The 120071-nt window shown below is 28.4% G+C and overlaps 5 protein-coding genes across 8 annotated transcripts; 2 read left to right on the top strand and 3 right to left on the bottom strand.

Annotated features, from left to right (window-relative positions):
- Positions 1 to 3897: 3897 nt before the first annotated feature.
- LOC129612402 (rab GDP dissociation inhibitor alpha) lies at positions 3898 to 7745 on the bottom strand. Its single transcript, XM_055525969.1, has 3 exons — positions 7197 to 7745; positions 6261 to 6736; positions 3898 to 6177 (listed from the first exon to the last, which is right to left on the bottom strand). The coding sequence occupies exons 1-3, from the start codon at positions 7594 to 7596 to the stop codon at positions 5716 to 5718; spliced, it is 1338 nt and encodes a 445-aa protein (XP_055381944.1). The 5' UTR covers positions 7597 to 7745; the 3' UTR covers positions 3898 to 5715.
- Positions 7746 to 11372: 3627 nt separating this feature from the next.
- Positions 11373 to 73426, top strand: LOC129612430 (phospholipid-transporting ATPase VA). Of its 4 annotated transcripts, XM_055526016.1 has the most exons (17): positions 11373 to 11851; positions 21876 to 22124; positions 22222 to 23370; positions 67227 to 67407; positions 67467 to 67646; positions 68603 to 68727; positions 68821 to 69957; positions 70007 to 70338; positions 70400 to 70675; positions 70730 to 70826; positions 70899 to 71063; positions 71134 to 71473; positions 71531 to 71716; positions 71771 to 71971; positions 72039 to 72226; positions 72282 to 72422; positions 73012 to 73426. In XM_055526016.1, the coding sequence occupies exons 3-17, from the start codon at positions 22262 to 22264 to the stop codon at positions 73070 to 73072; spliced, it is 4719 nt and encodes a 1572-aa protein (XP_055381991.1). In that variant the 5' UTR covers positions 11373 to 11851; positions 21876 to 22124; positions 22222 to 22261; the 3' UTR covers positions 73073 to 73426. The 4 variants fall into 4 exon arrangements, with proteins under 4 accessions (XP_055381991.1, XP_055381992.1, XP_055381993.1 ...); XM_055526017.1 differs by having other exon boundaries at positions 11373 to 11695; positions 21876 to 23370; XM_055526018.1 differs by having other exon boundaries at positions 21876 to 23370; positions 72282 to 72367.
- Positions 73427 to 74938: 1512 nt separating this feature from the next.
- On the bottom strand, positions 74939 to 78064 carry LOC129612442 (transmembrane 9 superfamily member 4). Its single transcript, XM_055526033.1, has 13 exons — positions 77945 to 78064; positions 77767 to 77824; positions 77588 to 77710; positions 77336 to 77534; positions 77113 to 77271; positions 76927 to 77038; positions 76712 to 76877; positions 76457 to 76660; positions 76207 to 76396; positions 75927 to 76154; positions 75683 to 75866; positions 75489 to 75627; positions 74939 to 75423 (listed from the first exon to the last, which is right to left on the bottom strand). Exons 1-13 carry the CDS (start codon positions 77948 to 77950, stop codon positions 75323 to 75325), a joined length of 1869 nt encoding a protein of 622 aa, XP_055382008.1. The 5' UTR covers positions 77951 to 78064; the 3' UTR covers positions 74939 to 75322.
- Positions 78065 to 81808: 3744 nt separating this feature from the next.
- LOC129612417 (G-protein-signaling modulator 2) lies at positions 81809 to 84038 on the top strand. The gene is made up of 4 exons (XM_055525999.1): positions 81809 to 82026; positions 82097 to 82294; positions 82347 to 82726; positions 82782 to 84038. Exons 1-4 carry the CDS (start codon positions 81930 to 81932, stop codon positions 84036 to 84038), a joined length of 1932 nt encoding a protein of 643 aa, XP_055381974.1. The 5' UTR covers positions 81809 to 81929.
- Positions 84039 to 84498: 460 nt separating this feature from the next.
- On the bottom strand, positions 84499 to 89167 carry LOC129612416 (DNA topoisomerase 3-alpha). Its single transcript, XM_055525998.1, has 7 exons — positions 88778 to 89167; positions 87623 to 88718; positions 87348 to 87563; positions 87131 to 87286; positions 85627 to 87070; positions 85192 to 85532; positions 84499 to 84633 (listed from the first exon to the last, which is right to left on the bottom strand). The coding sequence occupies exons 1-7, from the start codon at positions 88979 to 88981 to the stop codon at positions 84527 to 84529; spliced, it is 3564 nt and encodes a 1187-aa protein (XP_055381973.1). The 5' UTR covers positions 88982 to 89167; the 3' UTR covers positions 84499 to 84526.
- Between the last annotated feature and the right edge of the window lie 30904 nt (positions 89168 to 120071).

Below are 120071 nucleotides of genomic sequence, written 5' to 3'. Positions count from 1 at the left end.
TCCAGTGTATTATCATTTTTTACTCTCAATTCTCTCATATACATATGTTGCCTGACACGGCGGTACAAAAAAGATCTGGAAAAAACTCAAAAAAATATTTAATCAAAATAATAAATAAAATTTTGAGTCGAAATTTGAATTTTGGATACGTTGTTCATAAAACTTTGAATTTCATTTTAATATAAAAATTATGAAAGTAGACAAAAACCATCATTTTTGAAAAAAATCATCAATAACAACAAAAAAAAAATGATTTTTTAGAAATGTTATTTCGTCAAAAATACATATGTATGTACATATGTATGCAATTTTACAAATGCATTCACAAAAAAAGCAGAGCTCAGTCCTTGATATTTAGTAATGTCAAGAATATCAGCTTTGATAAAGTGCGTATGTAGCGCACGAAATATATTAGCAAAAAATAAAAAAAGTATTTTATTCCGAATAAAAGGAAGTTTTCTTTTCATACCAATAAAAAAAAAAAGAATTATATTTCGGAAAAATTATCAACCATTGAAAAAAAATTTTTTAGTAATGTCAAGTTTAAAACACAAATTTTACTTTACAAAACTTGAAAAAACTTTAAGCATTGAGAAAACGTGAATAAGATCATTTTCTCTTAATTTTTTTAAAAAAGTGTAATCCCAGACGCTTTGCATGCAAAACTTTTATAAAGTTTTTTCTAATTCAAAATGAATAATAATCAGGAAGATTCATCATGAAATTTCCTTAAATAGGGCCAGCTAAAAGCCGTATAACAGGCCATCCTCATCGAGATAGAGAACGTTTCGCTGCGAAACGAGATACAGTTTTTGAGTGCATCTTGAAAACTTAGCTAGCTTTCGGTAACAGGTGCTGATCGCAAAAGTCGAGATTGGCTGCAGTATACCGTCACTAAAGTCAGAAGGTGAGCCTCTTCTATTAGGCAATACAGAGTTGTTATTGCAATCAATGGCTGGTGCAAAGCGGCCACTTGTGGCAGCGAAGTTTGCAGAACGCTCTATCGTCCGTCAATGAGCGAACTTTCATACCTCAAGAAACCACTAAATGAAAGATAAACTGTCCACATTAGTGGCAGGGATAAGCGGCAACCAAATTACTGAGCGAAATAAAGGGACTTTTGCGTGAATAAGCAAGCGAGCTCTGATGGCTCAGGAACCCTTCCACTTAGCTTCCAGTGGAGAGGCCCAAGAAGCTAAGGAGTAACTGGCGCGTATTGAAAAGACCAGAGCATACTTGTTTCTTACATTATAGAATTCTGGCTTGCGGCGCATGTACTCCCCTGTAGACGCGACTAGAACTTTATAATGTATTCGCCCTAGTTTGGCAAATGGAGAGGAATGTCCTCCTGCTAAACTTAAACTTAAATACAAGAGGAGAACCGAAGTCTAATTGGTGGTTGGAAGTCAACGTCCTCCACACATGAGAAAGAACCAACACTAGGAGTCAGTTACTATTCGATTTTACTATTAGTAATAAAATTTTTCTACAAAATGTAGGCAATTGGCCAACTTTTACCAACAGAGTTAAGAGGGAGGTTCCAGACCTCATCTTACTCGCACTCTTTTCGTGTAATAGGATCCTAAACTGGCATGTTTCACTGGACCACAGGCACATAAACTTTCATATATGTATCTGGCATTAGACTTTTACCTAACCAGGAAAGCTAAAAAAGCTCATGAACTAAGTCGTCATAGCTTATTCTTTCGAGAAAGACTGGGTGCGTTAGAAGCAGTGATTAGGACTATTGATGAATTGGAAAGTGCTTCAAATCAGATCTACGATGGCACACATGATTGGCACATTTGAGTACAGCTGCATCGATTATCCATGTGCTTTGTTGACAGTCATTCCAAAGGTGAGTAGTTCACATTTTCGGCAAGTAAGTTTCTTGGGTATCGCGCTGCGCATTTCCCGTCAGTCACGCATGGTGAATTGAATCTACATGGACCATGAATCGCAAATAATTCGGCACCACAAGCGTTGCTTGCTATTTCTGCACGAACATGAATATGTATGTATTTCATTGAATTTTGCACATATTAATGCCGTAGATACGCATCTGTAGATACGTTGTGTAGTGACACCAATTTGCACTTGTTAAGTGCAAATTTAAATTAATGCAAAATTAAATTAATTTGTAATAGTAAAGTTAAGTAATATTAAAAGTGAAATCATTTTCTCAAGTAGTTGCAGTATTGAATCGGCAATGTTGTATTAAATAAATTTGAAAAAAAAAATGTTATCTGCGTCTGGCAGTGGAATTTGCTTTTGAACTTTGAATATTGCAATTTGAATCCTTCCTTGCTTTTTGTAGCTTTAGAAAATCATGCATTGCGCTATCACATATCAGGGGTGCAGGCTTACATGTAAAAATATGTACATATGTATGTACACATGTATGTATACGTTTTTGTTATTGAACTACATATGTATATTTCAGGTTTCTTCGGAATCACCAAATAAACGTTGTACGATTATGTTAAAATCGAAAGAAAATGAAATTTCAATTAAATTTTTAATATACATATTGTCTTTTTTTTTTAAACATTGTATTATTTTACATTTGAAAACTTAAAAATTTGATTTATTGAATTATTTAATTTCATTGCTTACTTTAATAAGTAAATTTTTTTGTATTAAATTTATTTTAATTTAAAAATTTTTACTTACAACAAAAACACATACTTACATTCATGTGTGTGTATGCATCCAAAAATTTTGAAAACACTTTGACAAATACATATAACGTCGCAGACAACATCAAATAATTTCTAAACATAAATATCGTAAAATGTTTTTTGTTGATATTTAAGAAAATGATACAATGATACAATGTCCGAAGAAACCCTTTATCTACAAAAGTTTGCATGTATGTATGTACCTAAAATATAAAGTATTTATTAAAAGTACAATATTAAGTATTGTATTATAAATAATGTTTAGGGTAGCTCATCTTGGTGTAGCAATAACCATTAATTAAATGTAAGGAAGGGAATACAAAATCCAATTCAAATGTCTTACCAAACCCTTTTCAAACATTTTTATGACGAAAATAGTTTGAATTCAGGTTTAGAAAATCACAAGGAATATTTCATTTTTGTGATTTCAAAGGTTTCTAATCTATTCCATTTTGTGTTCAGCAGTTGTATAGCACTTTATCGAACCCAGCCCTTCAACATACTCCTTTTTTTGAGTTTAGTCGAAATATTTTTGCTTCAGTGATAGCAACCCACTGTCTGGTTATTTCTGAAACAATTCATTTGGTTGCCAAAAGTTATATGGGTTTTTATGCAACCGGACAAATAATTTTTTTTATAATAATCTCCTGAGCGAACGTAACGTAATGCCAAAATTTCAAGGCGATTGGACGAATGCATGGGAGAATGCATTCGAATCGCATAGACGACATGTAGGCAAACAGACAGGCATTCATTTTTTACCTATGTATGTATGTATGTATACATTTAATTTAGTACGTCGAAACAAAAAACACATAAGTATGGCTGTGTATAGTATGCATATAAGTAGGAGATACATTAGTAAAGTATATCATACATAATTAGTAAACTTCAATTTAGTTAAAATTTAATTTTAAATTTAAATTTAAACCTTAATTTCAATACCAATTTTTTTTCAGTTTTGATCGAAATTTTTAATAAATTAAAAGAAAATGATCTTGTGGAACATTTATGATGGCAAAAAGCGCCTTCTATAGTTATGGAAGCTAACTACATGTAAATTCGTCGTCTTCGAACTTTTACTCTCTTTTAAGGTCTAGACTTGTATTTGTGTTTTTGGGTTACGTAATATAAACACTTGTTCGTCTAACATTAACTCATCTTATTGAACTCTACAGAACTAAAGAAATTAAAAATAACAACATTAATTTTTAGTTTATTTCCTTTATTCCCCAAGAAATAAATTGAACAATATTTTCGTTACATTTTTTTTTTTTTTTTTAGCATGTATGAAACATAAAAAATGTGCACATTCAATTTTATCATGTTTTCATTTTAAAGTTTATAATTGGTTTTCCTTACTAAAAATTCTGCATTTGTGAATATTGGAATTGTCTACGTCTAGTGATTACAACTTTATATTATAATTTTTTGTAGCATTTTATTTTTTTATAATTATTCATAATGAAGCCACAGTAAATTTTTTTATGTATATTTTTCTTAATCTTTAAAATAATTTTAAAAAATTGTTTTATTAATTAAATACAAACAAACTCTCTGGAAAATTTTTAGAGCATTTAAAATACTAATTTTTGCTAAATGACAAAGCAATATTAAAAGTAAAACCAAATTAAATAAATTAAATTTTAAAAACAATTAAGCATGAAATTTTAAATTGTCTGATGTAACAACTTGTTAATATCGATTTACCATGTTACCGTTCCTCATTGTAGTATACCATAAAAATTGATTGAATGATAAGTTCAGTATTTAATTATTTGTACAGTTCATTAATAGCTACTAAGTAATTAAAGATTTTCGTTTAGCGCAGTTAATTTTATTTTTTTATATAATTTTGTATGTACGTATTTCAAAAGCAAATTCTAATCTTATTAAGAAATAAAATTGATCTAATACAGTACTACTTTATGCAAATGTAATATTGACAATTTCTCAATTGATTTAAAACTATAAAACATTACATGCAAACTATTGAAATTAAAATAAGAATTATGAATGTACATTCTATTCAAATTTAATTTGAATCACAATTAATATCGCTGATAATATAGTGAACGTATATTGTGCTATATAACGAGAGATTCTGAAAAAAATGGAATGAAAAGTTTAGCATTTCGATTTATTTTCCCATATTCTTTTTTAAGCCTATATAGTTTAATTTTTTTTTCTTAATAAACCAAAATTTCAATATATATTTTAATTTTTAAATTATTGAAGCAAGTGTAAAAAAAATTACTATAGATAATGGCATTAAAATTTTTACAAATTTTTTTCAATTTCTGCATTTTATTTGAAAAACTATTATTCGGAAAAGAAAAAAAAATAACTCGAAAAAAGATAAAAATAAGATATAAGAGAAAAAGAATATATAAAAAATCAACCGAAAATTACCATAAAATTATTCTTTATCATTAATTTATATTTAATACCACATAGTATGTTATAATTGAATTATAATCAAAATATTCAAAAATAATAGTGTAAATACATATCGTATGTTTAGAATTTCAGCTTAAACTTAGTTTATAAAATCAATATTTTTTTAAAAACTTAAAGCATTTACTTTAATTTATCGCATAAACTTTACATTAAAATCGCCTGTTTTTTTTAAATATTAAAAATTACTGCAATATTAAAAAGATAAGAATTTTAAGCACCACGGTATTACTGCAAGATATACATACATATAAACAATCATATATACCTTTCTGAAAATATAAAACAATAAATAATCTAATAATTTTAATGTAATTAATGTCTTTGCGATAGATTAAACCTAAAAAAAAAGTCCAAAACTAGTCTTTTCACTTTGCCTTGTGTTAAGAAAAAATGTACAAAATATTTTATATTATAATTTAAATAAAAAAAATAAAGTTACAAGAAAAATCAATAATTTTGATTTAAATTTAAAAAAAAAAATGAAGTCTATTTCTTATTAGTTTTTTTTTTCTCTATTTAAAGATTTTATAATAACCAAAACATAAGGCAAAAAAATGCTTATTTCGTAAGCTCTTTACTGATCTTCATCACCTAATTCATGTTTTATTTTTGAGAAATCAAATTCCTCTCCAGTTCCACGCTTGAATATATCTAATACATCCAAACATGTTGTTTCAAAATGTGTTGTTGCATCATATGATTCTGATATGAATACTTGAGAATCTAGACCTTTGTCAATGGGTTCGTAATAATCAGAGACACTAATGTATTTTTCTTGAATTGGACCTAATAATTCTAAACCGGGTTTTATTTCAGCTTCTGGATTGTCAGTTTCCACAGTTGTAGATACCATTCCAATAAACCACCCTTTAGCTGCAACCTGATGAGTATAGCTAACTAAAGATACATAAATATCCGATTTACGGTTAACTTGTTTCTGTGGTATTATTATTTGAGTTGATAAAGCATCACGAGTATTAGCAATTGGATGATTCAACAAACAAATGCATCGTATCACTTGCCCCTTCTTACGAACCTAAAATAACACATGATTATATTTTATTTAATTGTCATAACGCATTTTTTTAAGCTATTAAATATGAGCTAAATCATACATACTTTTTCTGGGACATAACTTGGGTCGCAATAAACTTGTTTACATTTTGCAACTTCTTCTCCAGATCTAACACCAACCACCTTTCCATCTTCACCCAAAACGATTTCATCGATTGGCTTGTCTAGCATATATGTACCACCATAAATGGCTGACAATCTCGCAAAACCTTGGGGTAGCTCTCCTAACCCGTACATAGGATAGAGATATGGGGATTTTCCATATCTTGCCAATGAATCGGAATATAGCTTTATGCGTCGAATCGTATTAACAGCGGGATTATTAAGGTATTCGTCATCTCTGAAAAGAGCCAGAGCATGTCCAGTGAAGTCTTGAGTATTTGTATCTAATCCAAATTTATCGTATAATGCTTGCATATTAGAAGTCATTGGATCAAAATCTTTCCAAGTTTTTGGATCATCTTCCTTGAAATCTTGAACATAGACAAGAAAGTTTCGAAAACGACGTTTTTCAAACATTCCTGGAATATAAAATATACACCTGCATTGATTTATTTTTAATAAAGATATTTACGAATTCAATTGAAATGCAATTTAAATGAAATGGCTTGCAAAAAAATTATTACATTATAAAAAAGTACTCCTTCTATTAAGGAGATAAGCACAATAATTTCTCGCATGAGTCATTAATAAGAAAATTTTTTTGAAACAATGGATATTTAATTACTTATTATTATAAATAAAAAAACTGAAAGTTCACTAAACTAAAACTTATATATTTTAGTTATCTATATCCATTTGAGTTAAAATAATATCACACAAAAATGAAAAAGCAAGCGCAAAATAAAAAATTATTTTAATTTTTTCCATCTCACTGCGCAACGAAACAACGACGTGTCATTAAATTTGACAATTATACAAATTTTCACAAAAATTTCTTGTCTGAAATCTATTTTAAGGAAATCTATTTTACAAACTAACCCATCAAATCGGATGCTAACGCTTCCTTTTGATCTACAGGGACCTTTGCAATCTTTCCAGCCTTGTAGACATAACTGCCTTCAATTGATTTAAATTCCAAATATCGGGTAACGCCCGTATGAATCAAAAGTTTAACTAATTGACCATTTGCCATTAAAAATTTTGGAATTAAATCAACATTCCAGTCTCGGCCACGTCCATAAACGCTTTCCTGAAATTTTCCTTCTTCTCCGAAGCGTTGAAATAATTCTTCTAATGGAGTAATTGAAGCCGATTCGCCTCCATAATACTTATTACGGTCGATATGCAAAACCTTTTTCCCGGAAACTGAAAGCATTCCAGATAAAATGCACTCCTTCAAGCCAGTTCCCAATACAATTGCGTCATATTCAGCATCCATTATAGAATTATTATATTCTTTGGAAAATTAGTTTACTAAATTAATTATACTTTTAATAAATTAATTTGATTTTTTTCTACACACGAAAATCTGATTTCCACTTTACAGCTTTTACCTTTTCTTCTACTGTTGCAAAATGAAAAACGAAGTTATCCTTCGTTAAATTTCGTAAAATATCGTGACGAACTAAACCTTGCATCAGAATCAAAAATCAGAAAATATTCTAAAATGTCATTATATTCATAATATTACGCTATCTGCCGTGAAATAATTTTACTATAAATAATGAAACAGCAAATATTCTGCTGAATATTATATTAAAGAATGAAACAGCTTGAATTAGATGAGTAAAGAAATTTATGTTATATTTTAATTCTATATAACAAAATAATTATTGCGAAACAGCTAAACTAAGCGCGATATGGCCACTTGCAGATGTTCCATGGAATTTGCAGGTGTTCTAATGGAAGTTAGAAAATCATCTGTTGTAGTAAAAATATTAAAAACATTTTATGATTTTAAAAAACATCAGGTATTTAAAAAATTAAAAATGTAAAGGGTATTCCAAGAATTTTTATTTAAAATTGATGCTTTAAATATATTTTATTATATTGTGTTATTTAACTTTTATTATATTGTATTCATTATGTTGCTCACAAAAATTCAAATTTAATTTCTATTTAAAAATCAGATTATAGGTACTTTGTTCAATTGAAAATTTGGAAAAGAAATGAATAGAACCATCACTTTTTTCTACGAAAATACACAAATAATTATTAACCTTAGAAATCACGGTAGAGTATCTAAGATTTGCAGTTCTAACCTTTCTACGGGCCTTTTTTTTATCTGGCTTACACTGCTTAAAAAATCGTATCTTCAAAAAAATATAGTGAAGCCAAAAACTTCAGGTAAGTTTTTTTCTTTGCCCCGAGAATCGTCAAACTGAAATTAACATTAAATACTAAATGTTGTTATTTTTCTTTCTTAGAGAAGTACGCGCCGCTATATAGAAAGTAAACAAAAAATATTTTGATAATTTTATTTATAAAAATAATGCAGTTTTTAAATCATAAAATATTTAACAATAAGTGTAAAAAAAAGAATATTACTTTATATCTATGATATACATGCGAATATTATTCATTTAAATAATTAAAAGAAATATTAATTCAATAGTGGTTTGATTAATTGATAATTTGTAATTTTATTAAGCTTTTAATTTTGCAAAAAAAAATATTTGATTTTGTTTTGTTTTAAATAAAAATTACTTCGGATACCATAATTTTACCAGAACCGAATTTTTTTTAAGTAAAATGAGTTTGTATTTGATAAAATTTAGCATACAAAGAAATATTTGAAATGATATTTTTTTTGTATAATTACCGTTTTCCTACAAATGATAAAATGAAATATATTTCTCTTTATAGAGTGAAGATTTAGTCACAAAAAAAATGAAGATTTCTTGATGCCGTTGAATTCAGTAAGTAAAATAAAATATTAGCGCGAATTATTTATAAAATATTGTGTTTTAGAATGAATTAGTATATGAAGCTGAATTAATGAGCCTTATTCTAGTTGTCGAAGTAGAGCGACAATTGTCGTCACGACTTGAATTTGATATTCTAAATGGCGATTAAAGTGACACGTGTCGTGGAATAGCGGGAAAATGTGTTTCAGGTATATTCCAGTTGTCGTTGTAGAGCGACACATGTCGTAGTGAAACGACGTTTTTTGTCGAAAAGTATTTAACAAGTGACAAGCGAGATGGATACACCAAAAATGTAAGTTTAAACAATTTAATAAAAATATAAAAAATTATAAAATTTGTAATTTAATACATAAATTAAACCATATAATATATGGTTTGAAAGTCTGTAATAGCTTATAAATCTGTGAATAAAATAAAATGTTTGTAACTAATGTATTTGAAAAAATTATTATCTTACACTCCATTTAGCAAATCCAATGGATTAGAGCTGTCCCTAATCTTAAATCTTTTGATCCTTAATTGTTGCTTTTTTTTCAATTTCATCACTCTCGGAGTTTGATGAATCCATAAACCATAATGCAAATGACGACATTTTTTATTTCCGTATTTAAAAAAATAAATATATACACCGAATTTTTTTTTTTTAGTTTGAACTTTACTCGCTAAAATTTCTTTTTAAAATGTATCAATTTCACTTGAAACGTTTCATTTTCGTTTATTTCTCGCAGTCACGTCACTCGACAACTAGAATACCATATTTCAAATGATGTGACAACGACAACGACAAATGTCACGTAAGTGACGCGACAACTAGAATAAGGCTCAATGAATAAGGAAGAATACGACAACATACCATTTATTTTAGTGAGCAATAACTATCATATTTAAAATTTATTAAAAATTAAATTGTTGTAGAGTCATTAAAATTTATATCTAAAATGTAAGAAACTTTTTAACAAAATGCTATTTTTAATTTTCTTTTTCGGGGGTCATAAAATATTGTGATATTAAAATACTTATAGTTATTGTTATAAAATAAATTTATTAAAAGAGAACAAAAAAATAATGAGTTTTGTTTAAATTTGTTTTTTTTTACAGATATCTAAAATAAAAAAATATTTTTAAGTTTTTACTTAAAAAAAATTTAATTTGTCCTTACAAATTACTCATATTTTATGGTAAAGGCCAGACAAGAAAATAAAATAAATACGCTCCTGCTACGAATTTGAAAATGCTCGGAGCAAAGAAAGAGAAAGCTAGAAAAAATTTACCTTCATTGTTTTTTTAAGATGCACCTTCCTTTAGTATTTCTAATTCGTTGGGAATTTATATAATACATATTTTATATAAACATATATAATAAATTTTTATGTTTTCGTTTTTTGCATCATGGTGGCCCTCCATTATTCAACTTGATCCTTCAACATATATAGCCACTTACTTCAACATATAAAGTTAGGCCCACGAAAATTAAAACTTTTTCATATTTTCTTCAATCATGTTTCATCAAATGGTTGATCAACTAAGTCCACTAACAATTCAACGTTTTGAAAACTTAGATACTATTTTTTCAATGTGTTGAGGAACCAAGTTGAATAGTGGATGAGTAGAATCAGAACAGATTCAAGTCTGTTAAAAAATTGTCCATTTTGATTTTTTACCTTAAATTTGTGGGGGTTTATGTTCAATTAAATTATACACACTTTTTTCGTTAATGCTTCTTCTTGTTATTTTATTGTTAGCAACTCATAATATATTATTTTGACACCAAATAATGTTTGACAATTAATGATATAGAATATCATCATAGATATTTAACAATTAATGACATATAATATTTTGTATAGAATATTTTGATAAAACTAAGCTGTTTAACTAAACTTAAAATAATATTTCAAAAAAACTAAACATTAAGCTTTTGAAATCTTCTCAGATTAGGAAAATTTTTAACTGATTAGAGCATGCTCTGACTGATCTTGGATCTTGGATCTGGTTTTTACATCCAAGATTGAATATAAGTGGTAAAAGCGTGCTCTGAGAACTCTAATTATCTGGTCAGAATTCATATTAACTATTATACTGCGACATCTCTTGGAAAAAGAAGACAATAGTTTGGGAAAGAGGAATACCACTGTTGACGTTTCCAATTTTGAGGTGAATTTTTAATTTAAACAACGATGCATCAATTAACAATGTATATTTTCACTTCATAAATGACATTAGGTGAAGATTATTTTGTTTTTTTTTATTTGAAAATCTGACTTTTGAGTTTTCTTCGAAGTAGAGATACGGTGTGTTGATGTGGAATTTCGCTGTGTAAAAATAAAGAAAAAAATATGGGAATTAATTAGCTACTAAGAAAAATATATTTCGCGTTAATAAATATGTTGAAATATTTTTTAATTTTTTTTTTTATTTTTAAATAATTAGTTTTCGTGAAATTATAAAAAATTGAACCTCATAAATTTTATTTTCAACTGACATACATAAATATATATAATTTTGCAGCCTAATAAAAACATAAAAAGTGAAAATTTTATCTAAATGAGATATCGAATAACTGGAAAAAAAAGGAAAAAATATTCGTTTTATACCTACATAGGTCAAAAGGTACAAGTGTATATATAATTGGAAAAGTGTTAAAAGTATTTGAGAGACCTTTGAATTCCTAATTTTTTCGTTGGAAAAATCATTTGATTCATTGCGAGAAAATATGAAGGAATATTTAACTGTATAAATTGCATTCAATTTAAATTTTCTAGGGAGGTAGGTATACTTATTTGTTTTCGAGGCAGCTAGATGTAAATATTGCTTTTTTTTTAATCAAAAACTGGGTTTAACACTTATAACACATATAATTTTGTTTTTAATTAAACATAAAACCACTTTTACGCTAAATTAAAAAAAATACATACATATATGGTTTTGTTCATAAATTTCAATTGAAACACATACATACATAAGTAAGAACTGCAAATAGGTTGAAATTTTTTGAATTTAGAATATTGATTGCATTTGCTATAGTGTCAATAAAAAATTAGACATTCATGGTAAACAAACGTTGTACAAGGTTCGAAATTATATGCTAATTATTGATAACTTTGGAAGCTTATAGGATAATAATTACCTACGTAGGTGTCTACTGAATGATTATTAAAAAAATATGATTCCTTACGATAGAAGAGTAATAGAGCATTCAATTATACCTATTGCTTTCCTAAGCAGTGAATTTCTTTTTTTATGGTCGTGCCTATATAGGTAAGTTTATAAAACAGTTTAGCTTCTAAAAAATTTTAAATTTTTATTAAAAAGAAAAGTTTTTTAGTCTTTTTTGTCAAGAGAAACCCGTAAGTTATGCGAAAAAATTTGTTTGGGTCGACTTATGAGTTCTTAAGACTCTTAAAACTAATGACTATTTCTAAAGAATCTTCTGAATTTGCAATAAATAGTGTGGTTATAACTGCAAGTGTTTTATTTTTAATAAGGTATATAACCAGTGGCGGGGCCTGATGTTTTTGAGAAGGGAAGTATTAATATTTTTAATTATTTCTAATATTTTTTAGAAAAAGACAGTAAAGTGACTTGTTTTATGAAATTGGTAGATCCAATGAGTCCAGCCACTCCGACGGATTGCTTAACTGCACCCATGCTTTATCGGCTTAACGGCAGTTATGTTTTAAGCTGAGCAATAAAGATAAAAAATACCGATTAATTAAAAACAAATTTATTCTAGGTTTCTTAAGAAAATGTTTAAAGGAAAGCTTTTATACATGCTGAACTAAATTATTTATACGTTTTCCCTCATTTTGAAAAATTATTCACATCGTAATCTTATTCCAATCAGACTTTTCAAAACAATAAAATTTATTATTATTGGATAACCAACTAATAAAGTAAAAGTTTTGTAATAAAACATTCCCTACATCGTCCTGCAAATCTGTGGATTTAGAATGCTAAAGCAATATAATCAGATTTTATTCTAACTTTTTATTTATTTATGTATTTATTTTTAAAATCCGTTTACAAACTTATAAACAAAATATATCTACCCAAGAACTAGTTCGACTCTTCGTTTACATCATACTAATGCAATCCCTCACCAATATTTGTATACAAAAAATTTTCCTAGCTAAAGGAGTTAAGCAGTATACCTTCTTATTTTCATTTTTATGCACATAGAAAATTTTGGGAGAGCAATTTGCGATACAACTTCAACATTTATTTGATTATATCTTAGAAACTATAAAAACTATGGTGTTGAAACTTGGCACAAGTAAGTATATTAGCAGGGCCAATGTGTATGATAAAGGTCGTTGAAATTGGTTGGCTCCTTCTGGTAGCTGCCATACAGCTTCAAAATATACTTGGCTATATCTCAGAAACTATAAAAGTTGTGATATTGAAATTTTACACGAGTAAATATATAAGTAGGGCCAATGTGTTTGATAAAAGTCGGCGAAATGGCTTGGCTCCTTCTGGTAACTTCCAAAGTTACTTCGCTATATCTCAGAAATTACAAAAGCTGTGATATTGAAATATCAGACAAACGAATACATTAGTACAGTTGTCATTAATAATATTATATTTTTGTATTTAATAAATTGCCATTTCATATACCCGTTTTTGGGGTTTCGTTTTCAATTTTTATACCACGAATCTGTTATCTTCATAGTTTTAATAATATCTTCATTTATCCAGGTGTGGACCTTAATTTTAAATGTTTCATATGTTGTGCATTTGTTTTTCACTTTTATTATTAGCTTGATAATTTCTTCTATGTCACTTCCTTCATACATATTAATATTTTCCTCAACATGGTTATTAAATCTTTCGAAATCAATAATTTTTATTTGGGTATTGACCATTGGTTTCAAGACAGCAATTAATTTTGACACATCGACTTGAATAAATTTATGGTCGAAAATAGCAACATTCGTAAGAGTTAATCAATTATTGTTGCTGAAGATTCTGTGATTCGTGTAGCGTGACCCGTGCCAGTCTTGTTTGGGATACATTCATGCACAACAGCTGTAGATGCGTCAATTATCTCCCTGTATTATGCTGTGTCAGGATTTCAGGAACCTTTTTCAAGAGGTCAACATTGGTGCCAGCAATGAAAATCACATTTTTATATTCCTCCAATTTTTGGTACAGTATTGGGTATTTCAATTAGCAGTTTTTTGATGAAGATAGCAGTTCCATCACCAGTATTAAAGCTCCTATAGTTAAAAACCGGTTTATGCCAGTCTTCCAGCGAATAGTATTTAGTTTCATTATCCTATAATCAAAATTCATTACAAACAAAAACAGATACCCCCGGATTATTGGCTAGCTGGACACGTATTTCGTTCATTTAATTCCTGATGCTACGCTGGTTGAAGTAAGCTATGCTAATTTTATTTATGTGTATTCTCATTATTGCTTTATTTAACAGTAAGACAAAATATACCTCCTCATAACATATTTTAGCATTCTTATATATTAATTATCTTTGAAAAACAAGGCTACACTATTTATCATTGAAAAACAATCTACACTAGTTGTGTTATGATTCTGGAATTCCAAACTCTTCTCCTTACAATTACGGCATGTTTGTGCTAATCTGGTGGAAGGCCACGTGTTGTGAGCTTCATTACATTTACCACAAACAATAGCAATTTGACTAAAAGTGTTCAAAGCCGTTGCAATCTGTCTTGTAAAGCGTGTCTACCCCATGAATTCTAATGTGTGGCTTTTTCATTTTGGTGAGTGTAGTCACGTCTCAATTTCTTGATGCACTCTTTGCTTAAGTATTCTTTACTGTCCAGGTTCTCTGGCTTGGTGAATATTCCACCATATTTAATTTTTAATTGCCCAAGTGGTGTTTTGAACTTTTTCGGATCAAAATTTTTTTTATAGCCTTGATTATTGCTTCTAATGACACGTTGTTTGGTTTCGGTCTCTGATAATCAGGCATTGTTTGTGGTTTCTTTTCAGTTCTGTGAGTGAATCTTTGACTATTTAAAAGTAGAGGTTTTTGCTAACCAAGCTGATATCTTCCAAATTTTTGTCCATATCCACAGGACATGCTCTGCAATTTGTTGCATCTTGTTAAAAACTCCTTACTCATGCCAGCACATGTTTCATGAAACAATGCTACATAATAACCATCGCGAAATAAGGCATCATCGTTATCCCACACTACTTTACTACATTCTGGACAAGTTTCTTTTGACATGTTGCACTGTATTTTCTTTACCTTGCAAACAATGCTAGGGTATAAAGTCAGTGAAAACGACGATAATACTTTATCAATTAAAAAATAGCAGTTCGTCAGTTTTCAACTTCTGTAAGACTTGTATGGACTTTACAAGTTTTAATTTAAAAATCAAGAAAAAATTAGCGAATTCCTTAGATGTACCACTTCAATTTCAATCCCCCTAAAAGCTAAGACAACTATGTTGCCTGTTGGAAATATTCAAGAAGCCGAACAAAAGTAGTAAATTCGAATACATATATATTTTCAACACATTTACCATCAATCGAATTTTTATTCTACTTCGCCCCTAGGAGCATCATAGGACTAGTGCATAATTACTGTAAATAACCATGAACCAACCTATCGTAGTTTTTTACCGACCGTATTGTGTGTACAATACAATCGGCTGAACCGATTTTGACGAAATTTTATATGTAAGTTTATTTCGACTATGGAACGAATTGATCGAGATATATCAGATATATATCTTGGAGATATATCAGGCCTCCGGGACTGCACTTTTTAACGGGTCTGTTTTACATTTTTGACCATTTTGAAGAAAATATTCAAGCGATTTACTTGAAATTTCATATATGCGAAATCTCCTAACTTTTTTAAGAAATCAGGCATCAGCGTTAATACGGGCCAAATATACTTTTTTGCGTATATAAAGCGAAATAATCAACCGATTTCATTGGAATTTAATATTTAAATTTTTCGTACTAAAACAATGAACATATAAATTTTTTTGAAAGATCATTGCTCGAAAATTGATCTGCGGGCCGATTTTACATTTTTCACCATATCTACGGAACGAATTGATGGAGTTTCTTGAAATTTAATATTTGAGTTCTGGTTGTTACCAGAACTAACTAACTGACAAGTATTTCAGGGAATTCGGGTAGCACAAAGCGAAACTCTACTAAGAGCCACATAAACATTTTTCTAGGTGTGTTAACTATAAGCTTACTAATGTCCTAAAAATTGGAAAGAAGTATTTAACAGACATTTATAATATTCTGTAACACTTTCACTTAATTAGACAATACACATTGCGGTCAGTTATATGCTTGCTGATCATATCAAATTTTTTTTCTTTATATTAGATATTTAAGCCTATTGTAATTTATTGTTTAATTTTGCTGGTATTTATATTTTTGAATATTGGATATTATTGAAATATTGTAATTAGTTAATATAATTTTTTTATTTTTATATGTAATATGTATAAAGCTATATAATATTAAATATAATTTTTATAGTGAGGTCACTGGGCTTTGAACCCGAGACCCTTCAGTTAAAGGACCAGGCAATAACCACTGCACAATTGCACTGCACCGTTGGTCAGCTTAGCCAGTGAAGTTAAATCCAATAGGGTATTTTACAAATATTCTCGACGATAGTGTTGTTTATGATTCCATACGTCAAAGGAATATGAAATTAAACAGACATACCTATATTTAAATCTGTTGCAAAATATAAAAACTAATTCAAATTGTGTCGCTTTGAACTGAATTTATGTTTTATGAGTACAATTTGCAATACTTGTTTTAAATATGGAAAAAGAAAGTTGCATTTTGTTTTATTTTTAAACAGTTTTTTATTTTACAATAAAAGAGGAATGCTTTCAATCAATAAAGTGTGTGAATGTAAAAACGTATAGATGCAAATAAGTTAACGATTAGTCTCTTCCTATACCGACTTTCCTATTTTTACATATAAAATTCATACAACATAAAATGTAAAATCGAATATGGAGAATTTCCGCCCTACATTACATAACGTATGTCTTGTCAAAGAAAAATATGAATTTTAAGTTTGTATTTTCAACTAACTAAAATTTAACATGTTAACTGAAAGAAGTTACTGTAGAATTCTGTAATTTTAAAATTAAAGTTTATAGTACAATGTTTCTTCACAGTATAAAATATAGTTGTTATGAAAAAGTAAGTTTAATAACACAATTAGTAGTGTCTGATTAAAATATAACATATAGTATGCAAGTACACTTCTACTGCAGCAAAGGAATACTATAGAATAAAGCATAAGAAATTCAGTTTCCACTATTTAATTCTTTAACCAGTTTTACTTACTTTAATTAATTCCTAATTTTAAAATTCTGTTTCTTTTAATATAACATACTGAATACACTTAGTTTTTTTAAAATTAAATGTGAGTACATTCTTCGGAAAATGAATCTAATATTATACGAGTACAATATTATCAACAGATAAAATTTATTTTTCCAAATTTTTGCAATATTTATTCCCATGCTTTATTATACCCTGCACCTCGTGAAGGGTATACTCGTATTAACTTTGTTTGTAACTGAGTTTGTAACTACTTGAAGGAATCATCTGCGGTATGGACATATATATATATATATATATATATTTGCTCAGCGTAAAATTCTGTGTCGATTTAGACATGTCCGTCCGTCCGATCGCACGATAACTCAAAAACGAAAAATGCAATCGGCACCAAACTTTCACAAGTTTTTTCTTTTGTGCCAAGGACGAACCCTATTGTAATTGGACAAATTCGGACAACGGGTTCGGGTAGCTGCCATACAACTCCAAGAGTTTATTTTAAATATTTCAAAAACTAATAAAGCTATAAATATACAATTTTGTATACATGTGTACAATTATATTCTACACATACTCTAAAAATTATAATGAAATAGCTGCACCGGTTCGGGTGGCTGCCATACGACTCCAAAAGCAAATTTTTTATATTCGGAAAAATAATAAAGTCAGATTTATGAAACTTGGCAGTCATGTGTCTAATTATAAGTCAAATATATTTCTGAAGTTTTAGAGGAATTGCTTGACAGGTTCGGGTACCTGCTATACAACTCCAGAAGCTAATTTTAAATATTTGGAAAAATAATAAAATCAGATTCATGAAACTTGGCAGTTGTGTGTCGAGTTATAGGTCAAATATATTTCTGAAGTCTTAGAGGAATTGCTTGAGAGGTTCGAGTAGCTCCCATACAAGTGTAAAAGCTTATTTTAAATATTTGGAAAAATAATAAAGTTAGATTCATGAGACTTGGCAGAAGTGTGTCCAATTATAGCTCAGACATATTTCTGCAGCTTTGGTGGAATTGCTTGACAGGTTCGAGTAGCTCCCATACAAGTCCAAAAACATATTTTAAATATTTGGAAAAATTTTAAAGTCAAATTCATGAAACTTGGCAGTCGAGTGTCTAATTATAGGTCAGACATATTCGTGAAGTTTCTATAGAATGGTTTCACAGGTTCGTGTAATTGCTATACAATAACGAAAGATGCAGGGTATAATTCAATCGGTTTATACCGACTGAAACGTTTTTACTTGTTTTTATAAGTATTTTTATATATTTTTATAAAAATATTTTCTTTTTGTATGTTATATGCAAATATTAAAAATGCACAAACATATACCACCTTAGGTCGAAGGGAAGATGTGATATATGCTTATTATTTGTGCCTTAAATGTCCGAATACCACAATGTGTTAAAAGGAATCAGAAAAAATTGTACGCAATTTGAATTAAATTATATTTTTGGACTGTTATGATTTTGGACCATGTTTATTTATACATGTTGCTATTACTTTGTCCACTTACATATGTTTGTATTTAATTCGACATGATAAAAATACAAGCATGAATATTATTATTCTTTTGTTTATGGGGTGTAGTCAAAAGTGTTAATTTGATTTAATAGTAAAGACATTGTTAAACCGCAAGTTTTGTTTTTATTACAAAAATGATGTTTTTCTTCATTTTTTAACGTTATTTTAACTTAATTGTATAATTCTTTGTGTATTCTATAAAAACTGTAAAGTATTGAATTTTAGGATTTTCTATTAAAATTTAAAAAAAAATTAAATTTTATTAGATATCACTGATGCCAAAAACGGCCTATGTATAACTTCTATAAAAATATGTATAAAGTCGTCATTCATAGTCTTTGACAAACTGTTAACCTCCCTTAATCTATAGTCTTGTACTATTGTTATATCGAGATGCATAATTACCTCTTTTGTATTGTTGTATCATTAGAATAAGTTGATAAAATATTAAAATGCTTAAAATTTAAAAGAGGGCGTAAAAATTTGGAAAGATAAGTTTCCCATTGTGTAAGCACGAATGACTAATATTATGCCAAACTAATGGTTTGTAAAGTAGCATTTTTCCCTTCAACAAGCGAACACGCTGCTGTTAAAAACAATCCATTTCAACATTGATTGAATTACGTTCATTCCTATACAAAAATATTTCAAATGATTGCATACCAATAGCATTTTAATTGCGCGAGTTAAGAAAAATAATTGTATTTTTTGATGGCATAACAAATTTTGAGGGAATGGAGGTGAAAAAAAATTTTTTCTAACTAAATAAGTTATTTACTAGAACCTAAAAGCTGCCAAAATTTCAGACTCGTTACCATCTAGAATATAAACTAAAAAAGTATTTTGAATAACGGTTGATTTTTGCGGCCATTTTGTGATTACTATATCAACTATACCTTTGAAAAATTTAAAAAATGTTTTTGTTTATTTAAAGGCAATTTTTAGAATTTGAGGTGTTGAATCTTTTAGAGTTAAAATTTTGATCCTCAAAAGTAAGATTTACGTAAAGACGGACGCGTAAAGTGAAACTAATATGAACTTTTTTGCAAATTTTGAAAAAGCGGTAAAAAGAGCAAAATGAAATATATAAAAAATCTTTTTCAAACATTATATAAAGTGTACTAAAAACTGTAATTTTAATACTCGTATTTGTTTATATTTTTATAGTGAGAAGCCTTTTGTTTTCTAACAAAGCAGAAAAAAGTTTTTAAAAAATATGCAATGTATGCAAATGTACGTTATGCTATCCTTGAAATATTTTGGTATGAAAATAATTTTAATAATGATCGTTTTAAAAAGCAGTATTTTCACGTATTGAACAGAAAAGTGCTACAATACAAACAATTAGTTTAATCCAACTTTATTTTTTGTAACTTTAACTATAATTTCTAATTAAAGTGGAGTACTTATTATAGATAAATTTACCTACTGTTTCTAAGTCGCTTTTCATAAATTAACCATAATAAGTTTATGTATGTATGTAATCACATATATGTATATGTATGTATGTATTTCAAATTTATAACATTTTAATAATTTGTTCTTTTTTGATCAAAATTTCATTTTACTTTTTTTTAGTAAAACTCCAAATAATTCGATATGTACTTATTTACTGTAAATTTCATACCACCTGTATAAATATTTAAATTAGATTTTTTGCTATTAGTGCAAATATCTAATATATTTAAACGTACTTCGGTTAAAAAACAAAAATGCAAACAATTTTGATTAAAATTTTTATATCTTTGACATTATTAAAAAAAATTTAAAAAGCTTAAAAAATATTAATTTTTTAAAGTAAATACAAACACGAATAAAAATACATACACATGTAAATAATTTATTTTGGGTACTAAAAAAAATAATCAAAAGTGGTATCTGCCATTCCAAATTATCTAAAAGGTTCTTATGTTAAATTGTCGCAAAATATTTAATTTATCGGATTTAATTTATCGAATAATTAATAATATATCGAATTTAATTTAATATTTAAATTCGAGGTGTTAAAACAATTAATCTATAAATTTTTTGGAAAGATCAGCTCCCAGAAGCTGATCTAGGGGCCGGTTTTAAATTTTTTACGATGTCTGCGGAACGAATTGATAGAATTTCTTGAAATTTAAACTCTACTAAGAGCTAAATTTACATTTTTCTAGCTAAGTTAACTAAAAGCTTAATAACGTCCCAAAAATTGAAAGGAAGTATTTAGCAGGCATTTTAATAATATTCTGTAACACTTTCATTTAACTATTCAATACAAATTGCGGTTGCTTATGTGCTGACCACAGCAGATTTTTTAGTATAATTATACTTAAGTATAGAAAATTGAAAATCATTTTGGCTTCGCGCATCGAAATAAATTTTAATAAAAGTTATATATATATATACAAAGTTCAATTGAAACATAGATAATTATAAACGAAAAATAACAAAATCCTGGAGTCTGAGTTAACATAGCGAAAGTATGCAATGTCAATATTTATAATAGTGTAAATTATTTTGCAATACCAATAGAAACGTTGAGGTGATAAAATATTTTCCCATCGTTTGAATTAATATTTGAATTTGAGAGATGTGTTTTAATTTAATCTACAGCAACATACAAAATGTTGTCATGAAGGCTATAAAAATATTTCAAGTTTCGTTTTCAAACATCTTTTTAAACACAATTTTATTAAATTGATAAAAGTAGTCTCTTTACTAATCATACCATCGGAGAAAAAAATTCGCTTAATTAAATATCTCAAATTCTCTATATACGTATTTATATTAATTCTGGAACAGGAAATCCGTTAGAATCTACCATATATGTGCTACACTACGTGATTATAAAAAAAACGCAAATTTTGAATTGACAATATTAAATATGTATATTAAAAAAAAAATATCTAATAAATAAAATTTAATAATTCTATTTTTTATTTTCTTACAGATATTTTGGATTCAATTTCACTGATAATTTATTTATAATTAGAACGGGAATTGATATTAATATTCCAAAATTGGCTCTGATAGAAAAGCATAATTAACTTCCACAATGTTTAAAATATCTGGAGGATAATTTTTTTTTAGTTGAATATGTTATAAATTTTATTTTAGTTTTTCTTTTTGTTTTCATGAATTTACAACTTTTTCATTTTAATATACAAAAAGATATAAAAATTTATTGGAAATTGTAACCGTAAGCAAAACTAATTTAAAGAAAATTTCAACCAAAAAGTTCAAAATAAGTTTTTTTTTTCTTTCCGTTACGATTGCTTTTAATTTTATACTTTAAGAATCTGTGAATTAAAAAAAGATAAATGTTGTCTTGTCAAAATGTCAAATCTCGACGATTTGCGGAAGAAGTTTGTAGCGGCCACACAACAACCACAACCGCATACACAACCCCAGCAACAACAAAACCCATCATCAGTTTTGAAACAACAATTACATCATCAAATATGTTCAGGTCTCGATTCACGTCATCATTTACCATTAACTTCAGCACTTTCAGTTGGAGCAACACCATTAAATATACCAACGACAACAACGGTAATAGGCACGTCAGATCCCGAACGCCTTTATATATTTCCACCAGCTACGACAACAGCAGGTAACAGCAGTCGTGTTGGCCCAAGTGATGCATTTGGTCCAGCACCAAATGCTTTTTTAACACCCCTTGAACAACAACACATTTCGCGAGGTCATTCAAGATCAGTTAGCCATGGTGGTGGTACGTTTATAGGATCGAATAGTAGTGGAATAGGAGGGACAGCAGCTAGACCACTTAAGTCAGCAATGAAAGGACATCAGCGTGCATTTTCACATGGTCAAATTACTGATACAGCAACAGTAGCACAAGCCCCACGATCTGGCCACACACGCGTCGGTTCGAAAACTGATTTTATTTTGCCGCCAACTCATAAAGATATCGACGAAAATCGTATTGGTGAATTCGGTTCGTCAGCTGCATCATCAGCTCGCGGTCATTCTAGACAAGCTTCGCGTTCTGAATCTATTTATACGTTACGGCGCACAGAAATACCACCGTGGTATAAACGATTCGGTCTTTGTCAGAATGATAAATTCGAGGAACGCGGTTACCGGATTGTTGTGCCAAACCATACAGTGCCACCGAAAACACCAAAAAGTGAACATCCTAATGGTTTATACGTAGGAAACAAAATTCGTACTACAAAATATACGTTATTATCATTTATACCGAAAAATTTGTTAGAACAATTTCATCGTGTTGCTAATTTGTATTTTATTTTTATCGTATTATTAAATTGGTTTCCGGCAATTAACGCTTTTGGAAAGGAAATTGCTATGATACCAGTTTTATTTGTATTAGGTGTTACTGCTATTAAAGATTTATTTGAAGATCGCAGGCGTAGGGCTTCAGATCAAAGAATTAATAACTCGACATGCCGTGTTTATAATGGGTAAGTAAGCAGATAATAATTAATCTCGCAAATAATTTTTTAAAATCAATATATTATTCTTTTCTAACATTAATTTTAAAAACTATTTTACACTTGCACTTTTTACGTAAATATTTATTTATTTACCGAATATTAATTATTTACCGAGCGCCCGATAAATTTCCTTGTATGTATTATCCTTGAAATGTTAAAAAATTGTAATGAATAAAGCTATATCACACGTCAGGTAATAAATAGTAATAACTGCCATAGTATTCCGAATAATTATTCAGCAACTTCATAGGATCATCCCCTGGAGGTTTTAAAGTTTAAGAGCTAAAATTTTGAACGGTATATGGAAATAAAACTACAACTTTCGGTTAAAGCCAGAATTGAAAGAGCCTATGCGGTAATTAATTATACTTAACCTCAATAATAATTTAATTATATTTCGGTATATATATGTAGTTGCTGAAAGGAGTGGTTAATTTTAACACGAATTATTTCGCCCTGAAGCAACTCATGAAATCTTTAATATAAACTTCTATTTATTTGTCTTTTTATTAATTTCTTAATTGTGGTAGGTATAGTGAAAGAACTTTTACTGTTATAGATACTACAATTCCATCGATAGCTACTCTATGATCTATATATTATTGCTCATTTAAATATTACGCATGTATGTTTAGCTATGATTTTTTGATCAAGGTATTTGTTATAATAAAAGGTACCTATATTTGAAAATTATTAAATCCCAATATATATACAGGGTGTTTCGCATAAATAATGAAGGCAAATAATTTCAGGGATGACTCTTTGATCAGTTTCCAGCAAAAAATTGTAAAACACATTCAACGCTTTTCACTGGCAAAACTATGAGAGATAGAGGAAAATGATATATGGATTAATTTTTATCTTTCATCGTAGCGCGTCCAAAAAAAAAATAAAAATTTTTGAGAAACTTTCTGACTTCTTCGAGTTTTATCTCGAAACTGTGGCTCAGAAATTGGTTGTAAGATCAAAAGTAAAGAGCAATCAATCGCCTGTAAAACGAGCTTCCGATGGTTGCTCTATGTTGGATGGTTCCGAAGCAATAAGCATTTACTTATATGCAGGAGAAATCTTTATCTTGTTTTTTCAACAGGTATCTCGAAAGTGAGTATATCTGCAACCCGCTTCCCCTTTCTTTTTTACATGGTCAAATAACTGATACAACAAGAGTAGCACCACGACTTAGCCACTCACGCGTCGGTTCGAAAACTGATTTTATTTTACCGCCCACTCATAAAGATGTCGACGAAAATGATTATATTTTTTTTTTTATTTTGCATTAAGCTCTTCACAAACAAAATAGATCAAAGGTGAAAGCAGATACGCGTTACGAAAAAATTCTTGTCATTCAAAATTCGTTATACATATATACGAATATATGATACTTAGCCATCAGTGCCTGACAATTAAAAGGTGGGAAACAGAATTTTTATTCTTAATATTCATGGAAAATAACCTCTGGAAAATATGTATATAACATTTTCTAAAGTTAGTTTCATTCACTAAATTCACTAAAGACAAATATGTATATGTATATACAATTGAATATTGTATGAAACAGATTTTGAATTAAAAATAATTTTGGTGTTAAAAAAAATAATTATAAAAATTCGATCGATACATTTAAATATTACATCTTAGTCTAAATATTTGACTTTAAAATAAAATGATTGATTTTAAAAAATAAAATACCTTTTTTTATATTTTTGAAACTTTAACCTTGAATTTTATATAATTTCCTTCTATTTTTAGTTTGCAATAAAACTTTTGCAATCAATTACACGCTATCTTATCACTAAAGTTAGACACATTTATTCGATTTTTTTGTTGAGTTTTTTTTCTAAAACATTTTTTTTTAAAGTTCGTGCTTTTCAATTAAGATTTATTTGAAGCAGAATTTTTAAGCAAAAACATGATATAGATTTCGTAATAATTTTGTAAAAGTAAGACAAAGATTATAATTTCTATGCTTAAAAATTACTTTTGAAATATAAATTTGAAATATAAATTTATTAATTTTTTTCAAAAAATCATAAAAAAAAAATCTGATGTGGTCAGCACATAACCGACCGCTTTGTGTATTGTCTAGTTAAATGAAAGTGTTACAGAATATTATAAAAATGTCTGTTAAATACTTCTTTCCAATTTTGAGGATATTAGTAAGCTTATAGTTAACATACCTAGAAAAAAGTAAATTTGGCTCTTAATAGAGTTTCGCTTTGTGCTATCCGAGTTCCCTGAAATGCTCGCCGGTTAGTTTCGGTAACAACCAGAACTCAAATATCAAATTTCAAGAAATTCCATCAATTCGTGAAAAATGTAAAATCGGCCCGCAGATCAGTTTTCGAGCCCTGATCCAAAAAATTAACATGTTCATTGTTTTAATACGAGTAATTCATATATTAAATTTCAATGAAATCGGTTGATTATTTCTCTTTATATACACAAAAATGTATATTTGGCCCGTAGTAAACGTCTAGTTGCCGAAGCCTGATTTCTTCCAAAACATAGAAATTTTCGCGGACGGTCGAGCTGAGCTTATATATAAATTTTCAAGTAAATCGGTTGAATATTTTCTTCAAAATGTTCAAAAATATAAAACAGGCCCGCCAAAAAGTGCAGTTCCCGAGGCCTGATATATACCAAAAGTTGATCAATCCGTGCCATGGTGGAAATAAACTTACATATAAAATTTCATCAAAATCGGTTCAGCCGAATTTGATATACACGCGTGCACACACAGACCGACAGATTGCTAAAAATAGTTTATTTACACTTCCCTACTATGGAGAAGTACGTTCCCACCGAAAACTCGATATGCAAAATTTGTTGCCATCACATAGCCTACCTATTGTTTACACAATACGGTCGGTAATAAATTTTTAAGATTATTTCAAATTTTGTAGATAAAATCCAAAACGTTACGCCTAATTATAGATGTATCTCAATAAGGTCAATCTTGTTACCCAGTATCTTGTTTCAATTTTAAAGTCGTGTCATTTTTTAGGTCGTGTAAATGATAGGTTCACAAAAATATGAATATTAAAAACAAAGATGACAGGTCTTTTAGCTACCATTTTGTTTACATATTGGAATCAAATCAATTGAATATCAAGTGATCCTATACTTTGTATAAAGGAGTACTACCTACATAAGAAAAATTAACTAAATAGTAATATTAAGCACTGTATATTCAAAAAGTCTTATAATAGTTAGAGATTTATTTCGCCGGTTGTTCCTTAGACTTTTTTTTGGACCCGATTGTATAAGTTTAGAAATTTAATGAGTAGAGAAATGGACGGACATATAGAATAAAGTTATATTCTTACCTACAAATGTATTGGAAAATGCTAAGAAGCAAACTATTCTGACGAGCTTCATTTTAAAACTAATATAAATTATGCAAATTGTTAAACGAAATATTTAATTACCTACTAATAGACGCAAATAGACGCTGATCTTTGTTTTAATAATAAAAAAATTTTGCAGCCGAAAGTCCTAACTTAATGTGTTGATAGAGGTGTAATTTTTTTTTGCTGTGAGAAATAAGAGGAGAAAACAGTCGTACTAAAATTCATTGGTGTTTTTTTTCATTTTTAATTTCTATTTTTTAGTTCACACTATAGTATACGAGTATAGATTTATTTATACCCACAGAAAGCTAAGTTCACCCGTGAAATTATGTGAACTTTAAAGATAAAAATTATTATAATTATTAAATGTGAACTTTAGAGAAACTCGTAAATGAATTATAAAATTGAATCAACTCGAAGAGACTGCTTTTTCAAAAGATGATAATAATTGAAGAAACTTAATTTTACTTTAGCCATTCTTCAATATTTTTTGCTTTTCTTTTTATTTTCGAATTGATATGAATTTTTTGGAAAATATTTGGATTTTGTTTATTTCATGTTTGTTTTTTACATAATTATTTTATATTCAGCAATAATTGATTTTTTTTTAACTTTTACTACTGTGTTAAATTTCTTTTTTTGGCGTAATTTGTACATAAGAAAAACAATTCTAATCTGATTTTTCTTCCAAATAAAGTCCATTTTTCCTTTGTATTTACAATCCTAAAACTCGATTTATTACTATCATGAAATAATTTATTGCAGTGCATTTTTTTTCTTGATGTTTTCAACAACATTAACGCAATAAGGGAAACAATAACCTCCAGTAATTTTTTCCAAGGTTGTAAAAAATTGAATAACTATTATATCTTTTTACCGGTAAAGAGAAATAATTAACCGATTTCATTGAAATTTAATATTTAAATTCTTCGTACTAAAACAATGAACATATAAATTTTTTGGAAAGATCAGGGCTCGAAAACTGATCTGCGGACCGATTTTACATTTTTTACCATATCTACGGAACGAATGGATGGAATTTCTTGACATTTGATTTTTAAGTTCTGGTTGTTACCGAAACTAACTGGCAAGCATTTCACGGAATTCGGGTAGCACAAAGTGAAACTCTACTATGAGCCAAATTTACATTTTTCTAGGTATGTTAACTAAGTTAACTACTAATGTCCTAAAAATAGAAAGAAGTATTTAACAGATATTTTTATAATAATCTGTAACACTTTCACATAACTAGACAATACACATTGCGGTCGGTTATGTGCTGACCACATCAGATTTTTTGATATTTAATTTTATCTACAGAAATGAAAAAAATAAGTAAATAAAAAATTTAAAATTAAAAAATATATGTAAGTGAATCAGTATTTTCTGAAGTCCACTTTATGTACATATTTATACATGTTACATGTAACTATGTACTAAAATTCAACTTTACCCATATGTTTTGTACTTTGATATGAAAAATATGTATGTGATTACATTCAAAAGCTATATTAAATTAAAATACAAAGCGACAGTCAAAACGACATAGTATAACTATAAGTATAATATCTGTTATCGATCTAACTTTTCCTAATTATTTCATCTTCAATTTAATATACATACATATTTAGCCCAGTTGAAATCAACTGTACCTTTTTTACTAATTTTTGCAGTTTGGCTTTTCATTTTTAATTGTTGCTTAAAAATAAAATTTCTTTTTGTTTCAGTTTCCTTGTTTTGTTTTATTTTTATTTTTTCTAAAATAGAATTTTCCACTATTTAGCCCAAAAAAAAAATATAAATTTTTTTTTGTTCAAAATATTAAAAGTTTAAATACAAAATAGCAAACGTTTTAACACAACTGTCAAAAATATATTGCGTATGTATCACATTATTGTTTTGCAGTATTGTGTTTATGAAAATGCCTTATTTTTTTAATGAGTATAAGCATAACAAAGCGAATTATGTTCAATTCGCGATGATTCTTTAATATTTCTTTCTCTTTGCTTTTATTACAGTTATTTTCAAATTTATTCACTACATCAAAAAGGTACGGTTGAATTCCAGTTTTTTCATTTGTTAAATTTCAGCATACTATAGTAAAAAATTTAATGTAGTCAGTGTACAACCGAGCGCAAAGTGTGTTTTTTTCATACTGAATGTATATAATATGAAATCTGAAAAAATTTTATTTTATTAGTTTGGCGAAATTTTTGTACAAAATTATGAAAATATTCTTCAAACACTTGTTTCAAATTTTAAGAAATCTACTATAATCTTTCAGTTTACACACTTCCAAAAAAATTATTTTAGTGCTCAGAAAAGTTTCATTTATACTTAAATATGCCTCATTTTTGTTTATTGATATTTTAATATACCAAATACTTAATTGCAGGAAGTAATCAAACTTCTTTGGTAATAACGAAAGAATAATCAAATAGTGATAGTAAAATTTCAGTTGTAACAACGGATTTCCCTGGAAGATTTAACTTGTACTATTGCCAAACAGAGCTTACATACAAGCTCAGATATTAATTACTAAATACATTAATTAAAAGTACTTAAATAGTTTACTTACGTTTCCCAAGCTTAAAGAAATTTATTTCTGTGCAAACTTGTTATGTTGAATTTGTTGCCGTCTTAATACTTCGCTTAAAATAAAAAATAGTGTTTCATTTCAATGTGATCAAAAAATAATATTGTTATTCCTATTATTATTTATATTATAAATTATTTGAATGTGTAAGTAATGTAAGAATATGTAAGTTATAAGACAAGTTGAATAAGCTTGGTACGCTGTCATTTGTACTATACATAGTCTTCACTCTATATAAAATTTACAGTAACAAGGGTGGATTTATTGCTTGATATGAAAATTCAAAGATTTTATAAAAAATTTGAGAAGTATAAAAATACTGACGTTTTTGTTAGTACTTTTAAACTTTAAATCTTACACAGCCAAAGCATAGGATCTTCAATTAATACGACTAATTGAACAAAATTAAAGTTAGTGTAACAACAAATGTACCTTCGCCTTAAGTCAATACACACATCTGTTCATAGATTAAAATAAAAACCATGGCGTATTTAATTGCACATTGTTGTTAGTGCTGCCAAAAGTACCGGCTCTATAATATGTATTAGGAAAATGGTAATATGTATTACATAAAATAAATTTTGAGAAATTAGGACAGAAATTTTATCAAGTTATTTCAGTATTATGTAGTTACAATTTTTATTTTTACATATACCCAATTTTTTAGCACTTTTCCAAAAAAAATTAAAAATAAAGGGCTTATCAGTTTCACTCTGTCCGTCCGTGGGCATGTTTACAAAACTTCTACACCCTTAAAAATACGAAGCTGAAATTTTATATATGCATAAATTTTATTAGAAACTTATTTTCGATCTTCAGAAGAAAATTTTTACCTACATCCCCCCTTTAAAAGTTATAGCCCCTCAAAATATTAAAAATACCATTTTTTAAGTAACTATTGTATCAAAATCAAAAATAGTTTTTAAATTCTGCGAATGCAGAAAAGTAGTGGCAGGCTTCTTCTAAGATAGCATATCATATTTGAACTTTACAAAAATAAAATGGCCGTTTAAATTTACCGTTATTTAAAATCCATTTTTTTTACCCAATTTCTGATATAGTTTTTCTCTAGACCGCAGACCATTTCGTTAAATGAAAATTTTTTCCCACCTCCACCCCCTCTCAAGTTATCGCCTCTTGAGATTTATAAAATTTTAATTTTTGGCACCTTATATTTTCACAACTGAAATTTTTTTTAAATTTCTATAAATGCAGAAAGCTAGCAGCAAATTTCATGCCATTAAAAAATATAATTATTTTTCTTAGCTCGAGAAATTAACTCTTAAATTTGAGGATTATATTAACGTCTCTTTCAATTTGTTTTCGTTTTATTTCAAAGATTGCATGCATTACTTATCCTAAATGTATACAATCTTGGAAATATATATGAGTGAAACTAATTTTAATGCAGTATACAACACACAGATTGTTTTCAGTGTTGAACAGCAGTATTTTCACTTGCTGAAGGGAAAAGTGCTGCATTACAAACCAAGTGTTTGACCCAACTTTATTGTTTATTCACTTTTAATATAAAAACGAAACAATAGCTCTGTGAAAAATTTGTTAAATAAGTTTTTCAGCCGCGAAAACTTTTCTTTTTTTTTAACTTTACCTAAATAGATTTACGTACACCCATACACTTTTTGCTGGAAATTGATCAAAGAATCATCTCTGAAATTATTGGCGTCCTTATGCGAACCACACTGTATAGTACAGTTTTCACTCTTTATCGCTAGATATTACATTTATGAGAATGCTTTATGTTAAATATTGTTTTTTTTTTACCCACCGCATTCTATAAAATAGGGTAAAATTATTTTAGTTTTTCACAAAAATGAAAGCTTTTTTATCATTAAGTTACTATAATCGTTTAATTATAAAATAAGTTATCATTTTATTTACATATAGCTATGTGCATTATATAATTTATGTGTACGTATAAAATTATTACGATATAAGCAAAGCGTAAATCAAAATTCTTTTGTTTCTAGCAATATTTGCATATTAGAAAAAATCTGATGTGGTCAGCACATAACCGACCGCATTGTATATTGTCTAGTTAAGTGAAAGTGTTACAGAATATTATAAAAATGTCTGTTAAATACTTCTTTCCAATTTTTAGGACATTAGTAAGCTTATAGTTAACATAGCTAGAAAAATGTAAATTTGGCTCTTAGTAGAGCTTCGCTTTGTGCTACCCGAATTCCCTGAAATGCTCGCCAGTTAGTTTCGGTAACAACCAGAACTCAAATATCAAATTTCAAGAAATTCCATCAATTCGTTCTGTAGATATGGTGAAAAATGTAAAATCGGTCCGCAGATCAGTTTTCGAGCCCTGATATTTCCAAAAAATTTATATGTTCATTGTTTTAATACGAGGAATACAAATATTAAATTTCAATGAAATCGGTTGATTATTTCTCTTTATATACGCAAAAATGTATATTTGGCTCGTAGTGATTGATCTGATTTCTTCCAAAAGTTAGGAATTTTTGCGAACGGTCGAGCAAAGCTCATATATGAAATTTCAAGTAAATCGGTTGAATATTTTCATCAAAATGGTGAAAAATGTAAAATCGGTCCGCAGATCAGTTTTCGAGCCCTGATATTTCCAAAAAATTTATATGTTCATTGTTTTAATACGAGGAATACAAATATTAAATTTCAATGAAATCGGTTGATTATTTCTCTTTATATACACAAAAAAGTATATTTGGCCCGTAGTAAACGTCTAGTTGCCGATGCCTGATTTCTTCCAAAAGTTAGGAATTTTCGCGGACGGTCGAGCTGAGTTATATATGAAATTTCAAATAAATCGGTTGAATATTTTCTTCAAAATGTTCAAAAATGTAAAACATTCCCGCTAAAAAGTGCAGTTCCCGAGGCCTTCCGATCGATCCGTGCCATGGTGGAAACAAACTTACATAAAAAATTTCATCAAAATCGGTTCAGCCGAACTTGAGATACACGCGTGCACACACAGACCGACAGACCGACAGACGGACAGACCGACAGGTTGCTAAAAATAGTTTATTTACACTTCCCTACTATGGAGAAGTACGTTCCCACCGAAAACTCGATATGCAAAATTGGTTGCCATCACATAACCTATTGTTTACACAATACGGTCGAATTCCAGGATCTGCGTCTCTGATGCATGTATATAAGTTTTCATAAAACTTGCAATTCTTTACAAGGATACCGTGTAAGATGCAACTTTATTTTCCAGGGTATTTGCAAATTTTCCGATGGTTTTTCAGTCGCTATCGTCGCTAGAAAAAAAACTTAAATAAATAATTTTTCTTACACAAGCTTTTATGGCATTTTTAATTTTCTTTTGATTTTACGAGTATATCACAAAAAACGTTCCACTACAAAAATTTGTGGAATTATTTACTTCACCTAAATATAAATATGCATTGTATTTAATAAAATTCTAATAGTTTTATATTGCCATACTTTATATTTTAAACTTAGGCAAATATTAGCAAATATAAAAGTAAAGTTCGAATCTGTCACAACCCATTTCGTACAAAATAATTTAACATTAGAAAAAAGGTAAAAAAAATAAAAGCAATAAAGGTGAAATTATTTTTTATTTTTGGCTGAAGTAATTGTTGTAGGAGTATTAAAGTATATTCCAAATGTTGTGTTATTAAACTATTATGAAATTATATGTATGCCAGATATTTTTATTCAAATGTCCCGATGAGTAACATGGAATTTATGATTTTGGGGGGTATCAAAACCCTAAAAATGCCATTTTTAACTATTTATTGCAGTGAAATCATAAGCATTTTTCAAATTTTACAAACGCAGAAAGGCAGTGGGTTGCTTCTCCTATCGCGGCATACTATAGTCAAACTTTAAAAAAACAAAATGGCCGTTTAAATTTACCGTTATTTAAAATCAGTTTTTTCCAAATTTTTGATGTCGCTTTTCTTCTAGACCCCAGGCTTTAGGAGCCTGAAATTAGCAGCTTTTAGACACTACTAAATACTTTATTACAAGAATATTTTTTTCCATCTCCACCCCCTCTCAAGTTATCGCCTCTTGAAATTTAAATTAACCCTTAAAATCGAGCATTATGTTAACCCCTCTTTATATGAACTTTTGCTTTATTTCAAAGACTGCACAAATCGTTCATCCTAAATATATGCAATCCTAGAAATAGTTTTGTTTTTGAATGAAAATAATTATTAAAATTATTGATTAGTGCGGTAGGTATACATAGAGAGGAAAAAGTGCTACAATACAAACTATAGGTTTGACCCAACTTTATTTTTTAGATTTATCACTAAAATTTATTATTATTTTTTTTTTAATACGCTAGAATATTTTTTTTTCCACAACAAAAATGCTTCACAAAAATGGTACAAGTTCATGATAATATTTGGAAAAATAATCGGATGTCCAATGATGTCCATTGATATTTCTGATCAATTATGAGAAATTTCATTAGAAAAAGAAAACGCGAAATATTTTCGGTCATGTCTTTATACTCGTATCTAACAAGTTCCAATACTCAATTTTTTTTACGAAATATTACGAATTTTTGCCTTCGTTCCTGTTTTTTTTATTTAAATGCCACTGATCGTGCCATATTTCTTATTATTTTTTTTTTCTTTTTTTTTCGTAAAAAAAGAGTTTAATATTTTAAAAAATCTCAGGATATTATACACATTTTTTAAAAAGTTTCCCATTTAAATTCTTGCACGAAAAAGAAAGAAAGGTAGGAAGAAATAAAAAACAAGTAAAAACGTTTCAGTCGGTATAAACCGATTGATTTATACCCTGCACCTTTTGTTATTTTGTAGCAATTACTCGAACCTGTGAAATCATTCTATAGAAACTTCACGGACTTATAATTGGACATCCGATTATTTTTCCGAATATTAAGAATAAGCTTTTAGACTTGTATGGGATCTACTCGAACCTGTTAAGCAATTCCACCAAAACTTCAGAAATATATGTGACCTATAACTCAACATACAACTGCCAAGTTCCATGAATCTGACTTTATTGTTTTTCCAAATATTTAAAATAAGCTTTTGGAGTTGTATGGCAAGTTCCCGAACCTGTCAAGCAATTCCACTAAAACTTCACAAATATATCTGATTTATAATAGAACACACAACTGCAAAGTTTAATGAATCTGACTTTATTATTTTTCCAAATATTAAGAATAAGCTTTTAGACTTGTATGGGAGCTACTCGAACCTGTCAAGCAATCCCACCAAAACTTTAGAAATATGTCTGACCTATAATTGGACACAGGACTGCCAAGTCTTATGAATTTGACTTTATTATTTTTTCCAAATATCTAAAATAAGCTTTTAGACTTGTATGGGAGCTACTCGAACCTGTCAAGCAATTCCACAAAAACTTCAGAAATATATTTGACCTATAATTGGACACATGACTGCCAAGTTTCATGAATCTGATTTTATTATTTTTCCAAATATTTAAAATTAGCTTCTGGGATTGTATGGCAGGGACCCGAACCTGTCAAGCAATTCCTCTAAAACATCAGAAATATATTTGACCTATAATTGGACACATGACTGCCAAGTTTCATGAATCTGACTGTATTATTTTGCCGAATATAAAAAATTTGCTGTTGGAGTTGTATTGTAGCCACCCGAACCGGTGCAGCTATCCCATTACAGTTCTTAGAGCATGTGTAGAATATAATTGGACACATGTATACAAAATTTTATATTTATAGCTTTATTAGTTTATGAAATATTTAAAATAAACTCTTTGAGTTGTAAGGCAGCTACCCGAACCCGTTGTCCGACTTAGTCCAATAACAATAGGGTTCGTCCTTGGCACAAAAGAAAAAACTTGTGAAAGTTTGGTGTCGATTGCATTATTCGTTTTTGAGTTATTGTGCGATTGGACGGACGGACATGTCTAAATCGACACAGAATTTTACGCTGAGCAAGAATTATATAAATGTCCATACCGCAGATGACTCCTTCAAGTAGTTACAAACTCCATACCAAAGTTAATATACCCTTCACGAAGTGGAGGGTAAAATGAAAAAGTTTTTCAAATTCATATTTCAGTATGGTTTCAAATGTTCATGAGGAAGGATGTATGATTTTTCATGTACATTTTGTATTTCCCAATAAGGTAAGATGAGTGCCGGCTAACAAAAATATTAATAAAAGTAATATAGGTTAACACATTTCAACAATTGGAGTTATCTCATTTCGGTTATTTATACTTGTAGAATTGTTTCAAATAATTTCAATTAGTTTTTAAGTTATTAAAAATAAATATGTATGTACCTACATCCAATAAATAGCTAGTAAATAGTGGAGATTAAAACACAAATAACGAAATTGAATGTGGTATCAAAAATACTTAGATTTTTAGCTCTCTGGCAAGGAGCAAAATCGTCCTGAAAAATGACTTCATCCAGATTTTCGTAAAGACCTTCTCTGGTACTACACCTTCATTAATCGCCTCTATATACTTATTTGCGTTCACAAATCCATTAAACAGTAAAATACTACCACCTTCAGCATAAGTTATGTATCCCTATGCCATACAATAACTTGAATGTTTTACTATCGATTGTATACCATTTCTGCGCCTAACCCTTAGTGTACCATCCGGCCCCATCAAATTAAATTTTGATTCATCTGAAAATATGACTTTCCTCCATTCATATTGAATCCAATTTATGTATTGACGATACCATTTTTCCTTCATTTTTTTCGTTAAAAGAGGTTTTTTTGCTGCAATTCGCAATTTTAATCCCATTTCGTTAAGCCACCTTAGAACTGTTCGGACACTACGAGGCACGGATTGGGACTTAATTAGCTCTTTGTGTAGTGAAGTAGTCGACAAGAATCTATTTTCCAAACGCGAACACTTCAGACGAGCTTCGACTCGTGGTTACGTTATTTTCTTTCGTCCCGTGGTTACATTGTCTTCTTTCGTTCGGACTTTCTTCCCTTTCTTTAGTGTTAGACTACCTGTTTGCTCATATTTGCAATTTCACGCTTGCTTAAATTATTTTTAAAATAAGCAATAATTTGTGCCCTTTTTTTGATTCATAATTGCTTTTTCAAATCCATTGTAAACTGTAATCGAACAAAACATTTCACTGAAAAGCACTTCACTTTTTACGAAACTGTAACATACTTAGGACAAAATAATCAAAACCCCCTCCGAAACCATAAATAGTAACGTTATAAACAAATCGGCTGATATTGTCAAGTTTTTTAATAAAGAAATGAATATTTATGTGTAGAATTTAATGAAAATTTTTTTTTGTCGTTGGGTGTAAGTTCATGTGTCTATGTTTACGAGCCAATATGATGTACATGCATACAATATGCGCTATGCACATATATATGTAATTAAATAAATATAAAATTGCGCATATACAGGGTGTCTCGTAACAAAGTGCATTGCTATATGCCATTGTATAGGCCCACATGAGTAGACAAAACTTTTGTATAGAGACCATGTTCACAGCTCAACAGGTTCGGAGCTACAGGGGCTTAAAGTCAATTTCGACTGATTTTTTTACATTTTGAAATTTTAAGTATAACTCCGCGACTGTGTAAGACAGCCGCATTAACAAATATGATTTTTCCAACCTTTCATCATTCAGTAGATTTCGAGCTGAGTTTTTGATAATTTTCATTTTTGAAAAAAGCTGTTCGCAAAGATATGTACTTCCGAAGAGACTGGCCTTCTTTCTTGCATGATCAGATATTATCGGGAAGTTTTCGGCCGGGAAGTACAATTTATAAAAATCGATGAGACTAACATCTCGAAATTTATTTTTAAGGTCGCTTTTACATTGCAATTCAATAAGCTCCATTTGAAATTTATCTTCTATATTTTCTGGACTTACATCAAATGGGGATGCAAATAATGTAAAAGAATCTTCATGCTTACGAAAAACATGAAGGCGAGATTTAAATTCTTCCTAAAGACATTGTATTTCTTTCGCAAATTCTTTCCTGAAGACATTGTATTTCAAAAAAAAAATTTGTCGGGCCGGAAAAAACATCAGTCAACCGCTGGTTTCTCATCACTGGCCTATACAATGGCATATAGCAGAGCACTTTGTTACGAGACACCCTGTATATATACATTTAACAGGTCAAAAATTATTACATATTTTTTAGGCAATAGTCATTTGCAGATTGAAAAATAGCAATAAAATAAATGCTACATTACTAATAGGCTCCATTATAAGTTGAATCAGTCCTAAATATTGTTTTGGGGAACTTTAAAGCTCGTGTTTATATATTTTTGTATAATTTTTGATACTGAAGAACTCGAATTAATTCTTTAAAGAATTTAAAAACAACCAAAATAAGATAATTTGTATTGCATAACAATTATCTTATTTTTGGTTTTCTAAAATATCTTTTACTTATGTATGTACCAACGCTTCTTACATTTTCCTTTTTCTTGTCTTACTACGTATACATGTATATAAAAAACCGCAGAGGCATGTAATTTTAAAATAGTGCTTACATTTTGTGCACTCGTGAATAAGCTGTACACAGAACATTCAAGTAATAGTCATATTTTTACTTCCATATGATTTTATGATGCAATATTCCGGCTGGAAAAGAAGAACAGTTACTTTTAAGTACTACAAAAATACAACAAATGAGCTGCAGCCAAGCAAAACAAACTTGAAATTTTATTAGTTTCTTCCTAATCATGTCTTTATACGATAAAGAGGGTACTGTTTTAAAAAGATTTTAGCTAGTAAAATTTTAACGCATGCGCGCACGTCCTAAAAGTGTAAAAAAGTAAATGCGAATTTCAATAACATGTTCCTAATATAAAATACATAATTAGTTTCGAATTGGTAAAAAAACCAAGTTATTGCTTATTTAAGTAAGCATTTTATTCAAATAAGTTTTCGTTTTTTTAGAAAAATATAATGCAGACAGTTAGGAGCTGGTCACATTTTTTTTTTTTGAATCTAATACAATTGGTGTCATAAGTGTAACTCATGTCTGTAAAATAAAGAGTTACTTATATTATTTTTACTAGAAATGAAGGATATTATGCATTTACGGTACATACGTATACGTGTGGCTGACTATGTAATTTTAAGTATGTGTGGAGTTTTATTTTTCTAAACCACAAAGGTCTAGGTTAAACAGGTTTTCTTTTCTAGGTTAAACAGTGAAATTAATTTTATTTCAAAATTTTTATTTAAAACAAAATTATTAATTATCAAAAGAAACACTGCACTTAAAAAGTTTTAAAAGCATTTACAACATTTAGGAAACAACAGAAGCAATATTTAATTTCTAATTTTTAATTAATCAATCGTTAATCATCTTCTAACGAAATACCAAGAATCTATCGTTTTTAGCACGTTTCCAAAAATATTTTTGAAAAAAAGTGCTTATTAGTTTTACTCTATCCGTCCGTCCGTCTGTCCGTCCTTCCGCCCAGCGGTCCTTCCGTCCGTCCGTCCGGCCGTCCTTTTCACAGACATGAGTTGCACTTATAACCGACCGTCTGTCTGTTAGTCTGTCCGTCGCCCTTGATGATTAAAAATTTTATGTGTACATACATCTTTACTAGAAACTTATTTCAGTAAAAGAACATTTTTATCCATCTCCCTACTCCAAAAGCCCCGGCCGCTCAACCTTAACAAAGCCATTTTTTTAACTATTTATTGCAGTGAAACCATAAGCATTTGTTTTGCAAATTTTGCAAACAAAGAAAATCACAGTCTTCTGCCGCGACATAAAATATTATAACTTTAAAAAAACAAAATTTACAGTTAAAATTTTCCTTTATCTAAAACCCGTTTTTTCCGTTCGTTATCTAAAATTCGTTTTTGATGTTGTTTTTCTTCTAGACCCTAGGTTGTGAAAGTCTGAAATTTCAACAGCTTTTAGACACTAATAAATAGGGTATAATCCAAAAGTAATCCACGCGGCATCGTTGTGTAATCTTGTAAAAATCATGTACGAAAATGCATCAATACGGGAATACTTTAAAATTTGGTATCCAAAAATTTCAAAAATATGCATCGTATGGATCATATTAAATCAGCTATGCATAAATTTTTTTGTGATTTTGTATTGATGCAAAGTTTTTAAATGGAAGCTGAAAAGTAAATAATTTATTATTTTAACGCAATAACTAACAAAGTGAGTTATTTGTTTTGCACGGTTTTAATATTTTTAAATGTTTCATTATATTAAAATCTCCAAAACTTAATTGAAATTACAAAAAATTTTTAAAAAATTTTCAATTGTTAATAACTTTAATACTTTTTCAAAATAAAGGCCAAAAAACATATGGTTTAGAAAGTGTCCAAAAATATCAAAATAATATTGAATCAGCAATGTAAAAGCATCACATTGGTATAGCATCAGCAACTCTTTTTTTGCATGGACACTGCATAGATGCACATTTTTATTTATTTCCGATTATACCTATAGTTAATTTCGTTGGAAGAGAATTTTTTTCCACCTCCATCCCCTCTCAAGTTATCTTCTCCTGAAATTTGTAAAATTTGAATGGCACCTTATATTTCAGAAAACGCGAACTTTTTCAAATTTCTACAACAGCAGAAAGCTAACGGTAAATTCCATGCCATTAAAAAATATAATTATTTTTCTTAACTCACACAATTAGCTCTTAAAATCGAACATTATATTAACACTATTAACACTAGAGCTTAATTTCCAAGATTGCATAAACCTTTTATCTTAAATGTATGCAATTCTTGAAATTGTTTCGCAAATGAATGAAAGTAAATAAAAAAGTTCTCTGGTTAATCCAACATAGCCCAAATAAGTATAAACGTACAACCTCTAGAGTCAAACTGTTAAGAAGAAATGTGTCGTTTTACAATCTATAGATTTGATTAACTGCAATTTGGGTAACATGAATGGTAAATTTATTAAGCATTTTTGATTTGTGGAAGAACATTCATAGCTGGATTGCACTGTCTCTTTATTGTATCTTTCTAATATAAACATAAATATAAGTATGGATATGCAATGTGCATAACTACAAACTAAATTGTAGTTATGCTTAATAAGTTTAATATGTTTAATTGTAGTTATGCTTAATTAAATGAAAAACAAGAATTTAATTGTGTAGTTGTTTTTTGTACAAAAGGAAAAGTACATTCATACCGATACCAGATTATTTTTATAAAAAATTCTGTACTAAACTATAATTCTGTACTAAATTCTAATCATGTTTTCTTCATTATGCTTAAGTAAAATTTTATTAAAATTTTCATTTTTCTATCTGAACAATGGTGCACTCGTTATTGCATTAATCCTTTAACCAAAGTGTGTCGGCTTTAAGGTTACTATAAATATTATATTTCTTTCTTTGGTTGGTTTTGTTTTTTGATTGGTTTAAAAAAGTTCTTAAAAGATTTAGAGCGGATCCATTTTATATTCTATAATTTTTTACAATGAAATAATTGTAAGAAACTATATACATATCAATAGTACTAAAAACTATAAATGTACAGTACTAGAAAATTCTGTAAGAAATTGCACTATATAGACATAGGTCTATAGTTTTATATTGAAACTTATACTTTTATAACTGTAGGAAACTACTTCGTAAGTAACTTGCTTTTCAGTTATATACATACATGAAAGAAATTTTATAAGAACATTTAACTTTTTGAATATGTTTTTTTTATATTTTAATATTTATGTTAGTAACTTTCTTTCATCCTAAGCTATGTTTCCTGACTTTCTCTCTCGTTTGAGGTCCACTTCACTAACAAAACCGAGTATCTTGTGAAGAACGCTACTCTGGCATTGACAGCTGAAATTAAAAGCATTACTACTTTACTGTAATTGAATGTTTACACTATCAATTAGCAGATACTAATTTAATTAAAAAACAGATAACAGGTTTTTCAATCGCAAAATAATATTTCACTTCATCTTTTATTAAATGTAACCAAAAATCGATCATTCGCTGAACGTAAACGGTATCAACACTCAATGTAAACGGTACTTTTATGAATTTCATCAATTTTGCAAAGTTTTCACTTAAGGTAGAAAATTTTTCATCTCAAAAGTAAAAATATATGTCGGAGCTACTTCATTATAATATCGCCATAGAATTTAATTGCTTGTGATGTTTTGTAAAAATTTAGAATTCTCCTAAGAAGTAGTGTAATCAAAATATGAACTTGTAGTTTATAAGAAATTTACACCTACATTTTGTTTCATTGAACCTACAAGTTATACGTATGAGGAGCTGTTTGAGTTCAATTACATACATGTATTTGAAAATAAATTCCTTTGAAACAAATTAAATTTGCAGACAAATATTAAAAATCTAAATCTAGTTCTATATTGATCTACAAATCTAGTTTAAAACAAATAGAAATTGTAATAAATAGATCTACAAATCTAGTTTTAAACAAATTGTAATTTTTTTCTTCATTTTCAACTTGTCTTAAGTTTTTCTATAGCAAAAATGTTTCTATATTTTATGGAATTTATAATTGCATTACGTGTGGATTTTTTTTAAGCAGCTATTAAATTTTTAAGTAATCCCAATTGAAAATATAAGTTATGGGTAGATATTTGTATGTATATTCAATAAAAATACATTAAATGTATATCTAATATACTTATATAAATATACTTATACATGCACACTTTGGATTCCAGCTGGAAATTAAGTATTATTGATATTGCAACAAATTTTTGTATGCAATGCATGCTATAGTGTAGATATATTTGACTGCAATCTATCATACTAACTTAATATTGCACTAACAACGTCATCAGTTGATTTTATTCATGTTCCGCTCATGTTATTTTCAATTCATTTCCGTGTTTGTTTTCAGTCTGTTTTCTTTTTTTTCTTTTGAATTTATTTAGTCTAAAAAAAAATAATGTATGCAAATAGGTAAATATGTATATACAAATCTTAATTCTTCACTTAATTTATTGTTGTATACATACGTATATTCATATCGAATGGTCCGTACCTAGTTCTCGAGGGAGGGTCGAACGTTAAAGGAAGTCCAATTGAAAAAATTCTGTTTTTCACACGTGATGTTTTTCAAAACCATATCAAAAAATTATTTGTGAGTGAACAAAATATTAATAATAAGTTTTTTGAAATCTTTGAGTTTAAATAACAAAGGCTCCAAAGAATCTCTCTAAAAAAATGCGATTTGCAGAACTTTGCGGGGTTCCCTTTACCAAGGTCTCTTTAATTCTTCTTAAATATTTCTCTTTCCTTATGGGATATTCGTCGCGGAAAAAGAAATAAAATTCGAATTTCAAATTTCTTAAATAAAAAAAACAATAAACACTAAACAAATGATTAAAAACTTTATTATTATTTTAACAATTTCATTCAATATTCATTATTATTAAAACGCACCTACATTGAATTTTAGTCATTTCTAAATATTTACATGTCAATACTTACTATTATATTGATAGTAAGTATTGTTACAATATTGAATAGTTAACTTACTTATTTTTTAGGCTATATTATTAATGTTAATTGTTATACAATTTTGATTTGTTAAAATAAATAAGTAATAAAAACTATTGATTTCAAACTTGAACGCCTTAAAAATAGCACTATTTCTTTTTTGTGCACTTTAAATATAAATTTATTCTTGAAGAATTGCAATATTTTTTGTATTTTACTTATAAGTATAACATATACATATATACGTAATAAACATTTTGAATGGAGTTTTGGAGTGCGTTCATAATGTTCCATATATTTACATGCAATTATTTATATTTATGAATAATTGTATTTTTATACTTATATCTTTTATATAAGGCTCTAAAAAATTTTTCTCTTTTATTAATTTGAGAGTTAAATCTATATACATAGTACATTTTTAATTACTATTTTTTAAATCTTCAACTTTGATATAGAAATAAATTAGTTTGTCTGTCTATAAGCCACAGTCATTACACACCCTTTTAAATTTCATTACAGTGTGAATAAAATGAAAAATTTCCTAATGTTCGATATTTATTATTCGTAACCGTTTCGTTTTCTTGGTTTTGGCTTTATCTTGCAATTTCAAAATACCTACATATTTTCTACATGTATATATGTACATATGTACATACTTCTTAACTTCCATTAATTTATTTATCTAAATATAAACTTTGTATATTTTCCTATACGCATTATATTGAACTTATAATTATACTTATACAAAAATAAGTCAAAAAGATGTCAAAAAATCTAATTTAAATTCAACTCACTTAATGTACATTTAGTACAATCTACAATAAAATGTAAGTACAGTAAAGAATAAAATAATTTCCTCTAACTTTTGAAGGGCCTACATACTTGAGCGTGTTCTTCGTATCTTTTATTTACAAAATATCTCTATAACTAAGAGAGTTTAACTACATTTGTAAGTTAATGGTAAAAATACAATTTTAAGTGTTCAGTTTCTTAATTTTAAAGTTAATAGCTGCGTGAAATATGTATATATAATATTATATCATAACCAACATATGTGTGTATCTAATTATTTATAAACTTATTTATATAAGTATGCTTGTATGTAGCTAAGTAGAACACCGATAGCAACCTCTGCTATCCATTAACCTCGTCATTGGTATTTATTACTTTCGGTACATACATATTTATTTTTTTTTATAGTTATTATTTTGGATTTTTGGTATCAAAATTAGGTTAAGAATATTTTTATTTTAATTTCATATGGAGTAACATTTTGAAGCATCGACGTGTGTGTGTACATGCATACGTATCAAATATATATAAACATTTATGGAACATAAAATGCTCATTGTATGCTTTTTTCTGTAAATAAACATATATGTACATATGTATACATATGATATTAGAACGCGTAAAACATGTGAAAGTATTTCTATTTCAATAATATGGTTGTACAAAGCCCAAAAAAAGCAAAAGGCTATTGTAGTAAAACAAAAGTACAGAAATGAAAAATCGTTTTGCTTTAAACTGTTTTTTTTTCTTTGGATACAAGTGCGAAGTCTATTATTAGAATTCTTACATAAATATGAAATTGTTAGACGACCAAAGAAATGTACTCACATTTAAAAAAAATGAGAAAAGATATAGTTGATTGTGTCAACTTTGTGATATCCGTACGAATAAATGATTTTAAATGCCGGAGTAATTTACATATAGATTCGTAAAATATCTTGCTTCTTATTTTATAAATACTAATATGATAGCTATCGTACAAACACATAAAATCTGAAAGCGTTTTACTGAAAATAATGGCTACAACACCAAATTTGTTTGTTCAAAAGTTCAGACTTGTAACTCGAAAAAATACCTCGATCAAAACCAAATAGGGTTCTGGCATTTACTATAATAAATCATTTGTGAAAATTTGGAAAACTTAGCTCAATTAGTTTTTGACTTATCGTTGAGATGGACAGACGAACAGACACGGTACATCGGCATAGAATTCGATGCTGATCCAAAACTTTAGTCTATATCTCATACCGTTATTTCGTAGCGGTACAAACGGAAAGGCAAATATATTATACCCTTTGAACATAAGTTGATATACGGGTATAAAAAAAAGCACACGCAGGCCCCAAAACAAAATTCCGTTATAAATTTCATACTGTACATTATATGCATGTGTGTGACGAAAAACAAAACAAATTCATAGTTTGTAAAAAAAAAATCAAAAATGGAATAAAGTAAGCAACCAAAAGCGATTTTGTAATATTTTTACATAAGTATTCTTTGGTTTTCTAACTTATTTCATACAAGCAAGTAAATTCTTAAACTTTCTGGAACGGCAGAAATAAAAAAAATCAAAGATAGAGCAATAAGATTTTGTTACTAGTGATTAGTCAGCTATTTATTGGTATGTACATGGATATTCAGAATGAATTTTGATAAGCATGAAATAAGAAACAAGGAATGCATGTATGTATATACATGTACAAAAAAAACTTCGTAATAATTACCAAAAACTGAGTATAAACTACTATTACTCTATTTTTCATGGTGCTTTTGTGCTAACAAGTAAATTTAGTAAAAACGACAATTTGTTTACCAAATGTTTTGGTATAAGTCTTAAAATTTAAACTTGACACTTATACAATTAAAAATGGTAGAAATGAAAAACATACATGGTAAAAATGACAAAAACAAATGGTAATAAATACCAATAATCTTTGGTAAAAATCAAAAATGTTTGTAAATTTGCAAATACATATGGTAAAAATAACAAATGGGAAAAATAATTATTACCAATACATTTTGAAAAAAATAATAAATGATACTAGTAAATTTTACAAATATATATGGCAGTAATAAAAGTAGAAATTGTAATTATTACCAAACGTGCAAGTAAAAGTGATGTGGTAAGAATCGTCTTTTTATTTCAGTTTTCGTTTCATTTACAAATTTATTTAATATTAGCTGAGATGATACTTATGCGGAATGTCGCATAAGTATCATCTCAGATACTTATACAGAACGTTTGCGCCACCAAACGACTGATGACAAAACTGTTTTAAACGGACTCTCCCAGGTGCTTGAAAGAAAAATCCAAAAACTTAAATCGGTAACATACGAAAATTATATAAAGAACTTGTCAGCTACGAAGGAAACGAATTATTCCTTATTGAAGGCGGCAAAGAGCAAAAAGAGACCGATTAATCATGCTCCGCCACTGATGAAAACAATTGGTAATTGGGCGAGCAGCAATATAGAGAGAGCCGAATAGTTTGCTGATCACTTACAAAACGGAATAACATCAGATGTGAGTTGGGAAGAATCTATTGCAAGTAAAGCAGACAGCATAGCTCCACTTACTCAATTAGAAATTGCGGAAGAAATAAGATCCCTCAAGTTGAAAGTCCCTTAAGATAGTCGCCAGGTTTTGATCTTATTACTGCGGAAGTACTGAGAGAGCTACCAGACGAGGCATTGGAATATTTGACGAAAATCATGAATGCAGCTATGGATTTTGGGTATGTTCCTTGTGCTTGGAAAGTCGCAGAGGTAATTATGGTGCCAAAACCCGGGAAATCCTTGAGAGAAACAAAGTCTTACATATAGAACTTAATAGATTACTGTTTTCAAAAGCAATATATTCACTTTTTTAAGTGAAAATTGCTACTTTAGAAACCATTGGTTTGACCCAAGTTTATTATATAAAGCAAGGGGATTCACAACACTAATTCTTTTTTAAACGAAATTTTCAATTTGTAACTGAACGTTACTTTTTCTTAGGTATATGAAGCATGGAACAAAATTGAATTAAACATTCGCCTCAAACAAGTTGACTAGAATTGTCGTATGACAAAATGAAGAAAAATGAAGAAGGAAAACAGGGAAATGTAGAAGGAAAAGTGTTCTTTGTTGTACTTGTATAAGATACTTGTATAAGATTTTTCTGGTTTTGTTTGATTGTTTTAAAAGTTCAACACTAAAATGAAACAATCATAATATGTTGAATCCATGCATTTTCTCTTGTTTCAATCCAATTTTTCTTATGATAGATTATTTTACAAATTATAACAACAAAATAAAGGGAATAACGATTTGAATCTACATTTATGTATTCTTTATTTTATAAAACTTATTTGCTGTTCTTATATTAGTTTATTTAAAAAATAAAGTTGGGTCAAACCAATGGTTTGTATTGTAGCACTTTTCCCTTCAACAAGTGCTGCTTTTAAATACAATCTATGTATACCTACCACACTATTAAAATTATTTTCATTCACATACGAAACTATTTCTAGGACTGCATATATTAAGGATGAACGATTTATGCAGTCTTTGAAATAAAGCCAAAATAAATTTTAAGACGGGTTGCTATAATTCTCGATTTTAAGGGTTAATTGTGTGAGTTAAGAAAAATAATTATATTTTTTATTGTCATGGAATTTACCGTTAGCTTTTTGCGTTTATAGAAATTTGAAAAAGTTTGCGATTTTCTTAATATAAGGTGCTAAATATTCAAATTTTACAAATTTCAAGAGGAGATAGCTTGAGATAGGGGGTGGAGGTGGAAAAAAATTTTCTTCTAGCGAAATGAACTATTTATTAATGTCTGAAAGCTATTAAAATTTCAGACATTTACAATCTGGCGTTTAGGAGAAAACCGACAAAAAATTTGGAAAAAACGGATTTTATGTAACGGAAAATTTTAACGGTGATTTTGTTTTTTTAAAGTTCAAGTATAGTATGTCGTGAAAGAAGAAGCAAGGCACTGCCTTTCTGAGTTTGCAAATTTTGAAAAATGCATATAGTTCTACTACAATAAATAGTTGAAAAATAACAGTTTTAGGGTTTGGGGGGGGGGGGGAGATAGGTAAAAATTATGTTGTACCAAAATTAGTTTCTAGTACTGATCTATGCATATGTAAAATTTCAGGCTTCTAACTGCAAAAGTGTAGAAGTTTTGTAAACAGATACGCAGACGGACGTACATAGTGAAACTAATAAGCACTTTTAAGGCAATACAGAATAATAAAATAATGAAATGAATGTATTGCATTCTTTATTTAATAAGATCTATTTTTGTTTTTATTGTACATAAGGTACTGCAAGAACTAAAACGAAACATATTAACTTACATAATATTATGTAAGTTATTTTAAAAGTATGTAACTACAAATCAAAAAAAATCTGATGTGGTCAGCACATAACCGACCGCATTGTGTATTGTCTAGTTAAGTGAAAGTATTACGGAATATTATAAAAATGTCTGTTAAATACTTCTTTCCAATTTTTAGGACATTAGTAAGCTTATAGTTAACATACCTAGAAAAATGTAAATTTGGCTCTTAGTAGAGTTTCGCTTTGTGCTACCCGAATTCCCTGAAATGGTCGCCAGTTATTTTCGGTAACAACCAGAACTCAAATATCAAATTTCAAGAAATTTCATAAATTCGTTCCGTAGATGTGGTGAAAAATGTAAAATCAGTCCGCAAATTAGTTTTCGAGCCCTGATCTTTCCAAAAAATTTATATGTTCATTTTATATGTTAATACGAGGAAGTCATATATTAAATTTCAATGAAATAGGTTGATTATTTTTCTTTACATACGCAAAAATGTATATTTGGCCCGTAGTAAACGTCTAGTCGCCGACGCCTGATTTCTTCCAAAAGAATTTCTTAGGAGGATTCGCGTACGGTCGAGCGAAGCTTATATATGAAATTTCAAGCGAATCGGTTGAATACTTTTTTTAAAATGGTCAAAAATTTAAAACAGGCCCGCTAAAAAGTGCAGTTCATTAGACCTGATATATCCCAAAAGTTGATTAATCCGTGCCATGATCAAAATAAACTTACATATAAAATTTCATTAAAATCGGTTCACCCGAACTTGAGATATACGCGTGCCGACACGTTGCCAAAAATAGTTTACTTACACTTCCCTACCATGAAGAAGTGCATTCCCACCGAAAACTCGATACGCAAAATTTGTTGCCATCACATAACCTACCTATTGTATACACAATACGGTCGGTAATAAGGAAATAATGAGATAGAAATGTATATAAAGGATTTTGTAAAATATTTTAAAACTAATTTTTTTGGACAATCATTTGAATTGAGCTTTTTTTAGGTAAAAATATAAAATACATAATTTTAAATTTAATATCACTTTTATGAGTTGCATTTGCTCAAATGTGTATTAATAGATTGTATTATACTATGTTGATTATATGAAATAAACTATGTTGGAAGTTGATGAAAATAATACGCGCGTGCATGCATACATTGATAAAATATTGTTGATTGATAAAATATGTGTGCAAATAAAGCATTTGCTATTTATTTACTGTTGATATATATACATACATATACATTTTTTTTATTAATGATATTGAAGAATCCAATATTTATCTCACGTATGGTACACTATTGGTTTTAAAATATGAACTAAAAAAATAACAATAAAATGTGGCAACACCTTCAACTGATGACGGTGGTGCAAAAAATTAATAAAAAAAAAAAAATATTTATTTATTAAAAGTCGACAACCTTGAAAAAAGTTGCTATTTTAACAAAAAAACAAAATACATATTTAGTAACAAACAGTATCTCGAGGAAAACCAGTTAAAAATGCTTCTATGTGTATAAAATTTTAAATATTTATGTACATATACAACTTTGCATAGCTCTTTGAACAAAAATACTAACACTTTTTTTTTGGTTTGTATTTATTATAATAATAAATACAAACCAAAAAAAAATACAATGCACTTAAAAATTGAAAACCCAACTGGTTTTAATTACTGTCTTGTATTACAATATTTTCAAGAAATAAAAATATGAGCAAAATTAATTACTAAATAATAGTAATATTTCAAATAAAATTTCATGTAAGTATTAACTACTTGCCGACTGTTATATATGTAGGTATGTATGTAAATAATACAAGTTAACAAGTTTAATTATGCATCATCTTATTATTTAAAATAATTTTTTTGTATAATATCAGTATTTTGTCTATATTAATAGAAAAAAAGTAAAATAAAATTCGGAAATACAGTTTGAAAATCACTTACAATTAATTATCTGTACAACATTATACATACTTGTACGTACAAGATTCTACCCTAGAAATTATTTCATTTAAATCTATATATTTTTTATACACAAAAAGGTAAGGACGAAGTTGTAAGAAACTTTTAGCCTTTTTCCTGAACTTTTAGCACTGGTTTTAATAAAACATATCAAAGGAAAGAATATTCATTTAAATGTGCACGATATTAAGTTTCTTTTTTGAAAATAGCTTAATTTTTTTTTTATTTTCAATAAAGTTTTTATTTGGTTTTGCATTTTAAAGCAGAACATTGAGCTGGTAAATATAAGGCCACCCCGTAAAGAGAGAGCTACTCTCATTTTCCTTTTATAATTTTCAAAAAAATTTATACAGTTTATACGTCCTTTTATGTTAATATAAAAATAACCATTTACGCCATATATATAAAAAAAGACATTTACATCTAAAAATAACTAAAAATATTTTTATATGAATAAAATTTGAAGTTTTATTTTGATGTATGCAAAAAAAAAAATTGACAAAAGAAAGAAGTTTGCATTCAAGATAAATTTTATTAAAAAATATTTAAATATATATACGCCGATACAGATCTTCCCCATTGCCATTTAAAAAGTACTGAGTTAAATTACGAAAAAAAACCAAAATAAATTTTAAATTGAAAAAGTTTCATAGGGTAAATTCAGCAAATTATTACAAAACTTTACTGAAAACATGTTTATATACAAGATAATATTAGGTATTTTTAAATAATCAGTTCCAAAATTATTCCAAGTTTCAAAAAAATCATAGTATAGAAACAATTATTTCTTGCTATTGGCAACATATAACTAATATCATATATATATACATATAATATCATATCATAATAACGTATGTATAACAATAAATCTGCAAAAGTAAAATTTTTAATTATTAAAGATCAGCTATAATTAAGCTACCAATTATTTTTAAGATTTTAGTTAGAAGAGCCTTAAAAGGAGCAGTTAAATGACTTTAATTTTCACTTCGCTTACAATATACGAAAATAAAAATAAAAAAATATTAAAGGAAAAGGACCTGCTTCTTCCATTTTTTTTTAAATTATAAAATAATTTCAATAGAAAATAAATAGAGGAAAAACATACGAATTATATCGAAGTAGACCCGATTGAAGCACTGGGTAGAAATAAGAAAAAAAAATTCAAATTAGTACATATTTTAATCATAAACTCTATATAAAAAATATCAAAAATTTCTTAAAGAATGCTCAAGAAAAAGAAACTTTTTGTTTTTAAACGGCTTTTAGGTATGTAAATTTAGGTAATGTTTTATTAAATGGGCAGCATAACTGGATTATACGAGTAATTAAAACTTATTTTTGTTGTTTTTTTAAATTTGAACTTAAATTTTCGTTCATAGCCATACTATTCTACTATAATTGTTTCAGTTCTTGAAATAATCTTGCTCGATAAGTACATACATATACATATATATGAAACATGAAATATGAAATATAAAAATTCTTGTGTTTGCAAAAGTATAAAAAATACAAAAAATAATGTGTTGGTGTTAAGCTTTCTAGCTCTTTCGAAAACTGTTGCATCTATTTTTTTCGAAACGGAAGTTATAAGCAAAACAACTTGGTCAGGTAAAAATTTCGTCTAAAATTTAGTTTATACTATACGTTACATTATAATATTATGTTTAAACTATAATATTCTTTTATTATTTTTATTAAGTATATTACATAAACATTTATGTATGTATACTCGTATGCACAAAAAATTTTTAATTCATATAAATATTTTACTCGTATAAATATTTTTTATCGTATATGAAACACCTCATTTTGCGAGAATAATGTGACCTGAAAATTTATAACTTAATTAATTTCTTCTTTAATTTAAAATTTAAAAAAAATTTATTTATTTTTCTACAAAGAAATTGAAAAGTAGTTATAACCAGTAATTTACTAATATTAAACAAAAGTTACTATAAAAACATACTTTTATGAATTTATTAAAAAGTTTTTCTTCTAAAAATTTTTCTACACATCTGTTAAGGTCAATAAATACAAGTATTTAAGTTATTTTGGTGCACTTTGCTAGAAATTCTCTATATGTACTATAATTTTTATTATACATATTTCAATTTAGGTTATAAGGCCAAAAGTATTTATAAATACAGTAGAAATCTGCTCTAGTGAACGCCCGACTTTATGAACTTCCCAGTCGAGTGAACAGCATTGACTGCCTTACACTGTGAACAAAAATTTTTATAAGTGCCCAGTATAGTGAACAAATTTTACAAAACTGTTTTTTTTTTTTATATTATTCTTTTTATTTTTCTCATTGTAACGGGATTTTTCAAGTTGAATTACAAAAGAGAGCATTATTTTGTTTATTTAACATATAAGTCATACATTGTGTTAGGTAATGGCATTCAATTAAAGTGTAATTTCGATAAAATGAAAGTGTTCAAGTTTTTTTTAAAATGCCGAAAACAAATATTAAAAGAAAACATTTGAATTTAAATGAAAAAATTAAAATTATAAAATCTTTAGAGTCGGGAGTAAATGTTACAATATTATCTAAGAAATTTGGTAAGGCTAAATCAACCGTGTGCGCGATTAATGGGCTGCAGACAACGATATCTTGTTAACCGACCAAGTCACACTTGAAATATTAGAGAAAATATTGTTTTAAAAATTTTAAATAAAAAAAAAATTCAAGAAAAAGTAACTGAATACTTTTCGAAACAATAAAGCTTTAAAAACTACTTTTTAGTTTAATTTTTTTGACATTTAATACAGTGAACAGGTTCAATAGAACGAACAGCCTGTGTTTTTATTATGTTAACTCGAGCAGATTTCTACTGTATATTATCTATATAATTACATTATATAATAAATTTTTGTTACGGTAAAAGAATATTTTTTACATAATTTCCATTTTTTGTAGCAAATGTATTAACTGAATATTATAATTGTAAATCATTAAAAGTTTATGTAAATACATATATAAACATACAATTTATTAAATTCTCCTGTAAACATGTAAGTTTAACTCTGAAATAAGAGTACTTTACAAAGTAAGACTATTTTGAGATTATGCACATAGCATACCTTTTGCTGGGAAATTTGCAAAACTAAGCAGAAGTTTTCTAAAAGTTGATAGCGTTTTTACTAAATTAATCAAAAATACTGCTGTAGCAAAATAATGAGGTAGCAAAACTATTGTCAGATAAAACATCTTTTTCCCACCATTTGTTTCCCAAGGATTGGCACTTGAAATAAACAAAAAGAATTTTTAAAAATAATTCTTTTTGCCCAAATCATTAAACTCAACATTACTCAAAGGCCAAAACGCTAGAACAAAAAATTTGTGAAATTACGGGTGTTTTCAAAGTTTTTTTTATTCAAGAAAAAAAAACCCTTATTCCATGTATTAATACTATTCGTGAAGAAGAATGCATAATATTCGAAATAGAAGTTTAATAATTTGTTTAAATAATGAACAAATTATCAAAATTCATTCATAACTGCTTTTACCGTGACATACATATGTCTGTATGTTTATATTTAGTATCTACTGTACACGCTAAATAAAATTTCAGAATCCGTTAATCATTCAAAACAAAAAATGAAAGAACATTATTATAACGAATCGAAAAAAAATTATTTTTCAAAAACCATTTCATGTCAAAAGAATAAATGGTTGATAAATAAAATTCTCTTAAAATTGTTATAATATATTATGACAATCTCTTTTTTATTGAAAACAAATTATTTATTAAATTACAAAATTTTTTACCTTGACAGGCTATTGCATACTTAAAAATACAATATGTTTTAATAAGCGAATACAGTTTTTAAAACGAAAATAAAATTTACACATATGGTTAAGTCTTAGTAAAATATTATTATGTGTACGTATAGTATATAGATAAATCTAGAATGTCCTTTTTTTATTTAGTGAATCGTAGAAAGAAAAAACCAAAGGTATTTTATTGAATTCCCTTTTGTATTATTTTTTTATTATTTTATTTTACTGATTTTATTTAATGAGTTTTCATATTACCCAATTTAACCTTGACCTTTAACTTTCATAATTATTTTTGAAATTCGAGATCATGCAACACATATGGGAAATTTGAAAGTTTTATAAATTATACCTATAGTTACATATCTACTAATTTAAAAAAAATCTGATGTGGTCAGCAAATAACCGATATTGCCGTTAGTGAAAGTTAACATATTACAGTTAGTGAAAGTAACATATATTTGATATTTGAATTCTGGTTGTTACCGGAACTAACTGATAAGCATTTCAGGGAATCCGACTGGCACAATATTTCAAACACTTTCACTTAACTAGACATTGCAGTCGGTGATGTGCTAATCACATCAGATTTTTTCATTATGTAATCAGTTGTGTTTTAATCTTAATTCAAATTTTTGAAGTTCATAAGTAATGTTTTAACTTTGTGTGAACGTAAATCTCGACAAACTTTAGAAATTTTTGTGCTAAATTCAAAATATGGTGCGGTAAAAATTACGATTACGAATTAAGAGTTTCAAGTGTCTTTTTGTATTTTCAACTCCTTTCCAACCACGTAGAAATTATATTATTTAAACAGTGAACATACATATGTATGCATGTAGTATCCGCACGCTTTACATAGTATATTAAAATATATGTCCATGTGTATTATTTATAATTTTCATATTTTATTTTGATTTTTCTTCCTTGATTAAATATTCGATTTCTTTTGGTTTACATGTTATTATTGTTTATGTCTATCATTTTTTATTAAGTGTTATTAATATTTAATGAAAATAACGTAAGTATAAAAGTAAAAAAGTTTTTATTTTTATTCCACACATTAATCATGTACATATATGTATGTATAAAATACGTTAGTATGTACATATGTATATACTCGGTACTTATCTAAGGCATATGTACGTATGATACATACATTATATTGTACGACACCCAATAAAATTATAGGGTTTGTACTTTGAAGATACCATTTAACTTTTTCCTAGGTGAGTAATGATCATAAAGAATTTGAATTTAAATTTTACGTGTCACATTTTATTCAAATATTTACATTTACATACATACAAATATATATGCATAAGTACAAGCATATATATTTACACATTATGCAAAGAAAGGAAAAGCTAAATAAAAATATGAGAGTGTGACAAATAACTGATTATAGCGCTTTTAGTTTAAATTTACATTTTTATGCACACATTATTACTTGAATACAACCACAAACAAACAGTGGCTGCCACTCGTATTCGTACAGCAATCATATTTTAATTCTATTTAATAAAACAAAAAATGTGAAATATATTTGTAAATATTTTAATCAAGCTTTATTATTTAATAATAGTAGTAAACAAAAATAAAAATTAAATTATATTAATTATATTATTAAAAGCACAAACTTAATCTAATCCTAAGTCTAGTACTTTGTTGCATAACTTACCCTTACTCCGAATGACATCTTTTAATCGGTTTGGCATTGATTCAACAAGTTTTTTTGTGATGCCAGCCGAAATTGGAACCCATTCTTCCTCTAATTTGGTTTTTAACATGTTTACATTCGTTATTTGATATTTTCGAACACGGTTGTCTAATTCTTGCCATAAATTTTCAATTGGATCAATATCCGGAGACTGGGGAGGTCTATACAACTTTCGGAACATTATAAAGTAACCTTGATCGGTTTTATAAGCAGTGTGCTTGGGATCGTTATCTAAATAAAATTTTAAATTTTCTTCGTTTCCCGAACGCTTAGCACTTTCTTTTAAATTTATCTTTAAGATATTAATATATTTACCTTGGTTCATAATAACCTTCTATTATATCGAAATTTCCTATTCCAGGTGTTAAAAACACATCCACTCTATCACTGGACCTCCATCATGTTTTACTGTTGGTTATAAATTTATAGGCAAAAGTTCTGAATTAGGTTTTTTTCAAACAATTTGTCTGCCTTCAGAACCAAAAACATTAAATCTATTTCCGTTGGTAAAAATTACGTGCTTTTAAAACTCAAAATCTTGTTTTTTGTGCTGACTTGCAAATTCTAACCGTTTTTCGAACAAAAGGTTTTTCCTCGCAATTCTAGCATTGTAACCATAATTTGTAATAGTCCATCGAACTGTTTCTAGCCCTATATTTTGAAAGTTGAGTTTTTACTATTTTTACTAGCTTAGGAGTACTTGTTCGGGGAATAATGCGTTTATCACGGTTGCTTAATAGCTTTCTATTTAAATTTCGTGGCTTATTCTGTACTCTATTTTCATCGGTATAACGTTTTGTAATATACAGAATTGTAGAACGACTCCTTTCCTATTATTTTTATAATAGGCGACGATCAATTTCCGTAGCTATGTTAAAGTTTCTTTCGAAAAACAAATTTTTTTTTCTTTGTTTTAATTTAATTTTAATCATAAATAACCAATTTTGTAAAAACAACTAGAATTAAGAAAAGTTTGTACGAATTCATTTGCAAAAAACTTTCAAATTGTACATTTTGCTTCGCTGTATGAATACGGATGGGAGCCACTGTATGTGAATAAACATTATTTAGGAGTAATATAAATATAACTATAATTAAATGCATGCACAGCAATAATTTTCACATGAGTTTTGCTTGTCACAAGAAGTTATTGACGAACTTTTCGTATCATTCGGACGGCACAAAATAAAACTCTACTAAGAGCCAAACTCACGTTTTTCTAGGTATGATAACTAAAAGCTTATTAGTGTCCTTGAAATTGTAAAGAAGTTTTTAAAACGCATTTTTATAATATTCTGGAATGCTTTTATTAATCTAGACAATATATATTGCGGTCGGTTATGTGCTGATCACATCAGATTTTTTTAATTTTTTAATCTAAGGCTACTTTTGCTTACTCTTGCTGCTTGCAAGTGGAAAATGGTGGACAGAATGTTTCTCATAAGGGTAGGAACTGACAGACAGTGGAATTTAAATGATTTTGTGACATCAGATCTTTCAACGTCATAATATTGGAACGTTCTTTTAATATGCATTTTTCTAGAAAATCGTTTGTCTCGCCATAAATTCTAGTTTTAACTTCTAGCATTTTTGATTTTTATACCCTGCACTTCGTGAAGGGTACATTAACTTAACTAAGGTACATTAATGGAGTTTGTAACTACTTGAAGGAGTCATCTGCGGTATGGACATATACATACATGGATATGTTCATACCGCATGTCCGATCGCACGATAACTCAAAAACGAATAACGCAATCGACACCAAACTTTCACAAGTTGTTTCTTTTGTGCCAAGGGCGAACCCTATTGCAATTGGACTAATTCGGACAACGGGTTCGGGTAGCTGCCATACAACTCAAAGAGTTTATTTTAAATATTTCAAAAACTAATAAAGCTATAAATATAAAATTTTGTATACATATGTCCAATTATATTCTACACATGCTCTAAAAATTATAATGGGATAGCTGCACCGGTTCGGGTGGCTGCCATACAACTCAAAAAACAAATTATTTATATTTGGAACGAGAAAAAAAGTAGAGTTGACTTTGTCAACTCTGTGATACCCGTACGAATTTGTTATCCTATGTGCGAATAACTAATGTGCCATAACTAACTATGGGGCAGACTATGACTTTAAGTTGCCGTATTACCATATTAATTTATGCAAAATTTCAGTACTATGTGTTTTTCAAAATACTGGTTGTGCCAAACTACTATTGAAGTTGTATGGCAGCTACCAGAAAGAGCCAAGAAATTTTAGCGAATTTTATCAAGCACATCGGCCCTACTAATATATTCACTTGTGTGAAATCTCAATATCACAGCTTTTATAGTTTCTGAGATATAGCCAAATAACTTTTGAAGTTGTATGGCAGGTAGCAGAAGGAGCCAAGTAATTTCAACGACTTTTATGAGACACATTGGCCCTACTAATATATCCGTTTGTGTGAAATTTCAATACCATAGCTTTAAAAGTTTCTGAAATATAGTCAAATAACTTTTGAAGTTGTATGGCAGGTACCAGAAGGAGCCAAGTAATTTCAACGACTTTTATGAAACACATTGGCCCTATTAATATATTCATTTGTGTGAAATTTCAATACCATAGCTTAAATAGTTTCTGAAATAGAGTCAAATAACTTTTGAAGTTGTATGGCAGGTACCAGAAGGAGCCAAGTGATTTCAACGACTTTTATGAGACACATTGGCCCTATTAATATATTCATTTGTGTGAAATTTCAATACCACAACTTTTATAGTTTCTGAGCTAAGCCAAATAAATTTTGAAGTTGTATGGCAGCTACCCGAACCGGTACCCCGATCACGTCCAATTTAAATAGGGTTCTGGCACTTACTACAATAAATCATTTGTGAAAATTTGGTGAACTTAGATCAATTAGTTTTGGAGTTATCGTTCGGACGGACGGACGGACGGACGGACGGACGGACGGACGGACAGACAAAGCTAAATCAACTCAGAATTTGACGCTGATCAAAAACATACACTTGAGTCTATATCTAACACCGTTATTTCTTAGCGTTACAAACGGTAAGGCAAATTTAGTATACCCTTCGAACATACGTTCGTACGGGTATAAAAATAAAAAAGTCAGATTTATGAAACTTGGCAGTCATGTGTCCAATTATAGGTCAAATATATTACTGAAGTTTTAGAGGAATTGCTTGACAGGTTCGGGTACCTGCCATACAACTCCAGAAGCTAATTTTAAATATTTGGAAAAATAATAAAGTCAGATTCATGAAACTTGGCAGTTGTGTGTCGAGTTATAGGTTAGATATATTTCTGAAGTTGTGATTGAATTGCTTGACAGGTTGAGTAGCTCCCATACAAGTCTAAAAGCTTATTTTAAATATTTGGAAAAATAATAGTCAGATTCATGAGACTTATCAGTCGTCTATCCTATTATATCTCAGACATATTTCTGAAGCTTTGGTGGAATTGCTTGAAAGGTTCGAGTAGCTCCCATACAAGTCCAAAAGCTTATTCTAAATATTTGGAAAAATAATAAAGTCAGATTCATGAATTTTGGCAGTTGTGTGTCCAGTAATAGGTCAGATATATTTCTGAAGTTTTATTACAATTGCTTGACTGCTTCGAGTACTTCCCATACAACTCCAAAAGCTTATTTTAAATATTTGGAAAAATAATAAAGTCAGATTCATGAAACCTGACAGTCGTGTGTCCAATTATAGGTCAGACATATTTCTGAAGTTTTGATGGAATTGCTTGACAGGTTCAGGTACTTCCCATACCACTCCAAAAGCTAATTTTAAATATTTGGAAAAATTATAAAGTCAGATTCATGAAACTTGGCAGTCGGGTGTCCAATTATAGGTCAGACATATCCGTGAAGTTTCTATAGAATAATTTCACAAGTTCGAGTAATTGGTATACAATAACGAAAGGTGCAGGGTATAATTCAATCGGTTTATACCGACTGAAACGTTTTTACTTGTTTGCATTTTATTTAAATGTCTCTGCATTTTGTAAAAATAAATTTTGCATTTACTTTAATCTTCTATATGACGAACTTACAAAATTTGGAATAGTAAATCTTTAATATATTTATAAATAATTACGTATCTTTAATATATTTATAAATATACAGCGTGTTTCACATAAGGTGGCAAATAATTTCAGGGATGATTCTTTGATCAATTTCCAGTAAAAAATTATATGGGCGCGAATTATATGCATTTTTCGCATGTTTTTAAATACATTTAATACGCTAGACTAAATTTCAGAAGACGGCACAGTGTGTCTGATGCGTTTAGATGTAATTTCAAAGATATCCGCGCTGATGTAACACTTGTTCTGTTCCGAAAGATTCATCAACTGTCCCAAATTTTTAGTTCGGAAAACCAAAGTGCGATAAGTAGTGCGCTAAAATATTTTCGGGAAGTACTAGTTCGATAGTTGTTTTTTGTGTGTTGAATATAACCTAACCGGTACTCATAAATTAATTTCAATATATAATCATTCTGTAGAAAAAATGTGAGCTAAAAAATGACACAAATTTATACTAATGACCTTGTGTGTTCTGCTCTAATAATACATATGTACATATGCATATATATAGATATATAATTTTTTAAATTATGAACATATGTATATACGTAATTATGTATATAGAAATTGCATTTTTCTTTAGTTATGGTTTAAATATACGACAAAATCTAGGATTTAATCTGAGGCTGATGTAAATCGTATATGAAAACACTGTTTGATACCAGTCCTACATTATACGGCAAATAATATAAATGACTATATTCTCATTAGATTTTCTGAGACCATTTCACTTTTTAAATAATTTTTGTTTCGGATATAAATTTAATTGAAAAATTTTGACAATATGATATAATTCAGTTAGATATGTAAAAAATCATAAGACTTTATTGCAGATACAATCTTAGAATATACGGCTATATAAACTTGTAGCATATACGAGTACATATATAAACAGTATTTTTCATTATGATCTACTATATCTTGTATAAGTTATACTGTTTGTTTAATTATTTCAAAATTTTTTTCTTGAAAACTATTGTCAACTAAGATTATTTTTACTACTATTTTCTAAAGAAATTCACTGCTAAATTTAAAATTCCGGAAATAATTGCAAATTACATGTTTATAAATAGATATTTTATTTTTCAGATAAAATTTACGATTTTAATTATATTCCGTTTCTAAATGGCGTTTTTTTAATTTGTCAACATTTTCAACTTGAAAATAATAAAGTTTACATAAATTGATATTAATTACTTACATTTTATATTTACGACCTCATCATAAAATTAAAATGCTATTAAATCGTTCGATTTGATATTTTCATTAGCTTTGATTTTTCTAAATTAGTCGAAAACTACAATTTGATTTTGAATGAAATGAATTTTTTTGTTTTTTTTTTTTTATTAAATAACTATATACAAATATAAATTTCAATTATAGTGTGAAATAATATTAATATTTCAAGGGTATTAATTTTTAAGAGAGGAGAGTATGCAACATAAAAAAATTACACATTTTTTAACTCAGCCCGTTCGTAAATACACATTGTAATTGTTAGGCCGTCATGGTATTATTTTTTGTTATTTTAATTTTTTAAAAAAATTTAAGGAATTCATACAAATACAGCTTGTAACAACAATAAAGTTGGGTCAAACTAACGATTTGTAAAGTAAAATATTTCTCTTCAAGTGGAAATACTGCTTTTAAAAACCATTAATTACATTACACTTTATATAAACTAGAAGCCCACACTAATTTCAAATACTTTTGAAAACAAATTTTTAAAAACAATTCTAAAAGACTTCGTAAAGACCGTGCTCACCTGTGGTGACTTACTTTAAGTCCCTATACCATAGAGGTAATCCTACAAATTAGACAAACTAAGTATATATATAAGTAAAAGATCTATATATGTAAAATAAATATACGGATAAATTGAATTTATTTCTGCGTTACTAATAGTTGCGTTAGTTATTCGTATGTTCAGCAACGATTCAGCGCATATAGGTTTTCTTATGTTCATCATTTTTGGCATTCTAGATTTGCTCACTGGTAATACATTGAGACTCAACGTGTTAAAATATGAATGCATGTACATTAGTAATTCATTTGATAAAAGAAGGAAAATTAAAACTTTGATAAGTTATATCGAAAGATATAAAAAATTACATCCATATACCCGCAGTGCTCATTATAGTAAATCAATAAGTAATGATTTGAAATGAACATGAACTTAAGTTTCAAAAGAAAAATACAAAGTTCACCTCTCTATGCATTGTCGGTTGGCTCTAGCTAGTACCAGTACAATGTGCATGAATCACATGTTTAGTATGAATAATTTAGTAATGCTCTGCAAGAATAAATTTATATTGAAATGAAGCTAAACATACTAATGTAATATACACATTAGGTTTTACGTAAACTAACATTATGAACTGACATATAATATTTTTATATATTTTTAGCACTTTTCCAAAAATTTTTTGAAAAAAAAGTGTTTGTTAGTTTCACTCTGTCCGTCCGTCCGTGGACACTTTTTTTCTTTACAAAACTTCTACACCCTTGAGATGGAAAGCTGAAAATCAATACGTACATAGATCTTTACTAGAAACTTATATCCGTAGAACAAAATTTTTACCTATTTCCCCCCCTCTAGAAGTTATACCCCCCAAAACCCTAAAAATGCCCTTTTTTTAATATTTGTTGCAATGAAACCATAAGCATTTTTCAAGTTTTGCAAACGCAGAAAAGCAGCGGCTTGCTTCCCCTAACGCGATCTACTATAGTTAGACTTCAGAAAAACAAAATGGCAGTTCAAACTTACCGTTATCTAAAGTCCTTTTTTTCCAAATTTTTTATGTCGTTTTTCTTTTAAACCCCAGCTTGTAAAAGCTTGAAATTAGGGGCTTTAGGGGCTTTTGGACATTAACAAATAGTTCATTTCGCTAGAAGAAAATTTTTTTCCATCTCCACTCCCTCTCAAGTTATCGCCTCTTGAAATTTGTAAAATTTTAGTTTTTGACACCTTATATTTCCGAAAACGCAAGCTTCTTCAAATTTCTATAAACGCAAAAAGCTAACGGTAAATTCCATGACATTAAAAAATATAATTATTTTTCTTAACTCACACGATTAAACTTTAAAATCGAGCATTATGTTAATCCCACTTTATATTAATTTTTGCTTTATTTCAAAAACTGCATAAATCGTTCATTCTAAATATATGCAATCCTAGAAATAGTTTTGTATATGTGGTAGGTATACATAAACTGTATTTAAAAGCAGAATTTTCACTTGTTGAAGGGAAAAGTGCTACAATACAAAACATTGGTTTGACCCAACTTTATCTTATAATATATTTTGCAAGCATTATGTTGATTTACATCAAAAAAAAATCTGATGTGGTCAGCACATAACCGACCGCAATGTGTATTGTCTAGTTAAGGGAAAGTGTTACAGAATATTATAAAAATGTCTGTTAAATACTTCTTTCCAATTTTTAGGACATTAGTAAGCTTATAGTTAACATACCTAGAAAAATGTAAATTTGGCTTTTAGTAGAGTTTCGCTTTGTGCTACCCGAATTTCAAGAAATTCCATTTAATCGTTCCGTAGTCGTGGTTAAAAATGTAAAAGCGGCTCGCAGATCAATTTTCGAGCCCTGATCTTCCCAAAAAAATTTATATGTTCATTGTTCTAATACGAAGAATTTAAATATTAAATTTTAATGAAATCGGTTGATTATTTCTCTTTATATACGCAAAAATGTATTTTTGGCCCGTAGTAAACGTCCAGGTGCTGACGCCTGATTTTTTCCAAAAGTTAGCAGGTTTTGCGGACGGTCGAGCTAAGCTTATATATAAAATTTCAAGTAAATCGGTTGAATATTTTCTTCAAAATGTTCAAAAATGTAAAACAGGCCCGCTAAAAAGTGCAGTTCCCGAGGCCTGATATCTACGAAAAGTTGATCAATCCGTGCCATGGTTGAAATAAACTTACATATAAAATTTCAACAAAATCGGTTCAGCCGAACTTGAGATACACACGTGCACACACAGGCCAACAGACCCACAGACCGATGGATCGACAGGTTGCTAAAAATAGTTTATTTACACTTCCCTACTATGGTGAAGTGCATTCCCACCGAAAACTCGATATGCAAAATTTGTTGCTATCACATAATCTACCTATTGTTTACACAATACGGTCGGTAATAATCTGATACGAACACATGACCGCAAAATATTGTCTAGTTTAGCTAAAATGTTTCATGAAACTACGAAAATGCCTTTTAAATACTGCTCAAAAATTTAAGGAGTTTAGTATATTTTTAATTAACATTCCTAGAAATATTCGTCAGTTAGTTTCGGTACCAAACAGAACTCAAACTTTTAATTTTAAGAAATTTCATCAATTAGCTTCGTAGGTATGATAACAAATCCCCTTGTTCGATTTCCGAGCCCTGACATTTCCAAAAAATTTATAAGTTCATGGTGTTAACATCCCGATTGTAAACATTAAATTTCATGGAAATTGGGTGATTTTTTCTCTTTATATGCGCAAAATTGTAAACTTTGCCCGTATTTTTTGCCTTGGCCCGTATTTACATTATGTCAGATGTGTTGATCACCGATTATTATAAACATATGTACACATTTAAATATATATAATTTTTCTATTATAACATACTATAAATGCCAAAGTATATCTATAAAGAAGTAGTTGACTCTTCGTTTACATCACACTAATGCAATCACTCACCAATATTTGTATAAAAAAAATTCCCTTAGCTAAAAGAGTTAAGCAGTATACCTTTTTATTTTCATTTTTATACACATAAGAATTTTTGGGAGAGGGAAAAAGTACGCAATGGATGTCTACCTGTTTTTTTTATAATGTATTCTTAAAAGCGGGAGTTATTTATTTGTTGGTATATAAAGTATAGAAAAAAAGGTTAAGAATTTTAAAAGCAGGAGTTTTATTCCTGTAACTTATTCCAGTACAAGGTGGCCCAAATGGTGTATCCATATTATAAAAGCAAAGCGATTTAAAAAACAAAATTGACTATTTAAATAAAAAAAAATTATAATTTACATATTATATGTATGTAATTTGAAAAAGACAAACAACTTAAAATTTTTAATTAGTAATTGTCATTACATTTATTTAAGATAAAATATGAATTTTTATTTCAATTTTGTTTTAAAAATTTAAATATAATAGGCTTTTTTTTTATAAATTGCTTAATATCTGTGCCTCGTCTACATTACGGCTTGGCGTGAAATCAGCTCGAAACTCAAGCTGCGTTTTTACTATGTTAGCTTAAAAACAAAGAAACAACGTTTAGCTATTAAATTTCAAATCATTCTTAACATTTCAAGTCAAGTAAGCGATTCAAGCGAGCCGGCTTCAGGTCAAGTAACTTTTATATAGACAATAATAAGTTTGAAGCAGCCATATATACGGGTTACATACATATTACTACATCATATTGTGTATATACCTTGAATAGACCGTATAACAAAGTATGAAATATTAAATTTATAACTATTACTTTCATACATTCGAATGTTTTTACCTATGTAACTTTTATGAAATGAAAAATAAAATATGAAAAAAAAATTTTGTTATCAAAATAAAATTTTTACCTAATTTAATTTAATTTTATTTCAGTTCAATGTTTTTGAAACACTCGTTTGTTTCTTTCTTGCCTACACAACTCTTACTATCACCTATTTCTAAAGAAAAATGAAATATTTTAAGATTTTGGAAGTGGCAATGGCAAGCAAACAAAAAATAACGGAATGGAACGAGTTGAACTGCTTATTAATAGATACACTTTGTATAAACGCATAAAAACTTTTTTGGCTACTTACGTTTATGAGTAAAACCAAACATAAATAAAGTTGGGTCAAACCAATTGTTTGCATATACATATTTAGGATGATGCAAATATGCAGTCTTTGAAATAAAGCAAAAATTAATATGATGTAGGGTTAACATAATGCTCGATTTTTAAGGTTGAATTATGTGAGTTAAGAAAAATAATTATATTTTTTAACGTCACGGAATTTAGCGTTAGCTTTTTGCGTTTATAGAAATTTGAAAAAGCTTGCGGTTTCGGAAATATAAGGTGTCAAAAACTCAAATTTTACAAATTTCAAGAGGCGGTAACTTGAGAGAGGGTGGAGATGGAAAAAATTTTCTGAAACAAAAATGAACTATTTGTTAATGTCTAAAAGCCCCTAAAATTTTTAACTTCTACAGGCTGGGGTTTAGAAGAAAAACGATATCAAAAATTTGAAAAAAAAAAAAGAACTTTACATAATTATAAATTTGAACAGCCATTTTGTTTTTCTAAAGTTTAACAGTAGTATGCCGCGATAGGAGAAGCAATTCACTGCCTTTCTTCGTTTGCAAAATTTCAAAAATGCTTATGGTTTCATTGCAACAAATATTTAAAAAGGGCCATTTTTAGGGTTTTGGGGGGTATAACTTCTAGAGGAGGGGAGGAAGGTAAAAATTTTGTTCTAGTAAATATCTATGTGCATATTAAATTTCAGCTTTCTATCTTCAAGGATATAGAAGTTTTGTAAACAAAAGAAGTGTCCACGGATAATATGATTCATGCACGATTATATTTACATATGTGCTGATTTTATTCATTTTGCAGAAAACAATTTCAAAACTACAGGCATCATACTTGCAAGGCTTGCAATGCAAGCACACACGACTAGTATGATATATGTACATACTTTAAATGTTGGCAGAATTCAGAATTATTTTTTTTTGTTTTTTTCGTTTTCTTTTTCTATGTTATTCTTCTGATGATAAAAAATATAAGCGAAAATATTCGATGGTTGCGTCATTTGATTTGATTTGTATAATAATTATAATATAATATAGATTACTTTCATCCAAGTGCCGAAATATTTCAAATATTGTATACATTTAGAGTGAACCAAACTCTTAATGCTCGAATTTAAGGGTAGTTTGCATCAGTTATTAAAAAGATTCATGATTTTCGATGGCATGGCGTTTAATGTTAGCTTTCTGAATTTATAGAAATTTGGAAAAGCTTGAAGTTTTTAAATTATAAGGCGCAAAAAATTTTAATTTTACAAATTTCGACAAACGATATGTACAGAGGGGATAAGGTGAAAAATAACTTTATTCTATCGAAATAAACTACAATTTATTATTATCTAAAAGCTGTTAAAATTTCAGGCTACTACAACCAATTGCATAAGGAATTGTATAGAAGAAAAACAATTTCAAATATTTTTTTTCTTTTTAACACTAATAATGCTGTGCCACGGTAGAAGAAGACAGTCGCAACTTTTCTGCATTTGCAAAATTAGAAAAATGTTTAAAATTTCTTTAAAGTAGGAGAGACAGTTGCATAAAGTTGCATAAAAGGTCGAAACATACAAATACATAAATGGTAAATAATACGACTTGGAAATTATATTACAAGTGTTAAACGGGAATAAGTAATGTTTACAGTGTTAGTTCTGTTATACCCGTACGAATTATTGGTTTTATGAATTATATCAGAATTACAGCATCGGTAACGGAATTTTGTTCCCATTTTACTACAATATAATTTTTTGATATTTTAACAGAATAAATGTCGCCTTACTTAACAATTATTTTCACTTATCGCATTAGTTTTAAAAAAAAGTTGAAATATCAAATACATTTCGGAAATTTCTGGTTCATTAAATTTCAAATTGATTCCTAATTTCGAAATTAATAACTACATTTATGTTTTTTTACAGAGAATCTGAAAGATACAAAAAAGTTTTATGGCAAGAAATTCGTGTTGGGGATTTGGTTCATTTATCAAATAATGAAACTGTTCCCGCGGATATGCTGTTATTAAGGACAAGTGATCCACATGGGATATGCTATATTGATACCTGTGATTTAGATGGCGAAACTAATCTCAAACGACGTGAGGTAATTGTAATTAAAAATATTGATTTTGAGGTAGAGTAAAAAATATAATACACCTATAGGTAGTTCGTGGTTTCACCGAAAAACAACATATATTTACTCCAAGTAAATTTGTGAGTCGTGTGGAAGCCGATGCACCAACTACAAAAATTTATCGCTTTCATGGAGCTTTGATACATCCTTCAGGTGAACGTGTGCCTCTTTCAACTGAAAGTTTATTATTAAGAGAAAGTCGTTTAAAGGTAAGAAAAAATATTATACATACTTAGTTATCTCGTGCGTATAACATTACTTTCTGTCTTTTACGCATTCCTTTTACTAGTGCTAAAGTTATTTATTGTAAAGGTAAAACGGAAACTATCTCTATTAAGTACAATATTGAAAATGAGTAATAACTAGAAAATATTAGCAATATAATTATGATATACTGTATATGTACATACACACGCATATATGTATACATATATCGCACGTGAGGAATCAACGGAATTATTTAACCAAAAGAAGGAATTAACTTTGCCAGACATTTCCACATATTTCTGTCTGTTATAACCCTATCTACTGCCCATGTTATTCGTTGAAATTTTGAACTCTAAATCTTTTTAATATTAGTTTGATTATTGTATTTATGAGTGGTTTTAAAGTATTGAAGAAAATCAGATTGAAAAAATTCTGTTTGACATTTTCTTTTCTCAATTAGAGGTAATTGAAGTTAATTAATAACATATTAATTACATGTATACGGTTGACGTCAAAATTTTGAGGGAAAACTGAACGTTTTTTCATAAAAGTTTAATATCATAAAGAAGTGCGATTTTTTCTTTGTTTTTCTCCAAATCATGTACAGAATATAAATATCTTTCGAGATAACGCATGTTGAGTTTTAAGGTAATTGCAAAAATTTAATAAAATAATCAAAGCTCTATTTCAATAGATGTTTATTTTATAACATCCTCAAAATGGAAGTTTAAAGCAACGTATGTACAATATGTATAAATAGCAGATAACAAAGTAACATTATTCATTTGATAAATTGTAGTATATGCAAATAATATAGTAGCTATTCGCCTTTATAGTATTTCAAAATATATTAAACAATCATTTAACGATAAATAAAAATATTCAATTTACTTCGTAAATTTCGAATTTGCATTTGAATTTGCATTTAAATTTTTTTGCACATTTTTTATTTTAACAGAATACAGATTTTATTGAGGGTATAGTTGTATATGCTGGTCATGAGACGAAATCTATGCTAAATAATAGTGGACCAAGATATAAGCGCTCACAATTAGAGCAGCAAATGAATATAGATGTGATATGGTAAGATTTAATTTTTTAAGGTTTAATTATAAATATTTATATTAAATTGCAACAAAAGAAAAAGAATAACAAATTATTTTTCTTACATTTAAGGTGTGTGATAATCTTATTGTTATTATGTGTTATCGGTGCAGTTGGCTGTAAAATGTGGCTTAGTACGTTTGAATACTTTCCAGTTCCTTATTTGCCTTTTGAAGTTGAACCAAATTATGAAGGTTTATTAACTTTTTGGACATTCATAATTATATTACAAGTTATGATACCGTTATCACTTTATGTTACAATAGAATTTTGTAAAATTTTACAAGTTTATCATATACATAACAATAAAGATTTATTCGATCATGATACAAACAAAAAGACTGAGTGCCGAGCTATGAATATTACAGAAGAGCTTGGTCAAGTTCAGCATATATTTTCAGATAAAACTGGTACTTTGACGGAAAATAAAATGCTGTTTCGCCGTTGTACTATTAATGGCATTGATTATAATCATCCCCCTTCAGAATTAGAAAAGATTTATTCGAAACCAGGCTCTCCAGCACCTCCGTTAATTGTTAATCAAAATTTGTTAAATGAATTGGAACACCTTAAGACAAATTGCCAGTTTTATACTCAAAACGCACAACGAATTCAAGAATTTTTTGTAGTCCTAGCTATTTGTAATACAGTAGTAGTAAGTGCGACACCTCATCGGGATTCAATGAATGCAAGTGGCGTTATTGAAACACAAATTCAAGAAAACAATAAAACTTCAACATCTACAACAACAACGGCAATAGTAGACAATGATAGTGAAGATGGTCTAAGTGGAACATCATCACGTACAACAATGACCACTAACTCAACCGCTCCTATTTTAACCTTAAATTTAAACACAAACTGTGTTGCAACATCGAATGATAATAATTTAAAAGTGACGAATACAAATAGTTTAATACCAGTTGACAGATATACAAGGCTTACAGAATCACGTTCAATAACACCATCGCCTCCTCCTAATTGTGGATATGCGTTACCAACTCAAAATCACATTCCATCATTATCTCCAATCAGTAGCTCCGCAGAATCATCGCCAACTACAGAAAGTCCGCCAATGAAATTGAAGAACATTCTGAATACTTCATCTCCTTCAGGCAGAGCAAGAACAATAATAAATTCAAAATTGACTACAATTACATCTTTTTTAAATGCAAAGGGACATGCAAAAAGATTAGCTAACAAATTAAAGTATGTTTTATTTTGATCATTTTATTTTACTGATGTTTTTTCTCTATAGGAATACCATTGGGCAAAGAGGTTTCAAAAAATTAGTAGATGGTAGACCAATTTTTGAAGCGGAGTCGCCAGACGAATTAGCTTTAGTTAATGCAGCTTACAGTTATGATTGCTGTTTACTTAACCGTAGTCCAAATCATATTTTAGTAAATGTGCCCGGTTCCGGTATTTTAGAATATGAGGTACTTAAAATTTTACCATTTGACTCACATCGAAAATGCATGTCAGTAGTCGTGAGAAAAACTGGCTCGCAAGAGATTATTTTGTACACCAAGGGCGCTGATACATCGATAATGCCCTGTCTGTCACATTGCTTACCTGATTCCTCAGAAGGTAAGAAAAAATAAAATAGAAAATAAATTAACAAAAAAAATATTTAAAAAAAAATTTTAAGGAATTTTACGCGAAAAAACCCAGCAACAATTAGATTTATATGCTCGAGAAGGTCTTCGTGTACTCGTAATGGCTAAAAAAAAATTAAAATCAAGCGAATACACGGACTGGTGGGCTAGACATCAACAGATTGAATTATCCCTAGAAAATCGAGAAAAAAGACTTAAAGAATCATTTGCCAAGTTGGAAAGTAATTTAACTCTTTTAGGTGCAACTGGAATTGAAGATAGATTGCAAGATGGCGTTCCAGAATGTATAGCTTCTTTATTGGCAGCAGGTATTTGGATTTTTCTTCGGAATGACATTAAATCTAAAGAAACATTTCTTTCAGGAATTGCAGTATGGGTGCTGACTGGAGATAAACCGGAAACCGCAATTAATGTTGCATACTCAGCCAAATTATTTAATTCACAAATGGAAATATTGAGGTATATATTTTTTACTACGCAGCTTTTGATATAATTGAAATTTCCTCATAACAATTTTATCAAATTCCGCAGATTAACAGCCAGATCTCGAGATGCAGCTGAGAGTACTATAAGATTTTTTTTGTCTGAAATTGAAAAGCAAATAACCGACGCGACACAAAATTATTCAGCGAATCGTATCAAACCCAAAGCTCTAGTTGTTGATGGGAAAACCTTGACTTTTATATTAGATTTAAGGTAATTTTGTGTTTTTGTGAGGGTATTTTAAATAAAAAAGGAATGAATAATGAAAAATTTTAATATTCAGGTCTAATTTAACTCGTCCATTTTTGAAATTGACTAAACATTGTATTTCGGTTTTATGTTGCCGATCTACACCTTTACAAAAAGCATATTTAGTTAAAATTGTTAAAGAAGAATTAAATTTAAGCACATTAGCAATTGGAGACGGGGCTAATGATGTGTCGATGATTCAAATGGCTGATGTTGGTGTTGGCATATCAGGACAAGAAGGTATGCAAGCTGTAATGGCATCTGATTTTTCTTTGGCAAGATTTCGACTGTTGGAACGTTTGCTACTATCACATGGATATTGGTGCTATGACCGACTAGCTAGAATGATTTTGTATTTCTTTTATAAAAATGCGGTAAAATATTAAAAACATAGGAAAAACTAATTTTCTATCTTAATTTTATTTACAAAGGCTTTCGTATTTCTTCTTTTCTGGTTCCAACTGTACTGTGGATTTTCAGGCGCTGTAATGATCGATCAAATGTATTTGATGTTATACAACTTAGTTTTTACCTCACTACCTCCTCTTGCAATTGGAGTGTATGATAAAAGTGTTCCTGAGGATTTACTTTTAACGAATCCCTATTTATACAAAAACGTAAAAAAAAATTAAAAACATTTCAAAAGTGTTAATAATTTATTAAAATTGCAGGGCCGATTAGGCTTGGCATATAAGCCGCACACGTTTTGGGTTATAATGCTGGATGCCTTGTATCAAAGTTTAATAATATTTTTCATTGCTATATCTGCTTATTGGGAAAGTGACGTAGACATATGGGAATTTGGTACAACAATTACAACATCATGTTTAATTACTATGCTTATTCATGGGGCTATAGAAATTCGATCCTGGGTGAATCTAATTTTTTTTATTATACATTTTATAATGAGTTTTTAATTTTATTTCTTAATTTAAATAGACAATACTTCATGCCTTGTCAATAGCTTTTAGTTTAGTATCTTTCTTTTTATTCGCTATGGTTTATAATTCATTGTGTGTGACCTGCTTTGGTTTACCGTCAACTTACTGGGTTATTTTCAAGTGTTTCTGTTCACCTATTTATTGGCTGATTATATTTGTTACAGCAGCTATTGCAGTTGTTCCCAGGTAATTAACATTATAATTTTGTTAGTTTATTATCTATTTGATTGTTTTTTTACAGGTTGCTTTTTAGAACATTACAAACTACTTTCTTTCCTGATGACAGTACAAATGTTTTATTACAAAACAAAAAGGCAAAAAGAAGAGGTGAGGATTTACTGGTAACTTGGTCAAGATCAACATCAGCATCATCCATTTATAGGTAAAGCATCACAACACAAATGCGTCATTTAATTCCGAAAATAATTTTTTGCAAAATTAATTGTTAATTCTTGTTAACACTTCCTTGTTAATGCAATTTTTTCACTTCAAAATGGAAATTAGTTCACTTACATATGTTTTTTTACTTTAATTTCTAATTTTTGATGTTTTTTTTCATTTAAAATTTAAAATACCATAATATGTGTGAATACACATAAAAAGTTGGCAACAAAAACGCAGTATTCGCTTATAAAAAATTATCGAAAAGCTTGTTGATTTTTATTTGAATTCAATATGCAAAATGAACTAAAATTTTACATTTTATTAAATGTTGATTTTTAAATATCTTACATTTTTTTTCAAATACATACGTAACAATTTTGGAATTTATTTTGTAAATTTTATTTGTGTTCACTTTAGTTAATACTTTTAGCTTGAGCTTTGAGTTGTGTGCTTTATAATTTATTTGTAGATACACATCATTTACATGATCATATTTTTATAACATATTTTTTTTTTGCATATGAATTGTCCAATATCGTAAAAACTAACTGCAATTGCTATAAAAAAAATTATCCTATATTTTTCAGAATCGCCGATTTTGGGCCTAAGAATCAGACTATAACTACATCATCATCTGCTATTGCCTGAATAGAAACATTATTAGTAAAATTTTAAAATCTAAATAAAACTAAATAATTTTAATAAGCTTAAATAAGAAAGAGAATAGTGTTAATGATTAATTAAATTGTTCAAAATTAAATTGAAGAAAAATTATTTTTCCAAATAAATGGATTCATTTTCGAATCAAAATATAAATTTATTTAAAAATATTGTATTGTTCTAAAGCAAAAATACTAAAAGATTAAAAAATGTGTATGTAATTTTATGTAGTTAGCTAATAAAATTTTATCGTTTTATAAACTTTTGTTAAATTGCAATGAAATACTTAGCAAATCACAGTAAAATTTTAAAAAAATCAATACGAATTTAGAGAAGATTATGCTTTTCTTAGCTTTCGAAATTATACAAACAAATTTATTAAGATCTAAATCTTCTAAAAAAATATTAATTTTGTATGATAACGTGTTCTTAAATGCTTTAAGTGTTTATTTAATTTTGAATATTAAAATACTTAAAATAAAAATGGCAATTTTAAAATAAGTATTAGGTTTAATTAATTTTCTAAATATTGTGATCTTTAGCCTTTTAATATTCCCTTAGCCTTACAATAATTATTTATCGTCTAATAGTTTTGTTTTTGATACTATTATTACTATCTTTATTATATAAGTGTTAATCTCTTAATAAATATACAGTCATGTAAACTGCGAACTATTTTCAATTTTGCAATTTTTTAGTAACAAAAAATAGGAAATTTGACTACATAGGGAAATAATTTAACATAAAAGGAAATTTAAGAACAAGAAGAATTATTAAAACTCGAAAATAAAAACTGTACATATCTAATTTCAAAGTAATGATAGCTTTAATTTATTAGATTTTGCGTTAATTTTAGTACAAAATTAATTTCAAACATCTCTTCAAATAAAATAAGAATTAAATATTTTTAAAAAATTAGAAAATTGCCCTTAATTTTCATAAATTGATTCATTTAGATTGATATGCAAAGAAATTTTTTCATGGTTTAAAATTTGAAATACAAATTTCACTTTGTGATCTTCGAATAATTAAAATATTTAAATATATATATGGTTATTTATAAATAATCTGAGAAACATGCTTTTTGGAATCTTCTTAAATACTTTTCATAAAAATCAAACATTGAAATCTTTTACAACTTTCATATGGAAGAAATTGATAAGAAAACAAATCTCAACGTTTATATGTATATATATATATATGCATTTGTACATATACGTATGTATCAATATTTTTTTGGGCCAAATATTCATCTTTTAAAATTGTAGTTCAAACGGGAAATGAAATTCCTTAACATAGTAAAATTTCATTTAATAAAATTTTAGTGTTTAGCGAAACTTTAATTGAGTACCTTTGAAAAAACAAATTTTCCAATGCTAAAAATCAAGCGCAAAACTGAAAGAGATTATCAATTAAATAAATTAAATCAAAAATATACATAATGGCTGTGATCATTAACTTGTATAATGAAGAGGGATATTTAACTTTAAAATAACAAAACAATAAAATGTAAAGTTATATTTAAATACTTGTTATATTATTAAAAATATATGATTACAACGCGAATACAATTTATCATTATACATAAATTAAATTTATCATTTATTTTAACTTGTAGAATAGAATCTTGCAAATTAAATCAACTAAAAATATAAGAATAATTTGTGTACATCATGACGAATGCAAAATATTATATGTAAACTAGAACTTAAAAATACTAAAAATAATTTTAAATAAATATTTTCTTAAAATTTTATTTGCCTCTAAGTTTATTTAATTTTACCTATCAAACTGATGTTTTTTTAAATTTTTGTTGTATGCTCAGTCAAAATTGAGATTAGTTAGACTTAAAGATTAAAACAATTTTTCTCCATCTTTTTACATTAATATATTTAATTTTATATTAAACATAGGTCAAAATTTTTACAAAATTTGATATATCCAATGAATTTTTATATACATATGTATATACATAACTTCAAATTATTTTGACATAAAGTAAAACTTTGAAATAAAAATAAAATACTTCTTGATTTTTAAATAATTTTTTAAAACTTATAAAAATCTACTAGCAAAACCACATTTGGATTTAAAAAAGCAGATAATAATTATTACCTGTGTATGTAAAAATTTTCGAATAAATTTAAAATCTTATTTATGAAATTAAGGTAATTTCTATGTGAACAAAATTAAATTTAAATTTTATAACTATGTACTTATATTCTTTAACTTAAGAATTTAATCAATTTTAACAGCTGCGTAAATTTTACGTATAAAGCTATACGCCGAAAAGAAACCAATTGACCCAGTTAATAACCAAAAGGTTACCACTATTAACCCTGAAAATATATGATTTTTATATATTGAGAAAAATATTAATTTATTTGTAAATAAAATTATTCACCCGTGTAGCCTAGGTAAAGTAGAGTTGGAATAAACTCTGTTATTTCAAGTTTGGTAAAAAAATAAAATATGCTGTAAAGAAGAACATAAACTGCCGATCCGCCCGAAACAACGAAACTTCTCCACCACCAACGATAGTCCTATGAAAATAAAAAAAACTAGTCAAAGAAATCTCGCCATTCCAATAAGAAATACCTCTCCACAAAGTTGGAAATAAGTCATCACAATTGATATTTGACCACAACTCACAACTAAAATGCAAAAAACTAAAAATAAAAATCCGAAAAGATAATAAAATTGGTTTTGCCAAATAGCTGTAAACACAAAAAAGAGCTCTATAAAAACGGCTCCAAAAGGTAAAATTCCCGCCATTAGAGTACTGTGAATATATTACAAAAAGATATTCACCATTTGAAATAAAAAAATAAAATAAACACACCTCAAAAAAATGTTCATGTACCAATGCTGAGTGGGAATTTGTCTTGGAATCATATTTGTCCTCACTGGATGTTGGTATGGATGTTTTCTATAGCCGAAATAATATCCTAGATAAACAAGTGGCAGTGAGATACCAAACCAAAGTAGCAGTAAAGAGATCATTGTACTAAAAGGCACAGCTCCACTCGAGTGTTTATCCCAAATAAAGAAATTTAAAAAAAATCCAGTGCTGAAAATTTTTTGTTTCAATTATATTACATACCCAGGAATTACAACTTTACCCAAAAACTATTCCGGGATACAGTGTAGCTGTCAAAAATGCAGCCTTTTTCCATTCTCTACCTTTCATCGTCTTATATAAACGTGCTGAAAAATATCCGGCTATTAGACCCATAACTACATATTGGAATATCCCAGAAATCATCAAAGCACCTCTTGAAGAAGGCGATAACATTCCAAGCATCGCAAAAACTAAACGGAGCGAAAATTATAATTTAACAACATTATTTATATTGAAATATTTGTTCTCACATATAGTTATTAAACACATGAAAAAGATTTGGATTCCACTTCCTATAACCGCAGCAAAAAGTCTTGGATTTCGAGGTGGACGGAAAACATCTCCATGTACAAGTTTCCAACCTGTTTCCTCTAAAGTATCTTCAATACTATCATCTGTGTTATAACGGGCTATATCCCTTCTAAGTGTTCTTATCATAATCATTGTGAGAATTCCTAGAACGAACAAAATTAAAATGAACATTTTTATTTGGATTTATATTTTACCTGATAAAAAGAACACCACAACCAGAGAATTAATTATGCTAAACCAATGAATTTGCACATCGCTCATTCCCAAATATATATCCCATCTAGAAGCCCAGCTAATTTCTGATTCTTTCCATTCAACAGAATATGTAAAATATAATTGGGTATTTGAATTTCGTTGAACCTGCAAAAAGCATTTCAAATTTAAACCAAAGTTTAAAAACAGAATATACCATTTGTGGTCTGGAATTGTCTGGGAAATTGCATTCTTCCCCTTCAAATTTTATTTCATTGACATTGACTGACATTGTCTCTACTTCAAACCCTACAACTCTGTATTTTCCTCTAAAATGAGTAAAACAATGTTGAAATAATCTATTAAAAACTAAAAGAATCTTTTTATAATTAATTTTACATACGTAGTTTCGTGTTTGTGAAATTTAAGAATAAATTTTAAATGATTGTTTATGTAAGTGTTATCACCCTCAATCTGCCCCAACCTATATCCATGCTCAAAATGTAATTCCATTGTTTCTGGATTTATTATTCTAGTCGCAACAGGAAGATTATCAACTAATCTATTTCAACATTAAATATAAAATTTAGTACACAATAATGAAAATTTTTTTAAAAAAACCTTACAAATGAACAAAATATTCATGTTGAATACGTTCTGACACCTTATTAGATTGTTCTCGGTCCCAGTTCATTGGTTGATCTTTCTTATTACACAATAACTTGCAATTAATATTTTCTGCCATTCTAACTTCGTATGGAGTATTAACAATTCGATCACCTCGTAATACTTCCCCTAAATTTTCAGTTTTATATATAAGTGTACCTGTTGAGAACAAAAAATAAAAACTAAATTTTACTGATTTTTTCAAGTAAAACCATTTTTTGGCAAACAAAATTGTAATGAGTAATATTCATATGGCAATTGCGTTCGACTACTAGTCATTTTTACAGCTTTTACATCAATTTTCTGTCCTTTAGAAAACTCAACTGGAGCCACACCTGGAATTAAACACTTACAAAATAAAACTTACTTAAAATGCAATGTTTCAAATTACCTGGAACGTAAAAACCGTAGGTCATTTTAGAAATGCCGATTAAAGTTAAGAATATCTTCTGCAAAAAATAAATTCAAATAATTTTAATAAAATTTTATCTCAACGTGTCAAAACCAAAAATGTTTCTCCATTTAAATTAATTTTCTGACTAAAATTTCATATTGTAAAAAGATCTTACAATCATTTTTATTGCCACTTCATTAAGAAATTATTAAAAATAAATAAAAAATATATTCTAATAATGTATATTATTAAATTCAACAAAATTCTTTAAGACTGAATACTTTTTTATTTTGACATTTATGACAAAACGTTATTGTCACCAACATATGCATCAAAAATTTAACAGGCCACGACTGAAAGATATTGAATAAGAAAATATTATGTTTACACATTAAACTTTATTTGATCTAATATGTTGTCAAATTAAATTTTTTTCTTTTTCATATCGGATATATCTATGTTTATATGAAAGTGTGACTGATTTATTACTAAAGGAAAAATAAGTGAAAAATAAATATTTTAAAATAAATTAAAGAAAAAAAAATTTAAATCAAAGTAAATATAAATAACTTAAATTTAATTTTTTTACAAACATTTTTATAATCTTTAGATTCAATATCCCATAAGCATTCTTTTGTTTTCGGATGATGTAATAAATTGAAATAAATTGTTACAACTAATATTTTTTTGAGATATTTTTAATATAAATTTTCCAAAACTTTTTAAAAAATAATTTAACTAAGTATAAACAATAATTTTTAAAATACTAAACTTTGCTGATCAACATACAACTAATTACAAAAAGCAGCTAATCACACCGTACAAAACGAGAAAAATGTATTCTCGCCATTTTATTATTTTATTTCTGTCAAAGAAACTGATAAGAATTCAACATGGATCTAATAATGTATTATTAGGTCCAAACAATTGGACAAGATCATATTTTTCTCGTTCGATTTTGCTTAATTTGATTGGACGTTTATATATCATTTTGCATTATAATATGGATATACTTCCATATGTATAAAAAAAAATTAAATTTGATATCAGATTTGATCAAATAATGCTTGACGTGTAAAAATCAATCTCATCCAATTTCAAAGTCGTCGAATTTGGTTGTCAAACTTTGCTTGATGTATAAAAAACTATCTAATAGGTATGTATGCATATAGACTGACCGGACAGTACAAAAGATATTTACCGCTCAACACTTCACCAAGAAATTTTTCCCTCTAAAAAGTTTAGCGTTTTTGTTATGTCTCAAGTCGATTGTAAATATCTTTCCAACTATTGTGTATTCTAAATGAATTTTTATTTTCGCTGCGGAAAATCGCTCGTGTTTTATTTTCACATTAAGATTGAGTTTTTCGCATGATGTAAAAGCTGCAATTGGCAAAATTGTAATACATTATTCTTTTTGCAGGGCTGTACAAGAATTTCTATTGTAATTAAAAGAAAGACACCGCCCACACATCAAGAAAAGTTTGACAACCAAACAAACGATTTTACTTATTATAAACGAAGTTTGTAAGCTTATAGATGAAAAATTCAGTTCCATAATAATAAAACTGAAAAGTAGCAAATTCGAGAAAAGAGAAGCGAAACAAATTTGGCATAGTGCTATTTTGATATTTTTTTAAACCATTCGGAAAATAAGAAGGTATACTGCTTATTCTTTTAGTTAAGGGAATTTTATTGTATACAAAAATTGGTGAGTGATTTTATTAGTGTGATGTAAACGGAGAGTCGAACTACTTATTAATAGATATACTTTGATTTAAATTTAAAGTTCTGTGCAAATATTAATTTTCAATAAACGTTACAACATCATTAAAAACATAGTATTTTTATGCTCCATTTTGGGAAAAAAACTTAATAACTATGACCTTATTGCTAAATAAGTGCTAGTTTATTTAATTGCTTATTTCTGGCAACATTTATATGACATGTATAAGAAAAGCGTGCTCGATTTTTTCAATATCCAATTTACTTTTATTTTACGTACCCACTACGCATAGAACGGGTTTTGGAAAAGTGTTCAATGTCAAGAGCTTTTACTAAACTTTTTGGAATGTAATACTTTGTAAAGCTTACGTCGTAAGCGCATTATTGAAGTCACGCATATTTCAGCAGTAAAGTGCTAGTTATTGAGTTTTTTTTTTATAATTTATAAATTGAATGAGTTCCAGTTTCACTATGTTCAGTTTGCCAATTTTCAAACTACAACGACTGCATTACATTAACTCAACGACACCGACAATTTGTTTTCGTAATATGTAGTCGTTGTCGTTATAGTTTCCATTGAGCGTCGAGGGATACTTTAAAAAATTGAGTACTGTGATGATACTTGTTGGATATAAGAACAATAATATAGGTATTTAAAAATAATGTAAAAAATTAATCAGCAATATGTACAAAGCTATCTATGTAGTAACGTATGTATGTACATATATAAATATTTACAGCCTAATTGTGTATCTCGGTTTCCCGTCTCGCTTTTTATTCAAATTCTATGAAAAATTTGTTTCTTAGAATATGTCCTTTTTCTAAAAAGATTACTCAATTTTACAATTTGATTTTGGCCTTTTTGCTCAAATTATCGACTGAACATATAATTTTCAAAAGAAAGTGATTAAATTTTGTACACATTTTTGAAAAATCGAGACGCGAAAATACGAAAATATTTTTCTCACTCACAAATTACATTATAAAATTGCGACAGTCACTAATTTTTTTTTCACTTTGTAAAATAGCGGGATACTTTTTGTTTTTCATCCATTTTTATACTTTTAATAAACAGAAACCAGATTATGAATTACCAACAAAAAAAAAAATAAAAATGAATGTAAAATTATAATGCAGCTAAATTTTTTTTCCAGATATTTTTCAAAATCATAAACGGACCTCATTATTTTTAACACTATTATTAATAATAATGAAATTCAATTTTTTTCTGAAAAAATGTAATTAATGAACATCAGGTAGCTAATACTGAAAATGTTATTTTCTTATTTACAAAAGTGTTCTTTTTTAAATTATGCAAGGAATGTTCAACTAGAAAATGATTTTTTCTTGTTCTTACCCTATTTTTTTAATTTCAAATGGTAAGCACGGTGCTCTAACATATTTGGAAATACATACCGCGACTTCAATAATGCTGTAAAAAAGATTTAAGTACGGTATTAATACGGTTGTAGTACCGTCTTAGAGCTTTCAATACCTTTACATTGTAAAAAAAATTACTAAAGTTTTTCGTACATTTTGGAATAAAATTTTTACAATATTACATACTTTGACGTTTGTTTGAAAAGTTCGATTTAAAGTCCTGTGCAAATGTTAATATTTAACAAACGTTACCAAGTCATTAACAACATTGCATTTTTATGCTGCATTTTAGGAATAAAACTTAAAAAGGAGCTCTTTATTGCTGAAAATAAATGCTAATTTATTTAATTGGTTATTTATGGCACTATTTATATGAGAAGATATAAGAAAAGCGTGCTCGATTGACTTTCCACTAGAAAAAAAAAAGTTATAAACGTCTTATTGATATAATAAATAAATGTGGATTAAAGAACAATTTATTACAAAAACTTTCAATTTTTGATTTTACACTTAAATATCTTTAAAACTGAACAAATGAAATAAATATAGGTATGCAAATTGGTCCAAGTCAAATTTTTCGAGTTACGTAAAAATAAAAGTGTGAAACAGTCTTAGAAAGACAAACTAGAAACGGTTTGCGACCCCGTAACTCGAAAATGAGAGCCATAAAATGAAAAATTAGTATTTTTTTGTCCCTCAGGTCGCAGTCTGCCACCCTGCATTGGAACAACATTAAAAATGTACACTGCAAAGTAGAAATTTAACTTGTATACCTAACCAAATTGAATGGAAAAAATCTTTGAAATTTCAAAAAAAATTAAGGTATAATAAACAGGGCACTAGGGTACAGCGTGTCTGTAGAAATTCCTGGTGTATTCTTAGTTAAATGTCAATTTCAGTGTAATGTCATTCGTTATTATAAAGAAAAAATATATGCATACATACATACATACTTATTAATGAACATTTAATGAATATAATATTATATTAACTATTTAGTGAAGACAGGAAAAAATTTGATTTTTCACTATAAATTTAATTAAAAAAGTTCTATAATGTCATTTTCCGCTAGCGCTGAAAATTTATTGCAGCAGGATAAGGAAAAACAGTCAAACGATGCATCCTCTATGTGTCTTGAACTTGCATTAGAGGGTATGTGGTTTTCATGAATCATACATTTTTGCAATACCATTTCCAAATCATTTAATTTATAAAATTGTAGGTGAGAGATTGTGTAAAGCTGGTGATTGCAGATCTGGAATAGCGTTCTTTCAAGCAGCTATACAAGCTGGTACAGATGATTTAAGGACGTTAAGTGCAATTTATAGTCAACTTGGAAATGCTTTTTTCTATATGGGGGATTATACGAAAGCTATGAAGTACCACAAATTGGATTTAACTTTGGCTAGATCAATAAATGGTAAATTGGTTGCTATTTTTTTTAAACTAATAAAGTATTGTGAATTTCGCAGATCGGTTGGGTGAAGCCAAGTCTTCAGGAAACTTAGGTAATACTCTAAAAATTATGGGAAAATTTGATGAAGCCGTTTTATGTTGTGATCGACATTTGGTGTTATCGAGGCAACTTGGAGATCGTTTGTCTGAGGCAAGGGCCCTCTACAATTTAGGCAATGTTTACCATGCAAAAGGAAAACACTATGGTCAAAAAAGTCCAGGCGATTTTGCTGATATTGTTAAGGAATCATTAGAAAAAGCTGTTGAATATTATAAACAAAACTTAAATTTGATGAAAGAACTTGGTGATCGTGGCGCTCAAGGAAGGGCTTATGGGAATCTTGGAAACACGTATTATTTACTGGGCAACTTTAAAATGGCTATAGAGCATCATGAAGTACATATATTTTTAAATTTTTGTACGCCGTTTTAACAACAATCTTTATTTTTAGGAAAGACTTCGAATAGCTAAAGAGTTTGGTGACAAAGCAGCTGAGAGACGTGCTAATAGCAACCTTGGAAATTCTCATATTTTTTTGGGACAGTTCGAAGAGGCTGCTGAGCACTACAGGCGTACGCTTGCTCTTGCAGTCGAATTGGGTGAAAAAGCTATAGAAGCTCAAGCTTGTTACAGTTTAGGCAATACATACACTTTGTTACGTGATTTTAAATCTGCCATTAACTATCATAACAGACATCTAGATATTGCTCGACTATTAGGTGATAAAATTGGAGAGGCCAGAGCTTGTTGGAGTTTAGGAAATGCACACTCTGCTGAGGAAAATCACGAGAAAGCTTTGCAATACGCGGAAGAACATCATAGATTAGCTGTCGAATTGACTGACCAAATTGGTGAATCAACTGCCAAAATTAATATCATAGATTTAAGAAAAATTTTAGGCTTACCGGAGTGGAAAGCTAATAATAATGAAATATTATCAGTTACTGTAGAATCAAATACAAAGCCAAATACAACATCTACGCAAAATGAAAATGCTAGTAACATTAAACATATAACAAAATGCATAAGAGTTCGTCGCCAAAGCATGGAGCAATTAGATTTAATTAAAATAACTCCAGACGGTAAACGAAGCAACTCATTACAAGAGTCTGAGGAAAAATATTTTGTAAAACCAGAGAAAGAAGACGACTTTTTCGAAATGCTTTCCAGATCGCAAAGTAAACGTATGGATGATCAGAGATGTTCGATGCTAATGATTGGGAAGGATATTTCCCAGCCGCATATATCTTCACGTAAACCTTTGATCCAACAAAATACTACAAATGATCAAGGTGAAAATAAACACAATTTGCTCGAAATGATCGCTGACTTGCAATCAGAACGGATGGACGAACAACGTGCTATTTTGCCAGGTTTGAAAAAAACTATAGTTAGACAACGTACTAAAATAAACGGAACTCCTGATGATGAATTTTTAGATATGTTAATGCGTTGCCAACGTTCTAGAATAGAAGAACAACGTTCTGAGCTTCCACAAGCACATGTTACAATGGATGCAGAAGCATTAAATAATACTATTACTGCGTCGTCGTCCTCAACCAATGCTGGAGCTACCGTGCCAGATGAAGATTTTTTTTCTTTTATAATGAAAGTTCAAAGTGGTCGCATGGAAGATCAAAGGGCTACAATTCCAAAAGAAAATTCATCAAAGCCGAAACGCTCTCCACAAGACAACTTTAAAAATTGAGTTTTGTCTAATTTAAAACATTCAAAATATGATTTATCTACAATTATACTTAGATTTAGTTTTTGACGATAAAGATTTTCTTTTATATCTGCATTCATTCTTAACATTTTCTTTTGTCCAATTTTTATCTTATTTGAAGAAATTTAACATATTTTGCACTTGTTTTTCAATTTTTATTATATTTGCAATATATATGTATACAAATAGAAAAGTTTTTAATTTTATAATGTTTGTTAATCATTTTTTTTCGAAGATTCCAACAAGTCTCAAAAATTAACTATTACATGTAAGAAATTCAAAGAAATTGGAGACAAAATAATCTTCTGTTTCTGAAGCAAAACCGTTTGTATTATTTTAACTGCGACATAACAAAAAAATTTCGATAATTTTATTTTAATCCAAATGTATAACCTTAATGAAATTCGTTTACATATTCAAATAAAATCAAATTTTCAAAAGTCTAAAATTTGTTTTGAATTAAAAAATATTTAAAATTCTTCTTGCCTAGGACATTTATTCTTAGTGTGTCCCTCCATTCTACATAAACCACATTTGCGTTTTTTCGAACTTGTGGCTGAGTTTGAAGATTTCCTTTCTAAAAGTAAAAATAGTGACATATTCGTACTTTATGTTTATACAGTAAAACCCGTTTAATCGCGTTTCCCGTTTAAGTTTGTCAATTTTTTTGGAACCTTTACTTTTTCATTACATACAACGTCAAAAAAATCGGGTAATTGCGTTTCTCATAACTGCGCAAATCGTTTAACCGCTTTAATTTTTTGGTACATTTTTCTCAATTTGTTCTATCAAATATCAAATTAATCGCGTAGGTGACAAACAAAAAAATATAATTTTCAAGTTTTTAAAAAATAAATTGTTTTCATACAGAGCGCATACGTCTAATTTCAAATCGAATTTTACAATTAAGTCATTTAAATTTTTTTTTTGCGGTCATATGTAATATATATCACTAATACAATATAAGTATAAGTTAAACGGGTTCGGTAAAGAGCTCTATTCGGATAAGTGCTTGGAAAAAATTGGATTTTTTTGAGACGCACTTAAGCGGGTTTTACTGTATTAGATTATGTACACAAAAATATGTAAATTATGTATACACATAAATATATGAATGCGTTATTTTCATTCTTACTGTTTGGTCCCCAAAAATTATTTATTTCACTCAAATTCTCCACTTCATTTTCAAACCATTTAAAGAATGAACACTTTTGATTAGAGCACACGTAATATGATCTTCCATGGTTTAAACCTTCTTTTCGGACCTGCCGAATAATGGCTGGCTTGTTGCAATTACATTGTTGTTCATATTTTCGAGATCTTCCCTCTAAGCCATACCCCCACTCTAAACCAAACTTCTCTTCATTCTTAGATTTAGCATTTGCACTATCTTCAGCCCATTGAAAAAAATTACATGTTAAATTACAGCAATAAAATTCTCTCCCCTTATTTGGGCCTTCCTTTTTTACAACTTGTCTGCATGTACACATGTAACATAATACATAAAAATATTAATAAAACGTATTTTTATGTTATTTATCAATTTTTATATAAAAAAAAATAAGTTTACTTTTTCGCCAATTCGTTGCAAGTTTTACATTTGACCAAAGATTCGGTTTGTTTGCCTACGTCTTTTTTGTATTTTTTTTTAAATGGCTCTCCAACTTTATTGCTTGTTGAGTAACCAATGTTAAACCAATTATTCGAGTTATTTTCATTGTTAACATTACTTAAATCTATCCATTTAGAGTTGCTAACTTGACCAGAAGATGTGCTAGTGGTATAACCATTTGTGAATGATGATCCCCAGTCGGGCATGGAGTCTAATTTAATAGGATTTTTTGATAACTTACTCGATTTATTCCAGCCAGTGAAATAAGCATCTCTTTCCTGCTGACTTTTAAAAGTTTTACATTTTTTTTTTGTACTGAGATTGTTCTCATTAGGCTCGTTATTTGATTGTAAAGCAGGTTCCAAATTTATGAAAACCTCATCGAATTGGTCGTCAAAATTGTGATTATCAAAAAAATCATCTTCAAAAAATGAATCTATATTAGATTCCATATTGCTCTGCTTGAAAGTATTTGTAGTAAAAGTACGTATTAAAGATTCCTTATTTTGTTTGATAACAGAAGCAGCAGATTTAATGCGTTCGGTTTTTTCTAAACTGCCTTGCAAATTATCGGTATTTTCTCCTACAATAGCACCAACAAATTTAACTTGATCCAAATTTATATCAAATATTTCCCTAAATTTAGAATCACATCTCAAGCATGTCGTGTATGTTAAACTTGTTGAACCCAGTAATGCTAGATATGAACTGTTTTTAAATTTAAATTCAATTTTATTTGATATACTACTCTTATAATTTTTATTGTAGCATCGTTTACAGGAACTATGAGATAATTGAGCTTCTTTGATTCCATCTGTCAACCAAATTACATTTTTACACACAGGAAAATTAGAGCATCCAATCATATAGGAGTTTCCTTCTTTTTTTTTTTTCAAAACCATGTAACATGTTTTACATTTAGGGCACAAAAATAATTCTTGTAAGGGTGAAGGAATGCCATCAGAGCTAGAATCTGTTCTGACATTCCGAAAATTATTACCACCGCACCCGGGAGGAATATTTCCGTCATCACCATCATCGTCATCATTATCATTATTGCCGTTCACATCACTACTTCCACCAGCCCCATCATTTCTGGGGTCTTGGTCGCCATTATTTCTTCTGTTTGCCGGAGTTTCGTTTACTCTATTCGAAAATTTTTCGTCCATTGCAGTTATTCTTTGAGTTATTAAATGATATGCTTCCTTGTACCTTGCTATTTGTTCTCTTAAAACTAATTTTGAATCCTTCTCCCCAGTGCATATTTTCTTCAAATCACTTTCGAATTCAGCTCGTAATCTAGGTTTTGCTAGTTCTAAATCCATTGCTCCATAACCTTCATACAAGCCCATTCCAATCGTGCCAGGAACTAATAAACCGCGATCCACTTCGCCTATATAACCTGAAGCATTTAAGTGTTTCTCCTTTGATATTTATTTAAGAATTGCAAAATAATTTGTACCTCTTTCTTTAATTGTGTGAATATGCTCAGCATGAGTCGCATCCGTTCCTATTCCATTTTTTTCCATTAGTGCTATTAAGTCTGCTTCCGTGAGTAATGGTGGTGCAGTAGTACTACCCTCTCGCATAGAAATTTCTGTCGGATCAAACTCTTGTTCTACCAAAGCACATAAAATAAGATAAATTTTTAATTTGTACATCAAACTAGAATCACCAACCAACGTCGTAGTGATGTATTTGTTTTGAATTCCAATTTTCATAGGGATACACGTCTAAATAATTCCGTTCATAAATGACAAGCCCATTCGCACTGAATTTTTCGCCAGCTATGTTAATATGAACTATGGTTTCCGATCCAGTCGCATCTCTACTAACACAGGCTAAGAAATGTCTTACGATTAGCTCGTATACTCTAGCTTCGTTTCCACTAAGATCTGAAAATAATATGTATACATATTTATTTTTTAATACTATTTCCAAATTTTTTGCTTACCTGTAGTTAATTTAATTGGATGTATCGGTGGATGGGCTTCATCTGTTTTTTTGCCATTTCGTGGATTTGGTTGCCATTGTAGCACTCTAAGAGCAAAATCGCCCCATTCGGAGTGGGATGTGTGTTGCTGTACAATCTTCGACAAGTCGAAATTTAACGAAAATGAGTTAGTTTCCGTTCTAGGATAACTTATGAAACCTTTATTATATAGCTTTTCAGCAATGTTCATTATTTCTTTTGCATTAATTTTCAATTTTCTTGACCCTAATTTTTCAAGTTCTACTGTATCCATAGGTTGCGGTCTCCATTTATTTTTAGGTTTAACACTTTTATTTTCAACTTTTGCTTTTGGATCAGTTAGGCAAAGTAATAAATAATCTTCTACAACTTCTTTATTAAATAAGCGATTCCGTGCCCAATTAAACTCCACTGTTAAGTCATCTATCGTATGTGTTACAACTAACTTCCAAAATGGCTCTGATACAAAGTCTTCGGCTTCTTTATACCGTTCTGCTACAAACCCTAATGTTGGAATCTGACAACTGCCATATGAAATTAACTTATCTGCAGTTGTTTCAGGAAATAGTTTTTGTAATCTAAGAGTTTGATATCTCGTAAACGCGGCACCTGTTCTCAAGTCTAATTCTTGACGAATATTAACAGCTTCATTTTGTCTTTGATCAGGTTGAACTAAGTTATTTACAGCACGTAAAATTGCCGATCTGGTAATTTCTGAAAATTTTGCGCGAAAAACTTTCAAAGTAGGCTTTACCGCTTTACAAATTTCCAAAATTTCAAAACCTATATTTTCACCTTCGCGATCGCAATCTGTCCATATAATTAAACCTTGACAGCTTTTTACTTCTTTCTCTAAAGTTTTTTTAATTTTTTCACCTGTGTCGTTGTTTAAAATTGTTTTTCTAATTGGTGCATCGAACAGTTGTTCTGGGCTGCAATTATTCCAGCTCTTGTACGGCCCAAGAAATTCATAATTTAACAAATGACCAGATACAGATGTCATTACCATTTTGCAGTTTTGGTTTTTGATATTAGTTTCAAAATCAAATATTTTATTGTATACACAAAATCCTTCACGCTGTAAGTCAGTAAAATTTATTGAAGAACTTCTTCTTAAAAGATTTTTTGATACATTACCCTTCTTGCTGAACCATTTGATAAAATATTTGCAATATTTTTTGCTGCGTCGTGTTTCTCTGCCACATTGAGGTACTTCATGATATATTTCTCTCTGTTTATTATTGAGTAAAACTTTTGACACTCAAAATAATTGAAACAATGTTCATAGTGTTTTGTCGCAGATTTAAGAATTTTATTACAGAATAATGTATATAAAATCATTAATTTTTAATAAAAAGTTAAATATTCATATGTATAAGGATATAAAGGACTACCAATAAACTAAAAACACAATATAATTATTATATACTATAAAACTATAAATATATAAAATAAAACTACTAATAAACTTAAAAATATATATAATTAACTTATGCAATTATATATGTAATTAACTTATTAACTTAAAATTAATGATTTTTTATTTTTAAAAAATTTAATACAAAATGAATTTAAATTTTAAAAGAATTCCCCATTCCTATTGATAATTTATTTTACAAACGTCAATTTTTTAAAAAAAATTCACAATCTGACAACTTTTTGTCGACAGGGAGAAATGTCACTGTGTAATTCACAATATGAAAGGCGCTGTAGATAATAAAGCTACTAGTTTAAAGTTTTGTTTTCTAATAATTACTCGTAGAATAACTGTGAAAACACAACCAAAGCGGTGAGCAGCATCGGTGGATGATTTCTGTTGTTAACCACGATCACGAAAGGAACGGCAAAATCAATTGAAAATTATTTAGCATATAGCCTCACTCACACACACAAAAATAGATAATCTCAAAAAAAAGCTCTAGGAAAAGTAGGAATTTAGACTTTTTCACCCCGGCGGCGAAATTAATGACGGTAATTTCCCCTGATTTTAAACTTTTCTCGTTTTAAACGAGCAGTACAGTCCAACGAGCTAGAAATATATAATATAAGATTTTGTGATTTTTCTTTTAAAATTAGTGCAGTTAATGAATGAACGATTACAAAATATAAAAAAGTGATGCAAAAGAACTATTATTATATAAGTGATTAAAAAAATACATAATGGCCCATGGAACTAAACTTTTGGGGAAAGTTTTATAGTAATAGTTCCAAATTTTAAATCCCATTTGAAAAAACAAAAATTAAAAAAACATTTATTTAATAGCTTTAAGTTTAATTATTGTTCGTAATTTTATTAAGCGCTTAACTTTGGGAAGAACACATTTGTTTTTGTTTTGTTTCTAACTAAAATTACTTTGTGTTTAATAAAATGTTCAATACATAAGATATTTAAAATAGCCTTTTTTATATATAGTTATAGTTTTGTTTACTTTTTGCATCAAAGTTCATTACTTCTCCAAGAAAAAAAAACAACATTGTCGACATTAAATGTCCATTTCAATTTGACAATGCTCGCAACAAAGAAACAAAAACAAACTCTTATGGTAGCTCTTTAACGTTAAACAATTTGCCAAAACTCTTTTTAAAGTTTTGGCAAATTGTTTAACGCTGCGACTTGGAAATTTTAGTTCTAATGTAGAACTTTCAGCGCAGGGTGTAACATCTCATAAACTGGGACAGGTCGCTGAATACAAGTACCTTGGATTCTGGATTGACCCTAGGCTAAACTGGAGCACTTACTTTAATAACATGAGTAAAAAACTAAGTTCGGTAGCTGGACTATTTTCCAAAATTTCATATCGTGCATCCCTTAGTGTCAAAAACACTATATACTACACACTTTTTAACGGTCACCTAAGTTACGGTGTCAATATATGGGGAACAGCTTGCTCTAAAGACATTGACAACCTGCAAGTAATACAGAACAAGGCCATAAAAAATCTATATAATCTCAACTGGTTGGAAAGAACTCATTACATACATAAAACATACAATATTCTAATGATACAAGACCTAATAAAATTATATTAAATACTAATGTCTTTATATCTAACAAGTCCCAATGCTCAGAGAGAAACTTGAAAGCACGACCTTATTTATATGGGTTTTTTTAAATCGAAGTGGCTATTTTTTGAGAAGAAATATTAAAATAAATTCACACTTATTATAAAGCAGGTAAAATTTAGAAATTATATTTGCAAAATCAAAAAAATATATTAATATTTTCATTGATAATTATTTTAAAATTTAAAAAAAAGCGGAAAAATAACAAGCACATCCTTCGCCTTCAACGTTTTATATGTTACTGAAAGCATTTTATTATTTTTAAGTGAACAGCTTTTTTTTCTCATAGGGTAAGTTAACTCAAGATATGGGGAGTAACTGTGGTGTCAAGTTGAAAATATAATTAATGAAAGATAATTCTTAAATATTGATATAAATACATAGTAAAGAAAAAATTTGAAGAGGGAATTAGAAAATAATGAGCCTTATTCTAGTTGTCGCGTCACTTACGTGACATTTGTCGTTGTCACATCATTTGAAATGTGGTATTCTAGTTGTCGAGTGACGTGAGTGCGAGAAATAAACGAAAATGAAACGTTTCAAGTGAAATTGATACATTTTAAAAAGAAATTTTGGCGAGTAAAGTTCAAACTAAAAAAAAAAATTCGGTGTATATATTTATTTTTTTAAATACGAGGGAAATAAAAAATGTCGTCATTTGCATTATGGTTTATGGATTCATCAGACTCCGAGAGTGATGAAATTGAAAAAAAAAACAACAATTAAGGATCAAAAAATTTAAGATTATCTAATCCATTGGATTTGCCAAATGGAGTGTAAGATAATAATTTTTTCAAATACATTAGTTACAAACATTTTATTTTATTCACAGATTTATAAGCTATTACAGACTTCCAAACCATATATTATTTTGTTTAATTTATGTATTAAATTACAAAATTTATTATTTTTTATATTTTTATTAAATTGTTTTGTTTAAACTTACATTTTTGGTGTATCCATCTCGCTTGTCACTTGTTAAATACTTTTCGACAAAAAACGTCGTTTCACTACGACATGTGTCGCTCTACAACGACAACTGGAATATACCTGAAACACATTTTCCCGCTATTCCACGACACGTGTCACTTTAATCGCCATTTAGAATATCAAATTCAAGTCGTGACGACAATTGTCGCTCTACTTCGACAACTAGAATAAGGCTCATTATCTAAAATACAATCAAATACTATTTGTTAAATACAAATTTTATATAAACTTCAAAATTTTACCACTATTTTTATTTTAAAAAATATTAAAAACTTACTATCATTTATAGCAATTACCTAAGAAAAAAAATATTTAAAATGTTTGGAAAAAACAATCATATATTTTTATGACCGGATTTGAATATTTTTCTATTTTTGAAATAAATGGTATTTTACCAAATGACTCAAAAATTCCGACTGTAAAATAACAGGTATTTTAAAATTTTTGTTCAGGTGTTTTAAAATTCTTTCCGTTTAGAATTAAGGTAGGTCATACATACACATGCAGGGACATTTTATAAATAGATTGCTTTTGTTTACCTGCTAATGAAATATGAAAAAAGAGAACAGCAAAATTTTTGAAGCACTCAATATAACATGTTTGAAATAGTTTTAAAATAATTATTTAAAAAAAAATTTATTGGAAGTAGGTACATACATATTTATTTTTAATAATTTAAAAACTAACTGAAATTATTTGAAACAATTTTATAAGTAACGTATAAATAAATGAAATGAGATAATTCAAATTGTTGAAATGTGTCAACCTATATTACTTTTGTTAACATTTTTGTTAGCCGACACTACTCAACTTACCTTATTGGGAAATACAAAATGTGCATGAAAAATCATACATCCTTCCTCATTAACATTTGAAACCATACTGAAATATGAATTTGAAATTTTCTATCATTTTTTCTTTCCTCCTACCTTTCTTTCTTTTTCGCGCAATAGAATTTAATGGGAAGCTTTTTGAAAAATGTGTATAATATCCTGAGATTTTTTAAAATATTAATCTCTTTTTTACTTAAAAAAGAAAAAAATAATAAAAAATATGACACGATCAGTGGCATTTAAAGAAAAAACCAACAACGAAGCCAAAAATTCGTAATATTTCGTAAAAAAAATTGAGTATTGGGACTTGTTAGATATAAAGACATTAATACTACAACAAAGTATATCTACTAACAAGTAGTTCGACTGTCCGCTTACATCACACTAATGCAATCACTCACCAATATTTGTATACAAAAAATTCCCTTAGTTAAAAGAGTTAAGCAGTATACTTTCTTATTTTCATTTTTATACACATAAGAATTTTTGGGAGAGGGAAAGAGTACGCAATAGATGTCAACCTGTTTTTTTATAATGTAATTTTGAAAGGCGACACTTTATTATTACGGCGACTATATAAAGTATAGGGAAAAATATTAAGAATTTTAAAAGCGACACAATAATTTCTGTAATTCATTCCAGTACAAGGTGGCAAAAAATATGTATTATATTATAAAAGCGAAGAAGAAAAAAAGTGTTTAAAAAAATTATTATAATTTATATAATATAATTTTTACAAATAATAAAAATAAATTTTGAAAAGACGTACAATAGTAAAAAAAAATTTAAATAGTTGTGAAAAAACTATTTTTTTTATAAAGATGGGTAAACATTATTTGAAGTGTTTGGGATGAAAAAAGCCGACACGAAAATTTCATTTGTTGCCAAAAGATGTGAAGAGGTAAATATGTACTTTTGAAAACATTTTAAATATTTAGTGTTAGGCATTTGTAATTAATAAATAAAATAAATAAATTATCTTTAAATTTTTTATTTTTATTTCAATCTTAATAAATTTAGAACATATTTGCCATGAATAATATATTTCCCGGTAATAATTATATTTTATAAAGTAATCAGTACCTTTTTTTCTTTATAAATTACTTTATTTCTATGTAACTACCTGATACTGTGTATCTACTGTACCAGGTACATGCATGTGTACATTCATTCATGAAATTTCAAACTCTTTTGCTTTCATACATTCGAATTTTTTACCTAAGTTTTATAAAATGAAAAATAAATTTTGTTATTATCAAAATTAAAATAACAAAATTTTTACCTAACTTAATTTAATTTTATTTTAGTTCAATGTTTTTGATACACTCATTTGTTTACAATATTTTGTTTCTTTCTTGCCTACACAACTCTTATTACCATCTACTTCTACAAAAAAATGGAATATTTTAAGAATTTGGAAGCAAGATGCAAACGAAAACTAACGGAATGGAACGAGTCGAATTACTTATTAGTAGATATACTTTGATACTACAATAGCGTTGGAAAAAAGAAAATAAAATCACAACTACAACACTAGAAGCAGAAATCTTATTCACCTGGATTTCAAAAGTACAACAAATTACGGCACTTCAAGAGCAATAACAATTTATAATAATATAATAATTTAGAACCTACTCTAAAATCACTAACTGTACATAAATAAAAAAAGACTTATATGCAGCAAATAACTATGTCGCTTAACAAATTAATTTTCATAAAATAATTTATTAAATTCTTAAATTAAATTTGTACTATATCATAACTTATCATCACCACTCTTTTTACCATTTTCAAATTCAAATTCTTACTATTTTTGTATGTTCATCTAATAATTTTAACTTACCTTATTAAAACATGAATTCTTAAATTTTACAATGTATTGAAACTTTTCTTTAATTTTAGCATACGTTTGTAATGAGAGAATTAAAATAAATGAAATAAAACAAAATAAAATAGATGTTCGCGGTTAAAAAATGTAACTTGTTGCTCAGAAAACTTAAAATTTCGTTTTCATACAAAAATTATTAGACTTTAGCATAGATGTGCAATAACATATGGATAGCTAGACATACATATATGTTTTACCTAGCATAAGAATGAAGCTAATATAAAGATAGTCTTTGAAAGTAAAAATGTTGTTTTTCGTATTCTTATATAAATATAACAATTTCTTTTAAACTAAAAATATTTATCATCTATATTTATTTAGAAAATAATAAAAAATTTTATTGACTGTAACGCATGGTCATGTGTCGTTTGCGAACGAACTAATCTTAAAGAACGAATCACTTCACTGAACTTAACTGATAAGTTCACTTCTTCAAAAATGAATCGTTCATCGCTCACTAAGAATTCCAATTCTCTTTTTTAGTTATTAAAAAAAATTACTGCATATATGTACATATTTTATTTACAATTGGTAATTCATATACATTTCATATTTTTCCTTACATCTTTCTGTATTAATATTACACAATACAAGTAAAATTGGACGATATACTAAATCCAATAAAAACGGATGGGAACTGATCAAATATAAATAAAATGCAATGCAAATACAATTGACTGATTCACGTCACACGTGCCTATTACCTAATATAAAGGCAATACAAATAAAAGTGACCAAATTAAAAATCTACGTAGATAAGAAAATTGAAGGATTGGACTAGTTGATTCAAATTGAAAGCTACTTTTATGAAATAAAAAAAAGGAAGCATTTAACTGGGAAACCATAGTATGTCTTATATTTATGCATAAAATATTTAAAATGGGTAATAATTATGATTGCTTTTTACCTAAATATTTTAAAAGAAAAAACTAAAAAAAATTAATTATAATAAGTTAATATTCTAACGCATTAGGGATTAAAATAATATATTAAAATAAATTAAACAAAAGTTTAAAAAATTTAGAATAGGACTTCATTTTTTTTCGAGGATTAAAAATAAAGATAATTATAATTAATTTTATTCTATAAATTTCTTATAAGGAATAATAAATTTAAACTCAAATTGTTTAAAATTTTTATTTCTTCAAATTTAAGAAATTACTTATAATTTCCTATAACAGTTTTTTAAGTAAGTTTTAAATTTTTTCTCTACGTTTTCAACTTTTTGGTTTATATAAGTAAAGATATTTTGTGGTTCAAAACTTATTACTAATTTACAAACTCATTAAATATTCTTTTCTTTAAAATTTACCATAAATACGAATAGCCATATAATTATAACCAAAGAGCATGCAATTATGTATACAGAAGGGAAGTGAACGAAATGAACGATTGAACGTGATTTTATAATCGGTCAGTGAAAAAAGTAGTTCGTTCAGAACGAATCACTGAAATGAACGATATTGCCTATGACTAGTAACGTACAATCAATATTTTTTTTTTCAACTTAAAAAAGTAAACAAAATAAACCACTTTTCACTTACGTATACTTTTTTAATTATTACACTTTTTTATTGGTTTTTGCCACCGAAAATTCTATATTTTCATTGTCTACAAAAAATAATTACATACGAGTATATTTCAAAAAAACTCCGCGAAATATTTTTTTTTTGGAAAACAAAAAATTTTTTTTTAAATTTTGACAAATTTTCTAACAAAACATAAATATTTTATGAAAATTAGCATTACCAACCATCTAAACATTAGATATTCCCTAGCAACCACAATATACTAGAACTAAATATTGAAAAAATATCGTGATTTGTATAGAGAAATTTTTTAATTTTTTTTCAAATCATATTCTACGCTGGTTCCAAAATTTTTTTGCTATTTCCGTTCATGTATAATGTTATTGTATAATGTAGTGTAATATGCCCATGGATTTTAGTCAATTTTTTTTAGAGAAAACGTGAAATGAAAATAGATAAACATCTAAATTTTTTAATTTTATCATAATTTTTTCAAAAAAAAAATCATTAGGAAATGTCATTTCGCTAAAAATAAATTTGCAATTTAAAAACATGCATGCAAGAAAACAGAAGAATACGGGCCTGGATATTTTCGTTATGTTAAGGCCTATTATAGATGTATGAAGAGTATGCTAGATGTACAAAAATGTATTGTTTGCAATATCAAAAACAGCGGAGTTTCCATTTTTAGATTTTAGTAGAACAATTCTAGGCAATAAGAAATTTTTCTTGCAAAAAAAATTTAGCAAAAAGAAGTAAGTTATGGACATAAATTTATATTATTTTGTTAAGTTTTTACAATATTGAATAATATTGGTGTGTTACATCTGTATATATAGAAAGTTTCATATTTTTTTTTTATTGCAACTAAGAAAGTAATTTCTATCTAGCAATTCTTCTGGCGTGATTGGCATTTATGGGTGCAAGTCATCCATGTTACAAATGCTGTTTTGTTTAGTTGATCAGTTCAATTGGTCTCATATGTTTAAGGATTCTTGGTCGCGATGCAGAGTATCGTTACTTACGTACCATGACGCATTAGCAATAATTTTCAGAACCTTGCTTTGAAAGGTCTATATGACTTTAATGTTGCTATCTTTGGTACAGCCCCAAAGTCGAATACCGAAAGTCCATATAAGCTTAAGAACCTAGTTGTAGAGCAAAGATTTATTATGAATATTGAGCTCGGAGTGCCTAACTAACCAATACATCTTTTTAAGTTTGATATTCAGCTCAGCCATCTATTTTTAACGTGATCTTTCCATTTGAGTTTCGCATCGAGAGTCATACCTAGGTACTTTGTTTCGTTGGCATACGGAATTTCTAAGCCGTTATGTAGGATCCTAATCGGTTTGCCTTTTTCATTTGTGTGGTTTACATGAACTGATTTAGATTCATTGAGTTGAATTCATTGAAATCTCCATTTTTTGGTCCAAGTTGATACTTTGTTTAAGGACTCTTGTAACTTACATGCAACTTTGCCAACAGTTCTACCAGTTGCCAGTATTGCTGTGTCGTCTGCAAATGTTGCCAGAAAAGTCTCATCACTTTGCTGTCGAACCCTTGGGCCACGTTCAAAAAGACTGTAGAGCAATACTTTTTTTTTGTTCCAATGCATTTTTAATAACATTCGTCAGCCCGTGAACCTAATCGATAGCGTAATGCTTGTACCTAAATCCAAACTGGTGATCAGAAATCAAATTTCTGCTTTCAATAATTGGTTTTGATAGCACCGGTAAAAGGTCTATACGATTTCATTTCCTTGGCGGGTTTGCTAGGTTTGGGTATCATCATGATAATTAAAAAGTATGCCTATCATAATATTAAAAAATGAAAATTTGTGTTTTTTTTTTCGATGAGATCTAAAAGTTAACCCATATAACATTTTCCTCTATATATCACAGTTTTGCAGTAAAACTTGTTCAATGCGTTTACAAGTGCGAGAAATTCAAATTTTCTGCGAAAAAGTTTGACTAAAGATATATTATAGATGTTCTAGCTTATATTTTCAATTTTAGTGTTCTTTCGGACGTTTTTCCTGACCAGTTAAAATCTGCGGTTGTAATTCCACTCTTCAAAAAAGGCGATAAATCTGTCACAAATAATTACAGCCCTATTTCCTTACTTCCTACAATTTCTAAAATTTTTGAAAAAGCCATAAAAGTTAGAACTTTAAAATAAAAGAACTTAAATGAATTGAACTTTTTTAGTTCGAAACAGTTTGGCTTTAAAAAAGGTGAATCAACTGAAGATGCGTTATTAAATTTTTGCTCGTTTATAAATGTTGAGATGTTACTAAGGCTTTTGACATGGTGAATCATAAAATTCTTTTAAATAAATTATTTGCGCTAGGTTTTCGTGGTTTTATGTTTGATAAGTCTTACTTGGAATGTAGAACACAAAGAGTCACAATTGGTAGCCAACTAAGTAGTATTCAGTATATTAGGTTGGGAGTTCCACAAGGATCAGTTATGGGACCTATACTATTTCTCGTATATGTATATAAATTCACTGTTTGATTTGGAATTTGAGGGTAATTTAACAGCTTTTGCTGACGATCTTGCTATTTCTTATTCTGTCAATAGTCCACTTAATTTAACGTGTGTGATCAACAAAGATCTTAGTTTATTAAGATATTGGTTCTTTCGACATAGGCTTATTGTAAGTGATAAAACTAAATTGATGTTTTTTAATTTTACACAGAAGGAACTAGTTGATATCAATCTTGTTTTTCATTCATCTAGTTGCAAAAATGTTTTTATGAATAGCTGTACTGATCATATGATGGAAATACACATTCTGCCTATTGTAACTCCGAGTGCTTCTCAGTAGAAGTAATCGATCAATTCAAATATTTAGGTGTATTTATTGATAGTATGTTGAATTGGTCTGCGCACACAAACGCTCTAAAATCTTTTTTGCGCTCTACTTTGCGTAATTTTTATCGTTTGAGTAAAATGTGTTCACAAAAAATTCTACTGATGTTTTATTATGACATTTTTCATTCTAAGTTACAATATGGCAGAAGTTGTTGGGGTGGTACTTATAAAAATAAAATATATCCACTATTGATTTTGCAAAAATATGTTACTAGAAAAATTTGCAACAGGCATCGTTTATTTCACAGTATGGATTTATTCAGAAATCTAAAAATTCTTCCAGTTAGACAACTTTACTATTACAGTGTTTTAGAGGTTTTTTACTTAAGAGGCGGTTATTTAAACAGTAGAGCTTCAAATCGTTATGGTTTACGTATTAATCAGAGATTTCTAGGTAATGTTCTAGTTTTTAGAACTACAAATTACCGAAACTTTTTTGACATAACTTCTGTTCGCTTGTTTAATAAACTTCCTGAACATATACATACGTGCTATTAGGAATTTTAACAATTTTGTTAAAAATGTAAAAAAATGGCTTTTAAATTTTGAGCATGGTGAGGTAGATAATTTGTTAAATAGTCTAGTTTGATATTATAAGTATAATATGGATATGTATAATATAAGTAAAATATAAGATTTAAAAAATTTTTTAAGTTAATTATTTATTAGTTTAGTAAAGGTAAATTGAAACAAATAATTGTGGAAAATAAAAAAAAAAAAAAAAATTTCTAGTAATTAATGCATTAAGTAATTGTAGATTTAAGTAACAACACTGTTAATTAAATTATAGTGGCATTTACACTATTTTATTGTTAAATAATAATGCCATATTTCTTATTCTCTTAGTTTAAGCAAAATTTTGTAAAAATATAGAGAATAAAGAATAAATAAATAAATAAAAAAATAAATACTAAACACTCGTAGTATCAAAAGTAAAACAAAAAATTAGAAAATTTGTGAATAAATCAAGTATAAAAAAATACAATACTAAAATAAATTTTGTTATTATTTTCAACAAGCTTTTTGTAGTTCGAAAACGTGTATATCTGACACCCCGCCTCCTCCGTCAATTTCTTCTAAATAAAAAATATTGTTAAGAGTTATTTTAACTTAATTTTTTCAAAACTTCAATGCATTTTACATTTTCTTGTGATCCTTATGAGATTTTTGCATTCTTTAAAAATGTGATTTATAAAAAAATAGTATCGCCGATAGATAAAAAATTATCACGTCACCTTTCTAATACCCGTATGCTGTCTGGTAGTCTGACTGTAGACGCGATAAAAAAATATTTTTTAGTTGGTATATAATATTTTTAATTCAACGTCTGACGTGATGCCAGAAAAACAAGATTGAAAAAAGTAAAAAATATTTTGTTATTTGCATATAAATAAAGGAAGTTTTAAAGCAATAGTTATTGATTTTTAGAGTCAAAATTTGACAAAAAAATTTGACATATATGTAAATATTAAAATAAAACGTACGTAAATTTTTTTAGATTTCCAAAGATCTGTTTTTTTCTTTAAATGCCAATGATCTTGTCATATTTCTTATTATTTTTTTCTTTTTTTTACGCAAAAAAGAGTTTAATATTTTAAAAAATCACAGGATATTATACACATTTTTTAAAAAGCTTCCCATTTAAATTCTATTGCACGAAAAAGAAAGAAAGGTAGGAGGAAAGAAAAAATGATAAAAAATTTCAAATTCATATTTCAGTATGGTTTCAAATGTTAATGAGGAATGATGTGTGATTTTTCATGCACATTTTGTATTTCCCAATAAGGTAAGTTGAATAGCGTCGGCTAACAAAAATGTTAGTAAAAGTAATATAGGTTGACACATTTCAACAATTTGAATTATCTCATTTCGGTTATTTGTACGTTACTTATAAAATTGTTTTAAATAATTTCAGTTAGTTTTTAAGTTATTAAAAATAAATATGTATGTACCTACTTCCAATAATTTTTTTTTTAAATAATTATTTTAAAACTATTTCAAACATGTTATATTGAGTGTTTCAAAAATTTTGATATTTTCATATTTTATTAGCAGGTAAACAAGAGCAACCTATTTATAAATTGGTATTTTAAAAATTTTTCTCAAAAATAGAGGTAAAATTTAGAAGTGTATATAAAATTTGTATCTAAAAAACAATATTTGATTGTATTTTAGATATTATTTTCTAATTCCCTCTTCAAATTTTTTTCTTTAATATGTATTCATATCAATATTTAATAATTAGCTTTCATTAATTATATTTTCAACTTGACACCACAGTTACTTCCCATATCTTGAGTTAACTTACCCTATGAGAAAAAAAAGCTGTTCACTTAAAAATAATGAAATGCTTTCAGTAATATATAAAACGTTGAAGGCGAAGGTTGTGCTTGTTGTTTTTCCGCTGTTTCAAGAATTTTAAAATAATTATGAATGAAAATATTAATATATTTTTTTGATTTTTCAAATATATTTTCGAAATTTTACCTGCTTTATAATAAGTGTGGATTTATTTTAACATTTCTTCTCGAAAAATAGCCACTTCGATTTAAAAAAACCCATATAAAATAAATTCGTGCTTTCAAGTTCCTCTTTGAGCATTGGGACTTGTTAGATATAAAGACATTACATATGTATACCATTTAAGCTTTTAAAGAGGCTAAAGCTTTCAGGCGCTTGGTGCATGTCTATGTTTTAAACGTATACAAAATGTATAGTGTGTACAAAATAAAATATTTTCAGCAAACTATGTCTAAATAGGTGTGCTTTATAGTAAGTGTTACCTAACTTTAAAAAAAAAAATTATAAATTAGGCCCTATTAAAATTTGTGAGTATAATACGTTTATTTAAATTGCTCCATTTATCACTAAAACAGCATAAAATTATAAAAACTAACCTAATTCAATATGCTTTTTTTCGGGATTTGGGCTAGTAAACAATTCTTTAATACTAGCGTTACTTTTAGTGATGGGCACTGCACTGTCAAATGAATTAGCCTATCGAATATTCGAATGTCAAATAAATGAATATTGAATGTATTCAGAACCGAACATATTGAATAATGTTTGTATTGAATTTAAAGTTTGTTTGTAATTGATAATGTATGCCACACACACGGCATATGTGCTACACATTGTATTAGGACAAAGAAAAGTTATATTTTGCTAATATAATTATTGAATTTAATATTATGTTATTATGTGTTTATTGTACGTTTAATTTAAAGCTTTTTCTTAGCATTTTTCAGTTTTTGTCTTTTATCATTCGTCATTTATGGTTTATATACCTCGTTTATATGGGAGCTTGAGTACTTAACTGAAATAGTTCGAAGCCGAAGCTGGGTTTTTACAATGTCAGCTTCATAGCCATTGTGATTCAAAAATGTGATTTAAAAATGACATTATTTAATTTCAAGTCATTATTGACATTTCAAGTCAAGTAAGTAATTTTTTGATTGACTTGAGCCTTTTTCAAGTCAAGTATGTTTATGTGGACATGAAATGAGCTTCAAAAACGCTTGAAACTGCCATGTAAAAGGAATATTATATATAAAAACCCAGCGGAAAATTTTGTAAGCCATAGGAAGAGAAGCAGAAGAGAAGCATCGACTTTGAAGAAAAAATCAGGGTAAAATATTTATGATACATGCAAGATTGGTGAATTTTAAAGCTTCCAGAAGATATTTTTTTAGTTTTTATTTCTTCGTGACACGAAGTCAAATTTCTTACGGGTAATGGCTTTATGAAGCATGCAAGTTCTATTCTTAGCAATGCTTTTGGAAGAAAAACGACTTTCTTTTTAGTTTCTTTTTCGTTATGCGAAGCAATATTGCTTACGCATGACGCATAAATGATACACGCAAGATTGATACATAGGAATGCTTTTGGAAGCAAAAGTTTGTTTTTCGTGTTTTTTTTTGTTATGGTATATTGTATTTTGTACTGGTAATATGTCTATGACGCTTGCGATTTCATTCCCAGTAATTCGTCTTTTTTTATCATGTCGCAACACGATGCAAAATTGTTCGTGAGATATACCGTTAGATGAAAAGAAACAAAAATTTATAAGAAGAACTGAATTAGTTTTGATTTGAATTTTCAGTGGCTAAGTGTTTATAAAATTTTAAAAATTTGTTAAAAAAGTATTTAAATCGATAAAAAATATTAAGTTGAATTCGTGATTTTAAAAAAGTGGAGCCGAAAAGTTATTTATTAAATTGATGGAGTAAAAGATATATTCAAAAAGTTTGTATTTTTTAAATTTGTTATAAATTTTTGGGTTTTGAAATTTATTTGGTAAGTGATTATGTTTTTACTATTTTTATAAGCTATTTATATTACATTTAAAATAATTAATTACATTGACATTGTTGCATTTAGTTGGAATAAATTAAAATATTTGGTAATAGACCAATTTTTTTTAGCAACATTAGTTTTAAATCTAAATTTAAATCTTTGAAAATTAAAATTTTGTTTAAAAATTCTGTTTATGCTGCCTGTAATACATTCCGAATGGATACCATTGACACAATTTTTTAGTCACAAATCAATTTTAGTTAGGTATGTAGAAACTATTACTACTTGCCTTTTAATTTTAAAAATCGAAGTATAAGAAAATTTAATTCAATTTTATTTACGTCTTTTTTTTTAATCTTGAATCTTATATTACAAGGTTTATTTGTAAACGTTCATGAAAATCTAAATAAAAAACAAAGCGTATCATTGAGATTAAGTTTAACTAAGTTCAAGAATCAAGTCAAAATTGAATTATTGATTGATTGAAATTGAACTAAAAACTTTTTGCAATTGCAATTGTGGGGCTCAGAAGTAAAGTGGCCTAACCATCAAATATTTTTCTCGAGAAAATTGCATTTAAAAATTCAAAATATTTGAAATAGTTCTAAAATGCATATGGATATGATTTCAGCTACTATATTTGGTTGAACTGAACTTAAAAGAATCGCTTATAGTAAATTTTACTTAGTAAACGTATTTAGTGAAAAAAGTTTTATACCTTTATTATGGAAATAAAACTATACTTGAATTCAAACTTCGCTATGTAATACAAATGAAAATCAACTAATACGTAATTTGACATCCAGCAATTTCTCCAAATACACTTCGTTGAAAAAACTTTTAAAAACTTTATAAATAGCTAATTTATATTCTAATTTAAAAATATTTATCCTACATAAACAAATATTTCTTGGTTAGACAAAAAACCAAAATTTTGATTTTGGATTATAAGAGTGTGAACCTTATAAAAACACCATTTTGTTTATTTTATTTTTAATTGAAGAGTATTGAGAAAAAATAATTGTTGATGTAAAAATTTGTTTTGAAAAATAAAAGTCTTGACATAAACGAGAAAAACATATGTTTTGACAGTTTGAAAAGTTTTGAAAGCATTAAATTTTACTTTACAAAACTTGAAAAGAAAAACGTCATTATTTTCTCTCATTTTTGTTCAATAAGTATTATATTAGACGCTTTCCATACAAAAATTTTATAAAGTATTTTCAAGTTTTATAAAGTTTTTAAAAACTTGAATGTTTCTCTAAACAATTTTCTACGCAACAGCTTTATAATTTGTAAAAAAAGAGAATTTATTTTTGTGAGTGACAATACCAAATGCGATGTTCAAATAATGTATGCATGAAAGAGTACATATGTACGGGCGAGTATTAATGTATTCGTAATTGAGCGAAACTCTTTAGTTTTGTTGTTTCGGTTTGGGTACTTTTAACTCTTATTACCTCGGGGTACCTTTTCCGAGTGATATTGTTTACGAGTGCATTTTCTTTAGTTTCAAAAATTTCGTTAAATCAATATGAAATAAAATCATAGACAATTAAAATTGTAAATAACATTAGCAGAATGATTCAAAGCTATACTATTTTTCCTTGAAACGTGTGAATCTAAACTTAATTAAAACTTGGTCCTTTAAAGTATAATATTGCTTTAATTTACTTAATTTTCTTTGTAGAAACTCAATTAGAGTTTATAATAGTTATTGTCTGCTTTTATAATATTTATTTAATTTTTATTAGAGTTTATGATAGTTTTAATAGTTTGTAATAGTTATTTCTGTTGGAGTTTTGGTATGATAGTATGTATGCTTCAGTGATGAAGCGTGGTATTTTTGGGAGGGAAGCCATAGAAAGTGATCCTTGTATGTAAAAGAAAGTACAGCAAGTTGTTTACGAAGATATCAGTTAGATCGAATGAGCTTCTTTTCATGCCCAGATATTTACGGATTAAACTAGCTACCATCCGTTAAACTAACATTAATTATAATTAAAATATGGTGAATTGTACCCATGTATTTTTGTTATACATTATTTTACTTTTTCACAACAACAATAGTTTATTTAATAGCAGTAAAATATTTGTAATTATTATTAACTTTTTTATATGCATAAAATTTATTGTTATTTAAGGAAAGCGTAAATTAAAGTTATTTTGGGTGATATTTTTATAGCAAATAAAATTGATTTGATGAGGTTTAATTAATTTTTCAATAGATTTTTGTCCAAACTCTAAGGGAAGCTTTTATTTCGTTTAATATGTGAAGCGTGCGCCTCTGGTGTATATGTATGTATACAAATGAATATGTACGTATAAGTGCTGCAAGGAGATGCTTGCATACAAAATGTATCTAACTGCTACGTATCAGGTAAAAAAATACGAACTAATATTTGTGTATGAATTTTTGTGCACATATTAATTGTATTCGCAAAGGTTATTAATTGCGCAATACAAATGAAAACTTTGACCATAAAAAATTTTTTTTTTTCGTTAAAAACTAATTTAAAAAGGCGAAAAATATTACGTGTATGCATTACTAAATGAAAATGTCTGCGATTAATATGCGGAACAAAAATTTATTTTGCACTATAGCTAAAATTTTTTCACCAATTCTTTTTTTATCTTATGTACAGATAGTTAATAAAATAGGTTCTATTCATTCAATTAAGTACATTTAAATTTTGTTAAGTTTTGTAACGATCAGTGTTCGATGACAGGTCAAATTGCTCCAAATAATACTTCCAAGCCCTTTTCAAAAAGAAAATGAAAATGTTTTGCTAAATTTTAAAGTTGCGATAGGATGAGACCAAACGATTCTTCCTTCTTCACCAAAATCTTTTTTTTTGAATCTGCTTTATTTAAACATTAAAAAGTGATTAATTTTTTATATGTATATATGTATATGCATTGGAAATAAAATTTTGAAAGGAAAGGAATATAAAATAAAGGTATGTCAAACCAATGGTTTGTATTGTAGCACTTTTCCCTTCAACAAGTGAAAGTTCTGCTTTTAAATACAGTCTATGTATACCTATCACACTATTAAAATTATTTTCATTCATATACAAAACTATTTCTAGGATTGCATATATTTAGGATGACGCATATATGCAGTCTTTGAAATAAAGCAAAAATTAATATAAAGAGGATACTTAATGCTCGTTTTTAAGGGTTAATTGTGTGAGTTAAGAAAAATAATTATATTTTTTAATGTCATGGAATTTGCCATTAACTTTTTGCGTTTATAAAATTTTGAAAAAGCTTGCGGTTTCGGAAATATAGGGTGTCAAAAATTCAAATTTTACAAATTTCAAGGGACGATAACTTGAGAGGGGGTGGAGATGGAAAAAAATTTTCTTCTAACGAAATGAACTATTTGTTAATGTCTAAAAGCCTCTAAAATTTCAAGCTTCTACAGGCTGGGGTCTAGAAGAAAAACGACATCAAAAATTTGGAAAAAAAGGACTTTAGATAACGGTAAATTCAAAAGTTTAACTATAATATACCGCGCTAGGGAAAGCAAGCCGCTGCCTTTCTGCGTTTGCAAAATTTCAAAAATGCTTATGGTTTCATTGCATTTTTAAGGTTTTGGGGGGTATAACTTCTAAAGGGGGGAGATAGATAAAAATTTTGTTCTATGGAAGTAAGTTTCTAGTAAAGATCTATGTACATATAAAATTTCAGCTTTCTATCTTCAAGGATGTAGAAGTTTTGTAAACAAAAAAAGTGGCCACGGACGGACGGATGTACGGACGGACGGACTGAAAGACGGACGGACGGACGGACAGAGTGAAACTAATAAGCACTTTTTTTCAAAAATTTTTTGGAAAAGTGCTAAAAAACAGAAAATCTAAAAGTAGGCGATTATTTAAAAATAATAATTGTTAAAAGTCCAATAATTAAATGACAAAAAAAAACAGAAATACGTTTCTTTGAATTAGTTTGTATTAGTAGATTCAAACGTTTACCTCTAAAAATTTTGAATTAAGATAAGTGTTTTAATTGCAATATTGAGTAATTATATTAATTCTACTGTAAAATTAACTAATCGGAAACAATTTCAAATTTTAATCGAGTTGTTTGAAAATTAATTTTTTTAATTTTCTTTTCACTTTTACCTCTGTTTTTACTAAAACAAATTCGAAAACATCTTTCTTTCTCTAATTTACTACTTATTATTTAAACTTCTTTCTGTCACCAGTTTATTAAAAAACAATTTCTTAACTTTAATCAAAAAATTTCGTGTCTCACTTCTTCTGTCACATCTCATTTCGCGTCTAGTAGAATACGAAAAAAAATGCGACGTGACAAAATAAATGCGGTAGTCACAATTATGAGAGCTGAGTAATTTTTGAAACCTACATACGGCTGACAGAAATACAGGCCTGTACCCTAACAGAGAGTGATAGTTCACAGCCGATGAATACACACATTCTTATAGGATATAGGGGGTCCTAAAAAAAGGCAGATTTGAAATTAATAAGTTTTGGTGATAATTTTCATGTGTATACTATATTAATTAAATTTATATGCTTCATAATTCATAAAAATTATTGCTTATGTGAATTCTTTTTATATTAAAAGTCCATATAATTCTTTTTAAGTATATATGCGATTTTAGTTTTTTTAAGAAATATTTTCGCATTGGTAGTAAGGTTAATTCACTAATTTACCTAAACAACCGCATCAGTAACTTTAAAACTTATACAAACTTCTTTATAATATTTTTATTATGTTTGTTTTTATATAGGGGAGAACTTGAAACGACACATTTTTTATAATGATTATAAAATTTTATTAAGCACTATCATACTTATAAAACTTAAAATCAAATACATAATTACTTAATTATAAAACTTTAAATGAAAAAAATCTAATTTTTAGGTTTTAGTCAACTTTTCGTATAGAAAACTCGAAATAAAAATAGGTAAAAATCATAATTTTCCCAAAAAAACAAAAAAAAACAAGTATAAACGTTTCAGTCGGTATAAACCGATTGAATTACACACTGCACCCTTCGTTGTTGTATAACAATCACCTGCGAAATCATTCTATATTTCATTTCAGTTGTATGGCAGGTACCCGACCTGCCAAGCAATTCTACTGAAACTTCGGAAATATATCTGATCTATAATTGGACACATAACTGTCAAGTTTCATGAATCTGACTTTATTATTTTTTCAAATATTTAAAATAAGTTTTTGGGTTTGTATGGGAACTACTTGAATCTGTCAAGCAATTTAACCAAAACTTCAGAAATATATCTGGCCTATAATTGGGCACATGACTGTCAAGTTTCATGAATCTGACTTTATTATTTTGCAGAATATAAAAAATTTCCTTTTGGAGTTGTATGGCAGCCACCCGAAACTGTGCAATTATCCCATTAAGCATATCCCATATGTTTACATATGTAGAATATAATTAGAAGTACAGGGTATAAAAAATGATTCTTCAGAAATGTCATTTCGCCAAAAATACATAGGCATCTTTTTTTTTATTGGTATGAAAAGAAAACTTCCTTTTATTCAGAATAAAATACTTTTTTTTATTTTTCGCTAATATATTTCGTGCGCTACATACGCACTTTATCAAAGCTGATTTTCTATGAACAAAAAAAAAAATAAATAATCAAACTCTAGATTAAGTCAGGTAGATTATATTAAGTCACATATAATATTCCTAATTTTAATAGATTTCAATTTTTATTGTTTGTTGTCTTAATTAGAAGAAAATCAGCTTTGATAAAGTGCGTATGTAGCGCACGAAATATATTAGCGAAAAATAAAAAAAGTATTTTATTCTGAATAAAAGGAAGTTTTCTTTTCATACCAATAAAAAAAAAAAGAATTATATTTCGGAAAAATTATCAACCATTGAAAAAAAAATTTTTTAAATACCTAGGCAATTTTACAAAAACATTTAAAAATAGCAGGGTCCAGGCCTTGATTTTTTGTAATATCTTTTGTTTTTTGTAATATGTTCCTTTTTTGTCTTTATGTTTTGAAAATATGCGTAGGAAATATGTAGTTAGAAATTTATGTGAGTTTTCAATAAAAAATTTATAATTTTTTAACAATTGTGTTTACTTAATATTTCTGTATGTTATTGCTTATGTGGGTTACGACTACATTAAATTATTGACCCGAAAATAAAATAGTTTTTCTTAGATGTTGGCAAATATTTTTTTTCTCAAATCTAATGTTAAGCGTTTTCCTTCATGATAAAGTCTAACTTTTACATACTTAGATGCTATTATTCTTATTAAACTTAATCTGTGACTTTCGTATATTCTTTTACCCAATTAACTCTTTCCAAACTAATTATAATAATAAATTTTTCTTTACCACTGTATTTTGTTAAGTTCTTCAAAAACAATGACAAATGCACCGACTAATGCATTTTGAAAACTGTCAAATTAAATAAAAGCAATAACGCAACAAAATTACTATGTATGATGTGATTAAAGTCGTCTCAAAAAAGTTATAATTATTATGCACTAGCAAGTATTAAAAAATACACTTAGTATAATAAAACACACTAATTGAATTTTTAAATTTCAGTGATTGCAGTTACATAAGGGAACAATTGTCTTGGAAACACAATACATCACAAACGGCTTTCAGTTCAGTTCAATTAAATTTTGTTTCAAATATACCTTATTGTTGTTGCGCTTATTTCCTATTTAGCGAACAGAACAATCAATCGTTACCATTAAAAAAATTTTTTTGCGTCTATCGGTACAGTTGTGAGTTATCTGTACAGAGTATTATGGCATATTATAAACTTTCTATTTTTATAAAACGTATAATAATTCAATTGTATAGGTTTGTGTTCATTTATCGTTATTGTTAAATATTTTTAAAATACTAGTACATATACTTTGTCTTTTAACAGTAAGTTTTAAAAGGAGAAACTAAATATGTGTACAGCAATAGACAACATCTTCAAAGATGTTTAAAGCGAAATATTTGAACCCTAAAAAATTTGAAACAGTATTTTCAATAATGTTTAAATTTATGTTCATTTCAAATTTATGTTCTTGCTAATAAAATTTATATTTTTAAAAAATTGGTTTAATTTTAAATCAATTATTGGAGCTATAATTTAGAAATTTCTTGAAAACAAGTGCATTGTTAGGGTTGCTATGTGTGTTTAAAATTGTTGAAATTTCTTAACTCTTTGTGGTAGTTGCAACTTCAATAGTACTTTGGCCATATTGCATAAATTAATATGGTAAGTACATATATGAAGGTCATAGTCGCCCATAAAGTCATAATCAGCTATGGCATTTTTACTCGCACATAGGATTACAAATTCGTACGGGTATCACAGAGTTGACATGGTCAACTCTATGTTTCTCGTTTTCATTAAGAAAAATATATGTATGTGCCCTGGCAATCTATGTATTATTAGATCAATGGAAAAACTCTATTTTTATTTATATTTTTATTTTGGTTCTTTCTCTAGTTTTTTTTCATTTTCATTTTGAAATTACCTATAATATAATGACCGTTTTTCTCGTAATTCAAATCTCGTATTTTAAAAAAATTCTAATTTCCGAAATTCAGCATATCTCAGCAATATAACTTACCCTGTTTAAATCAGTGGATTAAATAATATTTTGACACTTAGTGCGAATGTCGCTATCGCACAAGGGTGGACAGTTTGCATTCGTGATTTTCCAAATTTCAGAGCTAAAAATTCATGATGCGGCTGTATATTGTATATGTAACTTAATTTTAATGTTACTCTTCATTATAATGTTTAATGTGTATTCAGTTTATATTATTTCATATTATTGAATTTATTTAATTGAAATTACGAATAAATATATGTTTTAGATTATTCATTCTAACTTATATTTTCCCTAAATCTATAGCTAAAGTCTAAAACATAATTTTAAATTTTGATTATAGTTACATATTAAGTTTCTTCTATTGCTAATGTAAATATAAACTTGAACTCTTTTTCGAAAAACGATTTTAAACAAAGTTGAATCAAACCATGGTTTGTAATGTAGCACTTTTCCCTTCAACAAGTGAAAATACGGCTTCTAAAACATTCTAGCTATGTGCTATATTATTAAAATTACTTTCATTTCTAAAATAAAAAAATTGAAAAAGGCGTTAACGAAAAGTTCGAATTTAAGGGTAATTGTGTGAGTTAAGAAAAATAGTTAAAATTTTTGATGGCATGTCATCTCCCGTTAGCTTTCTGAATTTATAGAAATTTGGAATGGCTTGCAGTAAAACATACGGTTCAGAAGAAAAAATCACTTAAACTCTGAACTGATAAAACTGGTCCTACAGACCAACTATTACCTCCGTGCTAACTTGGATTTTCCGTACAGGAATTAAATACCTTCCATAAAGAAATTGGTATTTCGTGTTAAATCGAATGATCTTGTTCGATTAATTCTTTCTGTCATAACGCCATTGTCTAGCAGCCGAGCTGCGTCCATTTACATGTTGTTCTAGACGAGCCCTATGCTTTGCAGCACAACTCCTAATTTCATCCACAACCAAAGGAATTCCTAAGTCCCTGTGGATATCACTGGCGCATTTACCATGCCCCGTAGAACTTTATTCTGGAAGGTTTGAATTTTGTTAATGTGAGTCTTCTTGCCACAACCCCACAGTTAAATGTCATATTGGTTTAATGATTTGGCTTATTGGTCTAATGATTTGGATTATGGATCTTATTATCAATTGCCAAATTGGACTTACGACCTAGGAGCGAAAATCTCTATATTTATTTTCTAATTCTATCTGTTTCTTCTTTATATGCTCTTTCCACCTTAGCTTGACATCTAAAGTCATTCCTAGGTATTTTGCTGAGTTATTGATCGCTACGTTCGTTCCATTTAAGTTAATTTGTGGTGGATTTACTATTTTCCGATTAGTGAAGTTTATGTAAACCGATTTTGCTTCATTCAACTTCATTTTCCAATCCCTAGTCCACTGGCTTATTTTGTTACTTGCCTCCTGTAATTTTTTTGTCGAATCGTCAATGTTCGTTTCTGCTGCCAATATTGCAGTATCGTCAGCAAAAGTTTTAGCATTTTCTATTTGTGGCAAATCACTTGTGTAAATTACACAAAAGTGAAATTAATAAGCACCTTTTTCCAAAATTTTTTTTTTGGAAGAGTGCTAAAAATACATGCATACGTACATATATGTTTTAAACAACTATATGTAATACACATATATATACGAGTATATACTGTTCACAATGAATTTATTTTTGTATTAATAGTTATTGTAAAAAATGTGTTGGAAATCAAATTCTTATCAACTTTCGTTAAATTTCTTTTGTAACTTCAATATTTATAAAATAAAGGAAAAAATTAATTAGAATGAATTAATTAGAATTTTTATTCTTGCTCTGTATTCAGAAAAGTCGAAAAAAAGAATGCTAAATCATATAATAAGCGATAACGTATGCAGTTGTATCTACATAATTATAGGTATTTTAATCTGCTTTTTCATTTATAACGGTAATTTTTGCAACGGTAATTCATTGATATTAGTGATTGCAACGGTAATTCATTGCTATTTTTTTTACAGACGATTGATTGCTATTTATTTATTAACATAAATTCGGTTTTTGACTAGCTTTATTTCGAAAATTATTAAATTAGCAATCAATCGCCTGAAAAAAACCCTGTTGGTAAGTCACGGTTCCGAAGTTATAAGCATTTATTTATATGCATGAAAAATCTGTTACCTGATTTCAAAGAATTATCCCTGAAATTATTTGCCACCTTTTTAGAAATACCATGTATATTCTTAATAACTACTACATCTACACTATTATTACTTTGTATATACATATAAATATGATTTCATACATTTAAATGTATCTATATGAAAATAAACTATAGTATATATACAATATAAACAGTTTATGTATAAGTATGTATGTACGTTACATTCCTAATACTTTAGGAAATTGCGGACACGTAAAAACTTTTTTCATATTTTTTTAGTAAATACAGAAAGAACTAAGATAAACTATTTAATAAAAAGAAAATCTCCTTAATTGTTTTCTTAGCTTACGTGGAAGAATTTTAAAGTAGATTTTCATTTTTTCATATATGTATGTATGAAAGTATGTTACAAATCGGGAGTCTGAGTTTAAGGTGGCATCGGACTTTATTGCACATTAAATTGAAAATAATGTAATTTTTTGTGATTGAAATATTTGCAATTTTTTTTTATTTATTTTTAATAGAAAGAAAGCTGCACGCTTGGTATGGAATTTTCAAAATGTCATTTTTACCTTTAAAAATTTTGTTAATAATTTTCATTTTTTGCTGTCTCAAACACTGTAATGAATAAGTTAAGCAAAATTCTAGTGAGAATTGGAGTAGTTTCACATTTCATAGTGTAAACACACTAAGTACTTTTTCCAATTTGTCTGTACTACTTACATTTTTCTGGGTATGTTAACTATAAGCTTACTAATATGTTAAAAATTGGAAAGAAGTATTTAACAGACATTTTTATAATATTCTGTAACACTTTTACTTAATTAGACAATAATACATTGAGATCGATTATGTGCTGACCACATCAGATTTTTTTCATTTTGTGATTTCTATTGTTGGTTTCAGTTCTGGTGAACTCTTGGCTTTTCTCTTCTTCGGGTTTCTTTTGGTTATAAGTTCTATTTAATCCAATCAGTTTCTCTTGTCAGCTCTTCCTCAACTAGGTTTCGCATACGAGCACACCCTTTCTCGGTGCCATTTAAAATTCCATTCTGTTGCCCCATAATCTTAGATTTTCTGTTTTGAGTTTGCAGATTTCTCCTTTCAGTTCCTTGCACAGGTTTTCTCCATTACTTACACGCGAATCGATCATCGGTGCACTTTCCTGATGTAAGGGGCTTTTTACATTTCCCTCAGAGGTTTTACTTTAGTTGTTTTCTTCTGATTTTCCTTCTTTATAATCTTCTATAGTTTTCCTTCTAACTACCCTATTGCGGGAGACCTTGCAGTCTTTGAGCTCTTGCTAAACGGGTTCATTAATTTTACTAAGCGATCCTTCTTCTTCCACTGGCAGTTTCTTTAAACAATTTAAAATAACTAATTACCCGCAGTTACTACGATACCTCAAAAAGGAAAGTATAGACGTGAAGGTTAATATTTTTATAGGTTATTTTTACTGCATCATGCTGAAATGAAAATGCTGAAAATGAAAATGAATTTAGACAACTAACTAAATCTGTTAATATAGCCAAATTGGAACGGCATACATATGATTTATAAATGGCATACTTAAAGCCAGAAACCTACATCCATCATGTGAGTGTGAACTCATTCAAAGAAGATTGAAATGCGTAGGTGTCATAAATAAAATTAAAAAAAATAGAAGAAATAGACGTGAATACTATTCAAAAATTCCCATTTTTCATTTTGTTCTCCGATTATACCGAAAACATAAACAAAGTATATAAAATATAATATCTCCAGAGTAAAAATTTTAGTAAAAATGAGAGTAACATGAGAGTAAAAATTAAGCATCTTAGAAGTAATGGGGCCCTCCCGAAATGCAACTGATGCTAGAGGTTCGGACTTACATAAAGATTTTGCCAAACAGGGGCTAAATGTGTTAAATGTGCTGGTAATCATATGAGAGGTTATGTAGAGTGTAATGAAAAAACAATTTTCAGGCCACGTGCACAAACTGCAACGAGGCACACGCTTTTAGTTAACGAGGCTTCTTAGTGGTTAAGGAATTACAAAAAAGAAGAATAAAAAGGAATCAGGAAGGAGTAGTTTCCAAAATTGCAGAAGATTGTATAAATAAATTACCTTGCAGAAAATTATATAAATAAAAGAGAGGCATCAAAAATAAGGAAATTGACTATAATACAATGCGAAAACCTAAAGAAATTGACGGTACCATAATGCATATTATGCAAGATATGTTATGCGAAGTATTGACGAAATCTGAATGTATTAAGCAACCCCGAAGCGATTTCGGAAAAAAGCCACTAAATAAAATTCGAATTCGTATGTGTAACGCTAATGGCGTTCTAATACCTAAATATATCGATTCATGTTTGTTGTCAGAAATATATTTTGGGAAGGATTTAGATGTTCTGAGTTATAGATGCTATAGACTGCAAATCACCCTGATCATCATTCAAGAGGAAGTACTGTTATTTTAATTAAGGAAACCATATAGTATAATGAAGGATCCAAAAGGTTTAACTTGTTATAATTAAAATTGGGCTACCAAATAGAGCTTCAATGTTTATTTAGTATATTGTCCACTAAGACATAACATAAAAATGGATATTTTTATGTTACACGGTGAAATTGATTCTTACTCGGAAATGACTGTAATTCTAAACATGTGGGTCTATAGATTGACCTTAACCAGAAGTAGTCAACAAAGTTCCGGATCCTACAGACTTTTTTTTGTAAAAGAATTTCGGCAACCTTTTTTAATTTTGAAGATGATTTTAATTTGAATTCCGATCACTCTGCCGTTATATTAACAATTAGTGGGAAAATAACTAACAATTGAAGCGGGCTCACTTTAGTCAACAAAACCACAAATGAGGTAGACTTCAAACATGAAGTTAATAAAAATATAATTCTTAATGTTGAGTTTCAGACTAAAGACCAACTACATTCTGAAGTGGAGGGTTTATTAAGTTGATACAGAAAGCTGCTAGGAAAAATACAAGATTCTCCGAATTTAAATCTGTATCAAGTAATTAAAAAAAGGTATAATTGATTTATAATAGTACAAGGTGGTACCTAAAGGTATAATTTATTTAATAGTTCAAAAAAAAGAGCTAGACGTAAATGGCAAAAAATCGCGTCACCCAGACAATAAAACGGTTGTAAATAAATTTTCAATTAAAAATTTTAAATCAGTATCGTATAAGAATTATATAAACAGCTTATCGACAACTAAAGAAACGAATTATTCGTTGTGGAAAGCAACAAAGAGTACTAAGAAACCGATAAAGCGAATTCCCTCACAGAAAAAAGACGAATCATGGGCAAAAAGCCATAGCGATAAAGCTGAACTATTCACTGATCACTTGAAAGAAATTTTTCAACTAAATGAACTAAATTCTAGTGTTTATCTAGTAGAAAATTTTGTTATGAGTGCACTATGGCTCTATTAGTAAAAAAAAGAATTTTCCAAGCAGCAATGTGGAATCTACAAAATTTATCAAATATTGAATAATAATATTAAAAAAGTACAATTATTGGCACCATGGTATAACTATTGACTTGGCTTAATAGTACAATTATTAACACCCAAATATAGTTATTGACATGTTATAAACATAAAATTATTGGAATAAGTTTATGAGAAAATAAAAAAGTTGGGTCAAACCAATGGTTTGTATTGTAGCACTTTTCCCTTCAACAAGTGAAAATTCTGCTTTTAAATACAGTCTATGCATACCTATCACACTATTAAAATTATTTTCATTCATATTTAACTATTTCTAGGATTGCATATATTTAGGATGATGCATTCATGCAGTCTTTGAAATAAAGCAAAAATTTATATAAAGAGGGGGTTAACATAATGCTCGATTTTAAGGGTTAATTGCGTGAGTTAAGAAAAATAATTATATTTTTTAATGTCACGGAATTTACCGCTAGCTTTTTATGTTTATAGAAATTTGAAAACGTTTGTGATTTTGGAAATATAAGGCGCCAAAAATTCAAATTTTACAAATTTCAAGAGGCGATAACTTGAGAGGGGGTGGAGATGGAAAAAAATTTTCTTCTAACGAAATGAACTATTTATTAATGTCTATAAGCCCCTAAAACTTCAAGCTTCTACAGACTGGGGTCTAGAATAAAAACGAAATCAAAAATTTGGAAAAAAAAGACTTTAGATAACGGTAAATTTGAACGGCCATTTTGTTTTTCTAAAGTTTAACTATAGTATATCGCGCTAGGGGAAGCAAGCCGCTGCCTTTATGCGTTTGCAAAATTTTAAAAATGCTTATGGTTTCATTGCAACAAATAGTTAAAAAAGGCCATTTTTAAGGTTTTGGGGGGGTATAACTTCTAGAGGGGGGGAGATAGGTAAAAATTTTGTTCCACGGAAATAAGTTTCTAGTAAAGATCTATGTACATACAAAATTTCAGCTTTCTATCTTCAAGGATGTAGAAGTTTTGTAAACAAAAAAAGTGGCCACGGACGGACGGACGGACGGACAGAGTGAAACTAATAAGCATTTTTTTTCAAATTTTTTTTGGAAAAGTGCTAAAAATAATCATATTAGAAAAGTAAGTAGTACGTTTTAAGCTATTTTATACAACTAAGACAAGTAGGTAGCAGGCATGCGTTTGACCTCTATAAATCCTTTATTTACGTATTTATAATCCTTTTACGTATGTAAGAGTTTATTCCAGGTTTCCAAAATCTCAATTTATAGAAATACCTGCTATTTTATTACCGATATTGGATCAAACATCGTCAAGTAACTTTACCTACTACATAATTATTACATAATGGTATACAGGTAGCCAAAAGTAATTCTTGCATTTACTAGTTCTTAAAACTTTTTACGTAGCATTTACTTAACTCTTTACTAGTTCGAAAAAAGAATATGTATATATGTGCTCATATCAGTACACAGACATATATATATATATACGTGTTCTCAATATCGAATGTATATCAAGTTTAAAAAATTATGATAATTATTTTCTCTTACTTAAACAAAGTTTCATTGTAGCTCCTCTCTTTGCCAAGTTACTTCTTCCTAAAAGATTTACAAATTATGCAATTTTTAGTTGATATTAATAATAATACTTTCATAATATGTAGCTATTGGCACCCCATGTCAATAATAGAAATTGATCGAAAATTTGATCAATTTGAGAGAGCAGCTCTAATTTTTCTATTATGATTTAAAAAAAATGTATAGAGTTTATATGAAGGAAATAAAAATTCACCATCCTTTTATGTTTTAAGTCATTTGCTTCTCAAAATACCAAAAAATATTTTTATATAAATAAATTTTGGAGTTATATTTGTGTTTGCAAAAAAAAATTGCCAAAAAAAAGTTTGCTTTCAAAATAAATTTTATTAAAAATGTGCTTCCTAAAATTTAGTGAAAATTAATCGATACAGACCTTTCTCATTGCCATTTAAAAGGATACTGAGGTAAATTTCGAAAAAAAATTCAAATAAATTTTAAACTGATCCTTCCTATTCCTATCTCTCCAAACTACCCTGAACCGGATTAAGTTATACGATTAGTGACAATAATCAGCTTGGCTGGGTGTCCAGACAAATCACGCAGACTACTAGGAGCAAAGAAAGGTCGCCAACAGCATCAACCGCGTCCTCACTAAGGGCTTATAGCCATTAGGATATCAGACCTATCTTTTTCTAAGGTCTGATGAAGAAAGGTCCACATACAGAAAGGTGCACTTCCTTCGTGCAGAGACCAAGGTTGTCAACAGGGATAGGTCAAACTAGTGGCCTGTGCAGATAACAGGTCCTTGGACATATATGCGAAGGCGATAATGAGGATAGGGGAGATCTGGCTCAGCCCGAGACTTGTGTTCGTTGAAAATAAAAATATCCAAAGCAGACCGCGAGCTCGTGTCCGGATTCCAGCTGAGCCGTTAGATATGGATACAATCCTAGAGATGATCCAGCTGGCAAACTCAAGCTTGCCAACCGCAATGTTTCCAAAAATAATGTAGAACTTAACTTAAAAAGGAGAAATTCACAATGAGAGCATCTGATTGGTACGCTGACAAGGATTACCTGAGGAAATACAAGAAGGAGTTGAGGAGGACTTATAGGTTTTCCTGGAAGGAGTTTTGGGGCAGGGTTAGGGAGCCTACCGAGGTCTCTAGACTTGGAAAGGTTTTGGTAAGTGACTCAGTCGTGCCAAGTTACTTGAAGGGTGCTGGCAGCTCTTTCAACAGCTTCGCTTCGGAGTCTCTGGAGCTGCTCCTGATGCACACTTTCCTGAAGTTGGGGGGAAGCGTGCTCCGACTAGTCATTTTGACGAATCCTGTGCGGGGGCGCTGGTCACTGAGAGGAGAGTACTCTCCGCCATTCGTAGCTTTGATCCATTCAAGTCGGCGGGTCCTGACGATATAGTGCGAGCAGAAGTGCATTACGCTGCGGAGATCATCTTTCCTTGGCTGAAGATCATCGATGAGTGCTGTATAGACTTAACCTACATTCCAAGAACATGGAATGTGCTAGAGTGGTGTTCATTCCTGAGACTGGGAGAGGCTCTTTATGCCCTTAATGGGCTAATGCAGAGGGCCATTGGCCTCGTTTCTGGCTGGATTGCCGGCTGCGGTTATACTATCAACCCAAAAAAGACGGAATTAGTTAACCAACAATAGTTCCGCCTATACTAAACAGAATCCGCTTATATAAGCAAGGAGGCTAGGTTCCTGGGTCTAATTCTTGATTCGAAATTGAACTTGAGGTCCAACATTATGGAGAGGGTAATGAAGGCAACTATTGCGCTTTACTCATGTAAAAAGGCCATCGGGAAGAGGTGTGACTTGAAACCAAGCATGGTTCGTTGGCTACACGCTGCAGTGGTGAGGACGGCCTTATGTACGGTGTGCCGGTGTAGTAGTCAGCGCTCCACACAGCTCTGAACTTCAAATTGATAAGCAAAATTCATAGAATGGCAATGGCGTATATTGGTGGCGTATTACGCTTCACATCTACGCGGGCGCTTGAGATTCTCTTACATCTGCCACCATTGGTTGTACTGAGTGAGCAGATAGCTGCGAAATGTGCAGTGCGTTTACGAGCAGCGGACTGGGAACACGTCGTGGCAACGATTGATTATGTTCCTATTGTTCACTTATTCACAAAGAACTTCAGCACCTCGATTCCGCTTAGGCAAGCCTGTCTGAACGAGGTAGTTAGTGAGGGCGCATCCGTTCATTTTTAAACAGA

The sequence above is a fragment of the Condylostylus longicornis genome, unplaced genomic scaffold (assembly GCF_029603195.1).
Source record: "Condylostylus longicornis isolate FDR11 unplaced genomic scaffold, ASM2960319v2 ptg000072l, whole genome shotgun sequence".
NCBI classification, from domain to species: Eukaryota; Metazoa; Arthropoda; class Insecta; order Diptera; family Dolichopodidae; genus Condylostylus; species Condylostylus longicornis.
The sequence above is the reverse complement of the archived record's forward strand: the minus strand, read 5'-3'. Positions and strand labels throughout refer to the sequence as shown.

Coding starts and splice junctions, on each gene's coding strand:
- LOC129612402 (XM_055525969.1), bottom strand. CDS start 7,596: ATGGATGCTGAATATGACGCAATTGTATTGGGAACTGGCTTGAAGGAG. Junction 6,737..7,196: donor GTTAGCATCCGATTTGATGG/GTTAGTTTGTAA, acceptor TTTATATTCCAG/GAATGTTTGAAAAACGTCGT. Junction 6,178..6,260: donor CAAGTTATGTCCCAGAAAAA/GTATGTATGATT, acceptor GTGTTATTTTAG/GTTCGTAAGAAGGGGCAAGT.
- LOC129612430 (XM_055526017.1), top strand. CDS start 22,262: ATGTCAAATCTCGACGATTTGCGGAAGAAGTTTGTAGCGGCCACACAA. Junction 67,408..67,466: donor CTAATCTCAAACGACGTGAG/GTAATTGTAATT, acceptor ATACACCTATAG/GTAGTTCGTGGTTTCACCGA. Junction 71,717..71,770: donor ATCCCTATTTATACAAAAAC/GTAAAAAAAAAT, acceptor TTAAAATTGCAG/GGCCGATTAGGCTTGGCATA.
- LOC129612442 (XM_055526033.1), bottom strand. Junction 77,711..77,766: donor CTACGGTTTTTACGTTCCAG/GTAATTTGAAAC, acceptor GTTTAATTCCAG/GTGTGGCTCCAGTTGAGTTT. Junction 77,039..77,112: donor TTTCACAAACACGAAACTAC/GTATGTAAAATT, acceptor TACTCATTTTAG/AGGAAAATACAGAGTTGTAG.
- LOC129612417 (XM_055525999.1), top strand. CDS start 81,930: ATGTCATTTTCCGCTAGCGCTGAAAATTTATTGCAGCAGGATAAGGAA. Junction 82,295..82,346: donor TTTGGCTAGATCAATAAATG/GTAAATTGGTTG, acceptor TGAATTTCGCAG/ATCGGTTGGGTGAAGCCAAG. Junction 82,727..82,781: donor TGGCTATAGAGCATCATGAA/GTACATATATTT, acceptor CTTTATTTTTAG/GAAAGACTTCGAATAGCTAA.
- LOC129612416 (XM_055525998.1), bottom strand. CDS start 88,981: ATGATTTTATATACATTATTCTGTAATAAAATTCTTAAATCTGCGACA. Junction 87,287..87,347: donor AATACATCACTACGACGTTG/GTTGGTGATTCT, acceptor GTGCTTTGGTAG/AACAAGAGTTTGATCCGACA. Junction 84,634..85,191: donor TAATTTTTGGGGACCAAACA/GTAAGAATGAAA, acceptor TTTTACTTTTAG/AAAGGAAATCTTCAAACTCA.